The following is a 140975-nucleotide window of genomic DNA, read 5'->3' on the forward strand; positions in this document are numbered from 1 at the left end:
TCGCTCGTGAAAATGACAAAACTTATGATTGAATATTAAAATTTTATGAAGGTATAGAATCTTTTCAGTACAGAAGAACACGTCTTACTTCTGTCAGGAGTTAAATGTTCACTTAAGAAGCTCCGCCGGTGAAGAATGGGAGCGAGTGTAAAGAGACTCAACATGGAGTTTGTTATATAGTGCAATACAATATTTGCAGGGAAAGAAGGATAAAATCCGTCAGTCTTATTCAACATTCCAGCGATAAGTAGAACAACTACACGAAACGTGATGGCAAAGGGGAAAACTTTTGTACATATTGTGCTCACAGTACATGCAAGCAGAGATTGATAATGCTATTTTCCACCCAAAATGTTTCCCTAATTCAATTTATCGGATAATGTCAAGGCAAGTATATGTGAAAAGTTAATGTAGTTATTTTTCAAAGTGGCACACACACACATTCTCTCGGCATTCACACGAGTCTGATGGATTTCCATCACCTTCCAGCACCACTCAGAGACACCCGTTTTTCCTACCGTCCTGACGAAAATTCGTCTCCTCGACGCGACAGCGCGCTCTGTGTCAATTAGACAAGGAATGTGAAAATGACGCGAAGCTTGAGCGAATTATGCTGGGGATCTACTGAGGTATTAGCTATGCTTGAATTTATGCATTTCACAAACCTGATGCTCTGAATGCACGATAAACTCTATCATGAAATCACAAATGAAATTTTAGCACATAAAATGGCCGAAATAACCAATTCGTAAGTGGATAATTTGATAAATACTTGACTGACAAATCACCATGATTTGGTTTAGTCAATCTCTGGAGTGTCAGAGATATTTGGTAACAAATATTCATATACATAATCCCCTCAGTGGAGTGTGTGTGTGGAATTTATGTGCCGAATGTGAGCTCGGAAGTGTGTGGCTTTTGCTGTTTTATTTAAAGCGGTGAACCATTTGCCGAAACCTCATCTGGTGTGAAACCGGAAACATCATAATCGGTGAAAACCCACTGAGTTCGATTTGCAATAACTCTTTGGATTTTATTTCCGCTCGATGGACTGCATTGTGAGCCATTTTCGTGCTCCTTTTACTTCTCACTTTTCACTCTCGATGCACTCCTTCATGTGTGTGTGTGTGTGTGTGTGTGTGGAGGAAATGCGCGGGGTTTAAAAGCTGTATGTGCCTAGAGGCTGAGAAGGAAAGGAGCAAAAAGGGAGATTCGAAGCAGGAAAAAGGTTAAAGTCTCTCCAGCGATTTTCACTCCCGCATTCAGCCGAAAAGTGGTGAATGCCAAAATTTCGGGGAAAAGCCACTCATGTTGTAATGCCTCCGCAGAATTTATTGAGTTTAATTGTCCGTGAGAATAAGTGCAGAGGAACAGCGTGGAGATATGAAATGTGGGTTAACAATGAGGTCTACGTGGGTGGCACAAATGGGGGCGCTCGTCTGACCACATAATGTCCCTTTTGCCGTGCACAAAGCCCGCACTCTACAATGGAAACCAATTTGATATTGAACATGAAAATGCGAGGTGAATTGTGCACAAAATGCCTCGGCTGGATCAAAAATTTTTCCCGTACGTGTGCACCGTTCGTACCTAATAGAATTTGGGGTTATTGCCTGGGAAATTCTCCTCGCCAGCCTCATGTGGTGGTGGAAAATATGCTCGATTTATATTAAAGCTAAAGCAAGAGCCAAAGGCACCCAGTGAAATTTTCACCCCCAAAAGAACAAGGGAGTGCATAACGTTGAGAGATTCGGTGCAACTGTATTCTAATGCTCTATTAAAATTTGATTAGGGAATATTTGAGTGGTGAATTCGAGTATGCTTTATTACCTTCCGAGCACGGCATCAGGTTGTAGGAAATGTGAAGCCATGCTATGGACTTAGGAATAGGGCAACAACATTTTAAACATGCAAATTTTACGCTGAAGGATTTCACTCTATGAATTATAAGGGAAGTGAAAATAGTGAATGTAAATAGCCACTAATTTGAGGGAAATGTGCATTTTCTTGTGCATTAAGTTTGATTTTCAACAATTCTGGGTTGGCAAACCAAGCATGAAATTAATTTTTAATCCCTTTGTAAATATTTGCGGAATTATGCGATGTTAAAATTCTGGCTTAAATAACACAAGTTCATCAACAAGAAGTTCATAATTACATTAAGCTTATCTGCATTCTCTGAATATCTCCATCACATGTCGGACTTTCACCTGTCAATTCACATCAGCACAATCACATTGATTTATCCCTGCTGATGATAGATTTCAATCAGCAGATAGCATAATTTCTGATGCAAATGTTCGTAACATGAAGCACAATTCAATCAGTGTGCATTTTCTGACTCACGTTTGTAAAAGAATTCGCGAGTGTTTTTATTTGCAAATTAATGCTCTTTATGGCAAATCTTGTTATTCAATAATTTCGTAGCCAAGTGCAGAACTCTATTTTCCAATTACGCGCGACGCAGGAGTGGAGCAATTAAAGCGTCAGCGATGTGGATCACATCAAAGAGAATGCGCGCGTGTCCGGATTCAGATGACCATATACATATATAGCAGAGGTAGTCCATAAAATGCCAATTTGCCATGAGATATTGGCTGTGTAAATGTCTCTGAAAATTGTCAATATTAACTAGCAGTTAAAAGCTTGTTGGGTAATTTAATAAAAAACGACATGTTACCGTATTAATTAAACCAGAAATTTTGAAACGCCGAATCCGGGACTACTCATAATTAAATTGTTAACATCCTACACATAACACCACAATGCCAGTGTGCGGGGATCCGTCGCCCCGCCGGTGAAAAGCGTCCAGTTTGCCAATGCAAATAGCATTAAATATTCCGTACGGTGGATTCTGTGCCATCGTCTGCACCGTGATTATTCTCTGGGGCCGTTTTGGGTGAGCAGAAAGTGGTCGATGCACATTTGTCCCATTCATTGTGACGATTTGGCTAAATTATTTGGTCCGTTTCATAAATATGCACCAACCGTTTCGCAATCCACTGTGCGCCCATCAACGAAAATGTGAAATGCATTGAGGTGATGGGTAGGATTAATGTTGCGACTGCAGCTCGATAATTGTGCAAAATGTATATTTATGCGAGAGTCTCACCGGGGGAGGAAATTCTCCCCTCGGGGGACAATTCGATTGAATGTGATAAATTGAATTTTTGGAAAATATTCAAATCACAGTCCATTGGAGGCTCATCGTAAATCTCCTTTGGCAACGAGAGAGGGCAGAATGCCAAGAAATTGCCTTTGAATAAGGCGATGTATTGAAGCATCCTGGAGGACACACCCATAAATATTCAAATCACTTTCTGAAGACACGATAGAGCACACCATATTCACATCTTTCCCTGCACTTTTGCCTATGCCAACACCACCCATGATAAAATGTAGAGGAAAATTCTCTCGCCATTGATTATTTTGCCCCCCAAACATTTCAGGAACTTGAAATTCATACAGAAAAAGTGGTAGAATTTGTCACACAATAGATTCAAATTTACCATACGTGAAATGTTTATGATTTATTTTGAGAGAACCGTGCATGAGATTATGAAAACAAAGTCTCATAAGATGTGCGGGATAAGTTTAAGAGTGACACAGCGATAATACCTCATGAGTCTGCTCGTGATCTCACGCTCTAACACAAGCAACACATCGTGTTTCAGGCATGGCAAAATTTATGTCAACTCTACGATAGAAGTTCTCAGCACAAAATGATGCACGTCACACTTTGCGAATGTTATTAAGGATATATCTTGGTTGAGATTGAATTGCAGAAAATCTGCACCACAATGAATTTGGTGTGTGTGTGTGTGTGACAATTGTGGGGAATATTATGTATCTTAAAAACTTTCTGCATAATACCACAAGGGAATATCTAACTTCCGCCACTGGACAAATTCTTACCACTCTCTTGCTCTTGCTCCACATTTGGCGAATTTCTCGAGCATAGCAGTGTAAGGGCGCACATTTCACTCGATTTTCTGGAGGAAATGTTCTGCAGAGGACAGCGGAAGAGCACTAAATTTCATCCCTAACTTTGACTTTATTAGTTAACTTGTGTTACTATTTGAATTTTGGATGAGTTCACCAGAGGATTTATTTAAGGGCGGTTTTTTTTGAGTAATAAAAGTTCCCATTTTGAAGAATTCTTTGCAGGTTTAATAATTTATTTATTTCATGCAAATTTCCGACATTTACGGTGTGTTCATTGGTTAAGTCCTGGACAAAAAGCATCGCTATTTCAATACTATTTCCATTTAAATGCTAAACGAAGTTGAATGTTGTAAACAACAAGCTCGCTCAACATAGAGTTGAATATACGTAGAAATATAATTGTATATCGTCCGCCTGTTCCCTTGATTGACCACATATTTGGCAACAAATTGAACGCAAAATGGCTTGGTTGCATGTAATATGGATATACATACCCAGTTTGTGTGTGTGTGTATAAAATGACTTTTAAGCCAAATGATTGGACCGGAACGGCCGTCAATTGATCCCTAATTTGAATCCACTAATTATTTTGTTGGTGACAAAGCTGTATGAAACACTGAAGTCCGTGGTGAAATGCATAGCATCAAATGATCTGAAATTGAAATGTTACCTCAAAGTTTTGGGCGGAAATTTTTCCAACTCTGCACACATATTCGCGTTTGCAATTTGTCCATTGAATATGGGGGATTGTGCGAGTCACAAATTGATTGTGTGTCACAAAATACCTTCTGTATGTGAAGCCGACGGACCACTGAGAGTTAATCATCCCCCTGACGAGGCTATCATGGCAGTCCAACTGGTAGAAGAGGGACGCAATGAAGGGTTTCTGTTTGCTGTACGCCATCAGCAGACCCACTTGTACGGCCGGATGTATTTGACGCCAATAGCTGATATCCAGCGCCCGGGCGGAGAGTGAGACTGCCGCTGTGGATGCATCGCTGCAGTATCTATGGATGAACGAGGGAGAATCGGGAGAATGCTATAATGGCTGTGAGTCCAGAAATGTGGAAAATTGCCACACACACGGGTGGGAAAAAAGGGCAAAATTGTGCAGACAGCTTCAAAACACGTTTGCATTCAATTTTCCCAATCGAAAGAAGCTCAGTCGCCTCGCGAAAGCTCTCACTCTGGCGATAGACTCTGTGTAAATATTTGTGTGCAGCCTATCGATTGCCAATTTATAGTGCCATTGTCCATCCCCACACACATTCCACCCTCACCTCACGGCGTACGCTGTGTCGAGGATCATCCCTTTGGCGCCCCCCTTCCAGCTCAGCAGCGTCTCTGCGCCCACACTCCAGCGCCGTGCAACACGATGCAGGTGGGAAAGTGTCAGGAAGTTCACCTGTCCCAGCGCGTTGTCTGCGTACAGGGTGGTGGTGGATCTGGAAGCGATGTACTCCAGCCGGACGGAGCCCCGACCCCGTGGACACCCTGGCTTGTGCTGATAGCGCAATTTGAGTCGCAGGGCGGGAATTGGATGGTGTAAAATTTCCAAGTTTGCCGCCAGAGATGCCGGATTGACGTCCACTTCAATTCTGGGCGTTTCCTGGACGTCAGCAAAAATAAACACAAATATATAATGCACGTAGAAAGTTTTTGAAAGAGGGCTGAATATGAATATTTCAGTCATTCAGTTTGGTCAGAAAGTATCAGTGGAATATTATTTCGGTTCGAAAATTTGCAAGAAAGACAGAATTGAGTAAAAAATGATCATCTTGAGGAGAAATTAATGGTTTTGTGACTCGTGGCACTAAAATCAAGACCGACGAAATATTTATCCCATTTTGTTTTGTAGGTTTCATGCATAATAATCTGTCATCTTGAGCTTGCCACAAAAGCGTGAGTGTGAGAAAGTCTCCTTACCAGAACATTGTCTATCGATTGCCGGCTATAGAAGCCACCAACTCGAGTGCCCGATGGCGCAGTTTGGCTGAGAAGCCAGCTGAAGGAGACTCCCTTGTTCTGCCCATAACTTCGGCGATAGTGAAATTCGAGTCCCTCAGCGAGGAAGGCCGCAAGGATTCTCTGGGGTTTCTCGTGCAAGCCCGAAACATTTCCCGGATTCATTAATGGCCTGTAAATTCCATTGTGCTTTATTAAATCTCCAGACACATTCCACAATTTATCTCGTTGCTCTCTCATTTTTTTTTCTCCACCCTTCACACTGTCAAAAAATATAAACTGAAATAGTGTTGCTGTGATTGCAACGTTGACGGGTGGGAATAAAACTTCTTTTTACGAGCTCTGAAAATATGAGATCTTTTATGTTGCGAAGACACGGGGGGAAAAATGCGACGCAAATTATAAGTCAGTCCTGGCTCAAGAGGATGTCTCTTTGGCATCCTGGGGAGAAGTGCATGTGATGTACAAGGTGCTCATTAAAAACTTTCAGCGCACTAATTTGAAATTAATATAAACCGCAAATAGGAACTCTTTAAATTTTCACATGATATTTAGATCTCAAAACTGTGTCGATACAGATTTTCTCTGTGTGCATTCTATGATTTATAAGTAGCGGAAAGAGCATTAGTGTCTTAATGACTATCGAAAAATAATGACAGTGAAGTTGTAATGAAATTGGAAATAAATGTAATTCACATTTTCTCCCCTTTTACAACCAGCAATTAAACGTGTTCTCGGCGTCTGCAAAACCCCTCCGGGGAATATTTTCGGCTGCTTTTGCGGTGGTTGGGGATGAAATGAAACGGGCGGCGTCATAAAGCAGGGCAATAAAAGTTACTCTTTGGAAAGGACACAATCCCGTGTGCGTATACAAGTCTCGGTGACATTATATGAAATGAGCGGGCTAAATCTACAAGAACTTTGAGGATGAAATTAAGCAGCGTGCAGAGCAACGAGTGATGCAGCAGTTTTTCTCGTGTGTGACACATAAAAATGAGTGTTGTGTGGCGCTTTTCCTCACTGGATGGACTTCCACGTCTCTCTCTACGGTTTCTCTACTCTTTCGCGAATATGTAGACAGACTGTTGAGCAAGCCGTTGTCCAATTTGGTGCTGGAAATTATGCGGTTCAGTTGAAGGAATTCTGCAAACAAGTCCAGCGCGCGAGGGCTGAATTTGCTGATGATGGACATCCGCGTGGCAAAAGTGAAAGAGTGTGTGGCGGTTTAGGCTTTCATTTTCCGGCAAAAGAGAGTGGGAAGCGCCTTTCCACGTTCTTTCTGATTCAGTGAATTAGGGCCCTGTGTATTTTGCAGTTAGCAAACAAGCGCCAAAATGAACCAACTCTGCCGGATATACAATTTATCCCGCGCGAATGTTGGTAGCAAAACGCTTTTCCAAGCAAATTCTCCACGGTTTGGCGCACAATCACCCGCCTTTGCACACAAAAGGATGATAACGCGTGTATATATATAGCCGTATTGACGATTGCACGTGTGCGGAGGAATTCGAGGAGCAAAGCTCCGGGCAAATCGCTATATATAAACCCCATGTGATGCTTTAGTTTGCGGGGGAGGGAGGGAAGAATAGTAAACAAATTTAATTATTATCTCGATATGGGAATTGCTTAATAACCAATCCACCGAAATACTGGCACATCACCATAAAACAATATGTTAGCGCGTGGGCATTAGACCAAAATTACAATTATACCTGCAGATTTAATGCGGAAACCTCATCATAAAACAATAGAGAGACGATCCAGGGAAACTCGCCACGGATAGTAAATAATCAATTGTCCACGCCATAATACGGGGTGGCATACAGTGCCTGGTCGACAGGAAGCATCGTGCTGATTGAGGATTGCTGTGTGGATTATTCTGAGCGCTCTGATCAACTGAGTTTATGTTGTTATTGGACTACAAATATCGAGCACATGTAGTGCTGTTTTGTGTATTAAAAAATTATAACATTCCCCATTCTAAGCACCAAATTGTCCATCCAGCATTGTCCACATATGGATGAGTTCTCATTGGGAATTATCCATGCACTGTAATCATTTTATCTGGGCAACCGGAAATGCGGCGAACAATGGTGGCGGAGATAATGAGATTTATAATGGGGCGTTAAATTTTCACCAATGAATTTTTAAATCATGACACATGTTCATCAGAGTGGATCAGAGAGAGAGAGAGAGATGGGAATGGAAAAAAGAATTTAATTAGAGCACATATTTCTATTATTTATGATAAATATTTCGGATATTTTCCAATTCATGTTTGTCTGACATTTTCTACTGCGTGGATCGCGCAATTTATGTAATAATATCTCTGTGAGTGCGGGAATTATTCAGGAATTCAGGAATCGCTGAAACATAAATAAAAAATTTAGCACATTTATTAATGTGGGGAGGTTTTTTCCACCACCCCCCGCGGACCGCCCACATCTCATTTGTGAATTCATGTACATTTTGCGATAGAGTAATTTATTCCCATGGGAATCGAATTACACGTTAACATTTCAACCCATTTCTGCGAATTTATGTAAATCCAGTTGAATACAATTCCCGCCCGAAAGCATATGAAGAGACCTCATAAATGTGTGCATGACATGAACGCATTTATTGTACAATTCATCTCTCCGCATTAATGTAATACAGCCTGGGCCGCTCTCGTGTATGTAGGCCGGCTCCACTCCGCCACACAGCCACTTCCCACCCAGGACTCTAATGTAAATTAGCACAACGTGCAGAAATTGAATTGATTACAGTGTTTATATTGTTTAATCAAGTCCTTGTTGTACCTTGTTTTCACCATCCATCGAGGTAGAATGTATGGGCTTCCGTTGAAATTAAGAGCAAGTGTTTGCCAATGCGACTCTCCCGCATTTCCACGTTTGATTTAATTAAAATCGATCCTGTATCTGTATCTTCCCCACCAAAAGTGGTCTCAAGTGGTGGTGCTGTTTTTTAGCACAGCACCACTCAATCTCACTACAGCAATTCCGGCTGATTTATGGTGGTTTTGAAGATGAAACAAGCGAGAGTGCGGAAAAAGGCAAATTTCATTTAAGTTGCCAATATTGATTCGGTTTAACGAGTTGCACGTTTCTTCATGCATTTCTGTTTCCGCCTTTTTTGCTAATTTTTCTCTCGCAGAAGAGATACAGAGGACATTAAAAACAATTCAAATGTATTCAGGAATTATTCATGTTTTTCCGCTATGGATGGAAATTTTCCTCAGTCGCACAGTTTGTTTGTAAAGTGCTGTTGTGGAACTTGCCTTGTTGTCCGTCTCGAGTTGACTGGAGGCGCGTGTGCTTCTCAGGATGTCTTCTCGATAACTGGCAAGGACTTCCAGCTAATCGAGCTGTTTTGACGGTATGAACTTCTCTCTCTCACGACCAAAATTCTCCCCCAAGAGAAACACTTTGAATTTCTTTCAGTATATTGGATCGTAGCATAAGGAATGGTTCACTGAAAACACTAGAAGCCCTCCACATTCACCTCACGAAGCATCATAATGTGAATAAAAAGCAAGACTGCTTAAAGGTGAGACAAAGACGGGAGACGAGAAGAAGAGAACAGCATGAGGAAGAATTTTTCAGCTGTGAAGAAGAGTAAAATGATTTTGGATGGAGCTTGAGTCTCAGTTGAGGAGAGAATGTGGTGATTTGATGAATTTTGACAAGTTTTCGCCCCAAACACCTGCAGGAGTTCAATGCACATATTCTAATTGTTTTTCCCACAATTTTCTTATATATATGCCATATTGTAATTTGCTTGTAACAGCGCTTGATGAAGGAGAAATAAATCTCCGAAACGTTGTGGCAGAGTGAAAAGGAGTTTTAGCTCAGTTTCCTTTGTTCCGTCATCCGTTTCACTTTGAATTTCTCCTGGAAATGGCTGAATAAAATACTAAGCATGCTTTCTTTGACCCTTTTGACTCATCCGGACTGTGCAAATTTCTGCTACCAATTTCTTCTCACCCTCTCGTAACTCTTAAGAACGACTTCCAACTAAGAGCGCATGAACGAAGTGACTCTGTTAAGAGACTAAATCCGTTGTTCGATTTATTCTAAAAGTGTGCGCTAAATATTAACGATGAACACAGGCTTAATGTGAATAACCAAAATTTCCTCCCAACTCTGATCGAACTGCACAACTTCATTAAATAATCACAATAATCTAAACTTATTAAATATGCGCATAAACAATTTCTGTATTCGTACTGTCACACATTACGTGCACAATGGATTTATGGAATTTATTTTCGAAGCAGGTGCACTAATTTCAGCAATGTTCGATGCGGAGCTTAAATCAACTTACGTTTATGGGCTGCACCGACTGATTTTGCAATCAATCCATCTTCCGGATTTCCGAAAGCCCTTCTTAGCAGAAATTGCTTTACGTCCTCATTGTGGAGCCAATTTGCTGGGCCACGCAAAACTTGTGCATGCTGCAAAAGCAGTGGTGCGAGCGAGGCGAGAGCCACCTTCGTCACTCCTATGTCCCTATTGTGGAGGATGTTGTGGTTGGCACTGGGTGTAGTTGGCACACAAACTAAATTGTCCACACAATTGTGTTTGGCTAGTTTTCACCCATTGGGACTTGCAATGTTTGCGTGCTAATAAACGTGATTAAATTTGTCTCATTTCACCGTCTAATTGTGCAGTGGAGGAAGAAAATTCTCAGCTCACTTTTCTCACTGATATCCCAAAGTGTATCCTTGAATATTTCAACACACACACACGGAGGAAGAGTGATTCTCACAATTCAAAATTCGTGTTATGCTTCCAAAATTATTTATAGCAAATTGGAAGAAATAACATTGAAGCAAAACACACTTTTTCAATGCAAATTCAAGCGCTCCGTGTGTTCATTTATTCACAGCGGCGGGAAAAATTGATATGCAAACAAGGGAAAATCTCAAAACTAAATTATGATAGCCTATGTAGTGCCATTAATTATGTGACCGCCAGATTGGTGTACTTTTTTGCCACCGCGCGCACTCTATATGGTCTGCAGCAATAAATCATGGAATTTTTAAAAGAGTTTCCCGGGAGTTCGAGTGCGCGATGGGACAGCGAGATCGTCCTGTGTAACGCATTCAGAGACACGCTATTATTTGTCTCGCTGCTCGCCATCATTTATAATACTCAGAGAGGCCAGAGACACAACACAGGTCACCCTCTATCTCTTCAGACTCACCGGAAACGTAGACCTACACCTGACTTCCTGCAAAACAACGTGCTGGCAAATTTTATCCCACAAACAATGCCTCCATATTTTACCTGTGGCTAAAAAATATATAAATAAATTTTGTGCTTCACATTCTCGCAATAGAAAGCGGACTTTTTTTTGGAGCATTGGGAAAATAAAAATTATGCACACGTTTTCTCTGAAAAACGTTCAATATTACACTGATTTGCAGCTCTTGTGTTTCTCCGTGTATTTATTTTAGAATCACCAAACAAAACCCACGAATAAAGGCAGTTTGAATTGAACACTATTGAGGCCTTTGTGGAATTTCACAAAAATCTGCGTTGTTTATTGCACTATACGCAAATTCAGTTGATTGACTCAATGAATAATGCATGCAAGCAGAGCTTTGGCAATTAGCACAGCTTGAATAATTGTGGATGTATTTTAAAAGTTTCTGGAGTTGCAATTTTGGACAAAAAAGCCACCAATAATTGTGATTTTAATAAATGAATGTCAGATTTCGACTGATTTTATGCAGAGTAACAACACTCAATTGCAGTGCTCCATTGTGAAGAATAGAGTGTTGAGAAATTAAATTTCAAATAGCCATCTTTTCAATTAATGTCGTGAATTCAGTGAGTGCAGTGGGACGACGGGGAGCCTGAAAGTGGGGAGGGGGTGACTCTTGGGGGGCGTTTGAAATTTCTATAGTGTAGTCGTAACAATTATGGACGGTAATTACGGGGGAAAATAAAATGGGACTACATAAAAAGTGACTCACCCGACGGGAAAAGCACTTATCGCTTATAATTGTTTCATAGCATCGAACCTATAACCTTTTATTGTTGCCATCCTCTCATGGGTTCGCTCAGAAAATTTCTCGCCGAACCCACCCACCAGGCGTCTCCATCTGGCATTAAAGCGTAAAAGTCATACCACACCCATTTTCTGGCCCATCTATACAATACATTGCGATAAAAGCATTTCATAAGTTTCCACTATGCGCCAGAGCTTTGCTTGAAAGCGCTTAATAATGGATCTCAATGGATATTTCCAGTTGTGAATCATTCTCTGGCATAATTTCCATTTCAAGCCCACATTTTCGCACAGAGAGAAAAAAAAACGATTGTTAACACCAATAATAGAATTCTTTGTTTGCTGGTAGAAAATTGATTCTAATATTATTTTAATTCGACAAATTTTATGCCCGAAAAGACTGGAGAGCAAAATGCACAGAATGCAAATATCATTAGTCAGTTTGTTCAATGCGAAAATACCACAAATTGAAGTGTATATATGCTCACCACACTCATATATTCATTGCAAAATTCTATATATTGTTTATGATTATTAAGTTAAATGTGTGATTTTCCACAATTGGCCATTTTACCTGTTCACAGTATAATTTTTAGTGGGCGGCGAAAAAAAAACCTGTGCTAATTCATTTGAATGCAAACAACATAAATGAAATGAAATGATGATTTTTTCGCTGTTTTTTTCTGTCTGCATTTTTCCCACGCGGAGAAATAAACAAAATTGGAATATTTCAACTGTGACTTTATGCAATGTAGGCAAACAAAAAAAAATGTATTATACATATTAATCCGTTTGACGGAATTACTTTTGGTGTTTTTCTGTGTTGTTTGAAGTTATGAAATGTTGCAATTTTCATTAATATGTGATGGCTAAATTGAATTTTCAATTTATTTCCCCGAGATTCCGCGCTGTTATGAGCTTTTCACGATGGAGTAAAAGGCTCACGAAATTTGCTTTTTTTTTTATATGCCCACTTTTGGGCCTTGAAATATTTATATGTGAAAAATGAGAATTGAAATTGAAAAATTCCCTGCAAAGGTGAGTGGGGAAAAAAGTGAGCGAGAGGTTAAAAACTAAATAACATTCTGGTTCCATTTTGCTCTCTTTGAATAACTGAAACCAATTCAAACAGTATCAATAGCTTTCCAGTCACATTTGAATATTTGTCTGCCAAATTTATATATTTTTTTATTCTCTATGTGAAAATGTGAAAAATAAATTGATTTGTAAAAGTTTCCAATAGAAGCTTGCGTGGGTGTAAATAAAAGGAATGTTCCGCATCTTTCTCAACATTCTCTTGCAGTTGGTCTGTGCTAAATTAAAAGATGACATAATCTGAGCTAAAGGAACTTTCTTCGACAGTCATATATAAAAGTTTTGTCACTCATCATAAATTACAATTTAAACTTTTGCGGAGGGTGAATTTTATTATTTTTCTTCACCCCTCGGGCTCGATGTTCGTGCCATCCCGCGGTAAAGTATGTGAGAATAAAATCAAATTTTGCTCCCACGCCACAGATTTCTTATATTTCTATTCTGTATGTCTGCAAATAAGAGAAAAAAAAAGTCCCGATGAAGAGTAAGTTTTAAGCTGCCAATGTGTGTGTGTGTGGGTGTTTAAGGGTGAGAGGGAGGAGGATCAGTGGGATATTTTTGAACTTTAAGTATTCAACAGTCTTTTGCACTTTAACTCCGCGCGAAACCGGAAGGGCAAAATAAACAAGCAACGGATATATTTCAGCAGCAAATATGATTGATGGTCATTTAATAAATGAGGGCGACAGCGTCTCATTTGCTCTCTTGAGAGCGATACAGATGGAAATATTATAAAACTCCCCGGGAAGATAATTGGATGTGATGGATTTTCCATTTTGCATATATTAATTGGCTTGATTAATGTGTCGCTCTGGAATTTAATCACACTAGTTTGAGGTCATGTCAGAAAACGATGATAAATAGCCAACTCACACCCCTCACGTCGCTCTACCCCTCAGCCTGGGCTATCTTTCTCGCATATCGCCACAAAATACGTGCTTATGTAGTGCAATCAGGTCAATGAGATTCTATTGTCAAGGGTGCATGAGTACACATCACGAGGCATTTCCATAGTTCAACCAATGTCCATCGGCCACTTCACCCCCGCGCCATGGCTTGCAGGAAACTTTGCAATTTAGGCATGGTAATGAATGTTTACTATTGAAATTTAATATGGAAATTCTGGTGGTCTCTTCTGCCAAAGTCTCCCTGATTAACTTCCCTTTGGACTGAAGAAAAAGCCGACGGATAAACACTGCACAACTTCAAGTATTCTAGCTATTCGACGCTATCTTCACTCTCACCACGTCCAGAGGTTCAGGAATTCCTCAGAAGTCGCCTTCATGATGTGTATTGTGGGTTCTGTGAGTTCCTCAACGAATGCCTAAGTTAGATGGAATTAGTATTGCAAAATTTTTGATAAGAATAACAAGTATTCAGTTGGTTGTTTTTGTGAAAATTCCCTAATGAAGCGTTCTCAAAATGTCTCTCTATAATGATGTGAAACTTGCAGCTTTCCATCGTGTAATTACACGACGGTTGCTGTATTGATCAGGACAAACAGTATCAGATATCATTAGCAACATGGTTGGGTTATTAAAGGATGAGATAGTCAGTCATCCCTCAATTTCCCCCTTCACATCCCTCGGGACAGCTTGTGACGATGAAACTATTCAATCACTCTCGTCCTCTCTTGCATCATCCGATAAGACAGGCTGAAGAGAATGCGTCATTGTAAAGACAGTGTGTTTGCAATTGTCGCCACAAGTTCCCCTGTTAAGTGGATACGAAGAGAGCGAGTCTGGGATAATATTGCTCCGTGAACGGAGTGGCTGATTAAAAGCTGACGACAATAAGGGAGTCAGCCAGTGAATCCCTGGGTGAAGAAAGGATCTCCGTTTACATTTATCTCTCTCTAGTCGTTGTGGGACAACATTTGCCCTGATCCGCAAATGCAAATTTCGATGGTCTCTCCATATCCTGGAGCCATTGACATTCCTCCTCACTATTCCGGCGCATTTGGCAGTCATATTGAATTGAGGTTGCGGCACCCTCGGAGCCGCCACTGCGAGTTGGCGCCAAATGGAATAACACGGGTGTTTCGGCGGAAATGAAGAGCTCTTGCGGGTCGCCCTCCGGTACATTGCCTCGTTTGAGCTTATAAAGTGGCGCACCGCAGCACGCCTTCCAGCATTTGCGTGTGCCGCGCTTCGCCCCCAAATGGAAGACACCCTCTGTGCACTTCCCAACCCTTCTCTCCTCAAGGAAAACTAATGACAAAAGAGGGTTGACATTTATTAGGTCGTCATACATCAACTCACGTGTGTGTTCTGCTCTTATATGCGAAATCAACATTCCCCGCGGTGGTATTAAATGCTACACGAGAAACATGATTTCGGCGTTGCGAGTTGAGAGAAAAAGGCGCGGGTGAAAAACATGACATTTTCACTTGATTTGTAGCTCAAACTCACCTATCGTCATAAATTGACTCAAAGGGCACGGTTTTTCATACACATTGTGCGCGATGTAATTAAATTTACACACATTTCAATTAAAATTCTTCCAACATCTCGGTGTTTCGTCTGCCTTCGCAGCCAAATCACGTGATGCCAGATGATTTCGCAAAGTATAAATTATGAAAAATTGCCAAAGTTTTGCCGACACACCGAGGAAAATATAGCATGAAATTGGTTGGAAATAAAGGCACAGAAAAACAATTTAGACCATATTGTTGGGATTTGCATAAAAACATTTAGGGAAAATACTTGAGAAAAACATCAAAATCCATATATTATACCGTCAACTCTCACCATGTGTTTGTCCTGTGAATAGGAGTTGAATTTCTAAAGATATTTTAATGATTATCCCAAGTCTATTACCACTTGCGATTCAGTGTGAATTAAGGCTGTGCCATCATCATGCGATGGCACTATAGCAATGGCATTTTATTGGAAAATAAACAGGAGACGCGCAGCGGAAGGGAGGAAAGTGGAGTGCTATAAGAGGCGCCTTGAATGAACCTTATATGATCGTGGGTGTAAAAATCAAGCACCATGGAGAGATTCTCGCAGTGAAGGAATCTCTCCTAAAAGTGTCATTAATTTTATTTGAAAATATCCCTGTGAGAGGGGAAAAGTATACACACTTTTAGTCACTTTCTCTGGCTTCGCGCCTTTTCCGCGCCACGCTAATGCACACCAGCGATTGGGAGACATTCAATCGCCTATAAATATTTTGTTATCTGCTTAGGAGATCGTTTCGCTTTTTGTTTTATGATATTGCCAAAGTCAGTGGGTGAAATGTGGAAGTGTGACTGAAGGTATAAAAGCCGGTGGCTGGCTCTCGAGGGACACGCGGCGCGAAAGGGATGGCGCGTGGCGCGGGGGTGGCGATGTGAATGTCATTTATGGCTCTCAGGGAAAATTGGGCTGTTTCTTGGCGTTTAACGTGCGCGTCGCACCTCCCATGAAAAGGCCCATTCAGCTGTATGAGGATATGGCGAAGTTTTGGACTGAAAGGCTCGCCATTCACGCCTCTTTAATTGAATGGTGCCGATGAAATTGACGAGGTACACGCCAGTCGGCGTATCTTTCATCGCGCGCGCGGCGGAGTGAGAGAATTCAATTGTTGAGCCATAGAGAGTGAAATTGAGACGGAAACTTGTCAATATTCCGCGCATAGATATCCCTGGGGGGGGAGTGCGTGAGGTGTGAGGATTCTCTTTAAATTGAGACAATTCATTCCGTCGCGTGAATGGAAATGCGTTCAGGAGCTTTCGCATGAAGCCATTGAGCGCGCGCGCGCTCGCCTCGCGTGCAAAAACGTGTGACACTGGCAAACAGGAAAATATTTAATTTATTCCTCTAAAGAACATCATTTTGCCTCACAGGGAATAATTTTATGGCTCTCCTGTGTTGCTCCGCCACGGAGCGGTTGTGCAATTTTCATGAACGATTTACCACCCATTTAAGGAAGCATCGTTAATAATTAACCGCAAGAAAACACTTTGATCCCTAATCTCGGGAATTCGGGACACCGGAGAGACATCACAATCCTCAAGTCTGGACGAGGGGGGCTCGGATGGTGGCTGAGAATCTCGAGGAGAATACAAATGGCTCATAATTTTCCATGCTAGAGACTCTCGGCGACCTCAACTCGTCTCTCCGCATTCCTCCGACAGAAGAGCATCCCATTAGGATTCTTCTATGTCTCTCCCATTGCCAGGATCAATTATTAATTATTTAGGGGGTGATTTACATGAAGCTGAATGAATGCAATCTCCTCCGGAATACATTTCTCCATATATGCATGTCCATCTTAATTTCCTACATTTGCCATTCAATTACGACATGCTCCAAGAAGTTAATAAATTTCCAACACTCACATATTGGTTTCCGTTCATTCAATCACCTGCAAACAATCATTGCTGGGGAAGATAATCCAACTGAAATTCAATTAACATCCAACAAATTGAATTGTAATCATAACAACTCTGGAATGAACATTTGAAATATAGAACAACAAGCATTTGACAGTTTAGGGAGAATTTACTTTTACTCAATTATATAAATACTATAAATTGTTTAATTCAATGATGTTGAGATGCTCACAGAAAAATATGCACAAAAGCAATTTGCATTAAAATAATACAAAAATTCATTAATATTTGTGGTTTTTTGTATTAGTTTTGGTCGTTTTCACGCCATCATTTTTCTATGGGATTTTTTTGGTGTTATTTTTAATTGTTATTTTATTAAATTCCATCCAATTTGATAAAATGACGCATAATGCAATTTACGCACTATTTAGTAAATTTGTATCATTATCGCGGCGAACCAATGAAAAGAGTGCTTTTTAGTGATTTTTTTTCGCTGAAATGCTTTTCGCAAATTAATTTATTCAGTAAAATCACGTTTCAATCGTAAATAAATGGATTTATTATGCGCTAAAATTTCACTGGGCGAAAAAAAATATATATTTAATTGTGCTCCTCCCACAAAAGTAATTTGCTCGGACAATAATTGATTTTGTGGAAATTTATTAAATGCAGCAGTGAATCTGGGAAAAAAACCGTCCAGTGCTCAAGGCTTGGCATAATTTTCTGATTAATTAGAATTCCATTCAATGACATTTTTCGTCTTCTTCTTCTCTCTCTCTTTCTCTCTTGTTCTACTGCACAGCGTGTGGCTTAAAATACATTCCATTCTCAGATGAAGAAGAGATGAGAAAAATGGAATTTCACTGAGGAGCGCATCTCTTATCAGCCGCGGTGGTGTTTCTTTCCATTTTCTTGCTTGTGCTGTTAAAATTGCAGAGAAGAGATAGGGAATTGAATTTAATTTCCCATCCAAGCCCGGCAATTAATGAGTTACCGCCGTAGCGAGGAAATTGTATTAATTTTTCCCCGTCACATTGTGCTGAAAACTTCAGAGGGAATGAAGTCTTTCTCTTTTTTTTCATCATAGCTTAATACCTCGTATGTCTTTCACTGTAAAGTCCAATTAAATATGGCGAATTGCTGAAAATATTCCTTTGCTGGATGGCAAAGAACCTCAGCACACCAATTATGAAGGGATTCGCTACAGTTTTCCACCGCGTGATGATGAAAAAAAACCAACGCCCAGAGTGAAAATTTTGTGTATTACCCAACAAACAATTAAATTATGATCTCGTCAGAAGATTAGCGTAATCATTCCTCAAGGACTTCAAGAGTTTCTCGTCGTATGCAAAAATTCATTCTCACTTCGCATTTAATTTTCCCACAGAAAACTGGGCGCCCAAGCAATGTGAAAGCGTCAAAAACCGAGAGAGTTTTGAGTTTCAGCCCAGGATGTTGTGCTATATGTGTGAAATTCTCAATTTTCCACCGAGGTTTCAGCGGTTAATCCAGCAGTGAGAGCTTCTGCACCCACATAAATTAATAAAATGCTTTTAGCACAAAAACATGTTTCAGCAAAATTACTCAAAACGCTGAAAACTCTTCACAATTTTCCGGGAGAATCAAAAGCACGGAATCGACATGATTCATTTCTTCTCATGACCTCATGAGGGTTTTCCACGTGGTGAATTTTCTCTACCAAATTTCATGGAACATGTTATGGTTTTTGGAATATTGCGGCTTCTGAAATTTAATTAGTCGCGACAGACTGACGAACCAAGACTGGCTTTGCTTGAGGATTTCTTAAGGACTTGACAAGTTTTCTGTTCATGTGCGATTTTGCAATTTAAAAACGTTTAAAGAATTGTTACCATGGAATTACTTCTCACTTCAGCAATCAAATCCTAGTCAGGATGATTTGTCCTGACTTTCTACCTGTTCGCAGTGCCTTTAAAAACCTCTTTGAACGTCGAACGAAGCGTTCAGTCGGTGTGAAGTATTTCAAAGGTGAACAGCTTCAAATCTAGCAAATCCAGCAAGTTTTGTGAGTTCCTCAGAATGTTGAAAGCGCCAAGCGTTTTGTCAATTCCTGGTGTGAAGAGAGCTCCGCAGCCCAGCTTCATTGGTCGCAACACTGATGCTGAGCTGTTCTTCCGTCCCGATCGATGCTACATCAAATTTCATCTCGGGAAGATTCCCAGATTGTTCTACAACACGAAAGCCACGAGCTATCAAACCGACATGCAGATGGACATTGTCGTTGAGCTGCTGCGCTTCTTCTACATCAAGAAGATTCACGCTCATCCGCGGAATTATCGCGAATTGCTGCAAATCGCCACGAACTTCACCTTCCAGGATCTGGAGTGTGAACTGCTCTTCAACATGGATCGCTATTTGACTTTCATGGATGTGAAACGACTCAATGATCAGAGATTGTATGCGCTGTTCTGCAAGAAGCTGCGACTGAGTCTCTTGGAAGCTGTGCGATATCAGTATGTGCAGAAGAAGCGTGAATTGAACAAGAAGTTGGGCTGCAAGAAGGATTTCCTGGCCATCTATGAGACTGGTTGCACTTGCTGCAAAGGTGTGAGCTGCAAAGCACCATTCTCAGCTCCACATCTTCAGTATCAACCACCAGAGTGCATCAGATCACTGACCAGATTCCAATTCACCGTGCCCGAGGACACGAATCTCGTGCGCATCAGTTTTGTCGTGCAGGACATCTACGGACATGCGAAGGCCAAAATCTACATCACGGACAGCGTCTGCAAGCGCACAATGATGTTCGAGTGCAGAGCTCAGAACAAGTCTCTCGCGCCTTTTGGGAGAATCATGATCGCGAACATTCCGCGGTACTCCATGCGCTCGTACTTCTTCTACAAGATTGTCATTGATCTCGAGGGAAGCATTTTCGTCGACAACACTCCAGGGCACGCCAAAGTGACTCTGGTTACACAGACCGGCAATCGGCTGAGCTATGACTTCATGTCATTGCCCCTCGCGGAAGCTTTCGAGACGCGCTTCGCGGCAATGGAAAAGCGGCTGAGGAAGAATCAAGGGGGATGAAAAGTTGATGAACAATGCGTGTAACTTGAAGTTTTTCTGCAAATTTATATGGAAATAAATATACAATATTCAGCAAAACAGACACGCGATTGCGTATCTCTTAATCTGCTTCTGCAGCACTTTTCACCTTTGTTGGGGGAGAGGGAAATTCTGTTTGACCACGTTGGCGAAAAATGTATCATCTTTCTAGTGTATAGCTGGGTGTGTTTGCAAAGGGCGGTGATCCGCAAAGTTCATCGCTTAAAATTTTAGGATTGAATGATAATTACTTGTGGGGTGAAAGTTTCCAACAAACACGGAGCACCTAATTAAATCACTAATTTTCCAGTACCCACTGGTCTATGCATTTCACGTGGCGTGGAGCATCGGCATGAGTGTTGGAGGGAAATTTTGTGTAACTTTTCCAGCAAAATCTCTTTAGTAAAGCCTTTGCAAAACTTTGCAAACTCACCCGCATTCACCGTCTCTAAAATTTGCCCACATTCCGCCACCCTTGCGATCGTCTCTCTCTCTGCTTGCACGATATCAGAATTCCTCCAGACCCAACGAGGCACCGGAGAGTTCTCCACACATAAGACCCACTCTCCCAATGGATGGAGCATGAATTTTACCAGGAGGAACTTGTGGAAGGAAAGGAGCTCAGTGAATTGTTTGTATGCATGAAAGTACCAAACATCAGTTTCCGATTTCGATAAAAGGCCACTTCCTTTTATGCTTGTGCATAAATACACAAAATGTTTATGTGCTCTTCAACTCTACTTAACCACCACATCAACGAAGTGCGGTAATTTCTGCTCACTTTGGCTATTTTTCCAACTGGCTTTCCTATGATAAATGTACAAACATCAAATATTGGGAGAGATAAGATAAAGTGTGCCTTAAAATATTTACACATTTTCAATTAAATTGCCTCGCGTGTTACAGTTTTTTTTGCTTTTGGGTGGAAAAGGGCGGCAAACTACCAATAAATGAGTCATATAAAATGGCTAATTAGGAGAGGAAATTGTTGTGAATCACCTAAATATTTTATTTACCATCTTTTAGATTAGTAATTTTGCCATATTTCAGTCAGAAATCAACTGAAACAGCAAAATTAGCCACTTCAATCAACGATTAGAAACTGTTTTTACTCAATTTTCACTTCATTCTCATGAAAAATGGCGATTTTGACTTTTCACAAGGCAATAAATCGCACAGTTAAGAGTTTATCAATTGGTTTTTAAAATTCATTCGATACTGATGCATTTAGGATGACTCAACAACAATCGAATATGAAAGTGACATTTCCCATCGTAAGCTCGACTCGAGTGGAAAGCTCAGATATCACCCCAAAAGCCGTCCGCAAAACCGCACATTGGGTGCTTTTTAGTCCGTGTGAGTGGGTGGCGAATTGGTGGGCGATGTGGGCGAGAGCATTACAATCTTGTGGGGCCACAATTGCAATATTCATCTGATGAAGTGAGTCTATTAGCCGCTTTTTACCCGCGGCGCAGCCTTGAGGAGTCAATTCATGACTCTCAATCACTTGACCTAAATGGACTTTTTACGTATCGCTGATGGTGGAAAAATCCAATTTACTCTTTTCAAATGGAAACTGTTGGAGCAAGTTTTAGCAGTTTTCCGCACCTCTTTTCCCATGGCATATACATATAATATGCATTCACTGGGCGAAAGCCTTATTCAGAGTAATTAACCTTCTCATTTGAGGAGCGCCCAGAGTCACCGAGAATTCGCGATGAATGAAATCAATAATCAATTAGTCGACAATTACGAACTCATCGTCTCTGATTTTCTCTCTTTCATGGGGATGGCAAATGAATAATATATCTATTTGCCATTGTCCGATCTCCCAGCAAAGCCGGCATGAATGATTCATGGGGACTTTTCTGCATTTCGTTGATCAATGCTATGCATAGAATGTCGCTCTTGTGACAGACAACGCTTTCCCAGGTCCATTTCCACTTGTCTTCTCGAGTGGGTAATTTATATAAGATACTTGAATGCCTCTCCATTGCCGTAACTCACCTCCTTTCTCATCTGCAAATTCAATGAACTGTCCCACAGAGAGACGCCCAAGGAGCTGTGCTCCAGGATGAGATGAGAATCATCAAGCCATTGAGCACCCCTTCGTCTCCACCGCACACCTCTTGTGCGGTTCATGGATGGAAAATGATGACAATGCTGTCATCCCACTTCTTCTGATAAACATTTCCAGAAATGAAGTGGAGTTTGCTGGAATTAGGAGTGTGAGTTGGACACTGTGTGGCTTCCATTCTGGGAATCTCAGCGAATCTCCAGAACTGGCAAAACCGCTGGAGATGATAAATTACACTGGAGTGTCATTCTATTGCAGTGGCATATAGAAAAGTGCTTGGCGAGAAGACATGCGTGAAATTTTGGGAAACTCCATGTTCAACTATGATATGATTGAGAAGCTGTAAAGCTTAAAATTTCACTGGTTTCTCCATCATCATTCCCAGGATTCACAGAATTTTCGCAAAGAGAGCAAAAAAATTGACTAAAATTCAGTCAATCAATGTAAATATCCAGAGAAAACTAGAATAAAGTCTTTTCGGGTTAAATTTATCTTTTTCTATGTAAAATTAGGGTGAAAGTGAGTTAAAAATAAGTCTTTCTTAACATGATTTTTTCACAATTTCCCGGGCTAAAATCAAGTGTTTTCCAGCTAGTTTCCAGACCTCATTTGGGAGATATTTTCAAGAATATTTCTTGATTCACCAACATTTTATTATTTCTCTGAGAGCACATTAAAATTTATCAGTTATCCAGCGCGCAGTGGTTATCAAAAATTGCTGACAATGCGTAAAGCTTTTAAATAATTATAGTAATGAGCTCATGCAGTCTGACGATAAATTTATTTGCAAATATTTGCTACAGTAATAAATGCAAATGCACATTTGTTCCCCACTTAAAGTGATTATATTTGCTGTGCGCTTAACCCCAAAATCAATGTAGCTCAGCAGCGCATTGTCTCTTTTTTTTTACCCCCAGCACAACCCCAAAATCCCAGGCCCTGCAGAATTGTTCTGGGCGTTGTGTTACGACACGATGAAAGTGTAATGATTGCAATAATAGCGAAGGAAGTTACAAGTGTGCTGGAGAATGGCACAAGCGGACGATTGTGGCATACCAAATTTTCCATAGATATATTAACAACCCTTTTGTTGTCGCACACAACAGGAATTTCCTCAGTGTAGCTGCCATCAGGGTTGGCAATCTAATGCTCTCTCCCCGTGAGTACAGTCCTCCGTGGGTGCGGAGAAGGAAAATCAATCATGGAAAAAAAGGTTAACAAACAGTCTCAGGAGAGAGAGAGAGAGAAAGAGTGAGAGGACAATAGGAAGTGGCAATGAGCGGGTTTTCGCAAATTTAAGCAGAACTTTACAGCAACCCTGAGCTTCAAGTTAAACACACACACACCCCATTTTGAGAGATATACAAATGTAACATGCTATAACACTGCAGATATTCATCGTCCAACTGCTCCTAAGCTTGGCCGAAATCAACCATTTGACCATAGGCTATACAAGTCGCTTCCAATGGTTTCCGCAACATTTTCTGGGTGGAGTGAGCGCGAGTGTGAGAAACACCAAAACCCGGAATTACAGAACCCTTTCACCATTTCCTCTTATCCCATTGCGGATACATTTCACTACCGACACACACACACGCTATGTATATTGGAGTGCACATTAAATTCACTTTGTTCTTGGTGATTTCGCTCATGATTGGATATTCCCCACTTCAATTAATGCCACTCCGTTTGTATTTTTGAGTTCATTCGGGCTGTGATGGCATCAATTAAATGTCATAGGATCTCTCGTGTTCATTTCACAGTCATGATGGCAAGATCTCCGAATCCTCGACAATTGAATCACTTCCCCAGCTGTCGGATTTTCCTTCCGTAAACACAAACACACACACACCGAGGCAAATGGATTGAGCTTCAACTCCTATAAATACACCGCAGACCCAGAAATAGATCCTGAAGGCACACAAATGGACTATCAGAATTGGTTGGAGAGGTGGAATTTCACAATTAATTAGATGTCTAATTTATTCAAAGTTTAATTACAACCGAGTTCCGCTCGTGTTGCTTTAGCACACACAACTACAAAATAGATATTGGCTCTTCATACCTATGAAAATAGCAAATTTGTGATAACAAGCGCAAAACTTTTCCCTCAGCGCAGGAAATGAATTGTGAACAGGGCCATTAAAAGTGTGATGCTTGCCAATGCCAATTGCCGTGAAGAGCTGCACCTGGAAGTTAGAGAGGGAGAGAGAGAATTTGCTCAGCAAAGGAGAAACTATATATTGATTAGATGCAGTGTCATTAATTTGCAGAAGCAAAAGCGCAATTTCTAAATGTTATGATAATAAGATGTTTTAGTTTCTTCATCAATTTTCCACCATGAAAGTTTAAAATTGTGGATTTTTGCTCATAATTTGTAAAACATTAAGTGACTTTAGAAGCCGCACAAAGCGTCACTGGGTGGTTAAGTGAGGTTTATGAATATTAAAATCTCATCAAGTCCAGTCTTGATTCTTTCATTTTCCCCGCGCTAATGAAGTCTCAACTTTTGAGATCACGAGAGAGATGCAATTTATGCTGCATTCCCAAGGGGAAAGTCACTCGCGATTTGAGACCACTAACTTTGAGAATATTCAATCATTTCTTGATTATTTCCCGATTTTTATTCAAATTTTGAATTTTTCATACAAATTTCAATCATTTTTTATTGTTTCCTGAATATTTTATCAAAATTTGGTTCTTTCATGCAGATATTTTCAATCATTTTTTGATTATTGTATCATTATTTAATCAAAACTTGAATATTTTGCAATTTTAGTTGGAAAATATTCAGTTTTTGAACATTCTCATCAAATTTTCATTATTTTGCAATTTGTTCTTGAGAAAATAATCATTTTTTGGTCAATTTTATTCAAATATTTAAATATTTTGCAATTTTTCTTGGGAAAACATTCATTTTTTGATAATGTTATTCAAAATTAATTTATTTTGTAATTTTACTTGGAAAATAATAATTTTTTGATTATGTTATTCAAAATTTCATTATTTAGCAATTTTTTCTTGCGAAAATAATAATTTTTGTTTTTTTTTTTAAATATTTAAATACTTGATTGGGACCATTGAATTTCCTCAAAAATCGCCTTGTGACTTGCCCCTTGTGCATTCCTGGCAACTTACACTCGCTCATCCTGGTTGGTGCGGCGGAAGAAGGTGGCGTCCCAGTGCTGAGTGGCCTGATTGACGGCGGTCAGGGCGCCGGCGGGCAGGGTGCGGCTCCTGGACATGACCCAGGCCGACTCGGCGTAGTGGGTGTTGTTCAGATTCTCGCAGGACACCGCCACCAGATACTGGGTGTAGTCCGTGTGGGTGACGTAATAGTCGAAGATACTGGCGCCTGCAATTGAAGGAGCAAAAAGTAGATGGAAAGCGGATGAATGGGATTGAATATAAATGGGAAATCTCACGGTGATTCAATATGCACATACTTGGATCTGTTTCATTATAAATCATCACCAGACGTCCACTTGTGTCGAGATATCTCGCATATCCCCGCCTCTCGAGCGTCCTCGGTGTGCTCTCCAATATCATCATTCGATTGCTCACGTCCACCGTGCTTCCGTCCGCATTCATTTTGTAATTGACGAGGACGCAATCTGCATTCAATAGCTCATCAGTCTCCAGTCGCTGTATTTCGAACCATTCGCCTAAAAACTGTCCAATATTGTCCAAATCATTTCAGACGTTCTTCCCACTCGGCTTCTGTATTGCACGAATAGAGCTTTTTGGGGTGGATTTTTTGCACCGCTTAAATATCATCGAAAGCTCCCAACATCGGAGGTCTTTCTATACTTTCTCTTCGAACAAGTCTTCGAAAGTCCAGTGGAGAATAGACAGAGTGTTGAGACGCTTACAGAATTGATAATTACTTCTGGTTGAATAATTTCGTCATTTTACTCTCTCCCTCGAGAGAAAGAGAGCTAAAATTCGTTGTTACGAACATTGTGAAGAGCAAAAGTTGAGTCAATTTTGTCACTTTGAAAGCATTTTACTTAGAAAAGACAGAACGCGAAGTGGTGGCAAAGTATGATCAGTAAACTTAAAGCTCTTTATGCTAAATATCTCGATGGTTGACTCACGTTTGCCATTTTGCGCTTATAATGTTAATGTAGGAAAATTTTGAGCACAATTTCAATTCCATACTGCGCACACAGTGTTAATTGCCAGATTTATATTAATTTACGACATACATATGTATTCTCTCATTTCAATTCATATCACAGAATATTACCCTGGTCCTGTCGAAACTGGGCACGGCAACATAACTGGGGCATCGCCCTTCCATGTGAATACTGCCCAGAACCACTGGAATAATCACGAGTGCACTTAATATGGAGATTGATAGCATTTTGCACATTTTGAATTTTCACATCCACAACCCAGAGATCACTGAACTTTCCACTCACTGTAGAATCCCGAAGGGAAATGACTTGTCCAATGATAGTTTCACCTTCTTTTATATCGTCCCAGTGAAAAATGCAGAGCGATAAACACCTTCGGTTGCCGGTACATTCCCATTAATGAGGCTTCATGACGAACAAATAATTTTTAACAACGACGATTATTGTGCCAATATTGAGGAGGTGAACTGTCAAATCAGGTCTTGCCACTCGCGACAATAATCTTATCGCGCTTCAACCAAAAAAGGCTGTTTGAACATTGAATCATTTACCAGAATAATGAGGAAAATTTCAACACAAACACCACGATGAATTCCTATTTGCTCTGTCAATATGAAAAAGTGAATTCCACACAACGCAGTCCTCATTTTAAAGCATTTCAAAGCCTCTTCAGCCCTTTGACCACGAAAAATGCGCTCACAAATTCAATTATCAGCCTATTTTCACGCGATAGGCGTTGCACGGTAATTAAATTACGTCAATCAATGGGGAATCAAATTAATATTTTTCTCCACACCACAATAATGATTCATTACGGATCATCGAGAGACACTGGGATCATTCATTTGCAGTCAATTATTAATTTGATATGACGCAATTGCGAATCACTGTCTTTTATTATTGGAGTTGTTACACGAAATTGCGATAAGATTATAAGCTGATGAGACTACTAAGGTGTGTGCCAAAGGTGGAATCGCGATTTATGACTGTCTGAAGGGAAATGAAATCAGATAAATAAACTGACGGTTATTTTGAAAAATCCCCTGCGCCGGCAAGCAGACAAAAGTGATGCTCTAAAATTGCATCTGGATTGTTTTAACAGTGTAGCGAAGAGAGAGAGATTAAATAATAAAAACATTTATTTGTTCAGCAAAAGTGTCCAACAGAGCAGAGTCCTTTATTTGAGGCCGAAGTAAGCGCGAGCCGGAATATCGGTGCAGTTTTCCCAGCCCTGGAAAGAGAAGAACATAATTCTTTAATACACAAATTCCCCCCTTTATGTGCTGAAATGAAAAGTACAACCGACACAGTGCGAGGTTTTGAAGGCTTCCTTTTCACTTCCGAGGAGAGCAATTAATTACGAGAAACGTGATTGCCCTAATCGACTTTACAGTTCAACAAGGTATCATGGTGAAATCTCAAGAGGTGATCTTGACCCCACACACAGGAGGGCGTTTAAGCGAAGATTGGAGATAAAGTGTAATTCGGCAAGAAGATGAATTCCCCAAGAGATTACGGGGAAAATGAGTGATGATGGGATCTTATCGGGCAGCTGATAGTAAAGTCTCGGGTAATACCGAATCACACAATTGATTTTCTTCGAGTGCGCAGAGATCGTGATAAGGCTTACCTGCACTGTGCCACGGAGTTGATTCCTCTCGAGGTATTGGTCGATGGCTCCGCCGACAACTTGCTCGAACTCCTCGGGATCCGGATTGGGAACCTTCGACAGCACCCAAGCGTCCTCTGTGGCAAGGAGAAAATGGGAGAAGGAAATGGTGAGCAATTCGGAGGGATAAATCCTCTTCTAGGAATACACACCGTTGGATTGTCCATTGCCGAGATTGTGGCAGCTCCAGATCAGCGAGAAGGATTCAAAGTCAGTGGCGAGGACGTGGTAGTTGATGGTTCTGCCAGGCTCATGGTCAAAGACAGCTTGGAAGCGAGCACTGTTTCCGGCACCGGCCGCGCGATTGGCGTTTCCGTAGGTGTACAATTCCTGGAAGTTGTTCTCGATGTAGACCCATCGGAACTCCAGATCGAAGCTGTCGGGTCCGGTGGCTCGGTACTCGAAGGTGGCGCAGTCGCTTCCGTACTGTTCAGACGTCTCGTAGCGATAAACCTCGTACCAGACTCCTTGGTACTGTGCAGCCAAAGGGAAATCGTTAAGCAAGGATCATTGGCGGATGTGTGAATTAGAATTGTACCTCTTCAGTGTTAAAGTTCTCCACGACAGAGTGATTGGGACACTCACGGTCGAAGATGAGACCCAGAGAGGAGCCCAAGAGGGCCAACAGGAAGAGCACAACCTTCATTTTACCACAAAACTCTCCACCCACAAATGATTTGTAATATTTTCAGCAACTTCTATTTATACCACAGACAACTCTACTCCAACTCCATATCGCATGTTTCCTGATAGAAACTAATCTCCTTTGGGCACAACACTGACGTATACCAAAGTCTGAACGATTTATTGGGGGTGTCGAGCGTGCGAGGAAAAGTGTGACTTAATTTTATTGTGGGAATTTTCATCCAATACGATAACGTGCGTGTAAATGTTATCATTGGCCACCAAAACAGTGTCGAAGGGGAATCAAGAAAGTATTCTTGTAGCACCAATCATACACGAGAAGTGGCAAGACCTCTGATTTGCACGTGAGTTCGGTGGAAAAAGCCAATAGTATCTTATCGCCCTCCGAAATGAGCCCCCGCATCAGGAGACTTCCCTCGTGAAATTGTGCTAGCAGGAGCTTTGAGATATGAACACACAAATTGAGCAGCTGATAAGCAGTAATTGATGCTCTGGCGCCTGCAAGTGACACTTCTGGGATGTTCCATGTTTTTCCCAAGGTTTCCCATCATGTCAGACTGCATCTCGGTGACAAGGGGAGAAAAGTTGCATCCCTGACTTGAGTTGAGACTCTGTCTCTCAAAGGAAGTGAGTTCAATTGAATTCCTCAAGAGACAAAGGATGGATCTCTTTTGGGGACATAATGAAGCCCGCGGGCAGCATTGAATTGTCTCCATTTGAAATATCAATTTGAACCTCTTAACTGGAAAGTTTAGTGCAATTAAAAAGAGAAATCGCGCATCTTCCATTTAAAATGTCTCTTCTTTCACTTTTTGCAATTTTCATCGAAAGTTGGGGGGAGGATAAAAGTTTGCTGCAATCGGCTCTCTTGCAACATTTAGTATAAGAGTTTCCACGAAGAAGATTCTCTGTGCTTTGTAGTGTCTTATTTACTTACAATATATAGAGATTCTTCGCGAGCAAATATACTTGAGTGGAGAATAAATTTAGTCATTGGAGGAATAGTAATCCCCAGATGAAAAGGAGAGAACTTACTCCCGAAGAAAAATCATTACAATTGCAAATTATCACATCAAAGAAGTACTTCGATTCTTTTATTCAGACGCTCGAGGCGTTCTTGGATGTTTTTCTCTTAAGCTCTGGCAAAAACATTTATCACTCCAACCAACGAGATTTACCGGATTTCAATTTGCACAAATAATCAGGACTTGGTTGGGGTATTTTATATAATTTATTTCACTCCTCCTTTGGGGGGGAATTTCTTAGACAGCAGCACAACTACAAGGACATATTGATTTCCAGTGTACATAATCTCTCTGTCCTGGCATAATTGCCAGGACCTCTTGGATCAATTAGACACACATGAAACATTCATTCGTCCGTCTGCGCCGAATAGTGACACTCTCCGCCTTGCTTCTGCTTGAAGAGATACTCCATTTTGTAGAATCTGTGGAGGAGCTTGTCGATGCGAGCCTTGGTGTCGGGCTCCGGCGATGGCTTCCTGGTGTAGATGAAGAAGTCATCGAAGGCGGTGCTGGGACTTGCCTCGCGGCAATAGTACGTCACGGAGTAGCTGTCGTAGTCCGTCTCCAGGATGCGATGATTGGCAAAGAAGGGATCATCTGCGGAAGACGACATGATGAGCAATAAGTGGCTGTGCAGAGAACGCTTCACTCACTCCATCTGTACGAGATGTTCCACCTTCCCTCCGGTGGATTCTGCTCGGGATCCGTGAATACTGCAAACGTCTCATCCATCTCATAGCCCAGATTCTGTGGGAACTGCCTGAACGTCCGAATGCCGACAGTCCCATTGGCGTGTGCAGTGTACTGGACAGTGTTGCAGTCGCCCAGGAAGGCGTAATTGTCATCTGGCCTGAGATATTCATACCACAGTCCGGCATACTTGAGATGTGAACACACATATACACAAATTGTGGATAAATTGAGTGAGACAATGTTGGGGAAAATTCCCCAGAGAATGTGTCCTAATACCTTGGTGATGTCGAAGTTCTTCTGCACAGGTCGATCGGTGGGACATTGTCCAGGAACTACCCAAATAGACCAAACAGCGCTTAATGAACATAACACAATTAAAGTTCTCACGAAACTTTTGGCCGTCTCATCCATTTTGCAGAGACAAACTGAGAGACAAGACAAGTCTTGCCACTCTGTGACTTTCCACTGATGTGACTAATAGCATGTATACCAAAACATTGACGCTGGCCCACAAGGTTACCAGAAAGGTTATCGTGTCTTTTGTCCAGCTAATTCAATTGAATTGATTCAATATATTGTACTCCACATCTCCACTATGCAATGATTCTCTAATTTGACATGGAAAGCTCAGTGGAGTGAAATGTATGAGAATCACACTTCAATTGTCGCAATTCTCATTAAGTGTGATTTTGGGGTGAAGTGAAAATTTCACGTTTATTTCACTGGCGAAACATTCAATTCTTGCGCTTCTGAAGGAAAGTTTCTGCCCAGCAAACACAAAATGCCAAGTCTCAAAAGTTGAGCTTGAAATAGTTGATTTTTGTGCTAATTTCCGCTCAAATTTTAGCCATTTGGTTGAATTGTATAAATAGCGCCATGCAAATAACCTCAAAATTGAGAAATCAACATTCTTTTATGCCTTTTAGGCCACAAACATATGTTTATATGGCACGGGAAAGTGGAAGATGGGAAATCGATGGAAGTTGGACTATCGGTTTTTCTGCTAAATTTTTATCAAGAAAAAACTCAACACTGAGCAAAATATTTAGCGGAAAAAGAGCAGAAAAATTTGGAATGTTTTGAAGATTGCTAAGAAAATTGATGAAAAATTTGCCTAAAAATGTGCTGTAAATTGATGTATTTTTAACACTTTTTGCTCGAGTCCTGCTAAAATTTTAGCTCGTAATCTTAGTACATTTTAGTTGAATTAACTGCTTTTTTCTTAGCTAATTTGGCTCGCTGAGTGGGAAGACTGAAAACACACAATTATCTTGTCTTTTCTCTGCTCAATTTGACTGAGTGTCACACTTTTCTGCCTCGTGTTGTTTGTCTGGCAATTCGCATTGAGATTCCGGTCAAATATATTCATACGGTAGATATGAATGAGTCTGTATGCCATCAAGTTATGGCGTAATCTCCTCGGCATATATTCGGATGATGCGTAAAGTGTATGATTGGGGAACTTGTTGAGTTCATTGATTTATTAATTGAAGACATGCAGAGTTAGCCGTTTCCATGACAGAATCTCCAGCATCATGAATAAGAAGATTGCGCCATTGTGGTAAGATTTGCAATGGCACATTCAATCTGGGGCTATAAATAACACCAGTTTTGGGCTCCCCTTTCTGCGGGGTATGAAAGCATAATAATGTTTTATTCAAATTTATTAATAGTGGCGCTATTGAGTGCGGTGAGATATGATATTCGGCATGGAATTTGGGGCAATCTTGAGTGATTTTTCGCCCAAATGGACTCGAGTGGATGGCCAGTGAAATGAAAATAAGAGTGTAATGCAGAGAGTAGGTAATATAAATTGCGGCGAATTGGGGAATATAATAAAAATGCGAAGCTCCTCTCTATTACATATTCGACTCAGGTTCACGTGTGTGATTTAATAGCGGGCGAAAGCGAAATTTTTACCATTCATAGCGGCATTTTTACGCAGTCTTTAACGATTATTCATTTCTGCAGGAGCAGCACCGCAGGATGGGCGGCAGGAGAGAGTGTACTTTCCGCGTTAAAGTATATTATGGGAATTATTTATGATTTTTCAGGGTGCTCGCATGTATGAAAAGTTTTTCGCTGCTCCTTCCGCTCTCTGGGGTGGTGGCAAAAACGACTGCGGCTAGACGTTTTGAACGTTAATCTTTCGCCTTCAACCGTATCATGCATGAAACGTGACGGGATGCCCGAATATTCCTCATCTTTTTATTCCTCTCCTCTCCATCCCCCTATATTTTATTGCACTTGTAAACCCTCCGTGTGGGCAGCACACATCATATTCCTGGGAATATGTTGCTTCGGAATTTTCAAACACTCCGCATCAGAGAGAGAAATCCTCCATCGCTGTCCAATTATGCAGATCCTTGGCGATGCTCGGGGGCGGCGAGAACACATTGCCCGGAAGAGGAGCAATAGTTATTAGGAAGTTTCAGTTGATGTTCAATGAAGTATTTATCGTGGAGTCAGCTTTGATGCATAGATGCTGGAGGAATTATTGCACTTTCAATATAGAGAAGAACTCAATTGCAAAGTTGAGTGGAAAGTTTTTCTACACTCTCTGTCGACTTTGTACGTCAAAGTCTTCTCCCAATAGCTGGCATTAGTGTGCACAACTCCAATAAATCATACCAATATAACCTTTAGTATTGATATGATGCATATAAATAGGTTAAGTGCTTAATGATCTCTAAAGTTCTTCATGTTCTTTGGGCCTCTCAATGCTTTTGTAAACCATTTCAGTACATCGTCAAGTTGCTAACGAGGCATTTCAGTAAGTCTTCACATTGTTTTTGAGAGTTGCTGCATTGCGAGCAACCGGAAAGGTGATTCAAAAATGTATTTTCGTCCATTTCAAGCATATATTCGATTAATTCAAATGGCTCTTGAGAGAGATAGAGAGATATTGGAAACACTTTCTGAGTGGCTGCTTGAAGATTTTTCGGGGGAAAATATCGAAGCACTTGAGCAGGAATTCTCCCGATAACTTGTGCCGTTCGAAGGCACTTCAGGCCGATTTTGACAATGATTGGGAAAACTTCATTTCAATTCAATTACACGTGAGAGCATCTCGGGAACTCCTGGCTGTGCAGCTCACCAAATACTGTGTCGAACTTGGTGGCGGAGGAGGGAGGAAGTTGGGACAAAAGGCACTCGGGAGGATCGACTCTGGGCCCAGATTGGCTGGACTGCACCTTGAGAGACTGTGGAATTCTGCACATGGAGAGCCTCTGTGTGAGGGAATATGGTAATTTATACCATCTCCTGTGATATTCCAAACACTCATTCACTGCACCAGCGCCGGAGACAAGGCCAGAGACGTCGAGGGGTGAGGCGTGCATGGCTGGGGCTCTGCAGGAATTGCGGGTCCCATGTGCAAGGGTGGCTTTGCAGCCTCCGACGACTGTCATAACTCTGGCAGTGCACGTAAATGTCGTCTGGCGTGGAGAAAAATACATAAATTTATCCCCCGCCCTATTGCATATTTCCCAGCAATTTGCTGAATTTTGAAATTTTCACCAACTTTCGTGTTTACATCTTTTTTCCCGCCCCCCCAACATATACTCACCAGAGGCGACGAGGACTCTCATCTCATTTTCTGCACATTGCCAGAGCGATATACAAAAGGAGGTGACAATTTTCATAATTCACACAGAATTTTCCTCTGCGCGCGCCAAACTTGAGAACATGACAATTCATGCGGGAGAGCCGAAAAATGACGTGAACAATTCAAAAAAAAACAACACACAATTTTCACTTTTATTATCCTTTTATTGGAAATTCTTTTCGTTTTTTTCTTTCGTCTTCTATTTTTTTTTCTTCATCTGCATCATGAGAAGTGTCATGTTGGCAAACAATTTTGCTCTAACAAACATAACCAATCATTGACAGTGGAAACTGAATTGATATACATCAAATAATTCGTCATGTAATTACATATTGAAAGTGTCACCAAAATTGGGGGTGTTGGGTAAACACAGTGTTAGAGACTAGCATCGAAATTAGATAAATAAGTGTTTATGGGATATCTCACATTGCTTCCATCTTGTTGTTTTATCCATAATTTAAAAGCTTACAAAATTATATATGTATTTCTCGTCATTTCGTCTCTTTAATATCATTTTCTTCTCTCCTTTCTATATTTACAAAAATTATCATTTTTTCTCTTTCAGCATTCTTTTCTCGTCTATGATATGATTTTCTCTTTCGGATATTTTCTTTTTTTTTAATTCAAGAACGGACATGAGGTTCTTCCATTGGGCGTTTTTTTTTGGGGTCTGATTGAAGCCAAAATTGGATGTAGAGACAAAAAAAAAGGAAGATGATGAGGGGAAATGCTTTGGCATGGCTCTTCTGTGGTAACAAAGAGGCAGAAAAAAGCGCTCGAGAGAATTCAGAAAGCGTCTCTAGTAGTGTGTTGATAAGATATGGAGAGCTTTCCTCGTCGCTTACAGCTCTGTGTGCTGAATAGTGTCGCAGTAAACCGTCGAAAGAGTACAGCAAAGTTGTATTTGTGGGATTTTTATACGCGAATCTGGTGCATTTTGAGGGAATGTTGAATTTCCTGTGTGGCTAATTTTCGCGCGCGCATCTGTAATTACAGTCGCGTGTTTTTCGGTATATATTCTCTGGTCTGCTTTGGTGAATGAAATTTTCCTCCACTTAATACACCCAACACGTTCGACCACGCCAAGTCTTAATAAAATAATGAAAAAGGAAAGTTTTCACTCCTGTGTGACAAAATAGCACCGAGAAAAGTCTCTTGCATCAATTGCAATTACGTGAAATTGAGCATTTCTCGCCAGCCGAAGAAACTGTGTGAAGGAAAGAATCTCTTTCTCGCTCTCTCTTTCTCTCTCACACCCGAAATTGAACATTAATTGTAAAACTTTTTCAATATGAAAATGGAAAAGTTTCAACACTTAGAGCGGGAATTTACAGTGTAGAGAAGATCTTGTTTGGCAAAGAAGGGCGAATCTCATGCTCAATCAGAGACAGGGATTTTGCTGTGGGTGGCAAAAACGGAGAAGTTCGCCGTGAATGTTTAGATTCGATAATTTGCACTAATGAAAAAATTGAAAGTTTCGCAATTGAGGAAAGCTCCGCAAGCTCTCTCATTTATCCAAACAGGGGTGATGGAAAGTGTTGTCAATTGATGAAAGCTCCTCTTCAGCACCACCCCTCGGCGACGTGTCTCCCCTTCTGCCCCTCTTTCCCTCCCTCTGGGCTTCGTCAAATTGACATTATTGATTCCGTGATGATGGCTGGATGAAGTATAACATTTTTCCACTCTCCTGCAATCTATATCATTTCTTTTATAGTACGCGAATCCCTCATGCTAAGCTAATAAGATGATTATTTTTGCAATTTTCCTCCTCGCCTTATATATTTACAAATTTCTCCTCGCTCCTTGCCTCAGCATTAAACTCCTACGATGAGACTTATGGCTTGTGATTGCAATGGAAGGGAAGATGATGAATTTTCAACTACTACCTTGCTATCTATAAGTTATTATCTATGTACACAGCTATGTATCTACAGATCTCCATCTTTTCTCCACTTTGTATACATGCCCTTAGAATCTACAGCGTTACAGAATATTTAAATAAGGACTTCGAAATACAAATTTTACACAATCTATTTACACTCAGCTCTTCAACAAAATTCAATAGTGCTCCACCAGCGTTACACTTTAGAATAAATTCTCTCAGCAAGGATTCCTTCAACTACTCTCTATCGTTCATCTTATGAAACTTAAGTATCCATAATTGTACACATTCTTCTTCTAGTGAGGTTCCGTAGCGCCACTCTTTCTCTCTCGAAAAATATCCCCTTTACAACATACATAATTCCCTTCACTCTCTCTCTCTCTATAGCCTATGGATATTCATGGCAATTATTCACACTATTTTGCCGTGTTGATTGCATTTTTGGTCGCAGCGTGCAAAAGTGCTCCGTGACAATTTTTTTTTGGGACTGATCCGCGGCTTTTTTGTCACTTGTTTTTGTCCCCCAAGTGGCAGCTTAATTGTTTTTGGTCAAAAATTTTAAATATAAATTGAATCGCAAATACAAATTCATTTCAATTGGCGTGCATTTTAATTTTCACACAAATTCCCAGGGACTTCTTTTGCACACCATGCGTCCAATTCCCCAACCACAAAACCCCAGCGTCATTATGAATATGTAGAAATTGTTTACAACTGTAATTGTTTGCATGACGGTTTTAAATTTAATTATTTCCACTTCCATCAAATACAGCGAAGGAAAGGCATGGGAAATGACCGAAGGGGTGGGAAAAATATATATTGAATGCAACAAATTGATAAAATAGAGACAATATACCGCACAATTGGGGATAATTGTTTAAGTGCGCAGTGGAAATGTTTAAAAAAAATCCCCGCATCAGTGCTTGGAAAAATGTTTCACAAGATTTTTTTTTTCAACTTTAGGATACATCATTTGTGCTCTTTTAGTGTTTTTTCTCTCTCTCTCTCTCGCATTCCTCTATATCCAACTATTGTGTGTATTTATCATGCTGTGTGAATGATTTCTCGTCACATGTCAATGTCGCGCGAGTCCCAATTTTTGCCCTCAGTTTCTATTGTACAATTGGAAAAAAGTGTCAATTTACATACAATTCTACTTAATGATTTTTATTACGCAATTCAAAAGACAGTCTTGAGTCTTTGTGTGTTTACAAGATTCATTAATCTACATGTGTTCTCATGTCGCATTCAGATGAATTCGTTTTACCTAAATCAATTGAATATTTCAGTGGCAACATATATACAGCGTGGGCACTAATTATAGGTCCACTGCTGGTATCCAGGGTGTAGGTAGTCTGGGGCAAAATCAAAAAATATCAAATATGGTGTTTGATTGCCTATCCATAGTCTAAACAAAACCCCCAATATGAGGCCCCTCCGCCGGATCCTAGGGATTCTAGGGAACTTTATCACTTTCTGGGCTGGCACTAATTATAGGTCCACTTGGGAATTTTCACTATATCTCAGCGAAAAAAAATCGGAAAATTCTGAAAATCATAAGGATCCTTCATTTTGAGCCCAGAAACCATTTACCGTCGCCACACCCCGCCTCGGTCCTCCGTGGACCCCACTGTTAAAGGTCTTTGCCTTGCATAACACGATAATCCAAAATGGCTCCTCCGCAATGGGGCGGGGGGCCCAATGCCCATAAACTGCTTCATAGGGCAAGACTGAAGCCTTTTGAGCATAATTGGGCTATCTGACCACAATACCCTTCCTGAATCCTGGCCTTAAGCACTTCTTCCAGGGTCTTTTTCTGCTTCTTCGGGCCCAAACCACCCCAACCCCCGGACCACCCCCAATGAAATGGGGCGAAAAGTTCTTGGGACACTTCTAGGAAACCCGAGGACCCTAGATCCGGGGATGGGTAGCGCCTCGGAGGGAGCGCCCTAACGTAGAACGAGAGCCAGTTGAAATTCAATGAAAAACCATACACTTTTAGGTGGTTTTCGAATGGGTCTCATTCCACGGTGTGGCACTCCCTTCGAGGCGCTACCCGTCCCCGGATCTAGGGTCCTCGGGTTTCCTAGAAGTGTCCCAAGAACTTTTCGCCCCATTTCATTGGGGGTGGTCCGGGGGTTGGGGTGGTTTGGGCCCGAAGAAGCAGAAAAAGACCCTGGAAGAAGTGCTTAAGGCCAGGATTCAGAAAGGGTATCGGCGCCAGAAATCCCAATTATGCTCAAGAGGCTTCAATCAAGCCCTATGAAGGAGTTTGTGGCCATTGGGCCCCCCGCCCCAATGCGGAGGAGCCATATTGGGCGATCACGTAGTACTAGGCAAAGACTTTTAACAGTGCGGTCCACGGAGGACCGAGGCGGGGTGTGGCGACGGTAAATGGTTTCTGGGCTCAAAATGAAGGATCCTTATGATTTTCAGAATTTTCCGATTTTTTTTCGCTGAGATATAGTGAAAATTCCCAAGTGGACCTATAATTAGTGCCAGCCCAGAAAGTGATAAAGTTCCCTAGAATCCCTAGGATCCGGCGGAGGGGCCTCATATTGGGGGTTTTGTTTAGACTATGGATAGGCAATCAAACGCCATATTTGATATTTTTTGATTTTGCCCCAGACTACCTACACCCGGATACCTGCAGTGGACCTATAATTAGTGCCCACGCTGTAGTATTGAACAGAATCACATTGCGTCCTTCCCGCGCCTATCACTGACTCCGCACTTACTCAGGTCTCCGCCGGCTATTTACAGTGGCGTCGCGCTCTACGCGCCGCTGAGGAATCGCAGCGGATCTCAAGATGCGCTGAAGGGCGTATTCTTGGGGGCGCTCTCGCGCCGGCCGCTGCGTCCCCAGCCGCTCCTGGTCGATGTCTGCGTGTGCTGGCTGTAGCCAGAGTCGCTGCCGAAGCTCGAGTCCCTGCCGAAGGTGGGCGCCGCCGCGGCCACCGTCCCGTCCAGCGGCTGCTGGCACGCTACCGCGCCCGGGGCGTTCCTGAACGTGGTGAACTCGGGCAGGAGATAGGGATAGGGGTGTGCGCGATCGTGTGCCAGGTAGGGATCGAACAGGACGCCGTCGTGGAACACAGGCTCGGCGTAGCCGTAGCTCGGATCCGGCGCCGGTGCGATGATGCGTCGCCGATCGAGCGATCGCGGATTCGTGCGCGTGCGTGCGTTGGGCGGGTGATGGTGCGTGAGGAAGTTGCGCGGATACGGCGCCGTGCCGCGCTCCCGGAAGATCGTCGCCACAGGGTGGCTGGAGAGCTCGCGGTTGATCTGATTGCGCCGCTCCACCTCGGCCTCCTCACCCTCCGTACTTATTGTCGACGAGGCGGCGAAGCAGTTCATGTTGCTGCGCCGGCTGGCGGGCACAGGGTGGCTCGCTCCGGCGACCGTGTTGTAGGGCAGCGTCATCAGGTGACTCCGCTGGCCGTAGATTGTCGACAGCACCATGTCGGGCGCGTAGTCGTGCTCCGACGATGTATTCAGCTCATCTGCACTGAAGTTGGGCAGCTTCCCGTTCCGCGTGCTGTGCACCTTGCGCCCCCTGAAGATGCTCCCCGGACTGGCCATCATGCCGCGACTGCCCGTGCTGCGAGCGCTGGCGTTCGTCGTGGGCGGCGACAGCAGCGTGTTCCTCTCGCTCGTGCTTCGCTCGCCGTTGCCGCTGGCGCTGCCGCTGCCGCTGCTCGTGGCCGCGGCCGTGCCGCTGGAGCCGCCGCGCTCCTGGTAGATCGTGGCCACGGTGGAGTTGTCGGGAGACGTCTTGTGGAACGACCTCTCGCCGGGCAGACTCAGCTCGTCCTCGGCAAAGTCATCGTCCGAGTGCACGGGCGGCTCGGACTCGCCGTCGGACTCCCGCGGCGGGCCCAGCTCCTCGTACACGTTATCGTGCGAGCGATAAGGGTCTGGGCCGGGGGACGAGCAGACGAAGAGGGGCGGGGAGCGCGTCATGGGGTAGCCGCTGGGAAAGTGTATCGATTTCGGGTGCAGCATCTGCAAGAGGGTGGAAAAATGAGACATTTTTAATAATGTTTGCAGAAGGAATTGAATTATCCTCAATTCTTTCGCTACATTTGATCCAGAGGACAAATTGAATTCTTTCAGTTATTTTTTTTGTGAGTAAAAATATTAAGTTTTGAGTTGAATCATAGTTTTAATCTGCGCTTAATGTTTGGCCTCGTTAAAGACTTCTGAGACACTCGAAAACATCCAGAGATTCAGTGACAGTTTCTGTGCAGTTCTTGTTATGAATTCATTGGATTACTTGCTTAAGAGTTTCCTCTGTATCATGTTGGCTATAAAATCCGGACATTCTAACTCCTTAAATGGTTTCATTATTGTGCATTTATTGCATGGGAGAAATGTGGAAAAATCAATGCAAGAATTGCTCTTGAATTTGCTTGCATTTGTGTTTTCTTGCATTCTTTTCCGCGGGAATTATAAGTGATGGCACACTTGCATCTGAGAAATGATTTGCCTGCCGAGCATTTCCATTGCGAGAGGAAAATGTCGCACACTCAAGAGGATGCAGCGAACAATAGATGGAAGTACAAGGATGACTTCAAATGGAGTGTGTGCTTATCTGTGACAAAGTAGGAAATAACAATCTCATTGATTGCTATCTTCAAAGTGATGCAAATGTACTGGGAAAGTTCCTTCGTGAGCTTCCGGATCATTTTTTTGTTGCTCCATTCCTTCCCGCTTCTTATTATTTTCATCTTCGCGCTCAAGGGAAAAATATGCCCAAAAGAATTTTTCATCGTATAGTGAAAATCTTGCTACTTTCATAATCTACCCGGGGAATTTTTTTCCGCCCTTCTTCATCACCTCGGGGTAAAATAAATAACACAGAATATATGGTGAGGAATCCCGAGTGGAGATGAAAATAAGGGAACTTTTCGAGACAAATAGCAAAAGAATATCTTATAGAATTTCCTCTAAATTGAGTCCTTTGACTTTATTGTTCAAAAGAATTTTTTTTCCGCCCTTTTCGCCTTATCATTCCAACATAAATATTTCTTTCCTCGCTCTATTGCCACAATGGGAAAAATGAGCTCTTCTACGGTCAAGATAGAAGTGCAATTCTTTCAAATTCTTTGATAACGAAATTTCCTCTTGTTCTCAAGTGGACGATGTGAAGAAGTTGATGAAATGTGGAGGGAAAGTTTGCAATTTACACACAAACACACACACACACACACTTTGTGTGGGTGGTTTGAAGATGGAAGAGCTGAGAAGGAGGGAAGAAAAAAGTAGTGAAAGATGGAGAAATAGTTGAAGGAATTGAACTTTGTTCTACACATAATAAAAAGCATCTCTCTTAGTTTATGTGAACTTCCTGGGGAGGCGAGTTTAGGTGTGAAAAAGTACAATTCGCCCAACAATTGTTTCCACCCAGAGTTGAAGATTTTTCCAACAATAAAATATATATACGTATGAGATTCTTCGCATTGCTCCCACGAGAAAAATTGCTCACTCTTGCAATTGCCTAAAGGAGTAGAGTGGAAATTACAACATTTTTCTCTTTTGTCCCTCTCTCCAGAACGTCTCAATGCGATGGTTTTGTGAGCGCCCTCGGAATGCACCACAAGAGTTCTTCTCTGTGGTGGCTTTTCCACGAGGGGGGAAAAAAAAGAAAGTAATATAGAGTGTTGGAAAAAATATGTTAAAAGTTGAGCGGATAATAATTTCCGAATGGTTGAAACAAGAATGAATAAACTTTCCCGCATGCTGAAATTCTTTTTTCCCCCACCCCACATTTTTCCTCTCTTTCACCGTCAGTGTTTGGAAAATATCTTGCATCACTCGCAGTGCATTTCAAACTACACCCCATTGAGACTTTGGGATTATTATCATAATCATTTGTGTGGGAGGCAAAGTTTCAAGCAATGAGTGCAGATGCGAAAGATTTAATAAAGCTGCGGGCGACTTATTTTGTGCTATTTTGTGGGCGATGAAGTGAAGAATCGCATCACAATAGACTTTTCCTTGCTCACCCATTAAGACTCACCGCAAATATATTGCCAAGTGTATTGCAGCTAAGCCAGCTCAAGGGGTAGATAATACAGCCAGAAGTGGTGTACAGCTCATCAGAAGTATTTAAGAAGTGGAAGTGTTGGAAAACTATCAATATTCCTTTCCTACGCGCTTCTTTTTGCTGACGAGCTATCGAGATTCTCATAATTTCTTTCGATTTTCATGCAGAAACTAACGAAATAATCTTTTTTCTAGGTTATGTCACGAATTAAGGACAGATTTAGTGAATAATTCGCATTGTAGCACACAAATTCTGCTAGTTCTTTGCAAAATTAAGCATTTACAAGCAATTAATAGTGTTTTCTTATCCTTTGATGCTTAAAAACACTGCAAATTGTGCTAAGATTGAACATAACCTCAAAAATAGTCATTTCGACTTGGAAAGTGTTCATTTATACAACTTTCTGGACAATTTTGACTGTGGAGATCATTCGTAAATCATAAGAGATGATTTTGTGATCCAGAAAACTTCCTAACGGAGTCTTTGAAGATCTCTTAGTTGCATTTGTGAGGTTATGGTCGAAAAGATGTCTAAAAACAGCGGTTTTAACTCGATTCTTGCAGAAATGTCGAATGAAATTTTAAGAAATTGATTATAATTTGAGAATAAATGTGGAAACTTTGGAAGTATTTGGAAGTGGTGTACAGATTTAAGGCATATTATCTCCCTCTTGAGCCAGCTTGCACTTGAGTCGTTGTGGGGTTGATTTATAAAACCACTCTGATTTGCATTTCCCCACCCGAGAAATACTGCAGCATTTATGTATTTAAATGAATAGCGGAGAAATTAAGGATCGAAAGCTTATTATTAGTGAAAATAGTATGAAGATTTTATGTAGAAACAAAGCTTCCTCGGCAAAAAGGTTTTAAATGGTTTAAATGTGATTATTTCTACAATTTTCAAATTTTAATTTGCATTGTCTGCCATGAATTTCCTCTCTTTCCGAGTGCATTACATTTGCTGTATTACATTTCGTTATAAAGGTGAATTTGCAGAATTTCTCCAGCGCAAGAACAAACTTCAGTGCCTTTGCCGAAGCAAAGTTGTGAGTTGATTGTTAGGAGCACAATGAAAACTCAACTAGAAAATCCTTGTCAGGAATTAAGAGTTGCGCCATTGTTCTAGTTTCGAGAATGTCTTTTTCCACAGTGCCAATGAGAATGGACGCAGTAGTAATTCTAATGCTATTAGATGAGGAGCGTTAAACTCGCGAAACGCCGCATTTCTCATGCCTCTGAGACTCTGCGTGAAGACGGAAGTTGATTTGTGACATGACGAAGAAAGTGCATTTCATTCACTTACACTCCGTGTCCGGGAATTATCCTCTCTCTCCAGAGCCAGAGAGTCTTATGAGTCACTCTTGGCGCTGAGTGGCGCGAAGGGTGAAAAGAGGGTCGTCCGTCGCATGGAGATTTAGAGCTTCCGCAATTGAGTGGGTGAGGGATTAAAAATAAACAGGCATCCACTTTATGGTGCATATCGGAACAAAATGGAGCACCAGCAGCAATAATAAAAGTCCACTTGAATGACAATGCAGCAACAAAATCGCCGCATGCAAAATTGCAAATCCGACAGGCGTGTGAATTGTGTAGATGAAATGAAAAGCAGAAATTTTCGCGCCTCTCGAGGGTTCTCCACCATAGTTTTTGCAATAATGTAAAACACAAATAATGGTCTCTCTGGGAGTAATCCCTTTGCGTGAAGATAACATCGCGCGCGACGTGCAGGACAAGAGTGCTCCTAATTTGTCTGAGATTGTCGATTGCAGTTTTGAAGAAAAGAGGAGAGTCCTCAAGAGGGTGCGGAAGTTGATGTTGTTCTGCCAGACAAAGAATCCACCACCCTGATTGTGGAATAATTCATCCCCCAGGCGCTGTGCAACTATTAGGCAGGTGTCAGTGAGAGAGTGGCAAATTGCAAAGTCAGGTTTGTCTGTCTGCCCACGTCTCTGTTTGGCGAACATGTCCGGCTGCCCAGCTGCTCAGCATAGTTTTGATGTGGTCCCTTTCTGTTCGCCAACTCCGGTCAAAGCCACTGAGTGGTGTTTAGTTATACCCATCGAAAGCTTTGCCATGCAGAAACACTGTATGCACAAGAGACTCTGTGTATTTTGCATCTCTCTGAAGCTCCCAAACTTCCCACCGAACACAGGGTGTCTCCCATATCACCCAAAAGCTCGTCCCATTAAAGGTGGAAGAAAAAATCCCACTTTTCACACTTCATTTCCCGCGCAAGCTAATGAGACTGAGAGGGATAATTCCCTGGATTTGGCTTGATAACTTTCGCCCGTGAGTTTTTCATTTGGGGAGGAGGCAAAAGAGGTGTTCCTGAATTATGCACAAGACACCAGATAATGCGATGACAATGGCAAGTGAAATGACACTTCTTTTGCAGACCTCTCGCAAAAACAGAACGCCTTCACTGAGCTTTCACCGAAGGTTTCATCTTAATATCCAAGGGATTAAATATGAATGCACTGTCAAGTGAGCTTTCTCCTGTTTTCATATCCGCTGCCAAAATGCAATCTTCACGTGAACTTTCACCAAGTTGTGCCACTCTGTTTGCAAAAAGCTCCGACAAGTTTAATACTGGGGGTGAATTAAAGTTGACATGCGATAATTTGTCTGCAGAATGAGCAGTAAAAGTGGGATAATTCTTCGTATAAAGTTCTCTAATACACACTGAATGAGTGCAATATTTGATCATTTGCATGTAATTTGGGGGTTATTGGAAAAGTGGAGCGAAGTAAGCAATAAAAGTGTCTCCTCTGCAGGATTTACATTCGGTCCTTTGCGTGTGTGTGTGCTTTTGTCGCCACGCCAGATAAAAGGCCGATACGATATAGTCTTCCGAAGTGGGGTGAAAAGCCATGGCAATTGAAGCACCCTGCGTGAATTTATTGCGCTAAAACTAAAGCCACATGCGAGGATGAGTCTCTATTGCCGGTATATTGGCAAGTAAATACGTGAATATGGGGGTAAATTCCGGTTTTGAATTTTAATGCACTGGCATAAAGCATTTCCCATGTATTTTTGCATTCCACCTCTGTGACACAGGGAAGACCGAACTTTTGTTTACCAAAATATGCTGCGCCAGAGAGTGGACACCCATGGCCATGGGGCTGGGGCCCCGAAGCTCACTGTCCTGTGGATCAAAGCCCTTTGTTTGATGTGCACACATCCAGTGCAAAATAGACAAACACACGTGCGTTGATCACACCGGAGGCGAGTCTGGACGCAAAAGCACATGAGGCGGTGTAAAATAGTGTTTAAAAGGTGGAGAGTGAGAGGGTTGCATACTTTTGCAGGGCTGCAGGAATGGCGAATGAAGATGTCACACTATTTGTATATTTGTGCATTTGGTGTGGGCAATGAAAACACTTTTCTATGCATGGGTTTGCGACAAAAATCACAGCCGCACATGCATGATGCCTCTGAAAGCTTAAAAGCAATATCACGTAAAAGCTCCGTGTGACTTTAATGTATTCAATTTAAAAACAAGAGGTTTGGAAAACAATACGCTTTTGCAAATCAGTTGCTATTTTTTACACAAGCTCGTCTGATCTCTTTTGCCATATCACAAATGCTTTTATGCTAAAGGAGACCATATATAATACATAATATAGGCGTATTTGTTACTCTCTGAGCTTTAACATTAAAGCCGAAGTGACAAAGAAGTGAGTACAGATGGGAAAAAGTGCGGAGATAATTAAAGATGAAGAATAATTCGAGCAATCTTATGTTTTAGGCTATTTTGCTCTAGAAGTTCACCGAGAGAATATATGCTCAATAAATTATTTGATAGCTTGAGAAGCAAGTTTAGAGGCAACTTTCCATGAGTTTGGGTGAAAATTGAACTTTCAATGGGTCAATTAAGATCCAATAGAAATTTTCCATCCCTCAAAACTGTGAGGCTCTCAAGCATTTTCCTGCTGACGCGGTTTGTGTGATTTCTGAAGAACACACATATAGTTTCTCCCCCCTTTCGCTTGAAGTGTCGAGTTATGGTGGAGGCATAAATTTCTATGGGAGCGATTGATATAATTCATAGCTAAACTTTCGCAGATTGAGTTCTTGTTGACAGGATTCCCCATGGCTGCGGTACACTTGAGCAAACAACTGAAAGCTCCCCGAGAAGTGGCTGTGACTGGTGGTTTTGGAACCCAAAATCGACCATATATTCCGGATGGGTTTGGTGAGAAAGAGCTTTTAGTCCATGATGAGGAAGGGTTCGCCGTGTGGGCTGACGGAGTCAACACACTGGCGGAGCTTAAAATTCAATTCGACAGCTACCATAAGGCAAATATTTGCACAAAAACGACCTTACCCAATTTATTGGTTGACTCCCATCCACCAAAAACCCACTTTCAATGTCTCGAACAGTCACCAATAATATTCACTGGAGAGACACACACAGAGTGTGTGTTTGTGTGTTGGAGGAGAAATATTTTATCGACCAAATGGAACACAAAATAACGATAAAACCCACACATTATATTGGAGGGACATTATGAAGGATCCCACAATGTAGTTCTTTCTTGGGCTTCTCACTTCCCACTCGGACAATTCCTTCTCCCTTTCCCACTTCCACTTCTGATTCAGCACGGACTTGGGAGGGCATCTCATTTTGTAGGGATAGAATTTCTATACGGTAATCCTATTTAATACAATATCCTTCAATATTATATTGAAATACGATATTCTATCCGGTCCCGAGCACTAGAGGATGCAGCCGATGCCATGGGCACACAGGATATGACAAGCGAGTGAGGGAGAGAATACCTGACAGTCTGGAGAAGGAAAGGAGTGAATATAATATAGATCATGGCATTTAAATGTACAATTCACTAATTGATGATTGCTGAAAAGGGGTGTTTTTTTCTTCTTCTGGTGGCACAGTAAAGGGGATCCTTTTCAATTGGCGCGCACAGGCCTTAATTCAGCTCAGGCACTCTCATCTCGGATTACTCGGGAATTCTCGCGTGTCTTTTTCCCATTTCCCATCAACGAAAAAGCCTTCCTTGTCGCGTCGTTTCATTAACAAAAGGCGACGACGTCTGAATCAGCACACAATGCAAAGTGATTGTGTCTGGTGTGACATGTTGTGACAGTTTTCACTGGAAATATTTTGACAGGCCTCTCAACTCCTCCTGAATGGCGAAGAAAAAGAAGGAGGAAAGAAATCTGCGAATGGGAATTCAAATGAACCGGATGCTGTGTGTGTAAATTGAATCCGCAGCCACGCAACAATTGTGGGTGAGTCCTCTTCAAGCCCACAAGAGTCCTCAGAGCGCCTAATGGATTCCCCCTCTCGCGAAGGGGAGGAAAGGAAGTGCGCTTACCTCCATGTTGTGCTGGTGCCGCATGACAAGCGGTCGGCTGCCAAGATGTGCATCGGGATCCTCGTATGTGACTGAGTGGCCACCGGAAACCGCTGCGGCGTCTAAATGTCCTCCGCGCGTCGGCGTCTTGCACGGCAAGAAGTTCTGCACTTTCCGCTTGTGTCTGCAAAGATGCACAGAGATAGGGAAATTAGATTTATGCGACGGGGAATTCAGCTGATACACTGAGAGAAAAAGGCATCAGTCATACACACATCAAATGTCTCGCAATAGTCTTTGAGTCGCGCGCGCGTGACAAATCCAATTACCAACTTTTAATGTGATTTGTGAGCTGGAGAACTGTTGTTCCGCTGACATAAGGCGGAAATTAATGAAATACGCTGTAATGTCGTTGCAGAAAATGCCTTCATAAGAAGCATAAGCACAAGTGAAGGGAAAAAAAACATTGAAAGCACCTCTTTGAGCATTAAATGTCGTTTGATGGAAACTCTACAAAGGCATAAAAAGGCTCTTCATGTGTGTGTATTTTTTCCCTCTCACGTGGAGATAATTCCACGTAAATGTCCAATCTTTAAATACAAATTTAAAGAAGTGAGTTTGTGCAACTTTTCTCGAGTGTACAATATTTCTTTCAATGTTGAGATATTGCACAAAAATGGTTCCGTTCACTCGAACATGAATAAAACTTCCTCAAAAGCATCTCCACTCTCTCGAGGGAGTGTGAGTGTGGTGACAAAAGTCTAAACAGTGGAAGAGAGTCCTGAAAATTTGCTTGTGAAGATGATATCAATGCTTAGCCATGCAGATATTCCATCCCGTCTTTTCTCCTCTCATATTGTTGGCTGTCTCTCGTTTCAGGGAATTCTCCTCGTCATTCTTTCTTCCCCGCGCCGTACAACACAAGGTTGAAGAATTCCAAGATTATTCACATTCCCTGCCAATAGAGAAAATCTCTAAACTTCATAACATATGATATCGTTCTTGATGCTCTCCGCTTTTCTGCCTCTGGAACCAGTGGCTCGTGGAAACCATGTAAGAAGGAGAGAGAGTGGAGAGTTGGGGTTTGCTTCCTTCTTAGCGATCCATGAATGATACTTTATACCCACAAGACGCAATTCTTCTTCCCTTCTCGTCTACATAAAATACCATCCTTCGGCTTCTTTGGCGTGTGTGTGTGTGGAAAAAGAAATATATTGAATATCCTTAAACGAATTTAAGGAAATTTTCTCGAGCGCACTTCACAAGCGAGCTTTGCTGTATGAATTTTCATATATGTGAAATGATGACAAATGGATATTGATATCCGAATGCTTTCGCGCGCATCGAAAGTGAATTAGAATGGAAAAAATTCCGGTAAAATAATCAACTTGTCGAGGATTGCTTCCCTCCACCGGAAATTCTGGGAGAATTCTCAGGAGATTTTCCGCTTCCAATGTTCACAACTTGTTTGATTTTCTACATTTTTCACACGTTGAAATTTTGCACTCCATGTTCTCTCTCGCCACTAAATAATTCAACAGTGGAAGGAAATATTCATTTTTACGTGGGAAATTCATCCTTCACAACTGAACAGAGAGAATTCCAGATAAAATTCACAGCATTTTTTTTGCTACACAGAGAATTGAGCGAGAATCTGCAACATAATTCTCAGCGAGAATCCACCGATATTTCTCAGAACGGAGATTTTCGTGTTCACCGTGATGGATAACTCAATAAACGTGATTGAGTTATATGCTCAAATCACTTCTTATTTGCACGCAATTTTTCTCGCACTGCCATTAAATCTGGGACTTAATATTACTGTCCAAATTCCAGTGATTCAATGAAAAGTCAGAGTGCAAAATTTGGATGCTTTTGCTGGTGTAATTTATCTGCATGATCAGTGCTGATCTCGCAATAATGGAGGGCGAAATGAGAAAAAGAGTCCAATAATTTGAATTTACTGTTTAATTTCTGTTCTCCACTATTTCCACCCTCACCCCTCTGTATCCAACCCCCCAATTCACCCTCACCGTCGACCAGGGATTTCGGGCGGATTTCCCCAAACTCTTCCGCAAAAAGCCATTTCCGCTGTGACCATAAAAAAGTCCCATTGTGGATGCGAAATGTGCTTTCGGATATTATGTGGAATTCAAAAGCAATACAAGCGCGCGTTGCTCCCAAAAAGCGGGGGTGAAATTAATCTGGAAAGTCGAGGTGTTGCCATTTTCTATACACACATTGTTCTTGTATTATTTAACCAAACATTTGGGGCAGCGACTGTGTGTGTGGCTCTCTGGGCCCTGGGAGAATGATGATGAACGAACATGTTTCAACAAGGGGGAGAAAATACAGTCAGATGAGGTGTACAGCTCAGTTGAAGTACTTGGAAGTGCTTGAATATCATCAATTTGATGCATTCAAAAGTCATTTTTACAAGAAATTAACGCAATATTTGGGGAAAAGTTCTGTTCTTTGCATTTTTCTAGGTTTTGTTGTGAATTTAAGACAAACTTTACCACTAAATAACCTTAAAAATCATCAATTTTCGCGCCTAAGCTGGTAAAATTTGCATTCACTGGCGCAATAATAATGAAATCTGTTAAAGATCACAAGCTTTCAATTTAAAACTGTGTTAATTAATGCTAAGATTGATCATAACCTCTAAAATACCGATTCAACATACGAAATTTGATTGATTTTCTACTCTAAAATAGCAAATTTACACTAAATATTGATTTATAACAGATTAATATTCGCTAAATTTGTCTTTTAAAGACCCCTGTTAAGTTTCTTTCACGGATTCTTTTTAGATTACCTAAGATAATTTCTAGGTTATTGTTCAAAGTACACCCAAAAAAAGCGATTGAAAATTAAATCTCATCAAAAAATTCGTTGGAAACTTCAAATCCGTCTAAATTCCTGTTTCTCTGCAAGTTTTAGGATAATAAAAGTAAAAAATCACGTCCTTTCTGAGACAAAGAGTCCTAAATGTGAGGTTATGATACTTTAGACGATTGGAAAAATCTCTGAAGTTCCGAAAGAGTTGGTGAAAATAAGGAAAATAAGTGATGTACAGATTAAAGGCATATTATCCTCCCCTTGTGTTTCAATGAGAGCCCCAAACACACGGCTTTGACCCCAATTGTCCTGTCCCATCGATGGCGACCCTTCTGATTGCGCTCTGCGTGGCAATCTGTGTCACTGGAATAACACAGGCCGAAGTACAGTGCGTGGTTTATTTTAGACCGACCGCAGCCTCAACTAAAAACCAAATGTGAGGTCATGAACACTGTGTCAACGTCAGTGTTGGGGAAATTTCAAATTTTCTTCCATGTCGCCCAGCCGCTTTTTTCCTCCTCTTTCCACGTTGTATTATTTATTTGGGAATGTTTTGCTGCTCCAATGCATATTAGTCATTTCGAAGCCTTTTTCTCTTGTTTTCTCCACTGCATGGGAACTTTTTCCACTGCAAAATTCTGCGCCAATTAACACAATACACAAATGCACAAACTATGCACATAACTAAGTCGATTTGCATCATTTATCTGGTGGAAATTTGCAAGGGTAGAAAAAGTCCTCTCTAATCTCACTCTCAAGTGTGCAGAAAATGGTAAAACATCATGTTATGAAGTAGAGAAAAACATATTTCGATATATTCTTTTCAAGCTTCAACATTTCAATGAAGAGGAGAAATATTAATTTCCCAACAAATTGCTCTGGCTTCCCAGAAAGAAAAGTCTATTTCGATGCTTTCTCCAATGTGCTTCAACACACAAGATCAATTCCAGGAAGTTTCATTTTGGAGTCGATATTTTTTCGGCTGCTCAATAGAGAAAACCACCCACATTTCCATCGAGAGTTTGGAAAATGGGGTGAGTTTTAGTGCAGCGGGCGCTGTGTAAAAAGAAAAAAAAAGAATTTCGACAGTTGGCAAGAGCGCAATAGAAAAGCGCGAAAAGCTTCGGCGGTGTGGAATTTTTGCGCGACTGATGGATGGCTTTAATTAGTGTTTTGCCGGTCGGAAGAAAGAATGGGTGTGTATCAGCAACTGCAGTTGGGAATTCCTCCTTAAAACCAATAAATTGAGATAATTTATCTGTGCGGTAATAAAATTATTTTCTCCTCCGGAAGACATCGAGACTATTTTTCACCACCTCCTGGAGGTGTGCTGGCGATGATGGTGGGTTTATCAGGTTAAACTTTCATTGCACTGTGGGTGGTTTTCTTGTTTTTCATCCCGCGATGGCTCTACATATGCCACATAGTGCTTGTGTGTGGTGTGATGAATGAGGGGTTGGCGGAGAGGGTGAAAAAAAGGTGTTCAAAAGTTTTCCCAACGCTTTTTCCAAGCTCTCTCGCTCTCTCTCTCTCGAAATCCCCGATGGTTTTTGGTGGAGCATCCATAGACATGTGTGTGTGTGTATTTTTCCGGCAGTGCGGAGAAAACAAATAAGAAAATGACGAAAGAAATTACTCCAAGTCCGCTGGTGCGGGAGGATTTGTTGGGTAAGTTTCTGCACATTATTGAGTTTTGCCCGGTGAAACGGAGAGAAAAAAATCTCCACGAAGAGCACAAATTGGCGCGGAAATTCAATCTTCCCTTCGGGTAAGAAATCCACTTGTTTGTTTCACATACGATCTTCTCCAGGTATGCTCTCTCGTCGCTTCTTATCCCCTAAGCATTCTCCACACCATCGCCAGGCATTTCATGATCGCACGGAGACAAATTTATTGTTCAGCCATCTCTCTCGAGAGCACATTCGTCGCGGAGACAGCCACGTTTTTTGGGGTGAATTATCAGTAAATCATATTTCCACTCTATGGAGTCTCTCAATCATCTTCCAGTGACTCGCAGGCTCCGGAGCCTGGTCAAATACGCTTCTTCTCTCTCTCCCGCGCATCATCTTCCCATCAGTGACTGTACAGAAAATCCAGCGACACACTGATGCTGCGTGGTGGTAAAAAAGGTGAACAAATAAAATGTTAATTGACATGAAAGGGCCACACCTATCGCGGTGCTCACAGTCAAATACATCACCACAAGACACTGTACAAAGTGGAATTGTGTACACAATTTAAGTGTTGTTCTCTCCAATCTCTGAGGGCTTTTTTTATATATATATATTGATCGGCAAACATTTATATACACAGTTTGCGTGAATAAAGTTCTCTTTTCCCTCACATGTGGCGGCAGAAAAAAAAGTATCCATCCGAACTCTCTCGATGCAATGATCAGATTACTCATCGAGACCATTTAATTACGTGTGGCGGTGGGTGTAGGAAATTTGTCTTATCGCATCAATTAAAACTGTAATAGGAGATTTGATATTCAATTAAAGTGTTTCTTAGATGCCAGATAAGGTGAACATGGAAGTGATTTTGAGTTGGGAGAAGAAGAAGGTGGAAAAAAAGAACACCTTAACTCGCTGACAAGAGTAAGAAGTCTATAAAAGAACTCGTTAACTCAACAGACTGACAATCTCTGGGGTATTCCAGGAAGGATATTCCTGTACTTGGGCGATTATTCCACTAAAGAAGTTGCTTTTCCGTGTCCAGTAAAAAGTCATTCAATGGGGGAAAGGGTTGATATTTCAATGGTTTCCCATTTGAAAGGGAATTACACTCATCAATTGGCGATGATAATCACCCCTAATAGTCACACTAATCCTCTATTCACAGACTAAAAATCAAATATTAAGCCACGACAGATTTCCTGCGTGATTTCGAGCAGATTGAGGGGTTTGTCATTCCAGGAAATCGGTTAAAATTCAATGGAATTTCTTGTATAATTCCAGCGAAATAACTCTCAAATTGACACAGAGAGTAAATTGTTTGGTAAATAATGAAATGATCTCAATGGTAAACATACTGAAACATTCATAATTGGAATGAGTGGCCTCTCAGGCAATCTCAGCCATGTGTGGAGCTTATCTGGCGAGAGACGACTGCGGTGACGACAACCCTTTCCCCTGCACGAGACTCTGGGTGGCGGTAAATCCAATTGCCATCATCATATTTCTACGGTCTTATTCCTCCTCCTTCGTCAGGGATTTGTCACGATGTCTGGCGCTGGTGGCCTGGCTGGGGAGTTTTGAATGGGATGTATAAACCAATATTTTGTCCCGAGAGCGCACACCCCTCGTCGCTCGTGGAGTTTAATTTTCTAAGCCTTCCTCGCCGCCCGAGATCAGGCATTGTGGTCATCGCTCAGCCGGAATGTAATCCATTTTTATCATTTCAACCAGATCGGACAACATCTTTCAGCGAGGGGCTTATCTCCTCTCTTTAATCCCTTTAGTACACTGTTGAATGTTATTTTTACCATTAAGGGCGAGAGGCGCTCCTCGCCCGGTGCGAGACCAGAGGCAATACGGTCGAATGGACCATTGAACGCCAAGAGTGATGAGATAATTCTGACCATAGACGCACTAGAGCACTCCGGCGCGGGCTGTTTTTTCTCTCTCGTCCCGACCACAAGGAGAGGGTCAACACATGGGGAATCCAACGCTCAAAAGTGAGGGTGGTCGGAGGCAATTTATGTCCATTTTATCTGGGTTCGTTTCTTTTTTTTTTTGTCCTCGTGCAAATCCAACATTGAATTACCCTCTGAAGTGGAGTGGGTGATATTTTGGTCAAATTACAATATTTCCGAATCGACCCTCTGCCGACTTTTTGCCCAAACCATAAATCTGGAGGGAGATTGTCCGGACTACATTCCCCAAAATACACGATCATATAATGTTTCTGGTGGATTTGCGTTATTGTCATTGTCCTGCCATTTTCTTACATTATTATCGTCCCATACACAATCTTCTCGCCATTTATTATCAAAGAGCACACAAACCCTTTTTCACGCAGCAACGCGTCACCCTCACAAATTTGTGGGCGAAAAAGATTCGCATGCAGAGAGAAAGTCAAACGCTCAAAAAGGTATTTTATTCACACCCTTAATTTGGAAAATATCACAACAGAGGATCAGGCTGAAACCCTAATAAAATCTGGATGTTATTCATAATGTCCACTAAGGAGAGTCTGGATGGAAATTGCTTAGAATTTACCGAAGAATTCAATAAAAATTCACAAGTCAGAGAAGAATTAAGCACTTATTTGGCTCAAGACGAAGAAGATGCCATGAAATCCTTAGAGCGATTACAGACTTGCTGATCACCCACGAATTGACAGGAACTAGGATCAATCCTCCGTGGGTGAGCTTGGACTGTATAAAGGTTGGATCAGAGATAAGTCGTGGCTGAACTGGCGCTGAAAACACTCAGGAGTTATTCTTCTTTGTCGACACTAGCGCCATTTTTGCTTCGAGTTCCACTCTCAGCTGTTAATTGATTTGTTTATTTTATCAAAAGGCGTAGAATTTTACGATAAAACAGCGAAAATTGAAGATTCGCGAAAGGATGTAATAATTTTGAGATTTCAAGAAATAATTCCCAAGAGATCCGCCATTTTATGTGTTTTGAGCTGTGAAATGTTTCGGTGCAGCTTCGGCTGAGGGCGCTGCCATCGGGAACGCAATAAGTATCGGTTGAACCTTCGATGTATCGAGAGATCAGTCGGGTTTCATTGCTCAACTAGCTGTCAGGCTCTCGCTTATTCTCTCATGGATCACCCACAAGTCTGTAATCACTCTTAGAGTTGCACAAGATCGATTTGATAATGAAGATAAACTTTGTACATCTCACAAAGTGTCCTTAAGTAAGAATTGCTCAATTCAGAATGGACAGAAGAGGTATTTTCTTGTCACTCTCTGTCAAAATTCAAATTGACATTTGCATACCAACTCATTGCAATCCGACAAGTTGTAAACTTTATCCAGTAACAGTGCAAGAAATTCAAATTTAATTCCATCAAGAACTCAAGAAGGAAACTTTCCCGAAAAGCGTCATTCTCCCAACAATATATAAATGCCTCATATCCCTATGATGGTGTGAAGGGCTCTATATTGGCAGGGATGTGAGAAATGCTGGTGTTCAGGAGGTGAGAAGACGAAGTCTTCAAGAAGAGAGTATTATGGCACCCATTTCGAATGCGACGACGATAAACAAACGAGACATGATTACTTAATTAAATGCCATTTCCACGAGTTTCCCCGACTCGATTCGATTGCAGTGACAATTCCAATTTCGACGAAAACCCACCCCCTGCAGAATCACACCCCATCCAGTGAAAACTCTGGTCTGTGTGCGGATTCCAATCTCGCACATGTAAATTAATGGCGTCTGAAAAGTTTTCTCTCTCTCTGGTGTTCTTGATGTTATTCTGAATTAATAATCACACTCCTGTGATTGGATCCGTGCGGTTGTAATTTTCACATTCCCGTAGCAAAATGGTCAGTCGACATTTTGTCACATTGTCATTTGGTGCAATTGTGGGCGGTTTGGCATGAGTAACTTGTATATATTTTGTTCAATTTCGCGTAAATTACAACATGCCTCGCAACTGGAGTGGAAAATTATGTAAAATCTCAACGCTCTGCATTCAAACCCCAAAGCTGGCAATTATCGTGAAATGTTCGGCAATTTTGTATTTTGTGGGTGAAAAAGAAGGGGCGAGCAAAAAAAGCTGGTGAAAATGGATATTTTCAATAATTTGATTACATCATAATTGGTGGCAGAAGTTCAGGTTGAAATAGGAGTTAATTTGAAATGTATTTGACGAGCGCATTAATTATGATGAATTGGTAAAGTTTATTTTTAGTTCATTAAATACTACTTTTTTTGTTGTTTCGCAAATTCAAGTAAAATTTACTTCAAATTCCAACTATTTGTTCATGCTATATTTCACTTTGGCAAAATGTGGAGTGACAATTTATTTTAATTAAAAGTTGAAAGGAAAAAGTTCGTCATTTGAGTGATTTGCTGAAAGCTTCTGACTTTCCGGACAATCGAATTTAATGGCATTTTTGTCTGCACAACTTTTGCGTCCAGAATTTCACCGAAAAAAAAAATTAATTTAGCTGATCACATTCAAGTTTGATGCAAGGTTTGATAAATAAATCATATAATATGGCCTGATTTAATCTGTGCATCTCCAAAGAGATATAATTGCACATATGATTCCACATATTAAATCCACCCACATAATTATTTAAATGAAGATTTATTCTCCACAAGTCACCGCTAATTGATTTTCTGTCTCATTACGGAGTCCGTTTTTGTCTCGTCCACAATTAATTTGGGGAAGGATGAATGTGTGGCGACGAAGGGGAGTTTTCAGCCCCATGCGAAGCACTTCTCCCGAGAGCTTTTCGTCACTTAACCAACAATGAACAATAAGACACGCATTTTCATTCATGAATATTCTCATCCACTCTTTTGTATATTTAATGCGAAAAGTGATGGATCAGGCTTGGATGAGTGTTTGGGCTGTAAGAGGGTTTTACGCACGTCATCCCCTGACTGAGTGGTGGACTCTGTCTGGCTGGCAATTCACGCCACAACAGAAGGCGTCAATTAAGGCGCAAATTGTATTCCATATCAATTAATATTTTAAACCCATTTGACCATGCGTTGCAGTCAAATTCATGCTTCTGTGCTGGATTGTGTAATAATTCTAATAATTCCAATGGTCTTCTTGACAAGCACCGAAAATGTTTGTAATTCCTATTAACGCTTGTTACACTGAGAAACGCTTTGCTGGTTGTTCTTTTCTCAGAGCACTTTCTGTGCGGTTTTCCCAAAGAGGAAGAGAAAGAGATTTATTGTTTTATCCCATGCGAAATCGCCTTACAATTTATACTACACTCTCGAAGCGGGATTATGACGAGGTGAGGAATGGGGAGAGAGAGAGGCTGTTTGAGGGTGAGAATATTTTAAGGGGGTGTGCGAGATCTTGAGAGCGGAAAGAGGGAGAGAAGTTGAGGATTATTGATGTGGGTTTGAGTGTGATGCAGAAGCGGACGAAGAACTCGCATTTTGCATTAAACTGTCAGAAATGATTTTTCCACTTCACCAATCAACTACAACATATTCTCACCACCGGAAAATGGTACCATAATCGAATTTAAGCGAGAGACATTGCAATTCACCAATTGTTCGATTTCCATTCTGCAAAATCAGAAATGTAGCTACAAGGATCTTTTATCCACTCCACTTCGTCTCGGTTTCTGTTCCGATGGTGATGGGAAATGTGTGTGTGTGTGTGTGTGTGTGTGGGGGATGAGACGCCGGGGGTGAGTGAATTTTCTCAATATTGCATCACTCGATGTGCGCGAGAGGGATGTTTATTGATGGAAAAGCTTTCTCGCCCAGAATTCATCGCGATATTGTGTGCGACATTTATTTCGGAAAGCCGCGCGCTGTTGGCGTACTGCGTTTGCCAGGGTTTTCACAAGGCATTTAGGGGTGAGTTTTGATGAATGGTACTGCCCTCGATGTTGACGAATGACACTCAAGTGGCAGCCGCGGGGCGGAATGGAATGCAAAATCCCTGCAACTTCCATCCATTTGCCGTGCATACGCTCGCGTGTGTGGAAGTTGTGTGAGTGATTTCACTGTCGAACGCAGGTCCGATATAGTATTTTCCTATTTAATATGGACTAATCCTGCGAATGGAGGACATGATGATACACAGTAATATGTATTCATACGGTCGCCTCTTGTGAATCGCTCTTGGGGTGCTATTTTGTAAAACACTTTGCGCGCGCTCTCTGTGCTGTGCGAGTGCATTTGACGGATAATGCTAAAGTGTATTTGGGGTGCTTGTTGGCAAAATCCTCGTCCGGATAGTGCGGCCAAATTGAATTAGATGGGGAATCATGGAAAACAGCGGCGACAAATACTATATGGCCGAGAGACTTTTCCAACATGAGAACCTCTTCCATGTCTTCATATACATTTCGCGCAACATTGCAGTCACGTCGCCTTTTGTATGGAAATATTTTTGCGCAATGGATTTTCGCCTTCCTTTATCACTTTCCTTATATTTCCGTGTCACATCCGCTCCTCTTGTCTGTTTACGATCGTGTCTTCACTCCCAAATCAACAGCACATCTCACACCCATACATGACAATTTGCTCATGCTCACCATTGATTTCACCCACACCACCCATTCCACTCAATAACTGACACTTTACACTTTTTTTCCCCGCCTCGCCCATCGTCTTAGAGAAGGTGCTGAGATATGCCAGCCCAGATGGGGATGAGAGGATACTGATTTTTGCACCATGTCGCAAGAGAATTTATGGCAAAGACTAACATGTGTGTTTGGGAGTGCGAACAGTGCTGTGACTAAATACCCAATCGAGAGGAAAAAGAGCGAATTAAATCCAGCATTCTAAAGCCCTGCTCGAAAAGAAGGAGTTTCCCAATCGCAGAAATATTTCTTTGCCTCACGAAGAAGGATTCAAGATTTTTTCCTTGCAGTGTCTGTGGCAATATTTACCCTTGCTTTTTCCCGTAGATATATTTTACAGGCAGTGACAATAAATGATAAATTGCCTTATAATTGATTTACCCCCAATTGATATCCTCTCCCTCTCCACAAGGGGATGAAAAGAAATAAGAAGAGGAGAGAGAGAAGAGACAAAGAAAAGCGCTGGAATCTCACGTAAAGAGCACACGCGGTGACATTTCGGAAATATCGTGTGGATGATAAATGCATTAAAGTTTATTAAATTTCTCGAAAAAATCTATAAATCAAGCCTGGAAGTTGCGCAATTTGCGATGATGCGGTCTGTGATATCTCTCTGTCGCTGTTTGGTGCCCAGAACGACGCCAATTATTTTGTAAAGTGCGAATATTGCCTTCAAAGTAACTTTTTCTAGTGCCAAAATCCTAATGAGTCGGAAAGGCAGTTTGGAATGCAGCAAAAATATTGCATTGCGTGCTATGGCAGTGGATGTTGGATGTGTGCCAGGGCGCTTTTTGACTTCCAGAGAGCAGAGCAGAGCGAGAGGACCCACTTAGACAGTTGGATGGGTATTTTTGAGTCCACCTCGAACCCTCCGTGGCTCACATCATGTGCACGGGCAATTTTGCATGTTAGATGAGATGGAGACGCGAAATGATTCACAGAGACCCTCTTTTTTCTGCGTCTCCCCAGCGTCTTGAGTGCTTGTTTTTACGACGAACACTATGGGCTGATGGCAGTGCAGAAAAAAGCCCCCCAGTCGCCCATTCCTCACTCGCATCATACTTTACACACGTTGAGCCAGATGATGGTGAAAAGCCGGAAAGAGTGTGGCCAAAAATGACGAAAAGATGGTGCATGGCTGTTATGTTGGCGTACATCAGGCGTCAGCACATTATGTCAGTTTTCATTTGCTGCCGACGCTTTTTCATCCCAAGCCGCTCTAATGCCGCCCCCACTCAGGAGATACAATCCACCCTTCAGCACACACATGCCCCCACATCATCTGTGTGTATCACTTCCTCCCCAGCCGCCGCCCCGCGCGCCCCTCCGCCACAGTCGCAGCCACCAAACTTCGCCAAACAAAGCCACACACCCGCTCGTGCACTCACGGTGAGTGCCACAAGACAAAACAGACACAGAAGTCAAGATTGAGAGCATCGACTGTCTGTGCTGTGACGGGGAAGTCCCTGAGAACTCCTTCTCGCCCACTCGCTTCGGCCCCGCATTTGAGCGATGAGACTCCGGGATGACTTTTGCGGTGGCAGAGGGGCCAAAAGCCATTATCTGCTATAAATCATTCACCATTAGGTCGCGATTGATGCTCTGCGTTGGCAAAATTCACCCCCATTTTGGTGGCAAAAGCTCCTTCAGCTGCACCTTTCATCCCCATTGCCGTCAGCGACGAAACTTATGGCGCTATTCAGCCACTGAACTCATGAGATTTTGATACACGTTCTCCGTGGTGTCGGATTGATATATACTTGCCAAGCTATAAAATTCCATTTTTATTGCCTCAAATATTTCCGCCAATTTGATTTTAATAGCACATCAAGTTAAATCAAATATTCCAGGGTAGTTTAGCGTCCAGTTGAGCGATATGAGGGATGATTTTGTGAAGAGAGAAACTCGCGAAATTGACATAATATTCCGTGAAAAATCGATCTAAAAACTATGAATTTACAGCGACAGAACAAGAAAGTTGAGGTTTCAAGAGAATGGAAAGTATGTCTTGAGACATCTTCAAGGAGAGTTGGAACTGACGAACTGCGAAGATCTCCTCGATTCCTTCACTAAATCCTTGGGAGTATGTAAAACTTGTACGAGTGTTTCATGTCATATTTCCAAGTTGATTGTATTTGCCTGTTCATATAACTTGTGAATTTTGAATATCTTTGCATAATACACGGTAAAACCTATGCGCGACTCTGTCTGGGCGAGCGGCAATACAATGTCAGCATAGGGAAAAGTTCGGCGTGCGGAGAGTAAAAATCCCATTTCTTAAAGTTTTCAATACTGGGGAGCGGAAAGCGTATATATATGTCAATTTTTACTTGTATTCCCACAACACCCTCTTCGCAGTGGACTCCTTTCATTGGGCGCACCATTCTGTGCATCAAACACAACTCCTGGATCACTCTTACTCATGCTGGGATTTCTGAATTCACTCCTGTTCACATCGGGAAAAAGACTCCTTCCGCCCTTCATACGCGCGGCGTGTAGAGAGAGAGAGAGAAAATCCACGACACTCCCGAGATCATGAGAAGCCTGAAGAAGCACTGGGCGGGGGGATGGGGTGCGTTTTGAGGGTGAATAGAGAAAATTTCCTGCTGGCGGCTTCGAATAAGACTGGCGGATGACGCTGTGTAGGATCGATGACTGGCAGAATTTCCTTTATTACACATATTCAATTTATGTATGCTTAGAAATCAAAATCTCTTGAAAGCTTGTGACTTCGTTTCCATGAGTAATATTCATGTCGTGCTGTGGTTTGGTGTATGCGAGCAAGTCGGAGAGCTTTCACTGCAGATTCGTGTGTGTTGACTTCTTGCTCAGCCCCCAGAGCGAAACTTTTGATCAATACAAGCCCCCTAATGCCTTTCTTTCATCATTTCGCCTCGCTGGGTGCAAATACAGATTGCTCACGCGGTGTGAGTCGTTCTGTGATGATCCTGGGTGTCATCCGAGGGTGTTGACAAGCTGCCAAGGCGAGTCAGGGATGTGTCTCTTGCCGCCAACCCTCGGACGGCATGTGATGGAAATTGGCCAACTTTTGCGGTAACTCAATTACACTTGGAGCACAGTTTGATTCAGTCATCTCCAGGTGTAATAATCTTCTATGCGATTGCCTCCGGCCATATATCTCCACTTTGATAACACGTCAACTGGATATGGGAGTGTGCATGAGGAATTGTGTTGACTCCAGATGAATAAATCCATCACATGCCTCGCAACCATGTCTCTCCCGGCGAGGTGAAGAGACTCTTTAAGATGCACGTGAGTTGTGTGTGTGTGTCTCGAGTTGAATTTCAAAAGTCTCCTCGTGCACATGAAGCATGAACATTCGCAATTTATGACGGAAAAACTCCATTTTCCAATATATTTTATTACATATGTGGAATTTCACATAAGTTAATACACCGTCCGAGTGCATGAAGATGGCAATTGTGCGAAATTGACACAAAGACAGACCATAAGTTTCAATTACTTGTGGCAAAAAATACTGCAGTTGCAGTGAGTTTTATTCCAGCATAATTCACTTTTCGACAATTTATCTCGTTCTCTCTGACAAACAGTATTTTTTTCCAATTTAATTAGCAATCGACGTGTTTAATATCATTTATTTAAAAAGCTCACACGTAGTGTAATTAAATTACGTAACATGGAGAGTTGCTGAAAATATTTTAAATTCATTTTGAGGAAAATTATCACATTATGATATTTATTTAATATTCTCTGTATCCTTTTATATCGACGGGTGCCTCGAAAGCTATTAAGAGCGAGTTCAAAATGTAACATTAAAAGCTGCGAAATTTACTTCAAAACCCTCAAAATGCCTTCAAATCGTCGGTTAAAGTGCAAATATTGCTCTGTATTCTCTATATTGTAAATATTTTAGTTGATTTTATCAGTATTTATTGAAATTTTTGACTAAAATATGGCAAAATTAATAGAAAATGTGTAAATATTACTTTCCAACGTCGATTTATCCAAACAAGTTCCAAAAAATCAACTGTTCATACTTTACTTTAACTGTTCTTTAAAGTTTTCAAGTGAAATAATTTAAAAGATATGAGAAATAATCATTAAAAGTCTAAAAAAACATTTCAGGGTAATTCTGAAAATCAATTTGTTTTCTGAAAAGACGTTTTATACATTTCACTCCAATTTTTGAGACATTTTTCTTGGAAAAATTCTACGGTGTAAACAATGAAAATCCACCTTTTCATTCGCAAAACATGACAATTTTTTCCATTTGTGCTTTTTAGATAAATAAGATTTTTTACTATTGTCTAAAGTTGACTCTTTATATGTGTGTAATTTTTCCTGGATTGCCATTGAGAAAACTATCAAACACTCCTTCGGCCAAGGCAGTGAAAAACTTCCGCATTTGGAATAATAATTGATGGCAGAAGAGGCGTTAATGAGTCTAAAACCACATAATTGAACATACACGCGGTGTCGAACGTAGAGAGAAATCTTAAATTCCATCCTGTGGCAGAATCTCCCAAACTTTCCCGCCCCAGATAGATACTTTAAGAAGCATCGCGCTGGGGGCGGAAGTCCTCCCACTGAGGTGACTTTAGAGAGATGGATTCTCGGGTTGTGCAGACACAACATGCACGATATTCGATACCATCCCGATAATTGTAATTATTACAAGAGTCAGAGAGAGAGAGAGACGATTGAGGCATATTGAGTTTCATCTCATAAGACATTCACATCCTAATTAGGCGCATCTTCTGGCACTAATTATATTTTCACGGATATAAAAATGGATTAGATTCTCGCCTCGACCTCACATAATTCCGCTCGTTTTCTCCCCAAACCCGTAAAGTCGTCAATAAAGTCGAGATTGACAAGTCATTAAACGGCAATGGATTTGTCTGAGTCGTGGTGCGAGCGAACAAGAGAAAATCTAATCAATACTTGCTCAGTTCGAAACTCCCTCGTGTATTTCTTAATAATTAACTTATCCATATCTTCCTGCCGCACATTCTCTCTCTCACTTTATATATATGGGCGAAAATGTGAAATGTGGGAAAATTCATCCTGCATGGTATTAATAAGTTATCAAAGTTTATTTACTTATGTGTGATTATGTGTTTCTCAGCAATTCCACTATATATAGGTCGACAGTATTTATTTATTCATCTGACGATGGTAGACGAGGAAGAAAAACGTTTACTTTGCATTTGAGAAAATCACATTTTATATCATCACTCAATCTTCCTCATCCTCTCTTCTCATTTCCATCCAAATAAGACTCTCTTTCTCTCTCTCTTGCGCTCAACCATTTCACTCCTGCTCGTCATGTCAAGAGTAATTTTCACAATTTATCCCAGATCAGCGTGGCGGCAATTATTCGCACGAAAGCTTCATTAATTAGTGAAGTGAAACTTTTTTTTTCCCCTCCGCCGAGGAACAATCGCCATTGACTTCAAATATCATGGCATTACTCATGGCATTAAACTTGTCAATTAACTGGGCCTTCCGGCTCTGCGAGAAGGTATCCTCACTCCGGAATTGATTACACTTTCGACCCTTTGGGCATTGAGACTGTTTGGCGAACAGGAGGCAAACGACCTGTGACGTCCTGACAAGCGGAGGAATCCTCAATTGGCCTTATCACCCATATGTTATTTTTAAGCTGGCCGACGCACGAGCAAAATGAGTTGAGTTTCAAGTCTCTGAAACCTCATCTCACTCACTTAAAGCTGTGACCCAAGGGGGAGATAATATGCCTTAAATCTGTCCACCACTTCTAAACACTTCCAGAATTGCTTAGGTGTTCAAGAGCTTGAAGTTTTTAGACTGTTTCTCAAGTTTCCATGCAACATTTCTGCAAGAATCTAATTAAAAACGAGTTTTTGGACTTCTTTTCCGACTATAACCTAAAAATGCAACTAAGAGATCTTCAAAAAGCCTTCGTTTGGAAGCTTTCAAATGGTTATGATTTGTCATTGAATTAAAAATTGCTGATTCAGAGGCAAAATCATGAAGAAATTTTTCAAAATGAACATTTTCCAAGTTCAAACGACTATTTTTGAGGTTATGTTTCAGTTCAATACAATTATGCAGTGTTTCTTGACATCAAAGGGTGAGAATAACAATGTTTATTGCACGAAAATGCTTAATTCTAAGCGAAATATTTACTAAATCTATTCGTGAATCAATACATAACCTAGGAAAAAGATTTTTATAATTATTTATGTATAAAAATCGACGGAAATCCAAAGAATCAGGATAATTTGGCAATCAAAAAAAGCACTCGGAAAAGGAATATTGCAAGTTTCTGGACACTTCTGCACACTCCCGCTGTGGTGTACACCACTTCAGAGTGTCTTATCTCCCCCTTGCTCTGACCCTTGGCTCTGCAAACACTTACGGATTCCTCTTCCCCCACCACGCTTCTTCCCAAATGGACTTTTTGTTTGCTTTATTTATTTTTAGGATATCTTGTGCCAAAGAGGAAATTTGTTTCCAACCCCCCAAAAACCCGTGCATTCCGCAGCCCCCATTTCTTATATTTCTCTGCGTGGAGGATTCACAGGGTGAAAAGGAGGGCAAGAAAAAAAAGTGATGGCAAGAGAGAAAAAAAGAGAGGAAGAAAGAACATTCAGGTGACTCGCAATTTTTCTTCCAAAAAGGAAAAGGCAAAAGGAGTTGCTTCTGCATTTTCATTTAGGTTTATGCCTTCCACCATACTTATCGTGTGTTTCCTCTGACTTTTTCTCCCCCGCCGCCACCACCCCAACATTGGAGCTCTTTTGGGGTGGAATACCGCGTGTAAAGCTAAAGTGAACCATTTGTAGGAGTAGAAGAAACCCCTTTGTCAACATGATTTTCACCATGGGCGAGAGGCACACGGGAAAAAGCACGCATTCTGGGGCAAAAGCAGAGGAGAGAGAGAAAAAAAAGAAGACGGAAAAACTCGTGAAGTTGAAGACGCCTCACGAATTTACAATATTATAGACAGTGAGAAGGTGCGAGAGGGGAAGAGTGTGGAAGAGATAAGAAAGTTCTTTTCCTTCCCCAGAATATAAAAGATTTTCCACGCATTTAATTTTACTTCTTATACCCAAGCCATCATGCCAGATTCGCCCAGCATTTCCTCACCCATTTTCATCTTCAAACAAATTTTTGTGAGGCTTCCTGTGTGCCGAAGAAAGAAATCTAATTGAATGGCGAAGGTGGCGTCATGTTTGGAAGAAGGGAATTGAGATGAGAAGAGCGATGGTAAGAAATGTAAATGATTATGAAAATCAGAATAGTGGATTTCATCTCTCTTGTCAATGGTTATTTTTATTTTTCATGCGCCTCCTCGCGCTTGTTGGAAATTACATGGAAATCTTCCCCACTACAGCACCAGAGAGTCATTCTGAATGAAGGGAAATATGCTGTGAAAATGATGTCTTCTCGCCCATTAGCACAAGAGAATCTTCGCCTCTCTCCCTCCGCGTTGGTGTTTTCCCACTCAAGAAAAATCGACAGAGATTTTTCTTCGCCCTCAGCAAAAGAAGCACACGCGGGTCAATTGGGCTGAAGAGTGGCCGATAATTTGAATTAACAACGCACTGTGAATGCGAACAAGAAGTGTTATGACGACAAAAAATCGCACAGAATTAATTATGCCTCGCGTAATTGGGCAAATGAAGTTTGCAATGTATGCAGAGCAGGAGCTAATTTGCTACAGTGTGCACTTTTAATTATGGATCACAGTAATTATATAGCAGTAAAAATGTGCATTATCAATCAAATAGTTGACTGAAAGGCTTTCAATTCGATCCCGACTGAAATATATTGATTACCAGAGGAAAAATTATCAAAAATTGGATTATTTTCGCATCAAATTATGCGAAAAACGCTAGTTTTATTGCATTTTACGCATAATTTTCTCCCTATTCTTACACATTTTCACACTCTATGATTTCCTGGAGCGATTCTTGGAAGGTAAGAAGGAAATTACAGCGCGAAAATGAAGCTTTTCAAAGAAAAAGCCTGGATTCATCATCAGCTGATCATGCTGATCAAGTTTGTTTGGAAATCCGTTCGATATAACAAAATATTGTTCAATATGTCGCATGTGAAGAACTGCAGACTCTGCAGAATGTATTCAATTTGCAAATGATTACAAATAGGAGTTGTATAAAGTGTCAATTTAGCATTTCAGCGTCCATAGCTGAAAGGAGTCTCAAGAAGCCAGGCGCAAAAGATACGCAATATCGCATCGATGCGATAATGTGTACATTTTGCAGCCTGAGTCAAATAAACATCGTGGCATTGAGGAGTGAAATTTGATTTGTGTGCTGAGGATGCCGTGATAGAGGCGAGATTGGGCGCTGAAAATAGATTTTATTGTATCATGGCACAACTACAATGTTGTATCGCGGGTATGATTTCCTCATCGCGGGCGCCCAGGCTAATCATGTTGCAGAAAGTTCATTGATTTGAGCCGACATGTGTTTGTTCGCTATATATTATCTGGCAGAAAGGATCGCAAGAGGAGCGCGCGCTCTGTTCACCTCCTGGGCTGGTGGCTTTTTCCTCCTATTCTGCGCAATTAAAATCAATAGTTAAATTGAAATAGCAGCGATTTTATTGCGAAATTTTATGTGTTCGCCGTCCATTATCGAAATTCCTAATTGCAGACGCGTCTTCTGCAATCTGTGCGCCTCGTGGGATGCCTGGCGAGATGTGTGTGTGTGTATTTATACTGAATGGTATTCGACATGATGAAATTGTTCCACTCATGTCCAATTCGGCGTACAACTCCCCATTGCCTCGAGACTTCACTCTCCACACTGGCAATATTCCCGTAAAAATATACTTTTCGTCTCTGCAACATCTGGTTCATGTGCGATGTTTAATATAAATTTCCAAAACGGTAATCATGTGATGACAGTTTTAGGTTTCTTCCTCATACACTGCAACTTGTGCCGGCATTGCAATATTGTCTCACAATGTTAATTTGTGTGTTGAGCAAGGAGATGTGCTTCTGTGTGCAAGAAATTGCAGATTGCAGTCACTTCACATCTTCCTTTTCTTCCTTTTTCACTTCCCCTTTTCATGGGCGACACACTATTTTCCTTGGCTGACACCCAAATGGAAAATCAAATCATCCGTGAAACTTGACGATTGTCATCATCAGAAACACATTTTATAGATTGATCTTGAGAAAATTGTCTGCATATTTGCCAATTTAGCTCCGGTCGGATGTTAATTTTCCAAGAGAAATTCCTTCCGTCTTGCTGAGCTCAAGTGAACTTCAATTAATTCATATAATTGAATAGAATTTGTAAACACATATTGAATTGCCTGGAATCATTAGGGAATGTCCTCATAATTCTCTACAAGCATAAAAATCAGTGCTCATTGCATTCAATTTATGTGCATCTTCAGCCTCTCTCGGAAGCACATCCGAGAGAGTTGTGTTCTTAAACTTCGCATAAGTGTGTGAAATTCCAAGGGGCAGATATTATGGTCAGAAGTGGTATACAGAATTGTGGAAGTGTTTATTTAGAATCATTTCATTGCAAAGGCTTCAATTTCAACAAATTGAGGCATTTTCTGTATTATTTTACTTAAGAAAGCAAAATTTTATTGCTTTTCTAGGTTATGTGATTGATTTAAAATAGATTTTGTCGATTTAATAACTCTCAAAGTCATCAAATTTGTTGAAATTTGTTCTTAGGCTGGGATTATTACAATTTTTCTACACAGAATTGAGCATTTTTGATCGGAAAAAAATCATTTTGATTGAGAAAAGCTTAAAAGTCAATCATAACCTCAAAAAATCCAATAATTGCTTTCAAGTGATAAATTCAACCTCATTATTTTAGTAGAAATGTTCAGAGATTCACTATATTTACTCATTTCCAAGTTTTGTAAAGACCTAAATTAGTCTAAGAAGGATTTTTTTTAAATGGAATTCATAACCTCACAATTTGGTCAGAATTTTTCAAAGCATTTTCTGAAGGCAAAACCTAAAATTAGTTCGCTATAAGTCAGAATTGAGTGTGAGAAACAGTCGAAGGAGTCAAAAAGGCGATGGAAAATGCCCTTTTTAAGGCTTTCAGAAGTGTCTGAAGTGTTGAAGATTCTGCAGAGGAATTGTGGAAGTGTCCAGGAAGTGGTGTACAGATTTGAGACATATTATCTCCTCCTTGTGAAATTCAGTCGACAAACTTTCCGCAGCATCGATGTAATCGCCCCGATAGAATTTCTGAATGACAGTGAAATTGATTTTCCAGGGAAGTTTTCCACTTTTTTCACCCCCACACACAAAATACCCATGGCATCGGGAGAATATGTCGTCAAGTTGAGGTGCGATTTAGTGGAAAAAGAAACCACCACTCCGTCTCTCAAACTACCATTGAATCGCATCTCAGCCCCAGATTAGGGGGTGTGGGAGACTTTTGGGTGACTTTCCACCCAAGAAGAATGTCTTATTCCAAGTCCAGGAGCGTGTGTGTGTGCGGGGAAAAAGTTAACGAAATCGTTTACTTTTTACTTACACAAACGTGACCTCTTGTCGTTGACATTTCTCCTTATAATTCCAACTGTTGTGCGCTGGAGGGCACATATTGAGTGTGATTCGCAAACTCATCCCCACAAAACACTGGCAAAACTTTCAATCTTCACGTTAGAGGAGAAAAAAAAAACTTTTTCACTCTGCCAAATCGATGATTCTGTGCGTTGGAGTTTTGCCATTTCGTCGGGGGTGAGATAGATAACATTCAACCCCTCAATGTGAGGCTCTCAATCATGGGAAATAAATCTAAATAGAGTTCCATTTCACCGCGTGAGAAACTCGCGTGTCTCTATATAAAAATTTCACCAATTTTCCTTCAACTTCTGCTGCACACAATTGAAGCTCTCTGCGGCCTGAGTTGCGTCTCAATTCAAGCTCATTCCATTCGCGTGACTCTTGCAAGACATTTTTTATATTCGCGTGAATTCTCTCTCTCTCGGCATAGGAAATTCATGCAGAGAACATTCTGAGAACTCTATTTCCTCTTCTGCAAATATAAAATAAAACAGAACCAACAAAAGCCGTCAGCTGTCGGAAATGCTTCGTCGCTCTTTTTTCTCCAGTCATACTTCTCTCGTGGGCAAAAATTATTAGAATTATGAAAATTAAGTCCCTAATTAAGTATAATTAGGTATGGTTAGGAAAATAAATTATAAAGTTGACAACAGGACAATTCCTCGCTCAATGCCATAAAAGAGGAGGCCATAAAGTTTGTTGGCCAAAAAATTTTTACGACCCAATCAAAAATGATTTCATATCGTCGGCAGGGTGCCTCGCGGTGAATCGCACCGGCCCAATGCGCGCCTGTTCCGCCAAGTGATGGAAACACAGTCGCCTTTTCAGTCCGAAAAATACCCAACTCGGCAGCACAAGTGGTGTGGATGGTTAGAAAAAAGTGTAATTTATTATTTTGTGTGGCTTCGTATCAAATAAATAGAAATGCGCGCGCGAAAGAATGGTTCACAGTTGAAGAATGGTGTCTTGCGAGCGCAAGAAGAAGAGAATATTGTTGCAAGGGATACAGTTGAGAGCAGAAATTTAGACACACCTGAAAAAAACCCTTCAAAACGTCTGAAAGATTGTTGAAAAAGTGCTCCTCAATTGGCACTGATTCTAAGGGAAACGACGAAGAATTGTTGGTTATTTTCTCTTTCAAATCGATGAAATTGTAGAGGTTATGTTTGCAACGGTTTTTCTGAACAATATTTTGTAAAAATAGACCTTAAATTCGTATCCAGGTTAAGAAAATAAATAACTGCAGAATATTGACTATCAATTATATGAGAAATGCCTGAGTAATTGAAAGTATCATTAAAAACTACGACATCTTATCCAACCATAACCTCAAAAATATCACCAAGAGATCTTAAAAGACTTCAATTTGGAGTTTTCTAGATGATAAAAAACATCTTTTCAACCCAAAAATGCTGATTAAAAGTCAAAATCGTGGAAAAAGTGGTTTAAATAAAGATTTTCCACGTCCACAATACTCTTTTCGAGGTTATGTTTGACTTAAACACAATTTCCAGTGTTTAGAAATGTTCATCGCATGAAAATTCTTATTTCTGCCAATGACTAGCAATCTTGGTGACTTTAGCATAAGAATTGTTCTGCTAGAATGCGAAATATTCACTAAATCTGACCGTGATTCGTTACATAACCTAGAAAATGATAATTTCTTTGCGCAATGCAAAAGAAATCCAAAGAATCGGGATCATTAGTCTGTGTTGTAAACCACTTATGACTATATTATCTCCCACTTGTCGACAGATTTAATTGCAATAAATAATGCCGTGGTGCAATTGCATTGCTCGCCAGTGTAGCAGTGAGGATGGGTGTTTATTATAATAAAAAAGGCCACCACACTAGAGGAATTATTAAATGGAAGAGAAGACGTGAAGAAAGTCATATTTTTGGACTGTCTAAGAGATGTGTACAGTAATTGTGAAATTTAACATGATCATTTTTTATTTGGACGCCACACACAAAAGAAGTGGGAACGGAAGATTTATACGGCTAAATTAATCGTTTAAGACATTTTTAATTGCGCCTCTTTACAATTTTCTTTTCTCTTTTCTAAGACCTTTTTCTCCTCTCTCTCCTCTCTTCTCGTGTACTATTTTGAATAACATACAGTTAAAGAGTTTTTCACCTCAATGCGATGGGTTTGAGCGTCTTGACAAAAAAAAGAAACGCCAAGTGAAGCCCCTTCGTGAAGAGGTTCTTTTTGCACGACGTTTTGCTGTCTTCTCACTGAATAACGTGCGCTGGAAATTCCTCACAATCTCGCGCCTTAGAAGATGTGAAAGAGAGACTTTTGTGTGTGACAACATAATGAAGATGTTTAAGGTTACCAACTCGCGTGACCCAAAGTAAATTAAACTCCACTTGAGACACTCGACCATCCATACTGACAAGTTCGGAGTCAGAGTTCGGCACTCTATCGCCAGAGAGACAGAGATGACTATGCTTTGTAGGGGGAAAAGGAGGAAAAAGAGTGTGAAATACTTCGTGTCTCTCGTCTCGGAAAAATTTTTATCGTGCCACGACACATAATAAAATTCACAGACTCTTCACTCGATTCTTGTCTCTTCACAAAAGACGACACATTTGGGCCAATGAGTGTTTTTACACTCGCCAGAGCTTGACTCTTGGCATGTGAACCTTCTTCGCTGCCGCCGCCGAAAGAGGCCGAAAGGACTCTCTTTCTCTCGCCCGTGTCGGAAGTCCTGTGAAATGGAAAATGCACGCCGCCAGGAGAGGGAGTCCCGGGATGGAATATGATGGGTGTATTTGGAGCGGAAAATGTTTTATCTATTGTGGAATTCTTTTCATTGTCTCCATGTGTGTGTTTGTGTGTCTTTTTGAGCTCCAGAGAAAATGCGATATAATATCGCCAACAAAGGACTTAAAGAGCCAGCACATTAAAGTGTTGGAAGAAGTGTGACAAATATGCAAATGCACAGATTATTATTGTTATGTGAATGAATTATGAGATTTCCTCTTTTAACAGAATGAATTCACGTAATTATTTCAAAAAGATACATAGAAAAAAAACACTGGTTTTCCATCAAAAGCACAATCAAAAGACACTCAAGTGATGCTACATAAATAAGTGTTATGTGAAAGAACTGCAAAAATTCATCATTCTCGTGACGAATGACAATTCCTTTGAAGATAAATTTAGTTGAGCAGAAGTAAGGAAAATTGCAACTGCGTATTACACTTTGTTGTGTGGCTCTTATGTCATTGATATGAAGTGGAAGTAATTGTAAAAGTCATGGATTCCGAACTCAGACTGTCTCTATTCTCTCTCTGTTCTCGTCATTTTCATATATCCCATGCATGATTTTGAATAACGCATTTACATAATTATAATTTCTCCAGTATTTAATTAAAAGTACTCCTCAAAACCTGCTATTCTCACTCACAAAAACACACACACACACAAATGCCGTTCATCTTCATTTCAACTTAATTAAAATTTATGCCGAACTTTCTTCCCGAGTCATCTTTCTGGGTGATTCCCATTATGCCATCCGCCGCCTTTACAGGTGGCTGAGAGAGACACTTTTTGTGCCCAGGAAGAGTTCAGGTGGGATCGCTTACCGCCCCGAGGGCGACAACTGGGCGGGGGTTGAAGAGGTCTGTGTCGCCCTGTCATCGAAAATATAATTCATTTATGATTGAAGTTTGCAAGGATTTGCCGTCACTTTTTGGGGCACACAAGAGTGAAACTTTTCCTCCTGTGCGACTATGGCTGATCCTCCCTTTTTCGCCTTGACGTACATTTCAGGTTCACCCCCCAAACCCATTTTCACCATCGTCTCACCATCAGATAGGGTGTCTCTTCTTCCCTGAGCAAAGGAAACTCGGCATTTTTGGGTCTAACACAGAGAAAAGCCGAAGAGAGAGAGAGAGGAGAATCATCTTCATCGTGCCGCAGACAAAGTGAATTATGGTTACATCGTTTAGATAAAAGTCACTTCAACTTCTCTAAATTCCCTTCTAGTCGAATGGAAATTTTGATTTCTTGCCCTCGCCACCCTTGGCTCTCTTTTATGGCACTTACATGCCACCCCCCACGGGATGTGGCGGGGGTGTGTTTTGTGTGAGACGGAAATGACGAAAGACGGAGCAACTTCCACACTCGCTTGCTCGAGAGAGGGTGTATAAACGGCGGCTGATTATGATATGAACGGAAGATAAGAAAACATATAAAAGAGGAAATCCAAAATTATGCTGATGATTGTGATTTTTCCGCATATTCAACACATAGACTCCGACGCTATACTTAAGATAGTCAAGCTGCTGAGAGACAAAATGTACAAAGGAACCTGAAAAGCCTCAAAACTTTGCTGTGCGATGCAAGAAATATACTTCAGAGCTTTCTATGTATAGTATTTGAGTAATCAATTTATGGCGTGTTCTTGTGGAAAAAAAATCAAGGGGTGTAGTTTTCGAAATCATCAAGTTAGATTAGTTAGAAAAAATAGTAGAAGTTCTGATCATATTCTTTAAGTGCAGATAGTTTCAAACTTAATCAGCTAAGAAAGCTGAAAAGCTCTATTTTTGTGCTCAAATTCCTCTCTTTCTAGATCAGGATCACGCCAGGAAGTCATCGAGTATGCAAATATGAGAAAAAAGAAGAAGAAAGACGCGAAGATGCGATATTAGTAGCTTCCCAAATGAATATAGTAGAAAACAAGGTGAAAAATGACATTTTGGGCTTTAAAAGGACTTCTAAGGAGAAGATTCACAACCCAAGGATACACATTGAAGCGTTAAAGAGAATGTTAGGAAGGATTCTATACGAAAATTGATAAATTCAGGCGTGGAAAAAAAATATTTTTGATCACAAATGTGAAAATTGAGAAGTGTTTTTAGGGAAATAAAAATTTTCAGCACAGATTTAGTGGAAAATAGCGGTGAGAAAAGAATATTTATTGGCAGTTTATTAAAAGAAAAATCTCTCATTTATTTATTTTTTATTATTTACGTCGTTATTGAATCATGAAATATTTTTTATGACGAATCAAATCGGATGCTTTGACATTGAAAACCCACATTAGCAGACCCTTGGGAAAAAATTGAAGATTTTTCCGAGAAATCCAAGCGATTCTCGATTGATAATTAATTTGTAGCGTGACAAATATCGTGAGCATGGGTGAGAAAGAACAGATTTTTTAGCGCACAATAAATTAAAGACGTGGGTGAATCAATAAAGTCAATTTCTGGGCGAGTGAACGAGCTCGGGAAAAAATCTCGGAGCCATTAATATCTCTTCCCACGGTGCAAAGGAGAAGAGCACGGCAGAAAAAAGAGGTGAGGAGTATCCCGGAGTTGGAGGTGAGCGAAAACATCAAATTAAATTTCAGGAAACTAAAACAACTCTCCGCACTGTTAATTGGTGGAGAGTCTTCTGGGGCTGGCCGCTGAGGAATTGAATTTTCTCCGGACTCAGTACAAATTCGAGGAGTGTGTATTTTTATCCCAGGGCGACTGCGAGATGCCGCTGAGATGTGGGGGGAAAATTTAAATTCAATAAAATTTACGATTAGTTCCACAGCATCTCGAAATGATCGGCAAGGCATCTCTTCAAGGTGAAGGATGGCGCGGAAGACAATGTATGTATTTCTTGTGACTGGCGCGCACTATAAAAATCATCGGCATCCACATAAAATGATTCTCTCTGGGCGCGAGAAGCTATGTGGGTTTGAGGGACAACATAAACAACAGAACCAATAGAGCAACTTGTCAATGCTCTCAATACACTTCCTGATAAATTATTTCCCAAGCTGTCAGTGCTTCATTTACAGCCCAGGAAGAGAGACACAACATGCAACTTTCTCAATACACTTCTCCACAATTTGTGCTTTGATTTTATAATAACGCGCGCGCGGTGACGTGTCAAAAATTCCCCCCTTTTCCACCCAAACGACGATACTTTTTCATTTTTCACCCAAATGACAAATTACTCTGGCGAAGCGCGAAAGCAATTACTGATTTTCCCACCCAACAGACTTGCTTAAATCTATACTTTCACCAACAATAATGCCCAACAAAAGCCCAACAACGGTGAGAATATTGATAAATGTTGATAAATTTGCCTTGAGAGTATTTCTTGTGTATTCCATTTTTCCACCTCGCATAGTTTAATTTTTTTTCCTCCGGCTCTTCTCCAGGAAAAATGTGTCGCAGTTTCTATACATTTTCTTTAAACAGCAAGAAAAATGATTGCGGAAGGTCACGTATGCATTTTCATGACGAAGCGACGGGATTTTTTCGGTCATGAATATTTAATTTTGAAGCTTTTTGTGCAATTTTCCTCAAAGTTTCACTATGAAATTTCAATATTTGCAATTTGTAGAAAGGATTTTTTTCTCCCCATCCTTTCAGGCGTAATTTGGAAAGGGTAGTTTTTCATCCCCCATCAGAGTCGCATTGTTAAACTTTGTAACACTGAATCTAACTTTGAAGCTCTGTCACTGGGAATAATGAGGTCTGATTTAAGTCACTGTGAAACTGTGCTATTGACTAAATTGTGGGTGATTTCTCCCCAGGCGTGATTGCTAATTAACTGCTAATTGTCTATTTATGCAATTTGCACAATTGTCGTTGGCAAAGATGGGAAAATATTCGCTTTTGTTGAGGCTTTAGGCAAAGGTCAGACAGTTGTAAATGATTCCCGCGCGGAGGTGAATGTTTGAAATTCACCCACTTTCTGCGTAGGCAAAGCGTGGGGAATTTCCGGGAGAGTGTGAATTGAAAATATAGAGAAATGGCAATTTTGATAAATGATCCCCAATTGCGCGACAGAGAACGTGTTTGACGTGCTAAAAATTCATTTGACACAGCCAAGGCTCGCGCGATATCTTTTCTTTTTATGGTGAAAACCCAACTGATATCAAATCTTCACACATCACAGCGACTTCCCGAGCGCGCGCGCGCTTTACATTTTGACCCCATTAAGACGAAACGTGCTCCAGGTCATCGAGATATTTGCCAAATACAGTGCGGAATTCTTATCCTGTCGCCCTCGTCATCATCTCAATACCCAGAGAGTTTCCCGTGCGAAGAGGTGGACTAATACACTGCATTATTTATCGCCATGGAGAATTGGGGGAGGATTGATTGATTTTCTTGTACGAGGAAAATTGCGGACAAAGTGCGTGTGCCAAAAATTTGTGTTCGTGGAAAAGCAATTAATTGCGCACGACGTTTGCAATTTCTTGTGAATTTTGCATGGTAAAAAAAAATCGAGCAATTTCACTGGCGGATGAGCAGCGATGGGCAAAAAGAGGTGAAGAAAACGCGATCAAGCTTAGAAGACTTAGAGGCGGAGCGTTTTGGCTGAGGCAGAATTTTGCGAATTCTACTCGTGCCGCTTCAGGGGCAACGCCTCCGTGACAAAGTGCTCGCCAAATCGTCGATTGGATCCTCCACGAGACATTTGATGTGTCACTGCGGAGACCAAAAATAAATCATGGGCTCTGTACTTACTTCCACACGAGCAGCGATGATATCAAAACAACCAGCACCAAAACCACGGAGCAGAGAACGATCAGGGCTGATGTCTGAAGGGATGGGCTGCTGTGGTAGCTCGGGTCCAGAATCTGCAAGAGAAGTAATGGTAAGTGAGAAAAATTACCCCAAACTGTATAAATTGCAGAAGGAGTAGCAGAGAGACTCTTCACCTTCAAATTGGGAACGCCAAGGGGGCTGCCAAGTGAGTTCAACGCGTGGTTTAAGGTTAAAGCAATATGGCGGAGTCACTAATAACGTCACAGACTCTTTGTAAATGCAGCCTATTAAAAGGCGTCGAAATACGTCTTTTGGTGAAAAAATGATCAAAATCGGTTGGTAAACAGCTGAGATATAGGCTGGTGAAGGTGTAAACTTTGAACCCTCAAAACTCCGGTCCTATAATTTTAATCCCCACAAATAAGGGTTCATTGGAAAGTTCTCAATCTCAGCTACAACATACTAAAATTTGAAGAAATTGCACCGACTTATTCTCAAGTTATGCAATTTTAAAGTTTATGAAATCGTTTTGCGACTGTAGCGCCCCTCGCGGTAGTTGTATCAATTTATGATTTTCAAGTTGTGTTTTTAGAGCTCTAAAACTGTGAAAAATGCGTGGGAAAAGTCTTCCAATTAGAGAAATGCTGGTGTATTTTTTTCAAAGTGCTCCTAAATTTAGAAGCAACGTCTTCCGTTGCTCCGGAAGAAGTTGCGCGCCCCCGGCGAAAGTGCACATAGAGCACACATGAAGCATTCTCGCTGGGGAGATGATGCTCTTGCCTATGCATGCCAGAGACAGGGATAAGAGTCGGCGAGCGTTCTGCTAGATAAACCGACAAATTTCAGCTTGATTTATCTCAGCGAAATTCAACCATTTTCCACTTCTTCTGGCTGCACATTTCTTCAGCAGCGAAGCGTGGGAGATGACGCACAGTCAACAGTGCATGTGACGAGGAGACGGGCAAAAGTCCTCCGCGGATGAGCGCAAAAACATTTCACAACACACAAACTGGGATTTAATTGAAAATTCATATAAAAGTTTAGGAGAATCTGGGAAGTCATCTCAGCACGCGATGCTGTGACTTTTTTTGTTCTCACAGCACAACACACTCAGGGAACTTTCTAAATTCCAAAAAGGCTGGGAAAAAAGTAAGGAATCTATTTAAAATAGAGTGTCAAGCATTCTACTCTGGAATAACTAACAGCGAAACTCGCGAGAGAGACTCAACAGAGAGAGAGTTAATAAGAATTCGTGAGAATTCTGGTGTATAGTTAAGGATGAAGATTGAGAAGAAGATTCCTTGGAAAACTCAACACTTTGGAGGAGGATATTTATCGCAGTGTGAATTTTAGAAATAAATTTAATGAAACCTCCCTCTTCCGGCCCTCAGCCATTTCACATTACGCAATCTACGATCTTGAACACCCTCAACTCGCGATGGCAATTCCAGTGTGTTTTGTGTGGCGTGTGATTCAAGTTATTTCAAGTGTTAAGAATTGTTTTATTGTGTCGCACGTCCGCCCCATTCCTCCACTTCCATATGGATAAATCACAATACAAATTTTTCAGCACCGGCATCGCCACTCTCGACGACATTCCCTGCCGCCTTTTTTGCCCAGCCAAACCACCCTCTTCTGCTCCACTAGAGCGTCTTCCACCGCTTTCCACCACTTACGGAAAATGTGCGCGCCCTCAGTCGGGGGGGTGTGTGGGAAATTGCAGGCGCGCGAGGGTGGAGACAAAAGTCATTCATCTATTTATTTATTAAATTGCTTGACTCCCACCCCCTCACACTCCGTCTGCCTGCGAAGGGGGTGCGATATGTCTGTGGGGCTTTTATTATTTTTCCATTCCGTTTGATTGACTCACTATTTCCTCGGGAACTGCTCTCGCTCCGCCATTCGGCGCTCGGGGAGGTGAAAATTCAGCTGGTGGGCGGGAAAGTTGTGGAGGAAAGTCAGATGGTGTGGATGGATTGTCTTCATCCTGGGCATTAAACACAAAAGCTCAGCTAGACAGTGATGGCACAATGACCAGGTCGCCTGGGCTGTGACAAAAGGGGATGACCAGTTGGGGATTGTGTGCACAAAGTCCAGCAGACCGTAGATTTAGCCCCAATAAATACGTGGACGCGTGGAATGGGGAGATCTGGTGTAATATATGGATGTGTGCGATGGTCAAACTATGGTGAATCTGAACACAAAAGGTGAAAACTGAGGCGTCCACATAAACACACTCCGCATGTAATGGATGGCACATAAAAAAGGTCCACCCCCTCAGTCTCTAATTAAATAAATCGAGACGAAGAGCTGTGCTGTGGCACAGAAAACAACAGAAGCGCCAGGACAGTCTCTTCCGCCGAGGGATTCCGGAGCCACATCGGCTCAATAAAAACACACACTCCCGGAATATAATATTCTCAGGAGAAGAGTGAGAAAACTCATGTCTCTCAGTGCGCCCCATTTCACTGCCTTCCCACTGTCGCTCACGAGGAGTTGCTGGCAGATTTTTCGGGGGGCCAGAAAAATAGTCAGACACCAATATTCCACGACGTATTCAGTGATGTGGGAAAAGAGTGGCAGATAAGGAAAATCGTTACAGAGATATGAAACATCACTAAAAATATCTGAAGCAATAAAAGACAGACTTTTCTCCACCCGACACAGACCACACTTGGATGCTGTTACATTGTTGTTATTGCCCACAATTCATCCCCTGTTGTGTGGCAAAATCAAGGGAAAAATATGAAGGACTGCATATATTTCCAACTTGAATTTGTGTCAAGTATTCAAAGGCATTTTCACCATTTGCGCTATATTTAATTTGACTGCGTTAGAAAATATTAACGACACTTAAGGCTTCTTCCTTTCATATCTCCCCCTTTGAGAGATAGTGCAAAGATGAAAATACATAGAATTTTCCAATAATAACTTTGTTTTCAAAGAAGTGTGTTCGATAACAAAATACATAAACCTCCAATTGCTCGCATTTCTGCCATAAGTCCGAAATTGAGTGGTCAACTGGGGAAGCGAGGGTGCAATTGTGGGAAAACCACAATTACTCACCACAATCTCCTGGCAATTTTTATCATTTCGCAACACTCTCTTGCCGAATCCAGGCTATGTGTGTGTGACATTGCCCAGTAGGGACAAGGAAGTCGCCTTTTTCCACTTATTCCAAGCCCAGATTTGCCATTTTCCGCCTCCCCTGCATTAACAGTCTTCACACGGCATTATTTCCCGTCACTCTGACCGGCTTTTATGATGGCATTTGCAGTCTGTGGGGATTTATTTGAATAATATACATTACACTTGCCCAACTGCAGATGCTCTAAAGTCACGTACAGTCCATGGCTTTTCATTGGGAGGATTTTCAAAGGTACACAATAAGTCGCAATGTGGCGTGGAAAATGCACAATACTTTTGTCCATATTAGTCAGAGGGAAAAAAATGTCAAGAGAAAAGTTATATAATGTGCAAAGGGGATAAAAATACAATCATTTCTTGACTATTTGTGATTTTCATGTAATTTTTGAATATTTTTACCACATATTGCCGCTAGAAGGCAGCACTTTGAAAGCATGTGGAATTTGAGAAGAAATTGCTCGTCATTCTGCTTTATAATTACAAAGTTTCAACTCTGGGAAATGCTGTGTGTGAGTGTGCTTTTCGCATGAATAGCATATCCGATGTTGCGATATGTAAGGAGAGGATGAAAGGAAAGTTTTCGGGTGGTTCCGATACCTTTTAATTCACCGTAACAACCAATCGGTTTAAAATCTTTTTCCAATTCACTAAGCTTTTCTCTCTCCCTTTTCTCTCTCTCTCTCTGCACTCGAAGGAACTTTCTTCGACGATGCATGGCAAGGATGCATGTTGAGAATCAAAAGCTCTTGCTTTCAGCTGGGCTAATAACACTGTACGGGATGTGAGAACTTGATGGATATTCAGTAGAGCGACTCTAATTCCACATCCCACCCACTTTGCTTTCCACCCTCTCAGCTTTTGTCCACAGCACAACCATAACATTTCAATTGGCCCTATCAACAATGGCTTTTCTTTCTGCAACTCTCCATGACTTGTGCAGCTTCACCGCCCAGAGTTGCAGTGGAGATTTCCACCTTCTTGCAAAGCGTCCTGAACAGGACACCCAAGGCTTCTGGGTGAAACAAATAAATTACAGCGAGCGGAAGAGAGATCTCATGGCAACCCCACTTATGGTGTGATTACTTTCAATTGATTCGATGAAATTGAATTCATTTGCCGGCTTAATTGATTGCTCCACTTTCCATCGAATGTCTCTCAGACTCCCCGTATTGGCATCATTACATGGGATTCAATTACAGGGTTACTTACCTCCGTCGGAAATCTTCTTGGCAGGACGGAGACGAGAGAGAAGAGATCAACTAATTCCAGATACTTTTCCCCAACACTTCACTCTATCGTGCCCTTAATCGGTTCCCCCCATGGAATTGAGAATGACAAGATCCCTCCTTATGTATAATGCATGGCTTCTATGTTCTCTCTATGTAGCGTATGAATTCCCTACAAGCGTCCCATCCTGATTCACTCCTCCAACCGTATTTATACACATCAATTTTCCCCTCACACCGCCTTCTCTACCTTTGATACCTCTCTTCCTCCTCACTGAATAATACAATCTTAACGAGAAAGAAATGAACAATTAGAAGGGTGACATTTTCGCCTTTAACCATGAACAGCACAAAAATGGCGAATTAGGGAAAATTGTTGGAAAAGTGGAGGAGAAATTTATCTGGGCAATTTCGTTACAGCGCACTTCTCTCTGTACTGTTGAAAATAATCAAATTCAATCGGGAATATATTCTCTCAATCGCATTCCTTTGCTGTTGTCTTTTTTTCCCCGGCGAGAATTGAGAAATATAAAACGTTTAAATTCTCTCTCTCTCTCTCTCTCTCGTTTCGCTTTTGCTTCAGGACAATCTCCATTTTCAGGGAATTTCAAGTATCATTTTATTGTGCGACAGTTTGAGGGAAAAAATCCACACTGATGGTGGAAAGCGAATGGCAGAATGAAGGGGCTAAGCAATTGAATTTGTCACACAATCTCAAAAGGAGTTTAATGGTGAAGGAAAAGTTCCTCCAGGTCGATAGGAAACCGCGACGCGTGTCTCAGCAATTTGAGTTAATAACTAATGAATAAGTACGTCAAGAGTACAGAATGATTGACCCTTTAGGACTTCTGCCGGAAGAGCTTCACCCTCAGCTGTAGATTGAGCCAATTAAAAATTCATTTGAGCAAATGATAAAAACCCGTCTCGAAACTTCCCATCCAGCATCTTTAACGTCTCTTTTTTGCCTCTCTGTTTATCTCAAATGCAGTAAGAATTCATTGGCACGGAAGAGGGTGTAATGTTGCTAATTAATTTCAAATTTGAATCCTACCCGCGCCTTTCAATGGGCGCGCGCTTTCGGTCGCTCTCAGTCGTGAGTGCACTTGATGAAAGACATTTTTGTATAAGAATATATATTCCGAATGTTAGCCATTGATAAATGCTGAATAGAATTACTCATCCCTCGCTCTGAGCTTGGAGACTCATTCGGGCCACTCAGGTTTTCTCTGTGTGTGGAATTGAAGCAGGTATTTTGGCATTTTATTTCGATACACTTCGTGATGCTAATTTCAGTGTGTTTTTTTCTTTTCTCTCCACCAAAAAGACACCCTCTGCGACGTCTTGGGGCGGTCTTTCTTTCTTCCTGGGCTTTTCTCGTTGACACAAATGGAAATTCCATTTGAAATTGTTGCTTCCGGAGAAAGAGAAACAGACAGACAGAGAGAGACAGAGAGAGAGAGCGACGGGGATTGTAAGAAGGTGCGCCTTGGAGTGTGAGGCAAGGGAATAAGAAGTGTTCTTGTACATGATCCGCAATAATGGGACGATGAAGTGAACTTTATTGGAAATCAGGTCACATCTGGGATCGTTTGGAGCTGCTTTTTTTTCGAACACAGTGAGCGAGTCAATAAAAAAGTACACAGTAACTAATGTTGATGATGTTGTACTCGCTTTTTTTCTCTGCACCAACCCATGGCCCTATGCTGCCGCGGACAAATACATTCGGTATTTGAACGGTGCGGGGCTCCCTCGTTTTTTTCCCGCCGTTTCCACCATCCGCTGTGGAGGAGCAACACGAAGTGAGTGAGTGTATAACTATGGGTGAGAGAGCGAGTAAGGAGGAAAAAAGTAACTTTGTATAATTACGAAACAGAAAATTAAACAAGATTCGATGCTGGGAGTGGAGGTCAGAGGGGGGCCTCGGATGGAGTGGAAAGAATGTCCGAACAGTGGTGGAATTTGATGAGGTCGCGGTGGAAAAATAGCATACAGGGAGGAACAAAAAAAAAAAGAATGGAAATGTCTGTTTATTCCGTACAATGGAGTGCTGAAAGCCACGAAAATGTCAACAGTAGTTAGTTAAATTGCTTTTACTCTTTCACTTTGCAATTTTTCACCGCCAACAAGCCACTCTCTCTCCTCTTCCCCTCACATGTTCACAGCGGAAAAACCCCCCACGTGTGTTCCCCCCCCCCCATTCCACATCACAAACACCCTTTCTTTCAGCCTAATAAAATTTCCATTTTAAACAGCATTCCTGTCCCCGTGTGACTCTATAGCGATTGTCATCTGTAAACACAAACAAGAAGAGGAAGATTTCCGAGGCGCATCTCTCTCTCTTTCGCCCCATCAACAATGCCGCCAGATTGTGAGGAGCAAATGGAATAAAAAGATACACACACACGTTGAATGGGGTTGGGAAGGGTGAGCGAAGAAAAGGGGCCTCGCGCGCACTGAAATAGACATACAAAATACACCCCATTGTGCTAAATGGAAAGAGAAAATATCAAAGTAAGTACGACGTAGAATTATTGTATAAAATTATGATGATGCCGAATATTACATACTCGGCATTTATGATTATTATGAATACAAGAGCGACACAAAAGCGAAAAAGTGACTCTCCGTGAGGCGGAATCACAAATTACATTTTTTTCTTCTTCCCTCTCTCTCTCTCCACCCCTGCGCGAGGGGGCGTATAATACAGAAATGAAGTACCCATTCAATCACATAGGAGGAATACCCTTAAATGAGATGGAAAGAGATGCCTCACACCCTCGCAAATGCGCATTTTTGCCCTCGATTTCACATCCTCTCGGTATTTCGGCGAGCGTCGTCCTCGGAGTGCCCGAGGTAGGTAATATCCTTATTGTGGATTAAATTGAGATTACTGTAGCATGAGTTGTTGCAAAATGAGGCGGCATTTAGCGAACCTGGCATTTTTTCCTCTCTTTCTCTCTCTTCTTTTTCTGTATTCCCAGATTTCATTAATCGCGCACAATTCCATAATAAAGAAATCAGATCAGCGCTAAATCTCAACCCGCGGAGAGATAAAGTACTGGATTTTAGTAAAAACTCTTTTAAATTCATTGAACTCAGTAATCTGTTCTCTTTATCATATTCTTTGATTCTTATTTGTATGTTTTCTATTGATATGATTTCGTGATTGCATTCGCACATCCTTAGGAGCGGCTGTAGCTCACTGGTTAACGCATTTAACCCTCAACGTCACAATCCTGTATTCGAATCACACGAATTACAAATGTTCGAACACAGAAAAGTGTTAAAATTAAGCTTTTCTATAGCAAAATAGAACAGTCTAAGCGGTTTCTGTTGAATGTTCTAGCTGAAATATACGCTTCACTGGAATTGTCTTTCCCACTCTGTCCCTGTATTTAAAAGGTGGACGTTAGAACCACTTATGGTTGGTTAGCAATCTGACAATCTCTTGTCTTGTAATGGAGAAGGCTGTGTCCATCAATGGAACGTTAAAGCCACATAAGTAGTTATTCGCACATACTTGGCGACTCCTTTATTTATCCTCTTCATTACTTATTGCTTATCCTAGATGAATGAACAATGGCAAATGCAGTTTTACTCACCGGAATGGCTTCGCACATCTCGATGTTGGGCAGGGGATCCTCGGTGCAGGAGGCGACGTCATGCAGGAACGGCGGTCGAGGCGGCGGCGGAATCACAAACTCCGGAGGTGGTCCAGGTCCTCCACATTCTGAGCCACACTCTAAATCTGAATCCAACATTTCCCACATTAAAACTCAATTTAATGGGGGCGCGGATAAGTTTGGCCGCCACTGTCACAGATGATACATTTATCGATGGGCTGCAGAGACAAAGAGAAGAGAGAGAAGCTCAGGTTAGCCGCAATTATTTGACACCGCTGTAATTGATGCTCTCGCGGGCATGGCCCGGAGTCTCGAGAGCGCGGAAGGAGTCCTTTGCCAGCGACACCGAAGAGCGCGAGAAGCCAGTTTGAGATTTCGAGTGTGTTCCATATCTCTCGACAGCTGTCCGTTCTGGGACAGATTAATTGATCAAAATGACTGATTTGTCCGCGTGTGTGTCAGAAGAAGAGAACTTGCGCTGCACTTCGGCGGACCCTCTTTTTTATCTCTCCCACAGCTCAGCTCTTTCGGCAAATATTTTATTAAGTGGCTGTTTGGACTTAAGTATTGTATGACATTTTAATCCCAGCACATTGAGGGCGAGAGTATTTAAACTGCGATGCATTTTCACTTTCTCCCTGGGGAGATAAAGAAAAAAATCGATTTCTCATTTAGAATTCAAACTATAACCAAATGGTCACAAAAATCGTTGAATTTCAATTCAACCCAATAGAGGAGAGGTGAGTAAACAGAAGTTGAACAAACGATAAGACCTCTCGAGACAAGCAATCAGTCAAATGACAAAAAAAGGGGAAATTCCTTCCTCAAACACAAAAACTATGCGGTGATTGAAATGCGAAGATAACAATTATCCCGAATAAATACAGAAAATATTTCAACGATTCCGAAGATTGATGCTACAATCACCTTGAGCGCAATGACGCGGTGTACAGTGAACCTGGAATTCTACTGTTTTGGTCACAATTTCTGCGTTCCAATCATTCCACGTCGAACTACTTTTCCTCTTTCCCCCCCCACTTTTGGCTTCAGAATCTCTTGACTGATTAGTGTCTCTATTTCCGAGTGAATAAATATTTTAGTCATACAGGCGGTTCACACTTCTTTTGAAGAGTGGCGACGGAAAAGTGGCCTCTCAAGGATTTACATAATTAATCCGTTGATGCAGCCAAGTGGAAATTGGTGTGTCAAATTACACGTGTCGCATGTGATTAATTTGTCTTGTCGATGAATGATCAATTTGGGGAAGAATTGTCATATTTTCCTGCATTTCCATTTCTAACTCATTTACATATTCTGCCAAGGCGGACTTTGAGGAAACTTTCTGCCAATTTGAAGGGGATTCATGATATGTTTTACTGCATAGTTTGGCCCAAGGGGGAGATAATATGCTTCAAATCTTTATGAAAAATCCTTAACATTTCCAGAACATCAGCACTATACTTAAAACATGCATTTTCCTTATTTTATTCACCATTTTCGGGACTTTATAGATTTTTCCAACCGCTTAAAGTATCATAACCTCAAATTTAGGAGTTTTTGACCATAAAAACTTAGTGAAAACAAGAGAAAGAATCAGTCTTTGATGCATTTTGTATCATAACCTAGAAATTATCTTGAGTTATTGAAAAGAATCCGTGAAAAAACTTGTTTCGAGCTGAAATTTGCTATTTTTGAATAGAAAATCAATCAAATAGCTCTTCAAATAGACAATTTTCTATCCTGAAACAGCATTTTAGAGGTTATGATCAATCTTTGTACAATTAACACAGTTTTAAATTGAAAGTTAGTGTTATATTGTGATATAATGCAAATTATATCAGTTTAGGCGCAGGACTTAATAATTTTTGTGGTTATTTAGTGGCAAAGTTTCTCTTAAATTCATAACATAACCTAGAAAGATGTGAAAATCAATTTTTATTCTCCAATTATTGTGTTAATTCCTTTTGAAAGTGACTTTTTAACGTACTATATTGAAAATATTGAAACAATTCCACTTCCAAATACTTCAACACCACTTCTGATCATGATATCTCCCCCTTGGCTTGGTCCTTGCTTTCTTTCTTGGGTGTAAAATAACAATGAGGCGTTTGATTATGCGTTATTCTGTCAGATCTCATGCAATCTAGGACACTTGCTCAACTTCACAATGGATTGCGTTGGAAAATTCAAGTCCGATGAGTAAGAATTCCGGGAATTTTCTCATGCAAATTCTGTTTTATTGAGCTTCGATCAATATTTGCCTTCGCTATTCTGGGAGAGAAAATGTTGGTATACATAAGGAATTTATTTCATCCCCAGCAATGCTCCCGAACCACATCTTACATATTCTCTAATCAGTCTTGTTTCCCACTTTCATCATGAGTTATGCAAAATTAATCCATAATCTCGTGGAAAAGCTCTATTTCATTTTACCATCTCCGGATTACCAGTCTCATTGACGGTCTTCTCATCATCATTTCGGCCTGAATTTTTCATGATTTCAATTAATTCCATTCCACGGCAGATCGTTCTGTGCGGCACAAGTGGCTGGGTTAACCCTAATCCGCATGCAAAAACTAATGGATGAAACTGTTTACTGTCACTAAGTGTGCTGCTAAGATGAATAAAATGCCCCATTCAGCGGCCCTGTTACTCCATTTACATGAGGAATGTGGTCTTCCTCATTAAATACGCCACTCGTCAATGGGTGGCTTATTTGAATATGCGTCTGTTTGAATGCGAAATGTTCATGTCAACAGACTCTGGAGACACTTTCCTCGCAGTGTTGCTCATTTAAAAGAAACCCGCGATATAAAACACTTCATTATTCATGAAGTCGTGGTTGATTATAACAATTACACATTGTTAAATATTCAGAAAGCACCAGTTTTGTGGAGGGAAAACACTGTCTTGGCTTTTGACTTTGGAGGTCTTCGTGGAGTTTCTTGTGTGCGCATAAAACTCATGAGTCGATGGGCAATTTGCTCTATTGATATTTGAAGCAAAACTGGGTGGAATCCATTGGAATATTCGCCCCCTTTTCAATTGTCTATCCATGCACAATAAATGCAATTTCATATCACAGAGTAGAGATTAACCTGCATTGGAATCTCCTTTGAAATATTCCTGAAGATTCCCTGCATTCCCTCTGCAATCACACTTTTGCCATAGCGCAATCCATTATTCTATTGAAAACACCTTATCTTCACATCGCCCAACTCAATGGACAATGTTCGCGGGTCAATCAATCGTAATTATTGGTTTGAGGTCTCAAAAGGTTGGAAGGATGAAGGCAAAAAAAGAAACTTGTCGATTTTTTTGTGTTATCGCGCGTTAGGAATTCACATAATGAAAGCATTAGGCATTATTAATGATGCTATGCAGATGCCTTGGACGAGAATCAAATCGTTTTTCGAGCTGCTCAAAGGCGATCTGAAAGACCACAGGTTACTTTGAGCGCAAGAAATCGACAATTTCGTATCATTTAGGATACCTTGTCTGAGAGCGCATTCTTTACTCATTTTTTCCACATTGTTGTCTTCCTCAAATTTCATTCATGAGGCAAAAATTTCGACGTTACATTCATCTCACACATTGTTGCTTATAAGAAATAAACACACCGATTCGTCTCTTCTTGTATATTTCTTCCCCGCATCGCAGTGCGGTTTCTGCAACAGGTTTAGAGGAAGTAATCCCATAAATCCACCCATAAATCGACTTCATCCATATGAAATCTGTAGGTGAAAAATAGATTGAAGAATTGATTGAACAACAATCTCTGCAGATCAATATTATTCCTATTACGAAATACAACTCTCTTTTCACCTCCTCGCGCGCACACCAAATCCATGCCCAGTGTTTTCCTTCCATGCACACTGTTTATGTTGTATTTGAGCATGATTGAAGTGGGGAATGAGAGATGTAATTGATTTTATCGGCTCTATTGGAAATATGATTTAACATATACACGAAATTTTTGACTCTACCCTTGACTTACAATTTCTGTACAAATAAACAAACACATCTTATTAGGTGGAAAAAATATACATTAAATGGTGGGAGAGAGATGAGAGACGTCTTAAATCAAAGGGGGAGATAATATGCTTTGAATCTGTACATCACTCCCAAACACTTCTAGAGAATGAAGTTTTTAGACTGTTTCCACATCAATTTGCATCCGATATTTCTGTAAGAATCCATTTAAAAACACATTTTGGACATTCTTTCCGACCATAACCTCAAAATATAAGGAAAAGATCTTCAAAAACATAGTTTTGAAGCTTTCTAGATCCTATTATGATCTGGTTATGATTTGCCAATGAACTCAAAACTGTCGATTAAGAACAAAAATTGTCCAAAACATTTTCTAAGATGTTTTTTTAGGTTATGTTTGAGTTCAATACAATTTTCAGTCTCTTTTTGGCATCAAAGACTCAGAAAATGTTTAATTCTGCCAATGATGAGCAATTTTGGCGATTTAAATATAAGAATTGTTGTGCTAGAATGTGAATTATTCACTAAATCTATCTTAGATTTGTCACATAACCTAGAAAAAGATAGTTTCTTTGTGCAATTCTAAAGAAATCTGGAAGATTAGTCAGTAAAAGAAGACACTTCCACTTCTTAGGTACTTCTGCTGAGTTGTACAACACTTCTGGCTATATTATCTCCCCCTTGCTTAGATCTTAAAGCTTAAAGGAAGATCATGTAAACAGTTAACATTGAAGCATAGTTTTTGGGGCTTTTTCTTATTGTGAAATGCCCCAAAACTTGTTCTGGGCGATGAAATCTTCCACAGTGAAATGGTTCGATCATCCAGATAGCATAGAAAACTACACGCCTTGTGTGAAGCCTTCGGAGAACATTCACATGGCGAAACACAAGTTGAATGTCTCGGACATGAAGTGTCTTTTAGTCTCAATTTGTATAAGAATGGGAGAAATAAATGATTCAATCATCGCGTCGGACTAAAGAAGAAATTTCCATCATTAGGCCAAGACTTTTTTCTCCATCTCACAAAATGCCCCCCCGCGCTCGCGGTATGATAATGTAAGTCGATAAATAAAACATTGGCAAAAGCGGTGAAAAATCAATTCGATTTCAAGGTAAACTCTTTTTTTCCTGTGCGCCAAAAGCCAAAGCATACCTGGAAGGCACAGTAGGAGATGGCCAATTCTACAATTCACCTCACAAACTTGTACCACTGAATCAATCTCTTTCCCAAGAGTGTTGTGTTAAGACAAAAAAAATCTATCTCTTCAATAACACACAATGTATTAATAAAAAGCAAATTTCAGAAATAATTCCATAATGAGATAAATTGGAAACGGGAGGGAAAAACAGGCACGCCAGAGAGATTGATTGGTTTCATGAAACAATGATAATTCATCAAACTTCACTGTGCCATGAATTCGAGGATACATTGTAAAGCCACAAAATGAAAGTGTGGTTTACAGTTGAGTCTCTCCGGCCAAATTGAATCTACCTGCGATGCACTCTGAGGGGCAAATTGTGGCCGTGCACGAGGCTTCAGGTTTCACGTATTATTTTCACTTTAGCGCGGCATCGCGGAGACAAAGAACTGGATTGACCATCGCTTAAGGCTCAAGACAAGAGGCAAAGCGAGATATAGCAAATGTCTATGAATCGTTCTTGTGGAAGATTCGTTCCTATTTATTGATACAGCGGAGAAAATTCCCAATAAAATGAGAGTCAATTGCATTTCTGCAGTACAAAAAATGCTAAGATTTTAAAGTTGAGGTTCGAAAAGCTGATTTTTTAGCGTTTTTCTGCTAAGATTTTAGCAATTGAGTGGAAAAAGGAGTGATCGCACTGGCGATTATTCAAAACAATGGTGCGGCACTTTAATACACAGATGTCGCATCATGCAAAACCGTGCCATTTCAACAATATACTTCAGAATAATAACACCGGAATGTATGTTTTACGAAAAACGCATGAAAATACGCTTAAAAGTGAGAGATTTACACATTTTCCATTCAATCTGTACTTTTCGCTCTCTTGCTGATATCTGATGAGATAAAAGCAAAAAGTTTAAGCTAAACAGGGCACGAAAATTTAGAAGAAATTCTAAGGAAATTGACATCTTAGCATTTTTTAGCTAAAATATCTGCTTCTTTCTGGCTTTTGTGGTTCACTGGGATGACATTGCGCAATGTTGGAAGTTTTGGTCAGGCATGATGCGCATTCACTCCACTGTGATGATTGTTGTGTCAATTATCTGGACATAATTGGCCAATTGATTAGCCGAGGAAGATGCAAACAAGTTGAAAATCGGATAAGTCCTCAAGGGCAGAGCATGAGCGGCTGGGAAACAGTCTCGGAGAGAGCTTATCTTTAATCACACTGAGCAGCAATGCGTGTAATAAATTTATCATGAGAACGCGGCCAATGCTGGCGGAGCTGAATGGGGAGAAAGTGAGTGCGTATGTGGATTTTTTCTTCTCTCGCTCCTTCGGACGGAATTGGCGGGCGAGATTGGAAGCTGAGCGGCGCGCGGGAGGGAAGAAAAAAACTGTCATACATTTATCCGAAAATTACAATTCAGCTCACGTTGCGACTGGCACAGCGGCGAGCACTCTTGGCCGGAGAACTGGGCACTTTTTGGGTAGATTGCGAGGGGCCGAGTGTGGGGGCGCATGCGTTTTTTGCCCTCGCGATGCAGCCCCATTGAATTGTCGCGCATCTGCGTGATGCCCAATGATGCATCGCATTTACACGCTGTTCATCGTGCTCGCCCACCCTTGGCTCTGGAGGTGCCGCCGAAGACAATCTCCCCATTCAGCATCATGTGAACAATCCGCGCCATTGAGCTCCGCGGAGCGGCGAGAGTGCATGGAATGCGTGTGAGTGGGTGGCTCTCAGTGGATGATTGCCAGCAATTGAGCCTGTCGGCACTTTGTCGTGTCCCAACAGGCAACACACAAGCCTCCCCGTGACATTATTAAATTTCAAGAATCTCCCCTCGCAATTATTTATTATCATTGTCGCACAATCGCGCATTTGTCTATTGATTTTGTACATATCTCGGCGCTTTTTGCCCAGAAGGAATAAAAGAACCCATCGCGCGCTGCACACTCAACAATACGCCGCCTGCGTTTGATTTACGCCGCACTGTCGCCGAGGCTGCGGAATAAATTATTTCGACTGCGGCCACAGATACTCCATGGGCAAAAACACCAATATAATTAGACACTAATTGCGACAGAAAATCCACTTCGCCATGAAAGGTATGCGCGCTTTGGTCAACTTTTCAGCGCGGGATCTTGAAATTTTTCAGTACATCAAAGGATGTAAAGCTAGAAGTCTGGATTTTTCCATTAATCTTCCCTCAATTGTAAGTAATTATCATGCCGAGTTTGAAGACATTCGGCCTTGTCCTTCATCCCTTATTGATACTTTAACAGAATCTATGCAACCTGAGAAATATTTGAATTGAAAGTGTCTTCAGGATAATTATCCTGTCAATTTTCACTTCTTATCTGGACTTTTCATCAGGAAAATAACCATTAAAACAATGTCAATTTCCACAAATTGTTCAGATGTTTAGAGAGAATTCTTTGTTGTTTTCTTCTAAGATCCATTAAGACTTCTTTCCTAATGTTCCCTCCAATTAGGAAAGTGTCAAGTGTGTCTCTATTTTAATTGGCGTCACTGTACAATCTGCAACAGGAAATTGAGCTTCAAGAGAGCCGCTGAAACAGCGAATTTCTATAAATTTCAAGAGCTGAAACTTTCGTCGCAACGCGCTGTTATCGCACAGCCATAAAGTCATCGTCACCTCCGTGAACAATACAGGTCAGAGAATTGCCCGAGGTGAGGCACTTTCCAAAAATACAGCAGACGCCAAATTGCGGAAAGACGATGGTGTAATTAAATTTGAGCGCTGATAGGCAATAGTGTGGAAAATTGGTGGAGATTCCGCATTTGAGAATTTGGCGGCATGTCAATCAAAGAGCGACTCCACGATGTGCACGTTCGCCACAAACGCTTATTACTTATTTATTTACTCAGCCGATTGCCGATGACAACACTGCAAGAACTGGCCCCACACTCCGTGTGCGGTGGACGTATTGATTTACAATATGCGATTGGGAAAATTACGAGAGTCTCTCCATCGAATGGCTGAATGGGGCAAATAATTGATGAAAGTGCTCCATGGGATTGTAATGGGGGGAAGAAGACAAGCGATAATGGTGCTGAGATGACAATATATACACGTGATGTGTTTCGTTTGCCTCGAGAGTCCTCGAGGTATATCATTTTTAGATGCTAAGTGAGTGCGTGGGCCGAGAGTGCGGAATGGCGCGTGAAAGGCGCTCTTCACGCGGGCGGATTAGTCAATTTTTCAAGGGAAAAATGTGGCTGGCGAAGAATCCGCCACACTTTCACCGACATTTTTTTTTCTCCCCGCGGCGGCTGAGAAAAAATATACATCAAATTGAAAAATCGATCTGGCAGCCGGGAAACCCTTCTTATGTACAGCGCCGTCGAGGCATTTTTATATGTATACATAAAATTTTGCCATACACATAGCGAAAATGGGGATAAATAAATTTATTTGGCCGCAACACACAAAAAGGTGAAACGACGGCGGGCTGAGGAGGCAGAAAAACAGGGGGAGGGAAAGAAAAACTTCCTGTGTTGAGATAATTGTGAAGAATCAATAAAATTGCAAATTGAATTAAACATCCGCATCATGATAAAATTTAACCTCCGCCCGCGCGCCACCCCCAATTCACCCCCAAAGTGGCGCAACGTGAGAAAAGTTGCAAAATCAACCACCCCTCGCCGAGCGGCCCCTAATTAATCTGTCGGTTTCTCCCAGTGGAAAATATATAAATCGAAAGTGGAAGAAGCAAATTGATTGAGTTTTGTTTACAATCCAATCGATTAGAGACACACTAATTGGCTTTTGTATGCCTCGCCTTACAATTCAACCGCAATTTCCACTTGCAACACAGCAAATACTATAAATTATCTCTTCATTTCCCAGGGACATAAATTTTAATTCTTCCACCGTCACAGGCGGAAAATTGCACTTTGTTGTTGGCCTGAGCGCGAGAGACACGCCATTGCATCCAATGCACTGATCTATTTCTTATGCTCGAGCATTTGCGACTGTTTACACTGGCAAGTATGTTTTAATGTTCAGCGGAGCTCTGATTCAAGAGGTGGTCTCGCTGATAGCGACGGTACACCGCGCACTTTGCATATCTCCAATGCCGTCGTGTGGGCTCCTCGAAATATGCACACGAGAGAGCTGAGAAGTGTGCGAACTCTGTATTGCTCAATCAGCGCATTGACACACGCAAGAAGACGCTGGAATTTGCTAAATGTCTTTGAATTGCAGGCGGATTTTGCTTGATTCTTTTTCTTTGAAATGATCCATAATTTTGAATTATCGGCAATCAATTTTAACACAAATTTAGAGAAAAATAGTTAAACTTTCCGCTTAAAATTGTGTTAAAAGATGAAGTTCCAAGACTGACTCGCGCGTTTCTCCGCGTCACCCGGTAGAGTGCTGCCTCTACTGTCAAATAATACTAACAGCGAGATTCTCGTCAGAGGGAGAAGGCCGCCATGACAGTGGTATTCCCGCCACCTCCAGGCATATCAAATGGGCAGGGCTTGGTAAGTATCAAAATCTTACCGACAATTATCGATACGACAAATAAGTCCTCAGACTGTCAATTTTAACTACTCTTCCTCTTAAATGATGTTACAAAAGGAAATTGTGCGCAATTCGTATCGATAAATGTCGGTAAGTGTCGATAACTAAAGCAAAATAAGGCGAAATATCCTTAAAGACAAGACAAATACAAGAGCCAGCGAAGAAGAAACACAACATTGAGTGTTTCCGCTTTCGCGTACACTTCATCCCAGAACTCGACTCCCTTTGATTGCAGCATCTTTTTGTGAATGAAGTCGCGGGGCAAATGCGCGCGGCTTAGAGACAGTTTTTAAGCAATATTTGTGCAAAAATCCCTCAAGTGTGAACACATGAGGCTACATTTGGGTAACACAGCATCTCGCGTGAATGACGTGCAACATTTTCTTACAATTGCGGGCGTCTAAGAAAGGCACTTCCTTGCAACCAATTCGAGACTATAAATTACGGCGCGTCGTTCGACAATTATGCGAAATTGCCACTCGAGAGCCACCGAACGAGAGATCCTCTTGTCATATGTGCATTATTGCTGTGTTGGCAAGTCTTTTCGCCACCAGAACGGCCGTGCAGCCCGTTTACGAGGCGATGAGGCGCGCAAAGACGGTGGGAGGACGCGAATGCACTCATCATGTGCACATCAAACGGCAGCCAGCGTGTATGGTATTAAAATAAAATTAAAATAGCTATCATCGCACGCATATGGAAATTTTAATGGCATCTCAGCAGTGCTGGAGATTTCTGGATTCGTCGCCGCTGGAAAAGTGTTTTCTCGCGCCAAATGATAAATCGCGTCTATTGGATCCCGGAATCAACATCACAAGTTCTTCTTCCCTTTCTCTCTCTCTCTCTCTCCCAATCCACCCAAACCTCTCAAGTGGCTTTGGCACTCCAAACGAGATTGGGAAAGAAAAACTCTTCAGGGTTTGTGCGGAGTAGAAGATGATGATGGACCCGAAGAGAGAGGAAAAGGGATCTCAATGGTCGTTTCGCCTCTGAAAAGTTGAGCGTGCGGTAATTTTAAACAAATCACTTTAAAATTGAGGAAGTTTCAAATTGGTGATCTCTGGCGGTGTGTGCATAAATTGAGGAAAGAGGCGAACATTGCGATGATATTTCTTTTGATACTTCACCATCTATTTATTTGGCGTTTTCGATGGTGAAAAATAATATTTCTCCCGCACATTGTGTGGCCTGAGAAATTTCCCTCCCAAGACACTTCCTTCGGCCCACTTTCACATCAATTTCCACCCGGTGGACTCGAGAGGAGGCGAAGAAAAAACACCGAGAGACCTGAGCATAAACCATGGTGAGTCGATAAAGCGATTTTCTCGGGATTTAAGACCATTTTACGCCGAGCTAATGCGGAAAGCGATCAAAACATGTGTGTTTTTGATCTTTCGCTGAGACTAAAGCACGGCGAGAAAATTAATATATTATTATTATTGTGTACAATCTAGCCAGGACAGTCAATATTCATATATTCCCAATATTTGATAAACACGCGCGCTCTTTGTGCTGCGAAGACCGCAAAATTCGACATTTCGCCTACATGAATTTCAATATATTTCGCCCCAATTAAATTTATCAAACAATCAACAAAGCTTTACTTCAATTGTTTTCAATTAATCAAATGTCCTGACCTGAGGAAAAGAATCATATTTGTCGATATGTTTGTATAGTTTTTTGTGATTTTATGCTCATTGAAAATATAATCCCATTTTTCACCCCTAAATTCACGATTTTGTCATAAACATTGGGAGGATTTGAAGTCCTTTTCACCGTGAAAAATTCAGTGAAATCTACCAAAAATGCGACATTCTTTAATTCGTGCGACTTTAAGGTCACATTTCTGTTGCTCAAGATGTGTTTATTCAATGTCAAAGTTGAAAAATCTCAACCACTCCGTCACTTTCCGAGCCACGTGAGTCAATGGCAATGGCACAATTGTTCAAGCAACAGTGCAATTGGGCGCAATTGTGTTGCCGAAATTGGATTTGTAGATTAATTTCCCATCAAAATCTCTCAACATTTACAGCTGGTTTTCTTATCTCGCGGTAAAATAAATTCGCTGGCATTGAACATTTGGAATAATCACGATCATTTCTGGGCAGAAAAGATATTTGGCAAACACTCACTTATTCTTTGCGAAGCTCGATGCATACGTGAAAAATTAGCAATTTCACGTCGGCAAGAATAGAGACACTTTCTTTGACGTTCTCAATCTTATATCTTGACGCTCCGTATCCACAATATTCAGACACACAAGCACAGAGAGAGACACTTTTGGGGAGTGTTTGAGAGTGAGTTTCCCCGGCCTTCTTTTGGGTGGCAATTTTACACTTTCACCCCCGAAATCTTTGCAATGCCAATTCGCGTTACACTTCCAATCACCGAGTTTCACTTTTGAGGGAATTTTTCACCTGAATTCTCCTCTCGGCCTTATCTTGGCGATCTGGTCGAAGACGAACGGAAATTCAGGTAAAAATCAGCACAAAAAACCTATTTCACTCCGTCGTATCTCTTCATCGGGGGTCGATTGGACAGCTCAGTGGCAATTTGTTGGGCCTATTTTCATGAAAAACCATCCGCAAGTGAGGTAGAAGATGCAAGAAAGAATCGCGACACTCTCTGCTGTTCTTGTTTATTTGTGTTTTCCGCGTAATTTCACCACACTTTCTATATGTTTTTGCTCCGCACTTTAACCACCACCCATTTGGCCAGTCGCAGCCCAAAAAGTGTCGAGTGTTTTCACCATTTGCAAGAAAATCGCATTTCGCCACTTTCACAGCACACACACACAAGGATTTTCAGAGCTGAGTCGCGAAAATGCCCCGCGAGAGTGGCAATGTTTTGGCGGAAAAGTGGCAAAAGTGTCGGTCGGAAGATGAATCTGTCGCCAGAATTGTCTGTGAGCGTGTTTTGTTTGCTTCTGCTTCACTTGTGACTTGGCACAGCGCGAGTCTTCGGTGTAACTGAACTGCTTAGCCCGACGGTGCGAGACACACTGAATCGGACGGACTGGCTGGGTTCGAGCCGTGCCTTCCAGCCGGCAGAAATGCGTGCAGAGCGGATCTCCGGAGCTCTTACCACTATGTACTCGCCTCGGTCTTATGTATTCTCTCCTCTGCGAGCACTTCGAGGGAGGAATGAGAGAGCCAGAGAGCCGGAGAGCCGGAGAAGCAGCCAGAGAGAGAGAGAGCTGTGGAACGTGAGAGAGCAGCGCGAGAGAGTGTGGAACTCGTCGAGAGCCACTGAGAAGCAATTAAAGTACACGCATTGGGAGATAAAAACAGTGGGAATACACTGACTCCCAATTGTACACCATCATGAGTGGCATGGCATAAAGGCATATTGGAACTATATCGTAATTTGATCCAAGCACTTGCACGCTTTGCTCATAAATTACGCGTTCTCGTGGAGAGAAAAAAGGACGTTTGGCTTTAATTTGGGTGATAACTGTGGGATTTTTCCTGTACCAAAAGTCTTCACATCAAAGGCCTAAAACAAGAAACACATTTTGGATGTTTTTGAGTTTTTCGGGAAAATGCCGATGCGGTTCTCTGGTAGAGCATAAAATATGCGCATGATGATTAGATTCCCTTGACTTTCTCCGGTGCTCATTCCTCAAAAATGCCCCTCATTAAATTTGCAAGTCTGAGCAATAATTTTTGGCCAAAAGTTTGCCTACAATTTTCGCCGGAACTTTTCGAACGGTAATACAATAAACCATTGCTTCTCCGCACCTCAACTCCGACCTTCGCTCGCGCCAAGGGGGAGATAATATGCCTTAAATCTCCTTAAATCTGTACATCACTTCCAAACACTTCTAGAATATGAAATTTGAAGTCTGTTTCTACATTAATTCCCAAATTATAGTGAATCTTGTATTTTTAAACACCTTTTTTGACCATAACCTCAAAGATATAACGAAGAGAACTCTTAGAACTTTACTTGACAGATTTCTAAATCACAAAACCATGTCTTTTGACTTGCCAATTGCTGATTCTTCGTCAAAATTGCCCAGAAAGTTGTTTGAATGAGCATTTTTCAAGTCCTAATGATTATTTCTGAGGTTATGTTCAATCTTAAGACAATTTGCAGTGTTTCTCGGCATCAAATTGCTTGTAAATGCTTATTTTTGCCAGAAACTAGCGATCTTTCCGACAAGAGCATAAGAATTTACGTGCTAGAATGCGAATTATTCAATAAATCTGTCCTTTATTTGTTACATAACCTAGAAAAAGATTATTTCGTTTGTTTCTGCGTAAAAATCGAACCAAAGAATCTGGATGATTTGTTGGCATATTTTGTTGGTTTATCAATACTTCCACTTCTTAAGTACTTCTGTTGAGTCGTACACCACTTCTGACCGTATTATCTCCTCCTTGGCTCGCGCAACACTCTCATTTCCAATGTTAAACAGTCGATTGCCATCTCCAAGTCAAGCCAAAAAGGAAAAAGACAGGGCAGCGAAGTACCCATAAAACCTCAAGGGTTTTCAGGAAGTGGTTAAAGGCTGTACAGCTGTTCTCCACCGGCACGAAACGATGGGTATTCGATATGGGGATGGCGCGATTGAGATATTGTCGAAGAGTGACAAAAAAGAACCTCATCAGCGCTGAAGTCTTGCAGACATTGTCAATCAACAATCACGCGTTGTGGGTTTAATTGGCCGGACAATTGCAGAGAATATGCTTTTAATTGCCCATCAGTTGAGCTGCTTTTTTTGCCCCCTCCGGTCAATATGTCAGGAGAATTGACATTTAAGAAATGAACTCGTCAAGGAGCTTCAAGGTGTCCGTTCGTGAAGGTTAATAAGAAAGGCGCGTCTGGTCAGAGTTCATGTACTTACAGGGGATTTGAGACACAACAAACGCCAAAGGATCTTCCAGGACGAGGTGAGGAAAGCCAGAAAGAAAAAGAGTCTTTGATGTTTTTGTGCAGAAAAGCCATTAGGACTCATAATCTCGATACCATATTCCTCTTTACAACTACAAAAGGATGCTAATAAAGCGAACATGTGAAGGGAATTTCGAAGCCCCACAAAGGATCAGTACAACAGGAAGCTATAAATACGGAGTGTGTGAGGGTAATTTTGAGACTTTAGAGAAATCTCGTTAAAATTGAATTAATTCAACACTTAATTAGCTACTGAGGTTTCCTTGTAAATTCAAGTATAATTTCAATATGAATCACACAATAAGACACTCAATTAATTTGCGTGTTGATTAATTTATAGAAATTGAGAGCAATTTGATAAAAATTGCGTCACTTTTCCCTGGTGAAAAGATATCATTTTTCGACAACTTCCCGTTTACTTTCACTCTTCTCTCATGGCCAATGCGAAGTCGAAAACAAATATTTTCCTTGGGCGCAAATTACAAATCATAATGGATGAAAATAGACTTGGGTGTCCTTGTCCGAGGGTGACATATCAAATTTTCGAAGGGAGCGCAACTGTTTGAGCCAAAATGTACACTTTGAAACGTGAAAATGGGTGAAAATAATGTTGAGCCAAACATCAAACACTGGATCGATTTGTAGACACATAATTTTTCCAAAGGACTATCCACCGTCACAGGCAGAAGGAGCAGATTCGTAGTGGTGCATTTGGTGGTGTGAAGCGCAGAAAGGATACAAGGATGCGGGAGAAGGACGGTGAGTGTGCCATATGGCGACATTGCTGGATAATAATTGCAAAGGCGTGTATAGTGAGTTTCACTCTGTGAGCTCGAGATCCTCGCTCTGGTCCTGCATATGTGCTGAGACGGAATGTTCAGGGAGTCCCTTTGAAGGGCACTTCGACGGGTGCCTCGAAAAGTGGCAAAAGTCAAGATCCATTTGAAATTGCTTCGTAATTTCCCTCTAATCTTCCATTAAATTGATATTATTGATCAATTCCAAATATTTACTTACAACTTTCAGCTCATTTCATTGGTTAGTTATTGAAATATTAACTGAAACATGGAGAACATGGAGAATTGATAGGCGAACTTATGAATCTAAGTACGATTTTTGAGGAAATTTAATGGTCCTTATAAGAAAAATACTTATTTGAATAATAGAAATCAAAAAATGAATATTTTCCTTGATATTTTTTAAGTAAAATTGCAAAATAATCAAAATTTGAATGAAAATACCGATAAAGCAAAAATTGATTGAAATCTTTATGAATAAAATCCATTTTTTTTTTAAATATTAAGGAAATAGTCAGAAAATGATTAAAATTTTTAATGGAAAAAATCTAAATTGAATAAAAATCACGAAAAAATCAAAAATGATTGAATATTTACAAAATTCATAAAAATACTATATTTTCACATTTTTCCTGCATATTTTGTTCATAATTTATAAGATTTTAAACTACAATGATTTTATTTAGAATTAAATGCATGAAAAATATGCATTTTCATAAATCTCCAAATTATTTGAAAATTAACGAAATTTCTATTTAAATATCCAGTAAAATCGAATATTTCCTCTTTAATTCTATCAAATATCGACTTTACAAGTTTGCAGCGCAGCATAAAAATTTTCTACACATAAACGTGATGGAAGACATCAAGATCTGTCCAAAAATACGTAAGACGTCAAGTGTCTAAACTGTCAAGCGTCGACTTTTGATAGTTTTCGAGGAACCCGTCGATTTGGAGTGGTTGCGGAGGGTTTTTCGGCAAAGAGTGCGACATGGACAAGTGTAAAGTAATGATTACATCTTATCAGCGGCGGAACTATAAAAATCCATTACATTTAATAGGCTGCCACAGCAGTGCGTCTGGCGAAGGACGCGCATAACGAGGGGCTGAGCAAGTGCCATAGATCAGATTCAGGGCTGAGCCATTGGAAACATATGCACGTCCTTATATTATACTGAAGCATTTTCATTAAACGTAATCTGGCGATTGAAATTTCAGGCGACTCTTATGGCGGAGACAGTTTAGCCAAACTGTAGACGAAATGTATCACGAGACGAACATTATAGTCACTCGGTGGGTCATTTTACCTCTGGCAGAGCCAATGCTGAGCATTAGGTTGAAATGAGCAATTTGGACAATCACCGAATTTCATCTGGCGAATAAAGGGTGCAATCTGATCCTGCTGCTCACTCTCAGACACCCCTAAAATCTCCCATGACTGTCAGCGTTAATACATTGACAATTTCATTTTGAAAAATTCAAAAACTCGCATAGTTAATTTCATTAAAACACAACCAAGAAGTTTTTGTGCGGCCTTTGATGTCCTCACAACACAAAAGTCTTAATGGCATAAAAGACGTCTTCGCCCTGTTATTGAGGATGAAGAGGCCTCTCTGTTTTTGCATCATTATTCGCCCAGTGAATGCATCCCCTAATAAAGAGCGCTTTCGGCGATGAAGGTGACTGCCAGACTCCGACGAAACTAATAAAAGTTTCATTATTTAATTAGTGTGGTGAGTTGTCTTGAATGCACTTGGATGGCGTCCCCCAGAAGATCTCCTCCATGTAACTTTATTAATCGAAAGTTTCCTTTTGCCAGCGACAAGTGCTTCACTAATTTGACTAGAGGAAAAACATCAAAGAAGAGCAAGAAGAGTTGCTTAAAATGGGTGATAAGAGAATGCGCGTTGTATGAATTCTGTTGTTGGGAGTGTTTTAAATTTGATTGAAAAGTTTGAGGGAAAAATGCATGAAACTTCTCCCAGTTTCAGGCCTTTTCCGACCCAGTGTTTCAACATGCGTAATATGTGGAAATCATGAGGGCAGTGCGAGTGGCGCAAAGTGTTGCATAAAAGTGTACGATAAGAGGAGATTTCCAATGTAAATTCCGTCAAATGGGTTCGATGGTGAGAAAGACTCGGTGCTGATAAGCTCTTTCGGGGGGGGTGGAGAAATAGTCATCCGAGTAGGCAACATCGGAGATCCCATCGACAAGTGTCCTTAATATATATTCAAATTTTATCTCCCCACGTGACCGCACACCCTGACCGGGCGCTGGGTGGGTGGCGCGCCCCTTTGAGCGCCAAAGCGGGGGCGAAAGTGAAGCAGCGAGTGAAGGGTGACATTATGGCAGATAATGGGAGTGAATAATGCAAACGAGACTTTAAACTTTTCAATGTATTTAATCAATTTCCGGTATAATCAGATTGCGCCCCATTTCCCCACCCTAAGCCAATGGGGAATGGGGTTTGGAGTGTGCAAAGTTTGGAGGGGTGAAGAGACTCACAATCCCTTAATTGAACATTCATCCCCGAAAATCACATCACACCCAGAGAGCGATGCTGTCCAAAGAGACCCAACCATTCGTAGTCTCTCTCATGTTATTAACATTCATTTGCAATTATCATTGTGTTTAACCTCACTTTTACAGCCAATTAAAGCCCCATCACCGACAGCCCTTTTCCACCCACGTCGCCCTTGTCGCCCTTGTCGCCCTTGTCGCACCGCGCATCGCATCCTTCACGGGAAGCGTCAATTTTCCACGAAGGCACTTTCGGTTGGCGTGGTGAGAAACAATGTGATTATTGCCCATTTGTTTTCAAAACGGTCACAATTTCCCTCGGTCGCTTTTTTTGTGCTCCGCCGAGGCTTTCAACAGTTTTTTCTGTGTCCTCTCTCCATTCACCACCTTTCATGAGCCCATCGTCTTCGGTTTTGGAATCTCAGGCCCTCAACTATCGCCACTTCCTCTTACACTCTGAGCAACTGCGCGCCCAAAGTGACTCATTTCGGGCACAATTTCATGTGCAAATAGCTTCATTTGCGGCGGAAGAAGTTCTAAATGCTTCCTAAGAAAGTATTTTGGCCAAATTGCTCACTTTTGCCAGTTGACAGAAATTCCTTCAAGGCCTTCAAGGCATTTTTAAGGCGGTTTCAACGCATCTGTGACTCAACATTTCCGCATGTAATTGATGAAAAGTGTCTAATTTGCTTGAGTGCAATCATTTGTGTGGGATTTTACCCCGATTTTGTGTATAAATTCCATAAATATGCTTATTTTAGGGATCGTTGCAACTTTATTTTCATATCTTATTAAATAAGATGTCATAGTTATCAATTTCATAACATTTACAAAAGCGGAGAATTTATTTTCTGAGAGTCAAATTATATTTCGACGCATAAAGATAAGAAAAGTCGGAATATTCGATATTTGTGCATATCTTAATGCACCAAATTGAGGTTATGTGCTTCTTTGCGTCGAAAAGACCTCTCAGTATTTATCGAAAACTCTTGGAAATCCTTTGAAATTAGTTCGAAAGGACACGAAAAATCGCATCTCAAAAGTAGAGGCAAAGAAATGGCTTTTTGACAGCTAATTTTCGTATAAAATAAACTCTCAATTTATTCTTGCAACGCCTTCCCGTTCATATTTAATTCGTACTTAATACTAGCGCCTCTGGGCGGCCGTCAATATAAGCTGCGAAAGCGTAAAGTCGCAACGACCGATTATTTGGCGAATGATGGCAAAATTGGGGACTGATTTTCTTTTGCAGTGTACAAAATCACTCCAGCATTCCCGTTCGCGTCTCTACGTGCGCTTAATACACTCCACAGCACATTATTCCGCAGTAATTCACGGTTCACGGGGAATTAACAGCATTTTCGGGAGTGAGAAAAACATCAAGCCTAATTTGAAGTTGATAATGTGATGACGATGTCAGTCTTTTTTTCCCTCATCGTCTCCGAACTGTCAATGAGACACTGGCTCTATCTCTCCTCATGTGAGATACTGGGCATTTTGGGATGCTCTCTATATTATTATTTTGAACTTGTGGTGCCGAAGAAGATTGGGTAGGAGAACAAAAAAGTGAGGAAAAAAGCATTAATTCGTTAGTTGGCGGCTCAAGCTGAGGTTTTGAGCTGTAAATTGTAGCATCGCGTCGAAGCAACGATGAATAGAGTCATAATTCACGGGAAGATAGCAGCCACTTAAAAAGTATTATACAAATTTATTCGCCTTTTTTCCCTCCGCCTAGGCTGCATGCCTATGTGTCGCCTATGCTCGGCAGTGTTATCGCAAATTTACTTGTCATACAGCGTGAGATGCATGGCTGTGTTTTTTGGTTCGGGTGAGGAGACGACAATCCCTGGATGATGAGCTGAGGGATGGCCTGGAGAGCTGTGCAGCAGGGGAAAAAAGAGGCGACTGAGGGTCAAAGTGGGATAAAAAATAAATAAAACAATAAATTTAATTTAGACATCGGCCGTCTGGTGAGGGTAAATCGGCGTGATGTAACGAATTTGGTGTATTTTTCAGTGTTTGTATGGCGATTGTCGGTTTCGGAGGAGGAGGGAAGAAAGGAACTCCACTCTCTGGGCCTGTCAGATCTCTCTCAAGTCTCTCTCTGTCTCACCATCTTCTTCACCTCGGCGCGATCCTCAGGAGATTCCGCCACGCAATCATCGCAAGACGCTGTGCGCCTTGTTCACGGTGTTTTCTATCGAAGTGATTAGTTTGCGTTTCGGCGATGATTTCGTTCTTCCCTTCCATTCTATGGCCAATTGGTTGGCTTTTTTTTCTTGTTTCCCTGGCGAAGTTGTGGTCGAAAATGAAATTTATTATGTTGGTCAGGGTCCTAAGAAAAGGCTCTGTGAATAAATACATATAGGCGAGTGGAATTTTGTTGAGTTTCGGAGCTCTTCATTGGAAATTTATGTAAGGCATCTCTTCTCTCTCTCTGTCCACTTCAACAGCCGATCGGCTGACGGGTTTTTGTAACAAATTACAGAGAACGAGAGACTCTTCACAATTGCCCGAGCAAAATGAAGAGTGAGAGAAAAAAGTCCTCGCATATGTATATATGCGCCTTTATTTCAAAAATGTTGTGCATGCAGTACAAGATACGATGATACAGAGAGAGAGAGACAAAAAACGCACAAAATGAACACACAGGTAGCAAAATACCTGTCAGCTTCAGGTTTAGATCTTCATTTTGTTCACTTCGAACTGGGAATTAAGTTATTTCAGCGCACAATCGTATAAAGCTATAATGATGCCATAAAGAGGAGGAATCAAGCCACCCAAAAAAAAGCCACAGCAAAGACGACGAATGATGAGGTGAAGTGAGTTAAAACAACGTGGAAACCCAATTTTGTCACTATTTTTCTGTTTTATTTTCATTCCCGTCGCAGACAAGATTGTTAGCGCTTCATACAGATGTTGTGGCGATAGCGATGAGTTCCGATTAAATTAATAATGACTCTGACATTGAGATAGTCCGACTGTATCGATGACATGGAATTTCTCTTCTTTTATTGCTCGCCAACATTCTGGACGCGCGGCCGCGCGTATTGAGGTTCGCCGATTTATTGACTAATGACAATTTCAGCTTCGACCGTTTCAAACAGGTTAAAGACGCAACAGGGACTTTAAGACACTTTCGCATGCTCAAGAGAGCCACGAGAACTGGTTAGAACATTTGCCTGTGCTTCATAGATAAGATCTTTACTGATAAGCGCTAGAGTGTTTGATTTCTTGTAGTTTTTATTCTTTCAATATCCGGATTTTTAAGTAAATTCAGACTAATTTTTTGAATATTTGTGATTTTTGGATCGTTGCATGAAAAGCGTAAAGTTGCGACGAAAATTCGTAGCTTTTATGAACTGAAATGTAAAATCTATAAATTTGCATATTGAACTTTGAATAAAAAATTTAAAAATATTTCAATATTGAGTATTCTTGCCACATATTATCGCTAGAGGGAAGCAGTTTTAAGGCATGTAGATATTCCGATTTTATTACTCTTTATTTTATTAACATTTGTTATGTTTTAGAATCAAATTTCTAAAATATTAGAAATAACTTAATGTTTTCTTAAATCAACCCAAATTATTCTTAATTCAACCCTTCCGCTGTGCTTGAAAGAATTCACAACTAAATTATCTGTAAAATCAAGGAAAAATAAGAAATATTTTCTAAAATTAGGAAAAAAGCTTACTAGGTCAAAAACAACCCTTAATTTCTCTTGATTTTACCCTTGAATTTCTCTCTGTGTACTTTAACATATTCTGCAGTCACTCTGATGAACTTGATATTATGCAAAATATGCGACGATGCAATAGAAGAAAGATACATTTTTCAACGTGCAATCTAAAATCTTATGATTTTATTAGGGAAAAAAGCACTTCTCTTATCACTCTTCCTTCTGGACACTCGTAATGGCAATCTACTGTCGCTCTACTTACACCATAAATTGCAAATCACTGTGCCCTGCACTCTATGGCGAATAATAAATGAGACATGCACAGCTCAAGACACTCCTAGACCCCGACTGTTAATGAATAATTTAATGGGAGGAAAAAACAGTGGAGGAGATTTTCCGGAAAACTTGAGGGATTTTATTTTAGTTTCAGCACAGACTCTCCGGGCACATCGGAGATGGATGAGTGAAGGCGGGAAAAAAACAAAGTGTAAGACAATTCTGTATAATCTCATGAATTATTTACATTTGTTTCGGGGATTTTAAGGAATATGCTGAGCACAGAAGTGGGGATTTTTATGCTGTAGATCGCGTGGAGTGATAAGTGAAATATGCAAATACCGTGTAATTTCCTCAACTTGATATTCAATTTTGGCATTTTTATATTTCCTAAGACTTCCTTTTCCTCTCCTGGCATGTGGGAATTAATCTGCTGTCGTCATTCGTCATATTTTGATGGTTGTGCGAGGGGAGGCGGCGCGGGGACTATCCTGGGGGTAATCTCATCTTGAATTGCCATCCGGAAGATATACCTCTATTTTAATTAATATGCTTGTTATAATTGCATTTCACATGTACGTGAGCATCGTGTCTGTTATGCGCCAATTCCCACAACTTGAATCCAACCCCAGTGTGGAGCACAATGGGGGTGTGCGGGCATCCCTTTTGTGCTTAGGCGCCGGCGAGGATGTGCTCTATCCTGGGCGAACGTTATTAGAGCCAAGCCTCGCAGACCCTCATTCGCAATGTACAATTGTTTGAGCATAATCGCAGTCATATTTGTAGCATTTCGGAATCTCCGGCTTAATTGAAATATCTCCGTGTAAATGACAATTTAACTTGCAATAAATCACATTGTCTGTGCGAATCATTTGTGCAGCGGATGAATGAGCAGCAAGTGCTTCGCGTGACTGCAGAATCCAATGACGAAACTTCGGCAAGACGCTCTTCCGGAGGGCAGAAAACACGGAAAGAAAATGCCTATTTAACTCTCTCCGGCGCGCATTTAGCAACTCATCGCACAGCCCAGGAGACTTTTCCTTTTGTTGGTTGATTTATCAAAAGGAAAAGCCTGTAGATTGATATCAATCTCACGCAAGCTTTTCTCCCTCCTTGTCGGCATAATCCGATTACGTGGAAAATCTCTTTCGACATCCGCGCGATTTTCTGACTCACCTCTCTCCTAATTTGCCAACAATTTACACTGTTTGTCTTCCTTTGTGTGTGTGTTTGTCACTTTACCACAGTGAAAATACTAATGAAAACTGGTGGAAAAAGGCATAAAAAAACGAAGTGATTAAGAGACAAAGGAGATCCTTTTTGACTTTGTTTCAAAAACACCTAATCTCACCAAGAATGAAATAAAGAGGAAAAGTGAATTATATGAAATCCACACACAGCAAAAGAAAAGCAATTCTCCATCAGTGTCTCAATTAACATGATGATCTTCATTCGCTGAAGAGACTTTAATACTTGAGATCAAATAAAGTATTTTTTGTCACAACAATTTAATTATACATTAAAGTCTCCAACATTAATGTTGGAGTTCTTGCGGGAAAATAGTTATTTTCTGTGATTTTACTCACTGAAATTGTCAGAGCTGCTTTTTTGACACGTCATTTATGATCATTTGATGTAGATCTCTCAATGTGATCGCGTTGGTCGAGCAATTGCCCTTCGCCAGAGTCTCTTAATGTCTTCATCTACATCAGCAATTAAGCATGAATTCATGGGGGGAGATAAAGTAGGCGCCGTTGTTTCTTTATTCCGCCCAAGATTTCTCTGATATGATGTGAAGATTTCACAAAATATATATAATAGAAGATGTTTGCTATAATTGACATTGATTCGACCACTTTATATTAGAATTCAGGGCCTTCAGACGGCTGTCTTGCATACCTTTTTGCCTCTGGACGGGAAATAGATACTCCAATTTGAGGCCATATGGCATTCAAGCTACCAGAAGGAAATCTCACCCGCCAAATGTCCGACAAAAACAGACATTTCACAGAGTTTTCAGGTACAAAATAAGGGGCTCGAAGAGGAGAAACCACATTATGGAGAACGGGTGGAAGAGCATGTGTTGGAATTTCATATTTTTCCTCTCAATTATGAAGACGAAAGGTGAGGGGATTTGGGATTGTCTCGTGCTTGCGTGTGGCGTGTTATAAATAATGTTCACAAGATATTAAAAGCCCGCACAGTTAATATTTTGCCAGTATTAATAAGATGCTTAAAAGGATCAAAGTGATGTACACAGTGCATGTAATTGATACCGTTGTAGCATAAATTCGCCCCAACCCACGCATTTCACGGCAAAATCATCAAAGATTAACATTGCCGAAATTTCCATGGCGACTCTTTTTGTTTCCTCGCCATCAGATTGAAGTTCCTTCAGCGGTGCATCAAGGGGAAGATATTGCGACTGAAATTTGTACACTATTTCCTGGCTCTTCCACAATTTATGTGGAAAAGTCCTTAACACTTCCCAGGACTTCAGACTTCGTGGATTGCTTAAAATAAGACTAAAACCAACAACTAACTGTAATCTAACCAAAATCTAACTATAATCTGACTGAAATCTAACCAAAATCTAACTGACAATTTTAAAATTCATATTTTCGTACAATATTTTATGATTTTCATCCACTATAACTGCACTTTAAAGTACAGTAATTAAGTAAAATTGAGGTTATGTTTAATTTTAGCATTTTTAGGCGCCAGAATTACTACTTTAAGATTTCATTGAGTGTTAAATCAGTCACATAACTTAGAAATATTTGTCTAAATAAAGACTTGGACAGGACATTATAATTTCTGAGAGTAAATAATGAACAGAAAATCAAGGCGGTGAGCCAAATATTGCATAAATTGAAGCACTTCCACTTCCTGAAACATCTCCTGATCTGTACACCACTTCTGACCATCTTATGACCGCCTTGCGACGCATTAGCGTGCAATTTAATAGCGTGGAAGCGGAACGCCGCGGTCTCTCGGCTTGCGCTCATTAAGCGCATCCCCAGAGCGATGGCGATAAGGGACACGTGGACACACTCCAGAGTGATGCCACTCGAGCCATCCCCTTCCGGATTAGCAACCCCTTTTCCTGTCTGTCGTCACGAGATGTAATTTTTCTCATGGCGCTCGTGACATCTCAAATTGACTCGCCGAGGGAGTGAATATTTCAATTAAAATATTCAAATAACTTGCACAAACACGTATTAATCATTCAATCCATCTAATTCAGCGCGCCCCAGCGCCTCGGCATTCCTTACATATTCGGTGGGAAGTTGGTGGAATTCCTCAAATACCTACGCGCGGCATTGTGTTTGCGCGCGAACATGCTATGTATAGCTGAGGAAGATGGCACGTCATTTTCATACTTTGGTGCAAAACATTTCAAGTGACATATTCAATTAAAATTTCACAGAGACACATTGTCATGTTTTACATGATATACTTAAGCGCGCTCCTGTCGCGAGTCTCAGCCGAGCATGAAGTAGTTGGAATTCTCGTAACCGTTTAATTGGAAATAAAAGTCTTTACGGAATATCTCAGCCAGTCATTCCTCTGCATCCGGCTCTGTTTAGTGCTGAATTAACGCGCTAATAATCTTGATTAAATTCTAAGGAAGAGCACTAAACCTTGCTTATATCGAGGGGAAAGTCACTAACCGATTTTAATGGTGTTCAATTGTTGAACATTATAGTTTGCATGGGAAAAATCAAATAATCTAAATGTGAATAAAAATCACGAAAACATCAAGAAGTGATTGAATAATCACAAAAAATGGCTCAAATCGCAACTGATTTCCTCTTTGGTTCTGAATCTAACTCTCAAATATTATTAATTTCATATTTTATCTTCCTTAAAATAAACCTTAAAATTTCTGAAATTTCAGCTGAGAAATTTGCAAAAAGAAATCTCTTTAAAAAATTTCTTTTTAGAAAAAAGAAATAATTCTTTGTCCAAAGTTTCTTTCTGTGATATTTCAATTTCTTCCCCAAAAGGAAAACTTCCCATGAAAATGTGAGACACGAAGCGCGGCTCACGCGGAATGAGAAAGTGTCGTTTGATGTGTCGACGCGACGTTGATTTGCTTAATCCACTCGCTGAAATAATGACAAATCCCTTACACGGCATCACTATCGTGTATTTTTGTGATTTAGGGTAGAATTTGCCGGGAGCCTCAACTCACTCTCCATGAGCCCAGACAGACTAATGGAGGCGTTAAAATTAAGTTATTTACTTTCAATGTTAGTCGTAATTGCCACAATTTATATTACAAGTCCTCTTCTGTGTAAAGTTTCAATACTTCTCCTCCTCACACTCTTGCCACTCATTAATGAAATACTGGGCAATACACGGTGATACCATCAAATTCGTGACTAATTAACTCTCATTAAACATCTATTTAATTTCAAGAGAGAAGCACAGGGACAATTTTTAATTGCATCTGCTACAGATCGCCTTTTTCTCAGCTCTTCATGCTGCTGCTGTTGTTGTGTTTAAAGGCAAATAAAAGGATGATGACAACGCCAGTATTTGGCCCACAGTTTTTTCTCTGTCTTTCTCTGCACAATTTCCATTCGCCACAATTTTTCATGGACCATCGTGTGGTCCTTTTAATGAAAATTAATTGTCGAAAAACATTAAAAAGTGTCGTCTGCCACAGCGGCAACTAATTGGAGACGCACAGTTTTCTCTCAAACTCACACTCAGCGCCAAAAGACAGTCGACGGAGTGTCTTCTATTGAAGGAATATCATCTATAATTCTCCCTTTTGGCGCGGGAAAAGACTCACACATTCTACGCACTGGCTTCTCAGGAGCTCCCAAAGCGGCGTGCAGACTGTGACACAGTGTAAATGTCCATAAAAAGGATATTTAAGTAAAACACGTTGTGTCGCATTATTCATTACGGGGTGTTGCGAGGCAAAAAAAAGCTCAGCGCAGGCAAAAAGTCCAGGAAATTAGTTGAAAAAGAAGCAAGGAAAAGCCGCATAACAGTGACATGGCAGAACTACAAAAGGATTCCAGCAAATTTGCTGTAATTAAAAGATACGGTCGAAATATGTGAGACTTTAATTGCTCCTATATACTCCCTCCTGCGTTCCATGCTATGTACATCTGCTTATAAATGTGGGCAAAAATAGAGCTAAAGAGCCAGAGCGAGAGGGAGAGAGAGAGAGAGAGTCAAGGGGGAGATAATATGCCTCAAATCTGTACACCATTTCCACAATTCCTCTGCAGAATCTTCAACACTTCTAGACACTTCTAAACGTATTTCAAGTAATTTTTACACTTTAAGTTGAAGTTCTTCAAATGCTTAGATTTTGGATTGTAAAAATTGATTTTATTGTTCTTTGATTCGTTCATGGCAAATTTTGGTCTAGATTGTCACGTTTTATGTTTTGGAAAATGTAAAAACCAAATTTTAACCAAATTGTGAGGTTATGAATGTGACTTTAAAATCTTTCTTCACTTAATTTGAACCTTTTCACAACAGAAAATTAGTGAATATGGGGAAGAACTGTTTCTACAAGATAATGGTATTAAATTTGTTATTTTTAAGCTCAAACCGCTGAAAAAACGAAGCCGAAATACCATTTTTGAGGTTATGTTTGACTTTTGAGCTTTTTCTTACCCAATATGATGTTATTTTGAGCAGAAAAAGGTCAACTTTGCCAAGAAAAAGAGAAATAATCACAGATTAAACACAATTTTCATGATTTAGAGGATTTTTTAATCAATCACATAACCTAGAAAAAGCAATTTAATTGATTTTTCTAAATAGAATTTTTTATAAGATGCCTCAATTTGTTAAAATATAAGGTTTTTCAGTGCAAATATTCGTTCCAATTCTTAAACACTTCCGTGAAGTTGTACACCACTTCCAGCCACAATATCTGCCCCTTGGAGAGAGTGAAAGAATGCTCATGGGGCGGCGAATCGCCGCCTAATCCCCATGTTTGACGTGGAATTGTACATGCGATCCAACTAACCATAAAAGTTCCTCCAAGGATTCATAGTCATTGTGTGCCGAACTATCTCGCCCAATCAATAATTGATTCTCGCACTGGGTTTGAGAGTCTCCAGGAAGTGAATTTCTGGAGGACACAGAAGCGTTTTGGGATGAGCTGGCAACAAAGGGGGAGAGACTTGATCGGTGCGATTTTCAGCACTTGGAGCCAAATTGACAATATACTCTATGCGAATTGCATTCCTTGTCTATATAGTGTGGCGACTTACTGAAGGGGAGAGAGAGAATCATCGGCATGACATTGCGCTGCAATTCTCATGAGCCCCAAGGTGATCATAATGGCAATCGTCTATGCAGCGATTGGATTACGATGAGCCGCCTTCTCCGCTTCATGACTATATTATGCCTTCTTCCACACTCTCTATCGCACCATCTCCATCCCTGGAAATGCATCCAGGGCAGTGAGAGATTCTCATCGGAGGAGCCCGCAAAATCCTCCGAGCCCTCGAGTTACACAGCATCGTCACCCCGCGCCGTCCCCGACTGCAAATCCTGGCCTTCCGCCCAGCACTTTATCTGGCGCGCCAGTGGGTGGAGGAAAAGCCCAGGATCACTGCTGAATGCGCTCAGTGGGGTGAAATGCACAAGAGTGCTCATATCTTGATTGCCGCCAGTGATTGTGAAACACATTTTATTGAAATTCATTGCAACGCTCTCCTAAACCTTGAACCACTTAACCCACAATACTTGTCTTATGTGCGCTCTTATCGGGAGACTTTTCAATGGCTTTTCCTCCCCCGTGCCAGAGAGTGTGGGAAGTTCGGGCGGTGGAAGTGGCAAAAGTTTCTGCACAATGTGAGAGAGCGAGCATTTTGAAAATTCACCAAGAGGGGCTGAAGTTGCCTAAAGTCAAACCATACGAAGGTAATACTAATCAGTTGCACTAATGCTTGTGCAATATTTGCAAAACAATTCTTGGCCTACTCACTTGGCAAACTATAGGGGCTACAGGGGCAAGTGGGGCACCGCCAACAAGTAACGTTTAAGATGAATGAGGAGTGTTAAGAGAGCAGTTTCATGTCTGTATGTTGGCAGCTATGGACTGCAATAATTATGAGTTAAAGAAGAAGAAAGTTGAAGTTAGGAAGTCGCCATTATCGGCAGAGGAAGTTTAAGGAGTGATAGGAAGTCAAGAGGATAGGAAAGTGATAGAGTAGGAGTAAAGAAACACGGAAAGGAAGGAAGTGAGACAGAAAGGACATGAAAATTGTGGAGAAGGGAAGTTTGCAGGTATTTCAAAGAGATCTGGGCAAAGGATTGTCATGCTTTATGCTTAAACTCAAATTTTTGTGTTCGACAATATCTTGGATTTTTTCTTCACTGAAAAATGCAGTATCATGAGAATTTATTACAAGAGGCAATAAATCAGATCCGTAAAAAGATTGTAACCACAAGTTAAACCTCCCAACTCTATAAGAAAGCGTATTCGATGCTGTTTCGTCGCATAAAAGAAGCCAAACTATAAGGTGTGTAGATCCCACTTCTGAATTTGTAGTGCGTCTTATGAAACCGAACAAGTCTCGGACTCTGGCTAGGCCATTTTCCACTAAAGATATCACGTTTGCAACAATAAATAGTCAATCTTCGAATGCCAAAGCTACTCTACCCTCCCGGAATTGCCCCATCTTTGGCGGGAAAAAGCTCAGTTTCATTCCAACTATTCAAACTATCTTTTTCATCTATTCGTTCTTCTTACAGACATCAAATTTGACTATATTTAAAGCTTAATACAGCTGGACACCTCTTTAAACGAAGTCTAAGCAGGTTGAAACGATCACGTCTGCAGAGAAGTACTTTATCGATGGTGCCCCACAGCGAGGCAGCATTGACATTTGAAGAAATTGAGAAAACTAAGAGTATTTACACTCAATATAAGACGATTTTAGCATTTTCTTGCCGATGCTGCTCGTCTTCTCCCTATAAAGTCGAAAATTGATGAACTGGAAGCCGGAGAAAGAAGAGTTTAAAGTTTGTGCGAATTGTGAACTTTCAATTCTCCAAGGCTAGAGTTTTAATTCCCCGAGCAGAAGTCTCACTCGGCCACTGAATAATACATAATATTCCGGGTATAAGATATTCATGGGTAAAATAGTTTGGTGGCAACAATTGCCCGGAATATATCTTCCATGTTAGTTTGTAATAGAGAATTTGTGGCGAAATGCTGGTAATGTGCAATAAGAACATTTTCCTGTTCTCGTCGTGTTGAAAAGTTTTCCAAAATACAAACCCCAGACAAGTATCCAAACAGCTCCCAAGTGGACAATTTCTCTGCATTTTCGAGTTGGTGTGTCGGAATGTTGAGGGAATTTTTCACACCACCCACATTCCCGAGACTGACCCGCACGATTCCATGATGATTGTAATGCTGGGAAATCCAGGAAATGAATAACAGCATTCCAGAGGATGAAACCCAATACACACAAGTTTCCCATAAGTTTCACTCGCCGCCATAACTGGAAAATTGCCCGATGGAGTTTTGCCTCCCTTCGAGATGGGGTCGATAGATATCGGAAGGGAGAAAAACCGTCGCTTCCCCGTGAGATGGCAAGGAAAGTGAAACTTTGGGATTGCGGGAAGCGAACTTGAGTAGTGAATAGCGTGATGATTTTGCAGCCAGTGCTCCAGGTCTCATGGGAAATCATATTTCTTATCTCCATTTTTTCCGCCACACTCCGTCTCTTCAGCCCCCTTTCTTTAGCATAAACTGCATGAATAGCGTCCAAAAGATGGTGAAATTTTCTGCGAAACTCGGTGACTTTGAAGCCTAAAGTTCCAGTGATGTTGGAAGCTCGGTGTCTAAGATGGCAAAATGTGCTGTAATTTATCATGTTTTCTTTCTATCATATCGGCTCTCGCTTTTTTTATCCGCCCTCGCAGGCGTGTCCTTTGAGTGGAACTTGTTGACTTTGGTTGTTTGATGGAGAATATAATAAAATGCTCAAACACTCTTGAGGCTCAAAACTAACTCATTTATGTACAGTTTCGCTTTGCAGCATAATGGGCCACTCTTTGTTGGGAGTTTTGTTTAATCAAAAAACTTTTAGCGCCATCCCGCGCCACACAAAGGTATCAGCACACCAGCGCCTCTTTTACGATCCCAACAATAAAAGCCACTTTCCACTGTATTTGATTGAATTTCTAATTTTCATTCCCCCACCACTCGTCTGTGTGTGTATTTTTGGGTATAATTTTAAAATTATGGCACTAATGTGAAAACATTTACCACCAGAATTTCGACTTGATGCTCCTCCAGAGCATCGCTGGGACTCATTTGCAGGTCTGCCGCGTGTGCCGCGGAGGAAAAAAGACGGTGAAATGGTGGCATTCGTGAATTCTGCCGCGTTTTATGCACACACGCTTGTCGTACAAGACAAGATGTTGGGCGGGAGGGGCAAAAAAAAAGAGTCAGCAGTTTGTCACATCTTCTCAAAAGTGATTTCAATTCAGCGTATCTCTCACAAATTAAGACATCATCGTCAAATGGAACAGACACAGAAAAGAGTCCTCCTGCTCTGCACACCGAGCTAATTATCGTGTCGCTCTGTTGAATCTCTTAGGATGCCTTGGGAGAGAGAAGAGGATGGCGAAGGGATATAAAAAAGAGCGACACAAATGTTTGATAATAAACAAGACCGTATATAAAGTATCTTAAATAAAATGGCAAGACATAAAAACTAAGACATTTCCCTTCACCCTCGAGCACACTCAACAAAGACCCATGGTTTATTTATTTGAGGATTGAGAACGTAAATAAAATACGCGCAGAGTGAATATTTTTTCCTATATCATCTCCAGGGCTCTTGTTTGCTGAATGCGTCAATTTAGTAGTGCAATGGGATGAGGAGAAATAGGCCATGGCTCTGGCAGAGAGATGACAGGCTCTTTGTCTTTGCCGCTTATGCCATCGCGGATTGCATTCGCGACAGTCACTTAATATGCAGCAACTCACAATTCTTGCCTATTCTGACTGATTCACTGAAGTCAATCCAATGTCTGGGCGATACATGGAATGCAGAGAGGCACAGAAGATGCCCAACTGGAGGTCGACGGGGAAGACAAGGGGGAGATAGTAGAGCTACAAATGGTGTACAGATCAAATCAAATACTTCTAGATTAGGCGCCTTTTTTAAAAGACTAAATAATATCTTAAAAATGAAATTAGAAAATTTTTTAGAAAAAAATTGAATAACTTAATGATTCTGGAAGCTAAATTGAACATAACCTCAATTTGAATTACTTAAAATCTGCTATTTTCAGCTAGAAAGATTCAAATCAAGACCTTTTACGGATTTATCACACATAAATTTAGGTTTGAACACCAAATTGGATGGAATTTGCTTTGACAGTACTCTAAAGGGTTGCCAGATGCTTTTTTTCTTTTCTTTTTCTGTCGTTTTAACCTTTCTTTACTTCAGATTGCAAAACTATCAGAGAGAAATGTAAAAAGGTTCTAGGCAATCATTGACAGCTGTCAAAACGACTGCTAGAAATCTGCAATTTGGGTTGCCCGATGGGAATTTGTTTCTTTAATTTGTTCTCTTATCTATTTTTAGACTATTTTAAACCCAAAAACACTGCTTTAAAATATCTCTCCGAAAAGTTAACTCAGTTGTTGTGTTGTTAGTTAGATTTCAGTTAGTTTTCATTAAATTTTGAGGTTAATAAAGCTGAAATAATTGTCTATTCTAAGACTTTTCTGAGACATTTCTCTACATTTTGCAATATCTCGGCTCCAAATTGAGATACCGCCATGATCTCAACGCCATTTAAAAGATCATTAAATTCTAATTATTTCTTGTCTTAAGATAAATGTCTCTAATATTGAGAGAAATATCGAATTTTTAGCACCAAAAGGAAAATTGGCAAATTTTTGCTACTTTATTTGGTATTTTTCATACAACAAATTGCGATTTACAGATTTTAGCCATATCATCTCCCCCTTGGGTGTAGATACAGTGAAGAAAAGATCAACATTGCTTTCTGACAACAATTCCTGAAGCGAATTGATTGCAATGTTGCTTCAATGGCATCAAATAACTAGAATGTGATTAATTCGGGATAATATTTTGCCACTTCCCAATAACATCTCCGTGTGCATCGTCTTTCCGGCTCTACTTGTTGAACCTCGTGCTGAACCTTGTGCTGAACCGTGCTGATATGAATTTGATGAGAATCTCCAATCGGCACCGCTCGCATGAGGCGCTCGATGGTTCTACCTGAAGTCGATTATGAGTTTAGACTTGTTTGATCCCGAGGAACGTGCGGTGCCTCATCAAGACGCCGCTGCGTCACCTCCGACCCCGACGGAGAGGGTGGCGATATTGGACATGTTCGCACTGATGATGAGGAGAATAATTGTGAATAAATAGCACTGGAGATGCTCATCGGGCGGCCCTTCGGAGACCCAAAAGACATCCCATTTGAGGTGCGGAGCCACTGAATTAGTAATGGGAGAAAAGGTGACTGTCAATCTGGCCCACTCATCCAATCAAATAATAATCAGGAGGAGTCGCCCTGGGACACTCTCAGCGACGAATCTCCAGGAATGGAATTAGATTATTGAGCAATGTTGAGGGATTGAAGGGAAATTTTCAGTGCGCTCTTCATTGCATGAATGAGAAGTATTCTGAAGACGTTCATGTAAAATAGCCAATGAGTCGAGATATTGGTCTTTTCCTCTTTTGTTTCAACATCTTACCATCATCATCATCATCTGAATGAAAGGGTAGACGGCAAAATATACCTTCATTCAAATTTTTAGCTGGTGCGTGCTGCATAAGAAAGCGAAACTTGTTGAGGGAAAACCCTATTTTTCAGGCAGATGGAAAATAAATATCGCTTGGGCATATATGAGAGAAATGTAGCCCCAGAAATACTCTGCATATAGGAAAAATTATCTAACATAGAAGTTTTCTTTGTTTCGGAGATATTTAAGAAAATGTGGTAAAAATAAACTGGGGAATTTTTTACCGACTGACGCACAAAAGATCGTTTTTCACCAAAAAGGAGTGATCAGAAATTTTCATAATGTTTAACAAAGTAGTAGATAATTTCAATATCTATCATTTGAGCTCAATTTGGGGAAAATCCGTGGAAAATTGGGCGAGATATGAGAACATATGTGCGGCAAAGTGGAGGAAAGTAGGAGAAAATAGGCTCCAGAAGGAGAACCTGAAGGTCTAGGGACCCAAGTGAGGCATCGTTGGAAAGCTGATAACTCAAGGAATCTAAAAAAAACACATTTTATTCTCTAGTGTTATTTAGGATGATTGAAACATTTTCTCAAACTCTATATCACGCTTCGAGGGTCAATAAAGTCGATGGGGTTATTGGAAATTTTCGCACATTATATATAATTATACGCCCAGCACTTGTCTCGCGCCGTCGTTCGGGACAAATGAGAATTCCTCGATGCGCGTTTAATTGATAAATTGAGCAAAAATCGCACAAAACATGTGAACAGAACACTTTTCGTGAATTGCTCAAATTCCCTCCCAAGTCAGAATGGAATTCGTGAGACATTTCGCTGTGAAGCTGCGCTGCTGATCGTATGACTCTTTGAGTCCACTAAAACCGCGACTATTTTCACCGTCACCGCAATTGGCCGTGTTGCAAAAATCTCTGCAAAGACGCAGAGCGCAGAAAAAAAGTAGTTGCGAGAACAAGCAGCACTCTTAGCCGGTCTCAGAGTGCCTTGAGGTACCAAAAAAGGAATTAAACGGCCAGCAATAAAAGAAACTCTCTGGTTAATTAATGCTGACTTTACACTAACATGTATACACAGCTAATTATAGTCGCTGTACTATAAATAAAACTTCCATCCTTTTGATGTTGCTCTCAGCGACGAATAGAGTTCAGAGTGGAATATTCACTCATGAAATCTCCATGATTCGTGCAATTATTCTATTGCTGTGATGCTGTTTTTTTTGTGTGTGGCTAATATTAAAATATCTCCGAAATTCCCGCCTGATTGGCTTGAATAATTCTCCAGTTGTGGAATTTCCAATATATTGCACGCTGACCATCAATAGTGAAATGCTGCGGAGACAGAAATTTGTGGCATGCTTCCAGTGAATTATATTAATTTGAAAATTTCATGTAAGTTCACAATATTTTATACCCCGTCTGGGGGTCCGTTTTCTCTCTTTTTCCCATGGCTGAAAGCAGAGTCCCGTGACATGTCATTAGGGGGCAGGCACAGCAGAGGAATTCACGGAATTTCCACACAGGATTTCGTCAAGAGGCTTCTCAATGGCAGAAAACACTCGCATTCTGGATGAGTTTTTAAAAATTCTGCGCCAAATTCACACTTTAGACACTCTGATGGAGAAAATGAAATATTCTATGGGATGAAGTGACGGAAAATATGCTCAAAATCACAAATTCCCTAATAGTTTTCCTCCTCTCAACATTGCACGGTTGTCATGAAATTCCGTGACTATGAAATTTGCCAGGGAACGAAAAGGAATCTTCTGCCATTCATTACAATCTTTGGTTTTTCCATTTCGTGACAAGAGAGAAATTACAATTTTCCAGTTGAGAGGAAAAATAAATATCGGAGAGTCGTTATGGGAAAAGAGGACAATCTGTGTGTCACATGAAAAACTTCCTCATTTTGGGTCTTCTTTTTACTGGGGGGGTAAAGAGAGGAGGATCAGAAATAAAATTAAATAGATGATGGTCGGGAAAAGAAGCGAACCACCGCAAGTCCTTAAACTTTTTTTCCTCACATACCGACCGAGTCTCTCTGTGTTATGAAGAAAAATCTCTTCTGCTTACCAGATGTTACCATCCAGGATTGTCATATATACCGTGCAAAACGAGAAATTTTATTTCTTCTCCATTTTTCTCTCGCCACCACCCCCTTAGTCGAGGGAAAATTACAATATACACGGCACTTGTGGGCAGGGAGAGAGGCGCTCCTTCGGAGGCCCAGGGACTCCATGGGACCTTTGCATATTTCATGCTACAACATCGGCGATGCTGCTGGTGTTGCTCGATCGACAATGACGATGGAGTGCTTGTGCCGTCATTTCTCTCTCAATATTTATTTTATTTCATCGCTTCCCTATGCATACACACATTTGCGGATGGCTCAAATCACAGCAATAATCATTCAGATAAATCTTCGCCATGACCTCACTTTCACGCTTTCTCACACGGGATGCGAAGATGGGAAAATTCCGACACTCTCTCGAAGTTAAACTTGACAAATGCGCCGATTGACACTTGCACAGTTTGTAAAAAGAGGTTCTAAACACTTCCCAGGATTTAAGACCTCATGAATTGATTATTACGAGACTAACATTAACCGAAAAATAACTGAAATCTAACTGACAATTTTATAATTCTCATTTTAAGACTGTTCTAATCGAATTGGAAGACATAAATGGTTTCCTTCTGGTGATTTTTTTGATTTCAATTACTGTTATTAATATTAATTCTTAAATAGAATTTTTTTTAATATCATGAAATTGAACTGAAAATTAACTAAAATCTAACTGACAATTTTATAATTCTGGTTTTAAGGCTAGTCTAACAGCGTTAGAAGACATAAATAGTTTCCTTTTGGTGATTTTTTGATTTTAATCGCACTTTTTGATATCGATTCTTGAATAGAAATTTTAAAAAATTTTTAATACTTGAAAAAGAACCGAAAAATAATTTAAATTTAACTGACAACATTAAAATTCACTTTTTGAGCACATTTCTTGGTAATAATCTTTAATATTTCAAAATCGCTAATGAAAAATTGAGGTTATGTTTGACTTTAGCATAATTTCTTAATCTAAAATCACAATTTTCATAAAGAAAAAATACAAAATTCTACTAAACCAGTGAAAATACTCTTAAATTTGTCAAATAACCTAGAAAAATATGTCAAAATTAGGACTTGAATAATTAATTTCTGAGAGTAAAATAATATTTATTTGTTTATTTACTTTTTCGACGTGATAATGAGAAAACGCACGGTTTTGCGCTTTGTGCAGATTAAACCCTATAATTATGGGGTTATTTTCAGCTCGAAAACCATCGGATAAATTTGAGCAGTGACAGATATTTCAAAGGGGGGAAATTGGCATGGCGGAAAAGTGCACGGCAAGATAATAACGGCTGTGAAGTAATAAATAATCGATGAAAGTACACGGGAGAAGAGGATTATTGAATTACGCGCAATTTATCACGATTGTCAGTGACGTGATCAGGAATAATTCATGGGGGCTTTATCTCGGTGTTCACGAAAAATACACTCAAGACACATCTTGAGGTGCATTAGGCAGCGTGTAATTACACGCGCCACACCTTGTGGAGCGCACCTGAAAACATATTGGGTGAGCTTTCATTATTAATTTCCTATCAATGATCGTCAATAAATCATTTAGTGTAGCATCAGCGGACCAATTCAATTCGCATTGATTCGCCTTTTATCAGACACACATCAATATTCCCCAACTTTATTGAAACACACTCCGCGTGTTTGCAGTCCGTCCCGCTCTGGCGCACGCAGGACATCCGCGGCTTTCTCACCTTCGGGATGGCGAAGAGAGAGCCACATTTCCACAAACGACTCCTCCGCATCATATCGGCAGACCATTGCGATGCATCGCGCTTCAAACTGGCGGATTGAATTGGTGTGTTATAAATTTTTAATTAAATGAAAGCCAGCGAACATTTTTCAAACCGCGCTTTTATCGTCAATTGGCAACAGTTTCATCGACTGAATTTATTTCTCCGATTTTCCTTCGCCAATTTGTTAGGCGATTGTGCACGGTGTGTTGCGCTCGTCTCCCAACCAAGTTGCATCTTCATTGTTTGTGCGCCTCTTTGCGCGCCCTCCGAGCGCGGCAAAAGCAATGTTGGGAGGGCAAAAATTATTTTTATCGCGATTCTCTTGGGCGGGAGAGCAACAGCGGCGCAGAAAAAAACGACGACACAAGAGACACCAAGTGCCCAGGAAGAGCACTCAACAATCGTGATGATGCACACACCAAAAGCCATGGAGCTGCAGAAGAATGGCAAAAGACGCCCATCAATTTGAATGGGTCGGGAGAGTTGGCCTGAATGAAAACAATAATTTACAGAATTATTCCTTAAACATATAAGGCATTAAAATTAAATTAAATGCTCAAAGACGGAGTGCTTTCAGCATTTTAGATAAACCATTCCGATTGATTCCCTCCGCGAGGTGACCTTTGTTGATACGCGAAAGCCATCGCGATTTGCGCTCTCTCTCTCTCTCGGCATTTAAATTTATTCATGCGAAATAATCTGATTTCACTGCGTAGGAATAATCTCCTCTCTCACTCTCTCTCTCTCTCTCTTCGGCCAGGGCAATTCGCCTTTGCGTCAAAGTTATTGTTGGCGGACGCACGTAAAATAATTAAATCAAGATGCTCGCCCCATAAGAGCAGATTTCCCTTGTACCAAAAGAGCAAGTGCCTCAGTCAGGGAATGATCTATCTGCTCAATTTCATGTTTTACGATTGCCGTTTGCGCTACTGGTCGCCCTCTTGGCTGGCAGAAAGGTCGCTCGGGAGGGAAATGCGTGTCTCGGCGAGATATTTCGCCCACTGGCATCCACGGGAAGGGACTCATTACTCCCGGAGGATGAGGAGAGACGGCGGCCGGAGAAAGTTCAGGGGTCATTCGTTGTCGTTTCATGCAGGAGAACCGCATGCACTCAGAGAAAATGCCACCAAGAAGAGGGAAAACTCGTTTTTATTGCTTTTTTAGGTAATGAGATTGACTTAAGACGGAATCTGGTGATTAAATAACCCTCAAAATCATCAAATATTTCTCTTTTATTTGACAGATTTTATCATTTGAGTTTGAAAAACATTCATATTGGTTGAGAAAACGCTTTAAAGTCGATCATAACCTCAAAATTGTCACTTCAGTATAGAAGAATGACTATTTTCTGAGTTTTTCTCGCGATTTGAACTTCAAATTGACAAATTCAACCTTATTTTATAGTAGAAATGCATTTGAGGTTCGAAAGGATTCAAATTAGCCCAAGAAGGATTTTTCCAGCCGAATTCATAACCTCACATTTTGATTGGGATTTTTCTAAGCACTTTCCGAAGACAAAAGTTGAACATTTGGACAGAAATCTATTCTTAAATCTAAATATTTAAAGATCTTAAATCTCTTGAGATTAAATTTCGCAAGTTTATCGTAAAATTTCATGCTTTTTGATAATATAAAGAAATCAATTATTAGCTGAGAGCGGCACTCGAAGAAAAATTGTCGCTAGTGTCGACAAAGAAGAATAACCTCTGACTGATTGATCCCAGTTCGCGCTGATTCGAGAGTAATCCGGAAGTCTGTAATCGCTCTTAGGGATGTTTGAAGTGTTGAAGAATCTGCACAGAGACTGAAAAAGTGCATATTATCTCCCCCTTGAAAACTGGCCGTGATTTTCAGCCCTCCGCGATCGGCAGGATGACAATTCCGGGAGCAATTTTCTCTGAGTGCTCGCAGGAAGCGCCCACGACCCTCTGAATTCGAGTGCTGATGGTTAATTTTGTGGAAAAACACATTTCTTTCGTATGACCAGAGAGTGAACAAGCGTGTGTTTCTGCAGTCGGGACACGCTGTAAATTTCACTACATGTTCCGTGAGTCTAAGTGGCCGGCGGAGTAGTGAGTGGAGGGAAAAGCCCAACCCTCCCGGGTGTATAAATCAATAGGGGGAATGCAATGTGGACGTGTGTCATACACTCCATAAAGCAGTTATTACGAATGCCGACCGCAATCAATTGTGCCGGAGAGTCGCAAAAACACTTTTTGATATTTTCTCAACGCACATCCCGCGGAATCCCTCGGCTGTGCGGCTCACAAATGTGCTTACCCGTCATGAGATTGTGCAGTTGACTGGCCCTTGAGGCCATTCATTTAAATATTTATAACATAATATTGAACGCTTTGACTCTCCGCATCTCCCTCTCATTGGATCCCCATCTCGCTCCGCCGCGGCCACGGCGCATATATATACTCTGCGTTTAACCTTCCGCGCTCCTTCTGCCCATTATGTGCGCGTCAGGTATAAATAAAAGTACTGAAGGAACGTTGATTGCAGTGCACAACGAGAAGGGAAACAAGTTAATGTCTCAATTTCTGCGTTCTCTTCGGATTTTTTCTTTATCACGAAATTTTATTGTTGCACGAATCCACCAATGTTTCTTCTCTCCTTCCAAGGCATACACAAATACAAATCCAGAGAAGCTCCCAAGAGGTCTGTCAGCGAGAATTTGAGTGTCAAAGCGTCAGAACATGTAATATTGAGTCATTGTTGCATATTCTTCAGCAATTATACAAGATTGTGTCCAAGTTTTGGTTAAAAATTGACAAATTAATGCATTTTTAACAAAGTTATCGACAATTACCGACACTTATCGATATGAAATTTCCTTTTCAATATAATTTTAGAGGGAAAATAAGATTTATTTGGACTAATTAGTCATTAGACTGTTGATTTTCACTACTTTCTTCATAAAATTGTGATGAAAATGAAAAACTTGTACGCAATTCGTATCGATAAGTGTCGGTAAATGTCGATAACTTCAAAGAAAATACAGAAATCATTTAAAAATCGCAAAAACTATGTGATTTTCTCATTATCATTAGAGTTTCTGCTACAATTTGCAGTTCCTCTCGAGCAGAAATACGCAATTTAACCAGATGAATAGCATGTGCCCGGATTTAAATGGCTGAATAGCCCCTCGAGGCTGCGCTATAATGCTCAATTCCTACTTACAAGCTGATGGTGCAATAGTGCCGGTATGGCATTCAAATATAATTTGAGAAAACGATCCATTCTTCTTACACGCAACATACCCAATAATTACGATGTACTTAAAAATCGCTTACGGAAAAATTTCGATAATTTTCCACCATAGTGAGAATTTGGAGTATTTTCCCCGCGAGTGAGTCAGAGCGATTGAGCGATAGTAGTTAAATGAATCATTTGGTCTATAAATTAAATTAGGAGTGCCGATTAAACTGTCACAGCAGCGGCTTTCCTTTCATCTGCACTCGCATATTTGGCCCTTTCCTCGCCCGGAGAGAGAGAAAGAGAGGAAATTCCACGCGATGCATCGCGCCAAGAGACTTTTCCCAAATTAACATCTGGCTCTGTGCATCGCGGGTGAAGGAAAAAAGATGAAGACGAGCGACTAATCTTTCATCTTAATTTCAAAATCCTTTAATGCCACATTATGGTAAACATAAATTCATTAAAAACAAATTAGAAAAATCTGGCTAAAAATATCCATCTCTTCGGGTGTGTATTCAATTGCGGGGAGAGGAGAAGAAAAAGGGAATATCATGGGGAATTGGGAACAATTTTTTAATTTTCGTCATGACTTCACCCAGTGGAACAGTGACGGGTGTTGGATGATGGAGGAGCGTCGAAAACAGTGAAGTGATGACATGGAAATTTCAATAATTTATCTTCGATCCACCCAAAGAGCCCACTCATACCAACTGCTTGGCACATGGGAAGCCGAAATGGGAGAAAACTGTGATTTCTCACAAGGGGGAGATATTACAGTCAGAAGTGGTGTACAGCTTAGCGAGAGTGTGAAGAAGTGTCCAGAAACTTGCAATATTTCTTTCCTGAGGGCTTAGTTTTAGTGACAAATGGTCCCAATTCTCTGGATTTTCTTCGATTTTCACGCAGAATCAATCATGAAAATCGTTTTTCCAGGTTATGTAACGATTCTTGGACAGATTTAATGGTAAATTTGCATTCTAGTTCATAAATTTAAGCATTTACATGTCATAAACATTGCTATTCTGACCCTTTGGTACCAAGAAACACTATAAATTGTATTGAAAAGGAACTTTGAGTGAAACATAACCTCAAAAATAGTCACTTGGACTTGGAAAATACTCATTTAGAAATATTTCTGCGTGATTTTGACTCTCATTTAGCAATTTTTAGTTCATTTTGTGATCTAGTAAGCTTCCAAGCGGAATTTTTGAAGATTTCTTAGTTTGATTTTGAGGTTATGGTCAGAAAAAAATGACCGAAGAAGCGTTTTGAAATGGATTATTGGAGAAATATTGGATGGATGCTTGAGAGATTCATTCTAATTTGGGAATCAATGTGCAAACAGTCTGTGAAGAAGTGATTGGAAGTGATTTACAGATTGAAGGCATATTTATCTCCCCCTTGATTTCTCATTCCCGCGCACAATGCGCCATCATCCTCCTTCACAGGGGCATTACACACATGTCAAAAATATGACGATCTTCCCATTTTTTACTCGCGCGCACCATCAATTCCTGGGCTCTGTCTTCCCTGGACCCTCTTCTGCCGCCCTCCTCGCGGTATTTATCATTTCCTCGTCGCCTCCTTCGCACCCCAGATAATTATTCACGCGGGGATGCTGCAGCGCAGCTTCCCTTCCCCAAAAAACCCACCCATTCTCCCATTGTGCAGCCAAAGCAAACACAGCGGCGCAGCCTTTTCTGCGATGAAAAAAAATCGCAGTCACGAAGGCTTATTAATAAGTGTCTCGAGCAATTAGTGCCGGAGTTGGAGGATGTAATTCAATTGCGGTACTTTTATTGCTACTGTTTTCTCCCCAAAAGGCGCTGCCAGAGGCTCTACAAGCCTTATGAATTAGCGAAATAATTGGGTGTCCACTTACTTTCTGGCCAATGTATTTTCTAATTAATCCATTTCACCGCTCAGCCGTTTTTCTCCAAGATAAACGACAGGACGGATAAAAGCTAATCAGAGCGGATCTGTGAAGACTTTGTGAGAAGATTTACGCAAAGTGCCCTATTCATAACTTCCAGCCCGGAAAGATGTGCAAAAGTATTTTTGCTAATGCTCAGGACAATTTAAAGCTTCCGCAGTGCTTAATAATAACAATAATTGGATTGGCCAATGTTTTCGTTGGCGTTCATTTAACCAAAGGGGAAGATAATGCAGTCAGAAGTGGTGTACAGCTCAAGATTCTTTAGATTTCTCCAGATTTTTACGTAGAAACAATCATTTTCTAGGTTATGTAGCAAATCTAGGACAGATTTAGTGAATAATTGCCATTCTAGCGCATCAATTCTTGTGCTCAAGTCGGAAAGATTTTATTTTCTTAACCTTTGATGCCAAGAAACACAGCAAATTTCGATAAAGTTGAACATAACCTCAAAGATATTAATTTAGACTTGAAAAATCCGTATTTAGAAGACTTTTTGAATGATTTCCACTCTGAATCAACAATTTTGAGTTCAATAGAAAAACATAACAGACAATTTCGGGATCTAGAAAGCTTTCAAAAGGAGTATTTAAAGATTTCTTAGTGATATTTTGAGGTTATGGTCGGAAAAGGCCACCAAAAAAGCGGTTTTAAAGTGGATTTTTACAGCAATTTCGAATGGAATCTTGAGATTTAAAGCACATTATCTTCGCCTTGCATTTAACAAGACTCTCAAGTGAGTCAGAAGTGAGTGAACAAAAAGCAATGGAAAATCTATGCTACTTCATACTTGTCTATTAATTTTCTTCCCATTATTCCTTCACGTAAAACAACTTGAGAGTGTCTTTAGGAAGTTCTTCTCTTGAAATTACACACTTCGTCCTCTGAATTACTGCTCGCGGTCGCCCAAAGGACACCGCGCATGAGATGGAAAACTGTGCAGAGGAATTGCACACGGGAAAAAGGAAGCAAGAGGACCACCAAAAGAGACACTGGCACTCTTGTCGTGGGCAAAAAAGACAATTGCAGAAGTTGAACTCATCATTCTCAAACTGTTTAAGTGTTTCCTCGCGAGTTTTTTTCCCTCTCAATCTTCACGCAACTGAAAAACTCACCTCTCAGCAGAAATTCCGCACACAATTGAGAGACAGGTGAGGAATGAGCTGCGAGGAGTTTTTATCTCCACTGTTGATGGCATGTGAAAGAATGAATTTAATTTTGCTACCTCTCGCATCGTTTATGTTGTGGTGCAGCGCTGAAAAAATCCGCGTGCGGTTTCCACCCATTTCAGCATCCATTTTTCAACCCCCCTTCGAACGGGGTTGCGGGGCTGCACACGGGGTTTATGGTGTTGAGCATGGTTTTTTGTGCCAGTGGCGCTTGTGGAGGCGCAGCGCCCACTTTTCAGCACCCACTTTGCCAACCCCTGTGAGGTCTTGGCGACAATGCACCCCGTGAACTCTCTCTCTCCCTCTGGGTAGAAAGCGAAACACACACGTGAGAAAGGGTTGCTGGAGATTTTTTTTTTACTGTGTGTCTCACATAAACTCTGTCAGTGTTTCAGAGATTGTTTGGCCATGAATATGTGTGCATAATTTACAACAGAAGTGCAAGAATTATTAGCACAGCTCTAATTTATTTACACTCGCTATCGCGATCGGTGTTGGAGGCTCCGAATGAGCATAGATCTTTCAATTTTTTTTCCCTCCGGTGCGCGCGAAGGCAGTTTAGAAAGATCATCTTCCAATTTGTGTTGGCAATGCTCAGCCATTTGCCAGTCGATAAGCGCACAAGTCCATTTAAATACAAGGCATAGAGGCGCGATGGCTGTTGGATTTTGTGCAAGTAACGCGTTTCTCATTAGTGGGAAAGAAGGTGGAATCGAACAAGGTGTTTATTACCAACTCAATAGAGCAATATTCTTGTTCTTTATAGTGTTGTCAAATAGGAATTTTAATTTTTTCCCTCTCCACGGCGTGGCAACAGCCCGAGAATGGGTGAAGAGACTACAATTTATGCCTGCCTCTGAGGCATTCGCCAAGAGAGCAATTGTGAGGCGCGCAAAAGTGCGGCGCGGATGATGGGAAGAGGGCCCCGCTGAAGGCCCCAAATGATGGCTCCGAGAGTGCCATGAGTGGCCACGATGATGATGATGTTGAAGTCCATAAGGAGAGCGTTTACCTGACACGATTGATCTCTGGAGCACAATCAAAAGATCTACACCGCCTTAATAGAATGTTACACCACTTTTATGGATCATACCGCAAGTCGAAGGCGCAATTATTGATTCATTGACTGCCTCGTAAAATTAATTGCGTATTGTGATCCCCACCAACAGTTCCTGTCTTCGTGCATCACAGGCCACAAATAATAGATGGCGATGAGCTGGTGTGGAAAGAATAAGTGCACAACATTTCGCAAGAAGGACTCTCTTTCCTCTTCGCAAATACCATAAACTTTATGTATGCCAGCATAAACTTTTCACCAGGCGCAATGGATGAGCTTGTCCTCCTTGGCCAGCGACTCGTGCTCCGAGGGAAAACATTCAGGTGGAAGAGAGAATTGTGATAAAACACTGTGAAATATCAATGGACATTTCCGTTGAGCAAAGCTCGTTTTCACCCAGCTTCTTTCTTAAATATATGGAGTTGTTTATTTGAACCTTTTCGGCGCTGTTTTTTGAGCCGCAAAAATTCAGAAATTATTTTAAGCAAAGGAAATGTCAATAAGCGATTCTTGAGGAATCTTAAATATTGATTGTTTTATTAAAAATAATCCAAAAATCAGTCTTTTCCAAACAAAATTGCAAAATAATCAAGAATTGAATATTTTCAGAAAAATATTTAAATAATGGAGAAATTCTCACTCACATAGAATATATAAAAAATGTGTTATATTGAGAGGTTTTTTTTTTCTAAAGAATGTTGAATGTGTAAAAAGCAGAATGACAGATCTTGATCTGCAAATATCTTGCAAAAATGAATCAATCTGCAATTGTGGCTCTAATGTTCAAGCATGATCCTGAATTAAGTTTACAATAAATTCATTTTATCACGAATTTGATAGTTATGAACTTGAATATTATAATTTTGACAAATTTCACAATTTTTCCTCTGTTACACATTGTGGAATCGCTTAAAACTCTAAAACACTGTTTTAGCGTAAATAGAAATGGCGGTTTTTCCTTATATATTTCGAATGTTAAGCCTTTACATGTTTTAAGTATAACATTTTTGTGTGTTACTCAGAATTGCTACATAAATTAAATTAAAAATATAAATGTATTCAAATATTTGATTATTTCCTCGAGAATGCAGCTTTTCACATTGAAAAAGCCTGTTTTCACCATCAGCTAATCAAGTTTGCTGGACATGCAGAAGTTTCGATTGTATTTCCCAAAGGTAACATTTGCTCTGTAAGAGAAAAAAGGCCTCAAAATTTGCCACAAGCTGTCTTCTGTCTCTATTTTGAAGTCTTTTTTGTCTTTTTTCCCCTGGATAAATTAGATTCGTTAAATATTTAATTTTCACACTTCCTTTGAAATTTGTGTATTTCATTGAAACAACCATGGAAAAACACACTTAAAGTGATTGCCAGACAGATGTTTGAATCAAAACCACATGAAAGAACTAAAACCACGTCGAAATTCATTGAAGTTCAGCCAAATAGAAAATTTGTGTCGCCACAATTCCACGAGTGAATGTTTTATGATTTTGATTAATTATTGCACCTCAAATGTTTCCTGTTTTTATTATTCCCACCCCCGCTTGAAATACGCAATTTGACAGTGAGAAAAAACCGCGTGCATGTTTTAATTAAATGTGTGAAGCGGAGAATGAATATTTGTGCGGAAAAACCGAAAAAAAAAATTAGACTTGCGGTGATTTGCATAATTTCGTCTTTTGCTGGGACTAAAACTGGGTTCGTGGCGCACTCATAAATATAAACCCACTTTTGTGTGTATGTGCGGTTTGTGTGGAAACTTTATCATCGCACCACTTTTCTCTTTTGCCATGTTGTGCTGTACTTTTCATCGTGCGGCATTTGTCTAAATTATGAAAAACACACCCGCCGCCACCCACTCATTGCGCCCCTTCCGCCGTCGCGCGCGCCGTCGTGGCCGGAAAAAGAATGTTAAGAACTGTGGCAACATAAATCTAGCAATTGTATGAATGAAATAATTTGTTGCCTTTTCTGGCTGATACGCGAAGACTTTTGCTCGCCAACTTCCCTGATCGCATCTCAACTCGCACCACCGCGCAAAGGGGGTGGTTTTCCGGGGGGGAGGAAAGTCCGCACTTTGTTGCACGTTTTAATTTCTCCCGCAAGAACAGGCGAAGTAAATAAGGGAGTTTATGTTCGCCAATGAACAAAAAAGCAAAGTCAAGAGTAGAAGGTAGAAATGGAATGTGAATTGCAAACAGATGGAAAACTTTCGTCAGCACACGCGAAATGAGGAGAATCATTCGAAGCATTCGTGAAATTCACCGGAGAAAATACACAACAAAAGCCATGGAGCGAAATAAATTCGTAATCTTGAGCTGTGTGTGTGTGTGTTTGCCATCATTTTGCAATACACTTAGTCCCGCGCAATTGTGGGGTGAATTTCTCCAGTAGTGCAAAAAGTTTATTGCATCTCTGAGGGCGATATGAGCAAGAGAGCTCAAGTAATTTGCTTCTTTGTGCGCGATTTGCTTGCCATGTTGCATATTCTCCAAGGGTAAAGAGAGCGCCTTCATCTGGCAAAGTAACAATCCAAATGCAATCCACCGGAAGCTGGGGACGAATATAAACTCCAGATTGTAATATCCCCTGTAATCATGATGCATTTTTAATATTATTGCACTGAATGCATTTCGCCCATTGAGACGCGCGCTTCTGCACAACCGCCGCGGATAAAGGGAATGCGACAACAGCGAAGGTACGACTGCTCGACATGGCAATAAGGCGACTGTTCTCGCTGAAAAATGTCTCAAAACATTATTATTGTTTGAGTAGAGAATAATTGCATTTCAGTGCAATATTTGTGGATTATTTCCAGAAATTATTAAAAAAAATTACGTGAAAAAATGTGACGTGAAAAAAATTTGGAAACTACTTTCCTTTTTTGCATTCCAATATTGCGTTCGCTATAATAAAACTGAGTGAAATTTTTTATTTTTATACTTTATCCATTTTTATTAATGGAAATAATGTTTTCGTTGCTATCTTTGACTTTTTTGTGATAGATAAATCTAACATTATTTCCAAATGTTTTACATCTTTTCTTTTTGTAATAATTTTTCATTTGTTTGTGAAGTTAATTTTCCGAAACAAGTTGTTATTTTTTTTAAATTCTATTTATTAACTTTTTACTTATTTTTAGTTTTTAAATTCTGTTTGTCAAATTTATATTTTATAAATTATTCCTGTATGCCAAACTTTATTAATGGTTTTTTGTATTATTTTTCTGTTTTATGTATATTCTCTTATTTTTTTTATTTTTTGTAATAATTTTATTCTACTTACTGAAATTATTTTTTTAATTTAATTTTCTTGGGTTTGTGAATTTAATGAAGTTAATTTTTAAAAAAAAAGTTGGTAATATTGTTTATTAATCTTATACTTATTTATTTATTAATTATTAGTTTAAAAATTCTGTAGTCAAATTACTTTTTTATTAATCATTCCTGTATTTCAAACTTTATCAATGGTTTTTTGTATAATTTTTCTATTTTGTACATTTTCTCTAACATTTTTCTTTTTTTTTTAGAAACTTTTGCTTATTTTTTTTTACAACACCTGCACTTCCCAAGGGAAGCAAGCATAATCTGAATAATGATCCTGTAGAAATCACTTTAGACTTAATTCCGCTGTGAGTTGGTGGAAAGTTTCGGGCGGAGCTCGCAACAGAGGTGACAGGATTGTGGTGTTTTTTGAGGGTGCATCTGAGGTGTAATAAAAACAGCATGGGTCGAAGTAAAAGTTTTGAATTAAAGGATTAAACGGAGATTCAGCGAGTGGCCATGTGTCTCCCCATCTCTCGTCGACTCTCACCAGGAAATCACCCATTTTTTAGTGCTCTACAATCATGTTCCCTCCCACCCCCGGGCGCCGCAACCTTCCGCCGCGCACTTGGCCGCCCCCCTTCATTTATCTTCCACGCCACCCCGTGGAAAGTCCACACACACCCCGGCTCCCCCAGTTAAATGAGATTTTCGTACGTCAGCTTGGCGGATTTATTAGACTTTATCAGAGCTGCGCTTCCGTCCCTTTCACACCCGAAGCCCACAGCGTCTCTCCCTCTCTCGTCTTGGCCATTCTCCCCGGGGAGGGCGAAGAAAAATATTTTATGTATAATTTTAATACAAATTCCAACAGTGACGAAATGAATAAGGAGAACGGAAAATCATTCGTTCCGCCTGAGAGTGCAAAGAGCTCTTGCCAGACAACCCCAAAACTTTCAGCATCCTTCGGGGTGGTTTGTATTTAAAATTTCAATTATACTTTGCCCATCGCGAGTGGGGAAATGCGAGAAAAAATCGTCACCTTTTCGCTCCGCGACAGCCAAAGTTTATGATGGTTTGTTGATATCGTCGCACTTGGGAAAGTTTGTCATGGACAATTTTCGAGGATATGCGATGAGACCGCAGAAGAAGTTCCTTTGCTTAAGGTGATATATATTTTTCTTAATTTGGTTTATGGCTAGAAAGACAGTGCGAAATGCTCCTTGGCAGTATTTTTTACGCCTTCATATTTGCTCAGCGGCATCTTTATTTATTCCGCCGCGCGAGTCTCATATAAAATTTTCCGAGGTGAATTACATCCACGAAAATGCTGTGGTATGAAATGCAAAAGAGCAGAAGAGCGGGTTGGCAAAATATGAGTATACAAAGCACGGAAATTCTAAAACTATTGTTCGGCGGCGGTGGAGATGTTTTTACTCCGAAATGGGCGCCCACAATGGGTATGAAAAGCGTGTGCAGGGAAAATACAAACACAGAGAGTACCAGCCGAAATTGTTCCACGGAAGGGAGCATCGTATCCAATATAAAAGAGGGAAGATTCACCCCTCTTGTGTGGATATAATCCCAAAAACATGAATATTGCGCGTCTATGCAAATGAATTTATACAGCAATTTTGTTATGTCTTGGACGGCCAGAAAACCCACCCCCAAAGGTGCACAGGGTGGCGGAGAGTTTTCTCGTATTCACCAGAGACCCCCAGAAAATTGTCTAGATTGCCTTTCGTTTAGAGCATCACCATGACTTCCGGCGGCAAGAGAGGCACAAATGGCCACTCTTGAGTGGGGAGTTTTTCTAAGAAAATCCCTCCGAAAATTACTCAAGACGGACTTTGATTCTATGGGCAATTTAATTAGCAAGTCACAACCATTTTAGTGATGCATGGAATGATTGAGTATAATTTTCAAATTAATAGAGTTCTTTTGCAGCGATTCCCATTAAAACAGAGGAATGTTAAACTTCAAACATGTAAAAGTGTTATGTTTGAAATTATTGAGGAAAAAACATCCATTTCTATTCTCGGTAAACGAATTTTAGGGAGTTTAAAGCGATTACACATTTTGTAGAAGAAAGGAAATTGTGAAATTTTGATAAAAAGAATTTAACACAAATGTGTTTCAAGATAACACTTGAAAATAGAAACCAGAGTTACAGTTTGTTTCATATTTGCAAGTTGACCGTTTTTAAATAACAAATTCAAGCGGTTAAAATTGACATAACACGTGTAAACTAGAATTACAAATAACACAAGTGGTGAATATGATTTATATAATTAATTATGGCAATATTATTTGCTTATCAACTTCAGCAAAAAAGAGAAAAAGTCACTAATTTATTGCAAGTTGGATTCTTTCTCCTCAAAGATCAATTTTGCCTTTGGGAAACACAATCGGAACTTCTTCATGCCTTTCAAGCTTCATCAGCTGATCCAGTTGCTCGTAAGTCTGATCTTTTTCTACATGAAAAGTTTTACTTTCATGCTCTAATTTCCTTTTCTCCTCGCCAAGATCACTCCAGGAATTCATAAAGTGTAGAAATGCGCGAAAAGCGTCCCCCACGCCAACTTTGTTGCCCTCCGGCGGCGATATATGGAGAAAATAATCAATTGAAATTTTATTTTTCCCACACAAAAAATTAAATATTTGAAACTAATCAAACTAAACTATTTAAACTAGCTATTTAAACTAATTTAATACATTTATAACAGTCCTTGTTTGAATGAGAATCGCTTCCTAAAATTAAATAATTATTCTGTAGAATTTTATGACAAATTCCAGTTATTTGTTTTCATCTAACCTCAGTGCAATTACATTTTGACAACCACGTTCTATGCAATTGGAAGCCTTTGCGGTTCATTTGCGCTGGAAACATTTGCCAAAATACTCCACAAAATATCAATTTTCCCCAATCAAGTAATCAGAGTGACTCGCAATGACTGTAATTTGACCAATTATCGAGGAGTTTGTTTATAATTTTGTCTTGGGAATCAAATATCTGAGCATCGCCAGATTCTGTTACGCTCATTTGCCTCGTTCGCCACCTGAAAACCGATAAAAATCTAGAGATTCAGCGTTGCCCGCCAGGGTGGCTCGAGAGCATTTCTGCATGTCATCGCAGTAATTAGAGGACTGATTGTGTACATAAAATTTAATTATTTTCGTGCTGTAATTTTTTTTCAAGAGGGCATTACCCCCGCCTTTTGATGTAATACTTTCCACTGACTCTGCATAATTAGGATGCTCGATGGGAGATGATATCGAGGCAGGGACAAAACCACCCCTGCCATCAGTGCGCGTCCCTCGCGCGGCCACGTGTTTGCTTCGTGAATCTCGCAACCCTTTCGCCATCAGCCCCTGCCAAAGGATAAGATTGCAGTGGAGAGTAATATCCTCTTAGTAATAGGGATATTTTTTCATCACTTTCCGGTTTCCTTTTCTGTTTGGCAACACACAAAAGTTTACCTATTCGTCTCTCTTGGCAGGAGTTTCCCTCAATGTAAATTGCATTTGGTTCATTTTTAATTAAGTTACGCTCTTTCTCTCTCTGGCAGTGCATGGAAAACACGCGGTGTGATGTGAAATGAATTCATTCTGGTTGGCAGACGCGCTGAAAAAATTGTTGTGAAATTGCAAATTTGTCCTTTTGTGGTGCTTCTCTTCATAGTCAGTTAACGCGGAGTGGCAAGGAATACTTTTGGCTTTGTCAGTTTCTGTGAATGGAGAAAAAAAAACTTACAAACATTTTGTGACATGTATTGAAATGTTTCCACTGTTTTCGCACAAAGATCCTTCAGATTGCATGCATAAATTTTAATTGCAAATCACAAAACTGAATAATTAAAGACAAAATTGAATCACAGATTTTTCTTGGCTTTGATGGTAAACTCAAGATTTAGTTAATTTTCTTTTTAAAATCCTAAATAATCAAATATTTATAGATGATTAAATTTTGATAAAATATTCAGAAAATAGTTTAAAAATTCATACAAAAATTGAATATATTTTTGATATCAACGAATGAATCGAAAACTATGAAAAGTCGATTTATCATAGTTTTTGTCTTATGTATTTTTGAAAAGCTTTTTATTTGTTCTACTACAAAAATTTTGAGATTTGTATCTTAGGAGACAATAAAAAAAATCTTTTTTTTTTAAATCAAAAAATCTGTCTGAAAAAACTGTCGTTTTACGAATGAAAAGTCGAATATTCATTATTAACTGAAATGTTTTTTAGACTTTGAATCAAGCTTTGAATGATTATTTCTCATATTTTTTAATCTTATTCACTTGGAAACTTTAAGGAAAAGTCTTGAGAAAAGTTCAAGTATGAAAAATTGATTTTTTGGAGCATGTTTGGATAAAATCGACTTGAAGATTATTAAAAATCGTCTTTGAAAAGTAATATTTTCAATTTTCTATTAATTTTGCTATATTTCAGTCACAAATATTTGTACTTTAACGGACGATTTTGAAGGGATTTTGAGGGTTTTGAAGAAAATTTAGCAAATTTTCGATGCTTTTTGCGCTAAATTTTGAACTCATTTTGCTGAAAAAATGCGATTTTGGCTTTATATATAGTTTTTGATTCACCCGTCCAAAAAATTATTGAATAATTTTCAAGTGACTTTCCCTTTAAGAAGCTTTTTTGCTGAAATTCCACTCAATTCCAACACTTAAAAATACTCACATGAGAAGCTTTCTGTGCTTCAGTTTTGCTGCATCAGCAAAAAGTTTCGAAAATAATTATGGTTTTTCGTCTGTTCTCTTCATTATTTCAGTTACCCACGAGTGTCTCATCTGCAGAGCATTGATTGAAATGGGAGATAATACCCCATCGTCCTATAAAAATTCCCGCAGGAGATGCCATGGTGGAAAAGCCTCTCTGCCTCGGTGTGTAAAATTGTTAATAACAAGGCAACTTTTTCTCTGCCACGCTAGAGGTGCGGTTTTATAAATAATTTTCCACGTTCATTTGGCCATTGTTCTATCCATTTTACCTCCAGCTTTATGGCACTCTCGCAGGGTTCTTTCAATTTTAGAGTCCATTTACTCCATCACGAGCGTGTGAGTGTGTGTCTTCGGCGGGAAAGCCACCCGTGAAAAGCTGTGCGGTGGTGGAGCAAAATGTGCAACGAGCAATAATAAAATTGGACCATTTTCTCCAACATTAATTTTTTATCACGTGCTCTTCGTTGTCGTAAAAAAATTCACACGACAACCAATAATTTCGAGGCGCGCCCCGAGCAATGACTGATACACTGATTACCTGGGCTGATATGCTCTTCCGCGCCGGCTATAAGTGATGACGGTGATTTCGTGAGAAATGGCGGCAATTTAGCCATCCGACACGCACTCCTTGGAGTGACAAACACTTTGTGAGGTGCATAATTAAAATGTTCACACCCTCGCCGAGTCCTCCAGATGTCAGGATAAATAATAAATCCAGCAATACAAAACTCGCGCGCGCGAATTAAAACGCAGGCCAAATTTAATTTCATACCAACTTCGCCACCCCATTTTCTCAGTGGAGAACAAGAGGCAATATATATGCTAAGGGTGCGTCTCACCCGCGCCAATAAAAATATAAATATTGTATGTCTTGTGTATCTCTTCCGCCTCCGCACTGTCCCTATATTTTATTCCTTTGTCGCGCAGCCTTGCGCTTCGTGGCCCACGAGGAGACAATATAAAAACTGCGAGAATTTATTGCGTAAGTATCAAACGACGTGCTGAAAAGTATTTTTATGCTAAATTTTCCGTATACTGTTTGAGAGAGAGAGCAGAAATTGTATATGCATGCAAAGCAGTGTTTTCCTCCCCTTTTTATCGCTGCTCCGCATGCATGTTTCTATGTTTCGAAATGTTATGAAATTAATTAAATTATTCTCGTCTGAGTGGGAATGGCTGAGCGATGGTTTCTGAACTGAAGGGAGTGGAAAAACACATATCTTGAGAGCTTCCAATGAGCAGAAGAATTCTATAAGAGTTTAGACAAAAAATGCTCAAATATTTCCATATAATTTCAATAATGTTGTTACTCTCTTCCAGCATTAAAAAGGGGAAAGTCAGAAGTGAAGTGAGAGGCTGGTTGAAATTCAATCGGAACTTCTACATGCCTTTAAAGAATAAATTCCTGCCCTCCAGCGGTAATATGTGGCAGAAATATTGAATATTTAAATATATTCATATAGTTTTAAATATATTTTATCGAAAATATTTTATATTATTATTATTGAAATTAAATTATTTAAATAATATAAAATAGCAATAAATTTTGCGAAAAACCTTAATTTTGGAATATTTTGTTATATTATACGTGGCAAAAATATTGAATATTGAAATATATTCATATATTTATAAAAAATATTTTATTTATTTTAAATTTTTTAATGTATTTTTATGTTGAATTTGAATTTTTCATATATTTTTAAATCATATATTTAATTTCGAATATTTCGCAATTTTACATGAGAAATTTTTTTTATAATCTTATTCAAAATTTTAAATTTGATTTTCCAAAGCAAATAATTTTTTTTTAAATATAAAAATATTATGTATTTATTTTTGAATATTTTGCAATTTTACTTGTGAAAATAATTTTTTTTATTAATCTTACTCAAAATTTATTTTTTGATTTTCCCTTACAAATTAAATTTTTTTTAATATCATTAAATTATTTATTTAATTTTTGAATATATTGCAATTTACATGAGAAATTTTGTTTTTTTAATATCCGTTTCAAAATAATTATTTGATTTTCCCATACAAATTAATATTCAATATTTAAATTTTTAAATTCAACGGATTTCTCAAAAATCGGCTTCTGGCTTTCCCTTTCGGATTTGACCCAGTATTTATAATTTCATGTAACTCGTCTGCAATGCTCATATTGTTTCAAAAGGGCAGAATTTAAGAGTCACTCGGCGTTATCATGGCAGAAAGAATGGGAAGCGTCCTTAATAGTGCGAGAGCTGGTATGAAAGTTACATTTACTGGGCGATGGGTCACTCTGAAATGCCACTTAGACACTTTATATATGCTGTAGAATGATGTAGTAAAAGCACTTGGCTGTCTGCTCTTTTATGTATAATCTTCCTTTAGTATTTGCAATCAAGCTGAGCGAGGCTCAACCCATCATTTCCCATTATCTTCCACCGAAGGCTCACTATCTCTCGTATTGCTTTCTTCTGGGCATCGCCGTATCTGCGCCATGGCGGGCAATTGTCGTAAGGAAAAGTCGAGTGGAAACAAGTTCTAAATAATTACCAGCAATAATATCAACTTGTGACTTTCGCCTCGTAATTTTCCTCTGGCTCTTATCCACTTGGTTAATCAGTGAATGTGTGTGTGTCTTTTGACAATCCAAATTTTGCCCAATTTCACTGAAGAAAGGATTGCATTTTGTACATTGAATAATCGGTGAAATTCTTCTGCTATATTTGCGGATAATAATCACAGAGTTATGAGATTTCTTTTGTGCGTTTTGTACACATCACAGAGGCTCCTTTTTTTTGATTGAGCCCCGCGGAGAAAAATGCGGAATTTCATTGAATCATGCTCTCTACTCAATTTTCCATTGAAATTTTTCCACTCATGTAGGCTGGATAGGGGGGTGGGGGAGGTGCTGCGTGAGGAGGGTATTGATTTGTATCCGTTTCTGCAAACAACGCGCCGTAGTAAAATCGTGTATGTTTGGAAAAATACTTTGTGGTGTGTGCTTTTGGGTGTTGTGCAATTTGGCGAGCATCGCAAAAAACGAGCGCTAAACGGCAGATGCTGAGGAGATCCTGTGGAAATGCTGTATATATGGCACACCCTCGAGGGGATGTATCGATATGTGAAGCTATCATTTTGGCATACCACAGAAATTTAGTCACCTTATTATTCACTCAGGCGCAAGCAATAAAATCTCTCTCGCTGCCTCTATCATCAAAAGACTGGCTGATTTGCACTCTCACACCGTCGCCTCGGGGGCAATATCGTGAGCTGCCACCTGAATTAGATCTTATTTATTTTATCCCTGCGTTCTTTAGTTTTGCATCACCCCAATCGACATATGCGCCGCCTTAGTGGCAATTTCTCGGTGGATATAAATCTAATACCAGTTCATTACAGCGAAAATGACGACGGGACGTGGTAGTTTCGCATTCTGATTAAGTCACATTCTCGCCTTACACATTCGGCGC

At 40.5% G+C, this 140975-nt stretch overlaps 4 protein-coding genes across 4 annotated transcripts; all 4 read right to left on the reverse strand.

Annotated features, from left to right (window-relative positions):
* Positions 1-24483: 24483 nt before the first annotated feature.
* LOC132264713 (apolipoprotein D-like) lies at positions 24484-27088 on the reverse strand. Its single transcript, XM_059765000.1, has 4 exons — positions 26752-27088; positions 25949-26174; positions 25641-25857; positions 24484-24691 (listed from the first exon to the last, which is right to left on the reverse strand). The coding sequence occupies exons 1-4, from the start codon at positions 26875-26877 to the stop codon at positions 24613-24615; spliced, it is 648 nt and encodes a 215-aa protein (XP_059620983.1). The 5' UTR covers positions 26878-27088; the 3' UTR covers positions 24484-24612.
* Positions 27089-27818: 730 nt separating this feature from the next.
* On the reverse strand, positions 27819-28956 carry LOC132264980 (lopap-like). Its single transcript, XM_059765337.1, has 4 exons — positions 28849-28956; positions 28463-28784; positions 28272-28387; positions 27819-27872 (listed from the first exon to the last, which is right to left on the reverse strand). The coding sequence occupies exons 1-4, from the start codon at positions 28954-28956 to the stop codon at positions 27819-27821; spliced, it is 600 nt and encodes a 199-aa protein (XP_059621320.1).
* A 1207-nt stretch (positions 28957-30163) lies between these two features.
* Positions 30164-31177, reverse strand: LOC132264651 (purpurin-like). The gene is made up of 3 exons (XM_059764920.1): positions 30950-31177; positions 30634-30859; positions 30164-30577 (listed from the first exon to the last, which is right to left on the reverse strand). The coding sequence occupies exons 1-3, from the start codon at positions 31082-31084 to the stop codon at positions 30327-30329; spliced, it is 612 nt and encodes a 203-aa protein (XP_059620903.1). The 5' UTR covers positions 31085-31177; the 3' UTR covers positions 30164-30326.
* Positions 31178-38851: 7674 nt separating this feature from the next.
* Positions 38852-84866, reverse strand: LOC132265437 (uncharacterized). Its single transcript, XM_059766128.1, has 4 exons — positions 84651-84866; positions 76655-76767; positions 47553-47715; positions 38852-40167 (listed from the first exon to the last, which is right to left on the reverse strand). The coding sequence occupies exons 1-4, from the start codon at positions 84816-84818 to the stop codon at positions 38968-38970; spliced, it is 1644 nt and encodes a 547-aa protein (XP_059622111.1). The 5' UTR covers positions 84819-84866; the 3' UTR covers positions 38852-38967.
* Positions 84867-140975: the final 56109 nt, after the last annotated feature.

This window comes from Phlebotomus argentipes, unplaced genomic scaffold (assembly GCF_947086385.1).
Source record: "Phlebotomus argentipes unplaced genomic scaffold, Phlebotomus argentipes genome assembly contig_2, whole genome shotgun sequence".
NCBI classification, from domain to species: domain Eukaryota; kingdom Metazoa; phylum Arthropoda; class Insecta; order Diptera; family Psychodidae; genus Phlebotomus; species Phlebotomus argentipes.

Coding starts and splice junctions, on each gene's coding strand:
- LOC132265437 (XM_059766128.1), bottom strand. CDS start 84,818: ATGTGGGAAATGTTGGATTCAGATTTAGAGTGTGGCTCAGAATGTGGA. Junction 47,716..76,654: donor TCATCGCTGCTCGTGTGGAA/GTAAGTACAGAG, acceptor GCATCTTTGCAG/ACACAAGCGGAAAGTGCAGA. Junction 40,168..47,552: donor GGCACCAGCACAACATGGAG/GTAAGCGCACTT, acceptor ACCCTCTTGCAG/ATGCTGCACCCGAAATCGAT.
- LOC132264713 (XM_059765000.1), bottom strand. CDS start 26,877: ATGTGCAAAATGCTATCAATCTCCATATTAAGTGCACTCGTGATTATT. Junction 25,858..25,948: donor TTATAATGAAACAGATCCAA/GTATGTGCATAT, acceptor CTTCAATTGCAG/GCGCCAGTATCTTCGACTAT. Junction 24,692..25,640: donor ACCAACCAGGATGAGCGAGT/GTAAGTTGCCAG, acceptor TCTAACTTCCAG/GTGCAGCTCTTCACGGCAAT.
- LOC132264651 (XM_059764920.1), bottom strand. CDS start 31,084: ATGGATGAGACGGCCAAAAGTTTCGTGAGAACTTTAATTGTGTTATGT. Junction 30,860..30,949: donor AGAACTTCGACATCACCAAG/GTATTAGGACAC, acceptor TCACATCTCAAG/TATGCCGGACTGTGGTATGA. Junction 30,578..30,633: donor GAACATCTCGTACAGATGGA/GTGAGTGAAGCG, acceptor CGTCTTCCGCAG/ATGATCCCTTCTTTGCCAAT.
- LOC132264980 (XM_059765337.1), bottom strand. CDS start 28,956: ATGAAGGTTGTGCTCTTCCTGTTGGCCCTCTTGGGCTCCTCTCTGGGT. Junction 28,388..28,462: donor CGGCAATGGACAATCCAACG/GTGTGTATTCCT, acceptor TCCTTGCCACAG/AGGACGCTTGGGTGCTGTCG. Junction 27,873..28,271: donor AACTCCGTGGCACAGTGCAG/GTAAGCCTTATC, acceptor TTCTCTTTCCAG/GGCTGGGAAAACTGCACCGA.